This window comes from Amblyomma mixtum, chromosome 3 (genome assembly GCF_055824585.1).
Source record: "Amblyomma mixtum isolate Tamu chromosome 3, ASM5582458v1, whole genome shotgun sequence".
In the NCBI taxonomy this organism is placed as follows: domain Eukaryota; kingdom Metazoa; phylum Arthropoda; class Arachnida; order Ixodida; family Ixodidae; genus Amblyomma; species Amblyomma mixtum.
In genome coordinates this window covers 211,414,755-211,558,933 of record NC_143014.1, presented here as the reverse complement: position 1 = coordinate 211,558,933, position 144,179 = coordinate 211,414,755, and the positions used below count along the sequence as shown (strand labels likewise).

Sequence of the window (144,179 nt, the reverse complement as noted above, 5' to 3'; positions counted from 1 at the left end):
CGCTCAACGAGGGGTAATCTGACAAGAGATGCGGAGGAATGGCTTGGCCGCGTTTGCAAGTCGCAGCTTCGTCGCGTGAACTGTCGGTCAGCGCCTTCTGTTGAGTGTGCACTTTAACTGACGACAGATATAAAGGGCCACTGATAGAACATGCGTATGCTCCAGAAGGGTATTACGGAGTTGTGCGAAAGTGCTTGGATTTTGTATAGCTTTTGACTTCGTGCTCCTACTCATTTACCGTTCAACTGGTCAAGTCGGACGCTCCAGTAAAGAAGAACTGGGACATATATGCTGCCCCTGTGCCGAGCAGAATACAAGCCTATAGGACTGCGAACACAGTCTGTAGGCCATAAATATGGCCTCCGATCGCCCTGCATGGCATTTTTTTGCGAACTCTTGGCATCGAGTGTTTTGTTTCAACTCCGTCAGCTTTTCTAAAGCCCGTGCCACCATGGCGCCAAGTATAATGAACGCAGTAGACGAGGTTGGTCACGCGTGTCTCGGAAGACTAAGCAATTTTCAAAAATAAGCTTTTTGGGGTAAAAATATCACTTTTGCGGAATTCTATTTAGAGCACTGCACGGGCCTCAATCTGAGGCCTAAGCTCGGCGTGGGCCAGAGACCTGAAGCCCGAGCCCGGCCCGGGCCCGCGGCTCCCAACCCGGCCCCGGACCAGGCCCGCTAACTTATCGCGCTAGCGAGCCCGGCCCGGCCCGTGAATCCCGGAGTGAAGCCCAGCCCGGGCCCGGCCCTGCCGGTTTCACAGTAACACTTGAGGTATACTGCTCACTCTGAGCAAGTAGACTGCTACTAGACCGATAAGAAACTGGCCGACAAAGGTTCTCTAACCACAGTGTGTCTTGGAGAAAGGTGGTTCTTTTTAACCCAGAAGGAAGTGATTAAGAGTAGTGCTGGCCAGGCCCGTCTTTTGAACAGTGATCTCGTGTGGGTGCGCGAAGATAAACTCAGAAGTTCCGAGAGCCAAATAAAAAGGGCTGCTTGCGCGCGTAACAGACTGCTTTGAATGCACCTATGATTTTAATCAGTTATATTTTGCCGCCCGCGAAGTATAAACATTAAAGCTGCCTAGCAAGCAGTGCGATGACATTTTTTTAGTGAACGCGATCTCACAGGTTGAACTCATAGCCGAACTGGTCTCCTTTCAGCAGAAACGAAAAGCTGAAAGGCTTGAGTATTCACGATGTGTGTTTGAAGACTATAAGCGTCCTAAACTAATGTGTTCTTCCCGAATGCATTTCTTATTAATAGTGTACGGGTATCTCTTGGGATGACGAAACGATCAATGGCCAATTAAGACCGGTTGAATTTTACTCTTACTGGTGGAGCAGAAGATAATGCGCGAGCCACGTGAGAACTTACAGGGCAAAACACTTGTCATTACAACCAGGCTGAAGAAGCGAGGAGGGATTGATTTGGTTATGAGAAGAGATTTACAAACTTTCGCGAGCTTTTGTGGCTATTTCATTTCCGAGACATTCCGATCAGCTGATGAATAAGAAAACCTAATGCACTTTAGTTTGTGAATTTTCTCACATGAGAAAAATATAGCTATAAAATAAAAGCTATGTTTTTGGCGCTTCAGGGCCCAAGGGGAGTAAGGCTGTGAGAGCCACCGAAGCTGAGGGCTCCAGATCATTTCGGCCACCTGGGTTTCTTCAACGCGCAATGATACTAAAAGCACTATCGGGGACAAAAGTGGTATACTCCGTGCATGCGGCGGGAGCCGGAGATTGCGGTATTTTGGCGAGCTAAATCACGAAACATTGAAACGAGCCAACTGACATGCCTGCTGATAATAAAGGTCACGCCTTAGCTGTCTCGATCTCAGATGCCGGCTCTAGATGGCGTTGCACCGCAGCTTTCCGTTGCTCCGGCTCCGGCCGCGTGGAGTATATCACTTTTGTCCCCCATAGTACATGGCTGTCATGCTTGCCGCCTAAATACACATGCGGCCGCCGGGACTAGGAGCAAACCCCGGTTCCCAGGCTCAGTAATCGTAATCAAGAGACTCGAACGCGAAGCCACCGCGGCGTGGAAATAGAGAAATAAATAAGTCAATGAATAAAGCTTATGGTGTCTTCGACTGGTCGCTCCCACGATCCCGTTCGGATTTGGCAAAGTGAGAGCCGCTCTAGCTCCGAGCGCATAGCGAGACCGGTCAAGCCGAATGGTCTGCAAGTTTTCAGAGCGAAAGCGCAGGGAGCAGAAAAAAGACGTTACTTCCGGAACCGCCACACCGCCGTGGCGCCGCCGCTGCCGCTGGTGTCAACGACGGCGGAAGTGGCTCTGTCACGTGAATACATCTCGGGGCCGCTCCGACTTTTTTGTCGGAGCGCCTCAGAGCGCTGTGAGTTGGAAGCGGGCGCTCTGAAAGAACCAGCCGAATGTGGTCAGAGCGCTTGATTTCGACCAGCCGAACGTGCGGCTGCATCTCAGAGCGCTCTAGAGCGATCTGAAACGACCAGTCGAAGACACCATTAGTTTTTTCCTCAGCGCGTACTCTAACTCATAGGTCATTCGTGTCGCTGCTCCAATGCAGCAGTTGTGTACTTCACTCTTCAATAGTGAATTACGAGGAACTTTAGCGGCTAAAGTGCTGAAAGGCGAAAGCCTGAGTGCTGCATTCTGCTACGTGATTGTTCACTGCACATTTTGTTGGTGCATTAATTAACTGCCAATTAATGACGCTTAAGCTTCGCCTTTAGAAGTTGTTGTGTTCCCTTGTTGCTTTTGTGTGTGTGCGCCCCCTCCTAACGACAGTTCGCATCCTCCTCCTAACGACCACTCAATCCTCCTCCTAACGACCACTCAATCCTCCTCCTAACGACCGCTTGCCCCTCGTCGCACGCTGTCGCCGGATGCCCCCCCACGGTGCGCCCCCGCACCCTCCTCCTGTTCTGGGAAGCCACTCCCTGCCGTGGACGCTTCTCCACTCCCTCCTTTCTTCGGGCGGCCAGTTCGGCTCCTGCCTCGGTCGACGCTGGTCGCACCCTCATCGGCTTTAAATAAACGAAGTCTAAAAGTACCGTGTGCGTCTTTCGCTGCATTCAACACAGCGACCGGACACGACAGTGGCGACGAGAAAGTGGATTCGACCCGCGCTACGCAACGCTATTGACAAGCCATGGCTACGCGAGGGTTTCCCAATCAGATACCAGAATTCAACGGCTCATCGTGGTCATCGTGGGTTGGACGCCTTCAGTTCTACTTTGAAGCTAACAACATCACAGACCCAGCCTTGAAGAGGGCCAACCTGCTGACGCTGTGCGGGGAGCAGACCTACGATACTGTCTGCGCCCTTATTCAGCCAAGCACACCAGCGGCAGTGTCTTACGACGACATCGTAAAAGCGCTGCAAAAGCACTACGACCCAAGGCCATCCGAGGTCTACAGCCGGGCTCGCTTCCAACGACGAGATCAACTGGGAGGAGAAACAGTGAGCGCCTACGTAGCAGCGCTCAAGAAGCTCGCTGCCGACTGCAATTTTGGAACGCTGTCGACAACAGCTACCGGGCAGGAGGGAGACGCAGCTTCTTCTGCTAACACCACCATGCTTCCCTTGGACGTGATGTTACGCGACAGATTTGTGTGCGGACTGAGTGACGAGTCACTGCAGCAGCGCCTGTTCGCTGAGAAGGACCTCACATTCAGCAAAGCTTACGACATCGCCGTTCGAGCGGAGAGCGCCGGTCACCAGCAGAGAGGGATTCGCCGGAACACCGAGCCGGTACACCACACAAGCAACCAGGTGCGCAAGCCTTCTGTTGTTGTAAAATCGGTCAAAAAGGCACAACGCTGCTGGCGGTGTGACGACCAACACAACCCCCAGGGATGTCGATTCCAGTCAGCCACGTGTAATTTTTGCCACAAGCGAGGGCATATCGAAAGAGCATGCATTACGAAACGGAGACTTGCCAAGATAAAGTCACCTTCCCAGCCTAATCACAGCGTCAACGCCTCAGAGAATACGCCGCTATCTGATCTCCATGGAACAACATCAGCAACACCATCTGTGTTGTACGACCTGAACACCATGAATCTCGGCACGCGACCGAAGATTTTTACAGAAGTAAGCGTACATCACCAGCTGATTAAGTTCGAGGTGGACTCCGGCGCAGCCTGTACTCTGATCAGTGAGGACACGTTCCGAACTTCATGGCCATCTGACGCACCCGCCCTGCAACAAGACGACACGCACCTGCGAACGTGGTCAGGACAGAATCTGCCACTATTGGGCTCTGCCAACGTGCAGGTTAACTACAACGGCCAGACCCATACGCTACCTCTGCTTGTTGTGAAGGGCACAGGATCAAGCCTTCTAGGGAGAAACTGGTTTTCTCCACTAGGCGTGATGATATGCGGCATACACCAGACGCCGAGCCAGAACATGGTTGAGCAACTGCAAGAGAAATACGAAAGAGTATTCTCGGAAGAGATTCCAGGAAACGAAGGGCCCCCGGTCACACTGGAGTTGTTGGACAACGCGCAACCCAAATTTCTGAAGGCCAGGCCGGTGCCGTTTGCTCTCCGAGATTCAGTTGAAAAAGAGTTGGACAAACTGGAGCAGCAAGGTGTCATCGAGCCGACGCAGCATTCAGAATGGGCCACACCACTTGTCGTAGTTCGCAAGAAGAACGGAACCATACGCCTCTGCGGAGACTACCGGAGCACCGTCAATCTTGCGACTAAAGCGTCCTCTTACCCGCTACCGACACCTGAAGAAGTATTCAGTGTACTACGTGGCGCAAGAGTCTTCAGCACATTGGACCTCACCCAGGCGTATCAGCAGCTGAAGGTGAGCGAGTCAACTGCTGAATTATTGGCAATTAACACACTGAAAGGCTTGTACAAAGTCAAGCGACTGCCTTTTGGCGTAGCTGCAGCCCCGGCCATATTTCAAAAATTCATGGAGACAGTGCTTCAGGGCATCCCAGGAGTTTGTGTCTACCTTGACGATGTCATCATCAGTGGCACTTCCACTGAAGAGCATGCAGTGCGCCTAGAGCTCGTTCTCGAAAGGCTAGCAAACGCTAATTTGTGCATAAGCAAATCGAAGTGCTGTTTTGCGGTGCCAGAGGTGCAATTTCTGGGACACCGAATTGATGCGGAAGGCATTCACCCTACCGAGGACAAAGTGCGAGCGATCACAGAAGCACGAGCTCCAACAAACAAGCAGGAGCTACAGGCTTTTCTCGGACTCTTGACGTTCTACGACCGGTTCTTGGAACAAAGAGCTACCGTGGCCAACGACTTATACCAACTCCTTCGGAAAGATGTGACATGGACATGGTCGCCACGCCATCAGCAGTCATTCGATGCCCTGAAAGACCTGATTCGAAGATGTACAGTCCTCCGCCACTACGACGAAAGGAAGCCTCTGCTTTTGGCTTGCGACGCATCACCGTACGGAGTCGGCGCGGTTCTATCGCAAACTGACGAGCAAGGAAGGGAAGCTCCCATCGCCTTCGCCTCACGTACGTTGTCGCAAGCAGAACGCAACTACGCGCAACTTGACAAAGAAGGGCTAGCCATCGTCTACGCGGCGACACATTTTCACCAGTACATTGCCGGCCGGAAGGTGACCTTTATAACCGATCACCGACCGCTATTGGGCATTCTGGGACCACAAAGGCCTATGCCACCAACTTTGTCTCCGCGAATGACACGTTGGTGCATCAAACTCTCAGCGTACGACTACGCTCTGGTCTACCGCAATGGGAGTAAACATCAAAACGCCGATGCGCTAAGCCGTCTGCCACTAGACGCAACTGTTGACGAACCATTTCCACCAGGAGACGTTCTGATGTTCGAAGCACTGCCAGAACCTCCGCTTACAGCAGGCACAGTTGCAGCATCTACGCAGAAGTGCACAGCTCTCCGGCTAGTTTACACAGCTGTTCAACAAGGCAACGTGCATAAACTCAAAGGGGACAACTTCGACGCTTACCGCAGGCGAGCTACAGAGTTGAGCACCCATCGCGGCTGCATCATATTTGGGTCCCGAGTTGTGATGCCGAGAGAACTACGCGCACAAGCTATGTCTCTCATCCACGCCGGACATCGGGGCATCGTTGCTATGAAAAAGTGTGCCAGAAGCTACATGTGGTGGCCTGGCATTGACAACGACATCGAAACAGTGGTGCGAGAATGCAAGCCTTGCCAGAGCAGCCGGAGCGCCCCGCCGAAAGCTCCTGTCCCAGAATGGGAAAAGCCAGACACACCATGGCACACACTGCACATTGATTTTGCAGGACCAATTGAGGGCTGCACTTTCCTTGTGGTCGTAGATGCCTACACAAAGTGGCTTGAGATAAGGCAAATGGGACAGACGACTTCGGCAGCAGTCATTGACAACCTCCGATCACTATTTGCAACGTTCGGCCTGCCGCGCAAGGTAGTGTCGGACAACGGAACACCGTTTGTGTCTGCGGAGATCCTCAAGTTTTATCGCGACAACGGGATCTCATCAGTTACATCGGCCCCCTACCACCCAGCGACAAACGGACAAGCCGAGCGCTACGTAGCCGAGCTAAAACGCGCCCTTGAAAGAGATCAGACAGGCTCGCTGCAGCGCCGCCTTGCGCGCTTTCTCTTCAAGCAGCACACGACGGTTCAGAGCACAACAGGCGAGACCCCCTCGAAAATGATGTTCGAGCGTGAAATGCGAACCCAGCTCACAGCCATCCTCCCCGAGCCAAAGGCAGAGACGTTCCGGGAAGAAAAAGCAATTCCGCGCTGCGGCACGCTTAATGAGGGGCAGCGCGTCCTCGCCCGACAGTTTCTGAAAAAGCCACGCTGGGAGGAAGCTACAATTGTCAGACGCATAGGCCTGTGCTCTTGGCTCGTCAACATACATGGCACAGTAGCACGCCGACATCTCAACCAGCTGCGTAGATTTACGACGCCGTCTGAGAGCTGTCCGCCAGCGGAGAGAACACGTGCACCATTTTCCCACATAGCCTGGCACCTCTTCCCGGAAGAAGAGACTTCGCCCAGGACAGACCTAGGAGACACAGCGAACAACAGCCAGCCTACAAGTGTTTCTCCCCCGAGCGCACAAAGCCAGCGCGCCTCCACGCGTGAGCGCCGACCCCCTGCACGATACCAGGCAACTTTCTAAGGGGGAAGGAAGTGTTGTGTTCCCTTGTTGCTTTTGTGTGTGTGCGCCCCCTCCTAACGACAGTTCGCATCCTCCTCCTAACGACCACTCAATCCTCCTCCTAACGACCACTCAATCCTCCTCCTAACGACCGCTTGCCCCTCGTCGCACGCTGTTGCCGGATGCCCCCCCACGGTGCGCCCCCGCACCCTCCTCCTGTTCTGGGAAGCCACTCCCTGCCGTGGACGCTTCTCCACTCCCTCCTTTCTTCGGGCGGCCAGTTCGGCTCCTGCCTCGGTCGACGCTGGTCGCACCCTCATCGGCTTTAAATAAACGAAGTCTAAAAGTACCGTGTGCGTCTTTCGCTGCATTCAACACAGCGACCGGACACGACAGAAGTGGAACGCGACAGCGTGTTGTAGCGCTGCCACGGAGTCCAAGGAACGCCACCACCCGTTCGGCGCGATGCGTTGCCCTTTGAACGCAACGCTTTTTGAGGAAAGGAAATGGGGCTGTAATTCTCTGTCATCTCGGTGGACACCTGAGCCGCACCGTACAGGAAGGGAGGAAGTGTGAGTGAAAGAAGAAAGAGGGGCCGTAATGAAGAAAATGAAAATTGTATTTGAGGAAAGGAAATTGCGCAGTAGCTGTCTCACATATTTCGGTGGACACCCGTCAAAATTCGCGCGCGGTGACGTCACGACAATTTGGACCAATCTGCAACGCGGACAATTACGCCTTGCTCGTCGGTAAATTGGTTTCTGAGGAAAGGAAATGTATCTGCCTCTCATATCTCGGTGGACACCTAAACCTCACCGTAACGGCAAGGGAGGAAGATGGGAGTGAACGAAGACACCGTATTCACTAGACGCACCTTTGTTCATTCCGAACCATCGTGTTGGCATGGCGGAGTGGAAGCGTGCTCGACTCGCACTCCGGAGACCGGGGTTCGATTCCGAAGCTCGGCCAATTTCTTACTTGGTTTTATTTATTTATGTGGTCGGACTATAAAGGGTAATTAGACTAATTAGTTAAGTAAGCAATTAACTAAACTCAAACTTACTTGGAGCATCACTATACGACCCCTTTAATTGGTTGCATGGTTAGTAGCCAAAGTACAATCGGCCCCGATTGAAATTCGCGCACTGTGACGTGACGACCGTTTCGACCAACTGAAAAGCGTGACATTCTCTGTCGACAGCTCCTGCTTACAACGATGAGGCATTAAAGGCTTCCGCCTTAATAGTCGGACACCAGCCGTTTTTGTACGGACCCAAGCCCGGCTCGGGTCCGGAGCTTTAAGCCCGAGCCCGGCCCGGGTCCGCAACTTCAGGCCAGGGCCGAGCCCAGGCCCGGAAAAACAGACCATTTCCCGACCCGGCCCGGCCCGCGGGCCGGCCCAAGCCCGTGCAGTGCACTAATTGTAATACCAATAATGGCGGTCGCCGGAAAGATGGTGAATTGTCCTAAGTTGTAAGCTGGATAAGTAGTTTATGATAATTAACTTTTTAACTACCGCAGCTAGGCAACTGGTTGAGATTAAAGTTTTCTGGCCAGTCGTTAGTAATACCTTAACTGTTTTTATAAGCCTTTATTACCGGCTGCTCTGCACGAACGGCTCAGCTCCTGCAATTTACGGCCTGCCCATAGTATACAAGCCTGGCGTACCACTTCGACCCATTGTCGACTTCACAAGGTCGCCGCTTTATCGGCTCTCAGGCTATCTTCACCAGGTGTTGAGTCCTCTAGCCGGTAAAACCCCGACGCACGTCGGAAATTCGTCCACGTTTGTTTCCAAGCTGCATGGTATCTCGCTGAGTGAAGATGACATCTTGGTTTCCATCGACGTCACGTCGCTTTTCACTAGCGTTCCAGTGGACTTGGCAGTAGATACGTGCGAGAGAGCCCTGCAAGCTGACACTGGTCTCCCTGGCCGCACACCCTTCGACGTCCCCGAACTTTGCGAGCTTCTGATATTTTGCCTTTGCAACACGTACTTTTCTTACGGCGGCAGCTTCTACCAGGAGACACGGGGCGCGGCAATGGGAGCATCGATATCCGTTACAACGGCCAATTTAGTATTGGAAGCCTTGGAAGAAAAGGTACTATCCACCTTTAATCCTGCACTGAAAGTCTACTACCGGTAAGTGGACGACTGCTTCTGTATTTTGAAGAAGCAAGACGTCTCACGCTTCCTGGACAGCCTAAATGCCCAGAATTCGCATATATAGTTCACCCTGGAACTTGAGAAAGACGGCGCATTACCTTTCTTGGATGTACTGGTCTGCAGGGATGAGGGCGCCCTTACCTTCTCGGTCAATAGGAAGCCTACGCATACAGGTCGCTACCTCAATTTTATGTCTTGTCATCCGGCCGGCCACAAGACGTCAGTGGTATCGTCTTTAATAACACGTGCCGTACGCATCTGCTCAGATGACAACTCATTAAAGAACTGTTGTGTCCCCTTATTGCTTTTGTGTGTGTGCGCCCCCGCGTCCTCCTCCTAACGACAGTTCGCATCCTCCTCCTAACGACCACTCAATCCTCCTCCTAACGACACTTGCCCCTCGTCGCACGCTGTCACCAGATGCCCCCCCACGGTGCGCCCCCGCACCCTCCTCCTGTTCTGGGAAGCCACTCCCTCCCGTGGACGCTTCTCAGCTCCCTCCTTTCTTCGGGCGGCCAGTTCGGCTCCTGCCTCGGTCGACGCTGGTCGCACCCTCATCGGCTTTAAATAAACGAAGTCTAAAAGTACCGTGTGCGTCTTCGCTGCATTCAACACAGCGACCGGACACGACAGTGGCGACGAGAAAGTGGATTCGACCCGCGCTACGCAACGCTATTGACAAGCCATGGCTACGCGAGGGTTTCCCAATCAGATACCAGAATTCAACGGCTCATCGTGGTCATCGTGGGTTGGACGCCTTCAGTTCTACTTTGAAGCTAACAACATCACAGACCCAGCCTTGAAGAGGGCCAACCTGCTGACGCTGTGCGGGGAGCAGACCTACGATACTGTCTGCGCCCTTATTCAGCCAAGCACACCAGCGGCAGTGTCTTACGACGACATCGTAAAAGCGCTGCAAAAGCACTACGACCCAAGGCCATCCGAGGTCTACAGCCGGGCTCGCTTCCAACGACGAGATCAACTGGGAGCAGAAACTGTGAGCGCCTACGTAGCCGCGCTCAAGAAGCTCGCTGCCGACTGCAATTTTGGAACGCTGTCGACAACAGCTACCGGGCAGGAGGGAGACGCAGCTTCTTCTGCTAACACCACCATGCTTCCCTTGGACGTGATGTTACGCGACAGATTTGTGTGCGGACTGAGTGACGAGTCACTGCAGCAGCGCCTGTTCGCTGAGAAGGACCTCACATTCAGCAAAGCTTACGACATCGCCGTTCGAGCGGAGAGCGCCGGTCACCAGCAGAGAGGGATTCGCCGGAACACCGAGCCGGTACACCACACAAGCAACCAGGTGCGCAAGCCTTCTGTTGTTGTAAAATCGGTCAAAAAGGCACAACGCTGCTGGCGGTGTGACGACCAACACAACCCCCAGGGATGTCGATTCCAGTCAGCCACGTGTAATTTTTGCCACAAGCGAGGGCATATCGAAAGAGCATGCATTACGAAACGGAGACTTGCCAAGATAAAGTCACCTTCCCAGCCTAATCACAGCGTCAACGCCTCAGAGAATACGCCGCTATCTGATCTCCATGGAACAACATCAGCAACACCATCTGTGTTGTACGACCTGAACACCATGAATCTCGGCACGCGACCGAAGATTTTTACAGAAGTAAGCGTACATCACCAGCTGATTAAGTTCGAGGTGGACTCCGGCGCAGCCTGTACTCTGATCAGTGAGGACACGTTCCGAACTTCATGGCCATCTGACGCACCCGCCCTGCAACAAGACGACACGCACCTGCGAACGTGGTCAGGACAGAATCTGCCACTATTGGGCTCTGCCAACGTGCAGGTTAACTACAACGGCCAGACCCATACGCTACCTCTGCTTGTTGTGAAGGGCACAGGATCAAGCCTTCTAGGGAGAAATTGGTTTTCTCCTCTAGGCGTGATGATATGCGGCAAACATCAAAACGCCGATGCGCTAAGCCGTCTGCCACTAGACGCAACTGTTGACGAACCATTTCCACCAGGAGACGTTCTGATGTTCGAAGCACTGCCAGAACCTCCGCTTACAGCAGGCACAGTTGCAGCATCTACGCAGAAGTGCGCAGCTCTCCGGCTAGTTTACACAGCTGTTCAACAAGGCAACGTGCATAAACTCAAAGGGGACAACTTCGACGCTTACCGCAGGCGAGCTACAGAGTTGAGCACCCATCGCGGCTGCATCATATTTGGGTCCCGAGTTGTGATTCCGAGAGAACTACGCGCACAAGCTATGTCTCTCATCCACGCCGGACATCGGGGCATCGTTGCAATGAAAAAGTGTGCCAGAAGCTACATGTGGTGGCCTGGCATTGACAACGACATCGAAACAGTGGTGCGAGAATGCAAGCCTTGCCAGAGCAGCCGGAGCGCCCCGCCGAAAGCTCCTGTCCCAGAATGGGAAAAGCCAGACACACCATGGCACACACTGCACATTGATTTTGCAGGACCAATTGAGGGCTGCACTTTCCTTGTGGTCGTAGATGCCTACACAAAGTGGCTTGAGATAAGGCAAATGGGACAGACGACTTCGGCAGCAGTCATTGACAACCTCCGATCACTATTTGCAACGTTCGGCCTGCCGCGCAAGGTAGTGTCGGACAACGGAACACCGTTTGTGTCTGCGGAGATCCTCAAGTTTTATCGCGACAACGGGATCTCATCAGTTACATCGGCCCCCTACCACCCAGCGACAAACGGACAAGCCGAGCGCTACGTAGCCGAGCTAAAACGCGCCCTTGAAAGAGATCAGACAGGCTCGCTGCAGCGCCGCCTTGCGCGCTTTCTCTTCAAGCAGCACACGACGGTTCAGAGCACAACAGGCGAGACCCCCTCGAAAATGATGTTCGAGCGTGAAATGCGAACCCAGCTCACAGCCATCCTCCCCGAGCCAAAGGCAGAGACGTTCCGGGAAGAAAAAGCAATTCCGCGCTGCGGCACGCTTAATGAGGGGCAGCGCGTCCTCGCCCGACAGTTTCTGAAAAAGCCACGCTGGGAGGAAGCTACAATTGTCAGACGCATAGGCCTGCGCTCTTGGCTCGTCAACATACATGGCACAGTAGCACGCCGACATCTCAACCAGCTGCGTAGATTTACGACGCCGTCTGAGAGCTGTCCGCCAGCGGAGAGAACGCGTGCACCATTTTCCCACATAGCCTGGCACCTCTTCCCGGAAGAAGAGACTTCGCCCAGGACAGACCCAGGAGACACAGCGAACAACAGCCAGCCTACAAGTGTTTCTTCCCCGAGCGCACAAAGCCAGCGCGCCTCCACGCGTGAGCGCCGACCCCCTGCACGATACCAGGCAACTTTCTAAGGGGGAAGGAAGTGTTGTGTCCCCTTATTGCTTTTGTGTGTGTGCGCCCCCGCGTCCTCCTCCTAACGACAGTTCGCATCCTCCTCCTAACGACCACTCATTCCTCCTCCTAACGACACTTGCCCCTCGTCGCACGCTGTCACCAGATGCCCCCCCACGGTGCGCCCCCGCACCCTCCTCCTGTTCTGGGAAGCCACTCCCTCCCGTGGACGCTTCTCAGCTCCCTCCTTTCTTCGGGCGGCCAGTTCGGCTCCTGCCTCGGTCGACGCTGGTCGCACCCTCATCGGCTTTAAATAAACGAAGTCTAAAAGTACCGTGTGCGTCTTCGCTGCATTCAACACAGCGACCGGACACGACAAGAACGAACTGAAGACGGTCCACCGGGAGCTGACTTGCAATGGCTATCCTAGTCGCTTTATCTGCAAAATTGAAAAGCGGATATTGAAGCCGGAAACACAGACCGAAAAGACGTTCCAGGCGCGTGCAGCCATTCCTTACGTGCGGGGAATCAGCGAGGCACTATCGCGCGTATTTTCAAAATACGACCTGCGCATTGCCCACATCGCGACCAGCAAGCTCCGTAACCAACTCGTGAACGTGAAAGATAGACTGCAGATTGAAGAGTATCCAGGCGTCATATACCAGATACCATGTGCTGACTGCCCCCAGGTGTACTTTGTTGAGACGGGAAAGTTTACAAGACGGCTCAGTGAACACAAACGTGACGTAAGAAATAATAATCACGCGACTAACGCCATTGCACAGCATGTGCAAGAACATGGTCATGCGATTGACTGGGACCACGCTACTGTCGTCGCGAAGGAAAGGAACGTGTCATCTCGGCGGCTGCTGGAATCTCTAATTATCCAGTCGACACCAGCTACCATGAACCGGATGCAAGGAAATATGGCACCAATCTACGCACGCTCGTTACGTCATGTGTTGCGTATATAAGCCGCGGCGCTTCCTGTCCCGCTTAGTGATCAAGGAACCCGTACGAGGTTCCGAAACGTCTAAAATTTCTTGACTTGCTCAGTGACCGTATTCTTTTTCCTTTAACTCAATACCTGACCAGACGTATTTTCGTCGAACTATTGATTATTCAGTTTTTAGATTTCGAAAACGCGATTATCCCCTGTGCTGTGGCTCTACAAAAATTTGGCTACATCGCTCCAAAATACATGCGGTTTCGAAAAGTATGCAGGCAAAGCAACCTTTCCAGTGTAGGTAAATAATCAAAAAGCAAATTTTGTCGAGCCAGAGCACCCTAAGTGCTCTGGCTCGACATCAAATATCAAAAATATCAAATTCAAGCACAGGCTTACTAAGCCCGGACTTAATATTGAGCTTTCGGCAAGTTTGCTCCTTCCCAAAGCTCAGGAGCACAGAAAAAGCGGCCGTCGCGCACGCCAGCTAAAGATTTGGCCGGCTGTACATGCTAACTGGATGACCGCATGTAAAGATGTTACATCCGATAAATTTAATCTGGCTTACACCACTGTTTCAGAGAGGAATCAGTTTTGGTCTAGTTTATGGTCTTGTGAGGAGTTATACTCTATGGGAATTGCGACATGAACGATTTCCTTTGATTTTTGGAGTAATTCCCTTTCTCACTGAAGTGGATTCATGCGCCTGAAAATGCTTTTCATTCGAAGATGTTCGCTCTTTTTCTAAGGCACCGTCGTCTAATAGAATGAAACTGATGGTTTATGGGGTTTTAACGTCCCAAATCGACTGAGGCGATGAGAGACGTGGTAGTGGAGGGTTCCGGAAATTTCGACCACCTGTGGTTTTTTAACGTGCAGTGCTATCGCACTGTACACGGGCCTCTAGTGTTTCGCTTCCATAGAAATTCAACCACCGCGGCCGGGATCGAGCCCGCGTCTTTCGGGTCAGTAGCCGAGCACTATAACCACTGAGACACCGCGGGGGATTTAGACAGAAACTGAAGTTATTGCCGCGGTGCAGGATATGCTTTGTCGACAGAATTTGCCATATATGACAATGACCACTACCACACTATATATATAACAGACTAGAGAATTAGAGGGTTAATCTGGGCTGCCGATGGTTAATCTGGGCTGTGCAAAATAACTCCGCAATGTATTATTGTCTAGTATTACCTGAGACCGCTCCGGACTATTCATCAGCCTAAATTAAGTGACACTTTCATAATGCGTTTTTACATCGAGGTTCTGACATCTACTTCGCGCCGCAGCTCCGCTGAAGCGAAGGATGAACCTCCACCGATGGCAGAAAAGTGCAAGCAGTATTCCTTTCGCAATAAAATGCTCATCCTGGCAGGCATAAGTTTTTGAGCGACAGTTGCGGTTTTTTTTTTTCTGCTGCGAAATTTCAAGCGCCAAAGAATGTATTTGCGCCGTTTCCATGTGGAAAAGTCTGCGTACAGTTCTTGAAAGGTTCGAAAAATTATAATTTTTCTTTCTGCGGGAGTTGCAAAACTGAAAGGATTTCGGAGAACGCCACGAAAGACACACAGATCACGCCTGTTGTTGAACCGCAACTCACGCTCACGCTGTGCACTGTACATCGTCGTCTTCCATCTGCGGCGCGAACAGAAAAGATGCGCTTGAAGAAAGGGCGACAGAGGACTGCTTTACGCCGATATTCTTATTCTTTTAATATGAAACGCTTCCATACCCTCTGTAGTGAGTTTGACAGAAAAAAGAATGAGAATGCCTGCAAAATCTGCCCTTGTGGCCTTTTCTTAAAAAAAAAAATTCCTTATCTAGATGCTACACGTCTTCAGGAATGCTGTTTTCTTCGTTAGTTTTCTTTTCTTTCTGCTGTCGTTATCCTTGCAGTCTCTACCAGAGCACGTTTATCATAAACTTGAGTTGAGAGCAGCGATTTTGGGCACTCGTCTATCACCATCTGCTGTAATGACACTACTCTGCTCCGCGCAGGCGCTCGCATAAGAATTTTAGTGCATTTAGTTCGAACTACGCATGGAGCTTTTCATGCGCAGGTAATTTTCGACGCTCATCGCAGTCATCCAACTACAGGATAAGCGACTTTTCCAGTTCGCAAGTTTTGAGATCACGAAGTCACAATTTTGTTAAATCCATAATGAAGAAACTGCGCGCAACGGGACCGGAGACAACAGAAGAACAGAAGAAACAACACAAAAGCCCAGAAAATAAATACGCTTTACTTGACTTCACAGATCGTAGTTTGAGTGAGGGCGCGCACTCTTCGCGTACTCACCCATCTAGCAACACTTCTACAGTTAACATAGACTTGCAAGCTTATATCTTTCGCTGACAGCGCTTTAGGGACCTTGTAGAGATACATGGATCAGAAACTGCCTTTGTTATTGAACCTAACGGGATACTACACAAGAAGTAGTTCCAATGGTTCAATTGCCATACACATAGGTCTATTTAACCTTTTATGCTCTTTAGCTTCAGGTTCGTTAGACTACCCTGAATATACTAGGCGTAAACAGTCTAAGGAGCGTTTACATTTTAGTGCAGTTAAAATTGAATGGAGAAGAAAAATGCTTCCCCGGCGGGAAAAAACAGCCCCATTTGCACACACAGATCTGCGCTCTATCTCTGAAAAGTGTACCGCAGATGGGTTCCGCCAGCAGTTTCCCACGCATCCATTCGCATGACAAGTCGAAGCGTTTATTTTGAGCGTTCTTGTATTGAATGTATTTGCATGCTTCACTGGCAACAACTTCCCTTACATTGTGGACTGCATACTGTTTTTTTCATATGGACATGGGATTTCAAGTGCCACTAAAATGGCTCAGCAGAATTCTGCAACGCGCACTGAACACTACAATCAGTATAGTCTTTTGAGCCCGTGGATGACAGCACTAATGTTAGGTTCGAAACGTAATGGATCGTTTCAACGCCTCAACGGCAGCTATTGATTCTCCCCTGAACTCGAGAGCTTTGCAAATGAATGTCTCAGCAATGCCGCGCAATTTGGGCAGCTCTCCGTAGGCAACCGCATTAGGAGACGCGTTACGTATTACGGCGCGGTATTCCAGCACCGTCGCATTCTCTCATATGTAGTTTATTTTTCACTCCACGAGAGCCAACAGCAAACCCGGACTATTTAGTGCCGTTAGCATAGCGCGCCCTAAGCGAAAACTGCCGCACTTACTTGCTGAGGGTCAACATGTTATCACGGCGGATCTCCCCTTGAGGGGAGTTCTAGCGTGAAGTCGCCATTGCCAACAGCGTACCATATATATGGTTACACGGCCTAGGAATAGGTATAGTGCAGCTAATCTGTCAGTATAATGACTCTCCCTCCTCTGAACTCGCTTGGATTCAACGCTTTGTCCAGAGTGTGTGGTACGGACTCAGCCTTGGTTATAGCTCCTGAAAAGACTTTCAGTGCAGTTCTCTCGAGTTTTACAGCTTGTGAAGAGTGAACAACCCCTCAATGAACAGCGATGGACAAACGCTCATTGAGCGCTTCAAGGCAGTTAAAGGAATGGGGAGGCGGATATTGAGTACTTTTGATTTATTATATTATAACACTATTGTTAAGTGTACCCATTTCGATAAAAACGAAAAAATATTAAAAAAATAAAATCGAAACATCCGCCAGCTTCCTCCGCGGCTGCTCAGAGCTCTCGCAGCAGACCAAGAATGCATGCCAACATGAGCTGCAGCAGCCTGCGTAGTCGAGAGAAGAGGGAATGAGGGTGGTGAATCAACCAGGGAGGCATACAGCGGTCACCAAGAAATCCAGTTCAATGCAGCAAATCGTTTCCCAGTGAACGCTGTGGACCATGCGTCGTCATACAAAGCGAGACTAATATTGAGAAATGGGCACTGTACCCATAGGCCACAAATGCTTTTCGGTTTGAGTCGGTGGAGATTTACCTGGTGAGTGCGTTTTAGGTCTTGGACTTGCTGTGGTGTCTTAAGGACATGTACTGGCGCGTGCATTGTTAATTATGACTGTTCTAATTAGTGATTAGGCAATTCAATCAGATTAATTCCATTTCTGGTATGGTTCCTTGCACTTCAACGTTTAGATGCGTGTTCATGTGTGATGTATATCGATGTGTAAGGTGTGAATCGCATATCACTAATCGGGTAAAGAGCTAAAAACCACCGCGGTGCCACCGAGTGTAACGCCATGTGTTGATACGATACTACTTCGACATTGGGTCTCGTTTGACAAGCGCAAAGTATCCATCCGTCGCTGAGTCCGCTGAGTGGCGCTGCGATCCCGCTCGTCTGGGGAAAAAGTGGAACCATCCGCTCACCCCCACCCCCACCCCCCCTCTCTCGCGCGGCTGCAGATAGCGGCTGCAGATTTCCCCCACCCCCCCTCTCTCGCGCGGCTGCAGATAGCGGCTGCAGATTTGCGGCGGCGGTTCGGTAAAGTCTTCTGGTTCTACTCTCAAAGGCGAAGCTTAAGCGTCCTCCAAGTTTTTTACCAAAGCGTAGCAGCAAAGAGGAGAGGCGGGAGGAGAGGGTGCGTTTCTGGAGAGAGGCACCTTCAGCGCCCGGCAGTGAGGGAACGAGCGCCCGAGATTCAGCGTATGTGAAAGTGGCGGAACATGTAGTGAAGAACCGTGCGTACCGTCTTTGCGAATGTGCCGACAGACAAATCTCGCTATAACAAAACAATGGATAGAAGCTATAGAAGCCCATATACTGAAATCTAGATAAAAAATTTTGATTTACTTGAGGAATACGATGAGCCTCAAGCAAATCCCACTTCGACTAAAGCACGTCTATCTTCACCGAGCATCTGGCAATTCGGGTACGAGGCCCGCTGAACTACTGGACGGCAACTGGTGGACATGAGGCGCTGTGCTCGAATGATTTACCAAGGTCATTGGATTTATGCCTATTGTTAACACTGAGTTGCACACACATACAAGACGACACAGGAAAGACGGTGAAGACTAAAAGGGGGCTGACAGTTCGCGCTCTTTCCGTATTTATCGTCAGCGCTCTTTCAGTGCTCAGCGTCGTTCCTGTGTTCCTCTTTTATGTGTACTCAACTCTTTCTTAACAGTAGCCTTGTACCCACGTGCCAACCAAGAAGTTCTTCAGAACTACCTGGATTTATGCGTTCGTCAACCTCCTTGCACTCGGGCCTCTGACAGCGCGCCGTGCGTCGTCTGGTGCCATGTACAGTTTAGTTTCGTTTCCCTATGTGGTGGCGAGGAGCATTCAATGTGGAGTACTAATTCACCGCCACAAGACAAGTCTCTTATGCGCTGAAGCCATGTGTAGTGGTGCTGTTGTGATCCGCGTTGTTTTTGCATGATGCAGGGCAGCCATCAAAAAACGAGTACAAACAACGAAACGGACACCCATCTGGCCCGTTTTTACCACGGCCCGTATCGGCCTCAGCACCGAGACAAATAGGCGGAAAATTTTCAGGGTGCACTTAAGCTGTGCCTCTAGGGTATGACGCGATTGCTTTAGTGGATTAACGCCCACATATGCAGAAATTGACATTTTCGACTTTACATTCATAAATCCCTGAGAGTGCTCGTACCACTCCTGGCGCACTGGTGCAGCGGTTAAGCGGTGTCCCCGCGATGGCAAGCGCTGCCACCGGTGCGGCTTGTGCGGCCCGGGTTGCTCCTCCTGGGCAACTTCCCGCCATCCATCATTAATTTACCTGCCACCTGCCACGATGTTCAGTTGGCTCACAAACGGGTGAGGAGGTTGTGAGGACGCTGCAAGGTCACGTGACCAAGGTTACCCACCGAGGTTGCTTCTCCCCCAGGCGGGGACTTTTCGGCGATGCCGTATTTTCTGCACACCGGGAGCCTTAGCGCTGTCGCATTAAAAAATTCGGCAGACACATCTGCCTGTTGTCTGCGATCTTATTACCCAAAGAGCGCCTTGAACGCTTGCACAGAACGCTCCCGTCGCTTCCAAATACGGGTTAGCACCCCGAATAGGTTAGCCTAATCAGCGGGTCGGCGTTTCTTTGGCAGCCCGCACAGGCAACAGCACCTAGGAAACGAGTCGTGGAGCATTAGAGCCGTAGGCGGCGCGGAGACGCCGATTCGAATTATGCCCCGTTTTCCAAATGTCGAAGCTGACACGGGCCCCGGGAATAGTGGGCGACCAGCGGCGACTCCATTGCCGGTACCCGGTTTGGATTGTTTCCCCGAAGCACAGACGAGCACGCAGGACACAACAACGTCAGCACACATAGGCGGCAGACTAAACCCCACGCATGTTTTCCTTTGTCTAAATTATAAATAAGCCCGTTGGTACGCGATATTTGCAGCCAAGGAGACCTACGGTTATAACGAAACAACGACCTCCGCGAAGAAATCGCAGGGTCCCTTCATCTTAGTTATAACCATGTGCAACTACGTTACCTTTCGATTTAGGTCTGATATTAACTTGTCGTTTTGCTTTATCATAATTGACTAACCTTTCACCCTACCGGTGCCCCACAAGAAATTCTGAAGAAAATAAGGAATGTGCTCGCCGAATGAACAGCAGTGCGAATCCAGCATGACAGCAGTGATCATACCCCAACAAAGTGTCCGTATTACCCTTTGGAGCGCTCAACGAGGGGTAATCCGACAAGAGATGCGGAGAAATGGCTTGGCCGCGTTTGCAAGTCGCAGCTTCCTCGCGTGAACTGTCGGTCAGTGCCTTCTGTTGAGTGCGCACTTTAACTGACGACAGATATAAAGGGCCACTGATAGAACATGCGTATATTACAGAAGGGTATTACGGAGCTGTGCGAAAGTGCTTGGATTTTGTATAGCTTTTGACTTCGTGCTCCTACTGCTTTACCGTTGTACTGGTCAAGTCGGACGATCCAGTAAAGAAGAACTGGGACATATATGCTGCCCCTGTGCCGAACAGAATACAAGCCTATAAGACTGCGAACACAGTCTGTAGGCCATAAATATGGCATCCGATCGCCCTGCATGGCATTTTTTTGCGAACTCATGGCATCGAGTGTTTGGTTTCAACTCCGTCAGCTTTTCTAAAGCCCGTGCCACCATGGCGCCAAGTATAATGAACGCAGTAGACGAGGTTGGTCAGCAAATTTTACTTTTTGTTGGCGTCTGTATAACACGCGTTTCTCGGAAGACTAAGCAATTTTCAAAAATAAGCTTTTTGGGGTAAAAATATTACTTTTGCGCAATTATATTTAAAGCACTGCACGGGCCTCAATCTGAGGCCCAAGCCCGGCCCGGGCCCGAGACCTGAAGCCCGAGCCCGGCGCGGGCCCGCGGCTTCCAGCCCGGCCCCGGACCAGGCCCACTAAATTATCGCGCTAGCGAGCCCGGCCCGGCCCGTGAATCCCGGAGTGAAGCCCAGCCCGGGCCCGGCCCGGCCAGTTTCACAGTAACACTTGAGGTATACTGCTCACTCTGAGCAAGTAGACTGCTACTAGTCCGATAAGAAACTGGCCGACAAAGGTTCTGTAACCACAGTGTGTCTTGCAGAAAGATGGTTCTTTTTAACCCAGAAGGAATGTGTTCTTCCCGAATGCATTTCTTATTAATAGTGTACGGGTATCTCTTGGGATGACGAAACGATCAATGGCCAATTAAGACCGGTTGAATTTTACTCTTACTGGTGGAGCAGAAGATAACGCGCGAACCACGTGAGAACTTAGAGGGCAAAACACTTGTTATGAAACCAGGCTGAAGAAGCGAGGAGGGATAGATGTGGTTATGAGAAGAGATTTACAAACTTTCGCGAGCTTTTGTGGCTGTTTCATTTACGAGAGGTTCCGATCAGCTGATCAATAAGAAAACCTAACGCGCTTTAGTTTGTGAATTTTCTCACATGAGAAAAATATAGCTATAAAATAAAAGCTATGTTTTTGGCGCTTCAGGGCCCAAGGGCAGTAAGGCTGTGAGAGCCACCGAAGCTGAGGGCTCCAGATCATTTCGGCCACCTGGGTTTCTTCAACGAGCAATGATACTACAAAGCACTATCGGGGACAAAAGCGGTATACTCCATGCACGCGGCGAGAGCCGGAGATACGGAAAACTGCGGTATTTTGGCGAGCTAAATCACGAAACATTGAAACGAGCCAAGTGACATGCCTGCTGATAATAAAGGTCACACCTTACCTGTCTCAATCTCAGATGCTGGCTGTAGATGGCGTTGCACCGCAGCTTTCCGTTGCTCCGGCTCTCGCCGCGTGGAGTATATCACTTTTGTCCCCGATGGTACATGGCTGTCATGCTTGCCGCCTAAATACACATGCGACCGCCAGGCCTAGGAGCAAACCCCGGTTCCCCGGCTCAGTAATCGTAATCAAGAGACTTGACCGCGAAGCCACCGCGGCGTGGAAATAGGGAAATAAATAAGTCAATGAATAAAGCTTAATTTTTTCCTCACCGCGTACTCTAACTCATAGGTCATTGGTGTCGCTGCTCCAATGCAGCAGTTGTGTACTTCACTCTGCAATAGTGAATGAATAGTCGGACACCAGCCGTTTTTGTACGGGCCCAAGCCCGGCTCGGGTCCGGAGCTTTAAGCCCGAGCCCGGCCCGGGCCTGCAAGTTCAGGCCCGGGCCCAGCCCAGGCCTGGAAAAACAGATCATTTCCCGGCCCGGGCTTTCGGGCCGGCCCGAGCCCGTACAGTGCACTAATTGTATTACCAATAATGATGGTCGCCGGAATAATGGTGAATTGTCCTAAGTTGTAAGCTGGATAACTAGTTTATGATAATTAACTTTTTAACTACCGCAGCTAGGCAACTGGTTACGATTAAAGATTTCTGGCCAGTCGTTAGTAATACCTTAACAGTTTTTAGATTTCGAAAACGCGATTATCCCCTGTGCTGTGGCTCTACAAAAATTTGGCTTCATCGCTCCAAAATACATGCGGTTTCGAAAAGTATGCAGGCAAAACAACCTTTCCAGTGTCGATCCAGAGCGCTTAGGGTGACCGCATTTTACAAATTATAAAAAAAATGATTTGGCTGGTAGTAACGACTGGCTACTCATAGCTAATTCCAACTAGGCGCCTAACTCTTATAATTTAACGTTAGTTATTAAAAAATTGTTAACCAGCTAACTAGCTAAACTAATTCGCAGGATTTTTGGTTTCCGCCAACACTGGTAAAACCGTGCTGAAAAAGCAATACTTTTACATCAAAAAGCCTAACTGTTTTCCCTGAAACAACTTATATATCAGGTAAAGCCCCGCAATGTTTCAGTAGCAGCCGTGAAAGCATCATCAACGTTACCATCACGCCAACAACATGCTCTTCAGGACAACGGCCTCTGACATTCTAGAATTAACCCCGTCTTGCGCCCCGTAAACTTCCTTATCTGATCTATGCCCGTTGCTGTGCCACATAGAGCTACGTACATCTTCTCTTAGAATTCACACCGTCACACTAAGGGCACGTCGGAATTTTAGCTCTCCGTACGAGATCCATTCCCATGCCCACTTCCTATTGGTGCCATCTAGGGTATCATTAACAGGCATCTGTCCCCTTGGCCACTTGGCTCTCTCTGCCACTTATTTTCTCTATCTTGTTCGTTTCCACAGAAGGCTGCACTCTCCGTTAGCCTCGATGCTTATTCCCATTGGTGAGTAATGACAAGATACAGCCACTGAAATCTTTCCTCTTGAGCTCTGCTTTTGAGTGGTCGTGGTAAGCTGCTGTTCATGGTCTGTGAGTGCCTGTCAAGTCCACTCAAGCCCATTGTTATTCTCCTGTTTGCCTAAGGGGTACTGATCTACATTCTTTGTTTACCCTGGTCGTCATGTATACCGCACGTATCCCAGTGCCCTTAAGTCTACGCATTCATCCTGTCACATGTGGCTCGATTATTTGCTGTCACCTCGCGAGCACCCTGCATGGAAGTAGCAGCGCGGAGCGCTCTCCCCGTTGTGTTGTCACGAAGCCAGGCGCGTCTTCATTTCGGCTATCGTTTCATTCAGGTGGCGAGTTTTAGGCACGATTGTGCATGGAACGCCGCAACGAGGAGCTGTAACCCTGGATCTGTGAGACGCCACTTACTGCAGCTGCTGGCAGGAGCGGCAGCCCTCCCTCGGCAAGACGCGCTCCTAAGATCAGCGGCTCAGCCGTCATGGGGAAGGCGACGGCAGTTTTGGCTCCCGCCCAAGGAGTCACCGCCAAGATTTCCGAGGGCTGCGACGCTAGCTGCGCCCGAGAAGACGTACACAACTATATTCACTTAAGCGAAAATACCCCATGAATGCCGGTGTGTGCACACACATGCAAAAAAAAATTCGGGCGTCATAGGTGGGTCAGCAATGACGCGATGATAAGGAGGTGTATGCACATAGAGCTTGTGAGTTACGAAAGCTATGCTAGTCGATGCGGTGAAATTTACAACCGGCTTAAAGCAAGCACTGAAGGATGATTCTCGAATGAAGGGCACCTCTAAGCGCACTTAATTATATTACATATTACTAATATAATAGTGTCTGCGGACTCAAAATAAGATTTTGAATTCTGTCGTGATTGCACAAACTATTTCCATAAAAATGCGAAATATAGGAAAAGCAAAACCTGTTGTCTATCTGTGGAGCAAGAATAATACTAATCAATAAATACTTTCGAGCATACAAGGCCGACGGCCACACCGGTGAACATTCCGTCAAGGTTAGGTTATACTGAAGCATAGGCACCCATGAAGGGAGAAGATCGGACAGACGCTGTCATATCTCAGATTGTGGAACACCGCATGCGACAGACGGAGGCCATGGGTTCGGGTGCCACCGGTGGCCATGTAGTTTTTTTCGTCTGCTTTCTAACCAGTTATATTTCAGGCAAAAAACTGGCTGTGGCTTAGCTTGGTTAAGACTGGTAATTGCGAAGCAATACGATAGGTTCCGTCGGGCTGCATATTGAGCACACCGCTTGGAAAGTCGTTCTTCTGCCGTCTCCGTAGCACGCCGATGCTTTCTCTTTGCATTCTGCCGAAGTGTCCTGCTTGCTTGAGGCGGCATCTGACAGGCTTGACGAGAGGAGCGAACTGGCGTTGGTGCCTACCAGCCTCGCGCTGCGACGGCGCCAGATGGGGCCCCGTTTTTTTTACACAGATGGCATGACGTCACTCCGCGCGCGGCGCCCCTGGTGAGAGGAGCGAGAGTTAGGCCGCCGTTGGTGCCTACCAGCCTCGCGCTGCGACGGCGCGAGATGGGGCCCCGTTTTTACACAGATGGTATGGCGTCATGCCAAAGCTCATGCCAAAGGTCAAGTGGTGCCTACCACCGCCTCGCGCTGGAACGGGCTGAGGTGGTAGCTAAAGTAGTATTGCTTCGCAATAAAAAAATGGTCGCTGTAATAACCCAGTTATGAAACAGCAATTAAAGAAAGGAACATTCCGCAATACTTTCCTTTCAATAACTGCTTGCGTTGTTCATCTGTGCATGCACCATTGTATATATATGATGTTTTTTTTATTGTTACTTCTACATTTTCCTTGCATGTCCATCTGTCCAGATGGGCATACATTCGCATACGCTGATCACCATTCCAATATCATAATCACCCAATATGGCTTGAGGTTCGCAGCTGATCTGTTAACCTGCGTCCAAATTGCTGTCTCTTGTGGAAAACTGAGTTACCAGAGTAATTCTCGCTCTACGAACGCATCTACAGACTCGCAGTAGGCTGCGAATGTTGCCTTAAGGCTGCCGGCCTTAAGCCGGAAGTCCAAGTTTTCTGCCGTATGATGTCAGTCCTACAGTCATCGTTCCGTTATTTTAGGAACTACCAGCGAGCGATTAGGCTGTATTGCCTCAAGCGTCTTTAAGTATCTTATGGGGCAATATTGAACGAACATTTTCTATGTGCTACGGCGGCACAACATGACCTGCGAGCCCACTACAACCCACAGTGCAAACTTAGAGTCCAAATGAGGCAAGATTTGCCGCTATTTGCTTCATTACACATTTTGTAAATACTGCGAATTTTTTTCGCCGATAATCGCCACTGGTAGAGTTTTCACCGTGGAGCTTACCGGAAAACACTGCTTTCCCAAAAAGGATAAAGCGGCGAAAAGTATCTGGCCACTTTAGTTAAAAGAAAGAAGTGTAGGTCAAGGTATGCTTCACCGACAGCACAAGCAGGTCAGTTTGATCTCATTTCGTTTTAGAACGCGGCACTGACCTAGCGCTCCGCCCTGGAGTAGTGCAGGACACCACTAGATAGCGGTGTGTACCACGACAGACGCAAGCCTTATTCATATATATCGTTGTTCTGTATCATGGACTGCCCCTTTCGTGAATTCCTACCCGCCTTAGTGCAGCGCCCGCTTGAACAAAGCTAATTAGACAGTCCAATCTGATTGGTATACTTTTGACCATGGTGCTACAAGAGTCTAGACCCTCCGCCGGATTTGTTTAAAGGAGAAGTGCATGATTGGTTCACTTTGGAGATGTACACCCCAACCATACCGTAACAAGAAAACACCAACGCTAGCTGGAAACAAGCTTTTAGTTGGCGTTCGTGTTTTTCTGTCAGGTTGGGGTTGAGGTATCTACTAGTGCAGGGAACCAGTTTATGCCCTTCGTGAAACCTATGGAAACGCATAGGCTGCGAAAAAGGCTAGACTGGGAACTAGGCTCCCTAATCTTATTCACCGTTTCATATTCAACATTGTGAAATGCTGAAAACAAAGGTGAATTGAATTAAATTGGTTAGAACACTCTTTTGATTTTAAGGAAAGGAAAGGCACATGACTAGCTCACCCTTACAGAAGTCGGTAATGAGTTTCTGATAAAAAGTCAATGGTTTCAGACATCACACTCATAAGGTATTTCTGATGACTTCTGAGTTCAGTTTCTGATTAAACGGTGATGAAAATTGGTCACCGATTTTCTGATTAAGACGTGATGTGTGTTTTACTATTGAGATCCTCATGAATTTCTTTTGCATACATGGTGAATTTATGATGCAATTTTAAATGGTTTATGATGCATATTTAAACCGATGTTCTGGCAAAAAAAAAAGTCGTTAACTATATTTTTTCTTCGGCTCTTTACCATCACACAGAAACCATGTCAATGAAGCTCTCTTACACGTAATGCAAACATCCATTAGAATATTCTGTGTGCTACTTTCGCTGAAACGGGGAACAGCCCAGGACCATAATCTGCCAGTCATTGCTGCAAACAGCTTCCATCGTCCTTTTGAAAGGAGCAAATAACACGATGAAGAGAAAAAGGGCATTACAAACTCTGGAAGTGCACGCCACACCGCTACACTCACCTATCTTTACTTCATGCCATGGGCTCGTGCTTATACATGTATAGTGCCAACAATATTCCCCTAAACAAGTGTCAGTTAGCAGCTGTTAATCAGTTGAGTTTTCTAAGATTATTTTTTCGTCACGTGCGCAATCTCCGGCAGTTAAAAATCAAGAGATTTAACTACAAAGTTCTGTTAGTTGATGTGCATCACTATTACTCGAGAAATTTAAAAACGCGCCTCGGGCGATGCTTGAAAAATATACAGCTCTGGTGTCTTCACGCATCAGAAAAAATACCTTTTTTCATCAGGAAAGTTCATGCAGAAACACATCAAGAATTTATGTTGCCAGTCCGGCCCCTAAAACTTAATGCGGAAATTCATCAAGCATTTATGATGTCAATCTGGTACCAAAAGTTAATGCAAAAACTCATTTTATGATGCCGGTCTGATGCGAAAACACAACATATGTGGCCTTTGTGATTAATTTGTGATTACTCACTACGATTATATCATAACGATATCAGAAATTCAATATCCATTTTTGTAACGGCACTTTCTAGGTGATCACTTAAATCGCGGAGTGCGCAAAAAAAATGATTTCCTTCTTGTGATCCTACCCCGGCTAGACCGCCTTACGTGTGTGATACTGATGCGTGACATGGCTGCTCTTGCACCTCCTCTCTTGGGCTTGGCTCGAGCAAAGTTAATACAGCCAGCTTCCCCGGTAAAATCCTGGAAAGTCCTCGGCATAGTTACAGGTGACGTAGTACCTCTTGTTCTTTACAATGAGGATACGGCCGCTGCCCCCAGCAGCCAGCCAGACAACCACCAGCTCCGAGCTTATACTCTGCGTGCTATGTTCTGAAAAAGCTGGCAGCATGATGCTGGTTCCGAGCACAAGTCGAGAAAATAAATCGTTCCCATGAACGCTATCCGCAATAGATTACAATATCGATTCGTCTCAGCTACTGCAGGTGAGATCTGAGCGGCAGGCGGCTCAATCGTTCCGAAAACATGCATTAACCCTTTAGCTTGTGCTGTATCGTCAACACACCTGATCACGCTGCGTCGGCTCGGCACATGCGCATGACAGCGCGTGCATCGCTCTCTCCTCTCCTTCGGATACCATTAAAAGCGCTGACCGGTGACTAATACACGTCTGCCTATCCCAGCTGCCTCGGTGGACTGTCTTTTTGGGTGCTGCGTCTCGACTACGCAGCACCAAATGTATAGCGTCTCGGCCTGGCGTCCCGCCGTGCGTCCCGCCTAGCGTCTCGCCGGTAGCCTAGGGTTGCAGCGACCTAGCACCTTGGTTAGAGGCTTCGGTGAAGAACCTTACAGGAAAATCTAGCCAGGACACCAAATAAACCTACGAGAAAAAGGCTCAGAAGTAAACTCACCTCGCAGGTCGGTGGGGAAACGGCTGCCTGGGTTGCCCAGATGGTTGTCCTCTGGCGCAGGACTTTCTCGCAGCTTACGCGCCCCTTGGCCTCGACCGCGACGGTGGTGGTAGTCGTCAGCAGTTCTTCCTCCCATGGTATTGGAGCTGCGTGGCCCCGAGGCCGGGAAGCGCTTGGCCAGCTCAGCGGCGGATGGCTGGCCAGGTGTGCGCGTGGCATGTGGTCCGCTGTGCCCGCAGCACTCCCGGCAGCAGTCAGCCCCTCGTCCATGATCCTTCTTCATGAAGACCTGAAGGCTACGGGGACTTTGACGGAGCTGAGCAGCGTACAGGTCGGGAGGGACTTTGTGGACGTCCGTAGCTTGACAGTGCCTCATGATGCAATGGGCCCAGAGAAAAGATGGCGTCTACTCGATGTCTCGTGCAGCTCGAGCAGCTGACTCGAGAACCTTCGGGAGATTCTTTCTTCTCCTTCGCGTTCGCTTCGCGGGTGCGCATGGAAGCGCCAATATTCCTGAGAATGCGATTAATTTCAATGCACACATGCACTTCTCGTTTACAGTCACGGAACCTGGGCTTTCGTCACGTCAGTGGGCATCTTACATGCACAATGGAAGGTGGGAGAATTTCTAATGTCATTCATGTGAGGGCTTCTGAAAAGAAAAAGACATAGATGAGCTTCGGAAAAGATGAATACGTGGACGAAGGCAGAAAACCTTTAATTGATGCTTCTCCAAAATGGATCAATTTTGTCGTCTTTTGTTTTTAATGGATTATTAGGCGACCATTTATGGTGCCTTCTACTGTAACGTTATCTCGCCGTATCATCCTGCGCCGGCTTCGTCGGCTCGTCACATGGGCATGACAGCGCGCGCACCTCTCTCTCTCTCCTTCGGCAACTGTTTAAAAGGGCTCACCGGTTGCCAATAAACGTCTTCCTATCCCAGCTGCCTCGGTAGACTGTCTCTCCCTTCGGGTGCTGCGACTCGATTATGTAGCACTAAGCGCATAGCGTGTCGCCGGTAGCATAGCGTCGCGGCGACTTGGCGTTTGCGACGAGGATGGGATTCAGTGCGCACCCAGACCACAACTGAAGACCCGAAGGATGTCGTCCCGACCCCCTGTTTTCGACGAGACGATGAGCTCATGGAGCACGTATCGGGCACGGCTTGAAGCCTATTTTGCAGGTAACGAGATTACGGATGCGAGCAAGCGCCCTGCTGTGTTCGCTTCGTCGTTGAGCGACAGCGTCGTCCGCGTACTGCAAGGGCGCCAGCCGGCCGTATTCATCAACTCCTTCAAGTATGCGGAAGTCGTGAAACGCTTGGAAGAGCACTACAACCTGGAGACCAGCGAAATAGCAGCAAGCTTTCCGCTCTTTATGCGCAGGTAGGTCGATGGAGAAAGTGTCCGAGATTATGTCGCCGAGCTCCGGCGCCTCGCTGAGAGTTGCAACTTTGGCACAACATTGGAACGCATGCTGCGGGACGGCATCGTTTGCGAAATCCGCGATGAAGAGTCTCGACGGTGCTTGCTGGCGTGTAAAAAACTGACACGAGCAGAAGAAGCTGAAGCTGATGCTCTGCTGGCCTTGGTCGGACTGTGTATTTTCTAATAAACTTCAGTTGTTAGTCCAGTCGTTGTGGTGTGTACACTCTTCTTGTCCGTCGTCTTGTGTGACTGTTTTTTTTTTTCGTTTACAATGTACCAACTGGCCCGCATTTCAACCCTTCTGAAGAATTCGCCCTGCCTGCGGACAAAGCGAATGAAGACGCACGTGATATGGAGGAGACGACCATAACGCGCGGAAGTGTCAACGTCGTGCGGCAAGGGCGTCCCTGGAGGAAACGGTACGGTTCAAGAGCGTCTAGTCCTCCGTGCGACCGCTGCAAGGGTGCTCATGAACGGCTGCGTGCCGACATTGTAACACCATCTGCACCAATGCGGCAAAAAAGGGCACCTGGGCCCCTTGCCATATCTTGTAAGGCGGGCCATTCAAACTTCTCGGGTCATTCTCGCTTCTCTGGAACGTACACCTTCAAGGAAATGGGGTGCGAAAGCGAAGAAGAGATGTTGCACACGCTCGTCAAACGCAGTTCGGCAAACAAGGACACGGTGCAACCGATTGAGCGCGTGTTTGAGCGCAAGATTGGGGATACGGGGTCCCCGATCAGCGTGATTCCTAAGTGCCTACAAAAAGCATCGCAAAATTTTGCCCGGCTTTAGGAAAAACCCTTGTTCGCCTTCCATGCTTCCCGCGGTCGCTGCCGGTTGTCGGCAAGGTGGATATGGAGGTGCAGCTGGATACAGCGGCGGTGAGCAGTTCACTTGTTATTGTGGATTTTCAAGGTCCTCTCCTTTGCGAACGAAACACGATAGACGCATTTTGCAAGGGAGGCGTGTCCCTTTCGGAGGACAGAGTGTCTGCAAGCGTTAAAGTTGTACACGCCGGCAGCGTGTGAAAAGAAGTTGTAGACATTTTTTCAGACCTCTTTGAAAAGAAGCTGGGGTGCTCGACAGGAACCACCCGTGAAGCTGTACCTTAAAGAAGGCGCTCAAACTCGATTTTTCAAGCCTCGGACAGTGCCGTACGCCATGCGGGCACAGGTATCCGCCGAGATCTATAGCCTGGTTGAAGACGGAGTGGTATCTCCAATCAACGTATCAGAATAGGCAATACCTGCAGTGCCTTTGCCGACCCGGCTGCGCGGGGATTTAAAGCTCATGCATATTCAATCAAGCCACATAACTTAAGCAGTACCCCCTTCCAAAAATTAATGGCATTTTTGCAGCTTTGTCCGGAGGTGAAGTTTTCAGCACTCTCGACTTGCGTAACGCATGCAACTAGCTTCACCTGGGCGAGGAAGCCAAAAATTTAGCAGGGCTGAATACCCACCAAGGACCTTATTGCTACAACTGCTTAGCCTTCGGCATTGCGTCGGCCCCTGCTCTGTTCAAACGTCCCATGGAAGCTGTTCTTCAGGGCCTACAAAGTGTGAAAATATACCTAGATGACTTCATGGTGGCGGAAAAAGAAAACGACATTTCTCTTCTGCGAAAGGTGTTTCAACGGCTTCGAGAAAATGGTCTGAAGCTTAACCAGGAGAAGTGTCGGTTCCGCGACAAAGAAGTGTCCGTACGCCATTGCATTATACGCTGTGCAGTGTAGATCATCCTCTTCCAACTGCGGCGCGAAGAGATCAGATCCGCTTAACCTAGATCGGAGCTAAACCAGAGAGTAATATCGTCGCCGGACGTGCGACGACTTAGCAGAGCAAAACCAAGATCCAGCCTGGCTAAACAAATGCTTTTTATGTCTGTTTGGTTCAACTTTGTTAAACCTACCACTTTTTTTCATCCCTGTAGTTTTCTGAGAGCAATTTTGTAGGAGGAGCCCTTGGAGCTGCTTGCTCTTCATTTCACCTGTCCGCTGTTGCTCTCATTTGGCGCTGCCATAATGTGTTCAGGGAGAATTCTGTCATTTCCGCCACTTAATAGTTCTGCCTGGAACCTCATCGACTGCGTTATCAACTTTTAAAATATATTCCTAGGCCCCGCGGTGCTGCTCTCCCGCGCGTTATCATCTTTATTTTTAGTTTTCTGTTCTTCTTCCTTCTTTTTTTTTGTTTGGACATGAAAAGCAGAGTAGAATAGCCTTTCTCTGCCTCCTAATTTTTGGCCGATCCCCCAGTGTGGGCATGAGTGATTTGTTCTGAGGGCAACAACAACAACAATTTAGTTGTTTCAGTGGGTGTTCAGGCAAGAAGGAGGCAAATGCGGATCATATGCGGCGTCTTTTCAGCTCGTAGCTTAGCTTCGCGGTGAGTTCCGTGGTTTTCACTGCTAGCAGGAATTTCTAGTTGTTCAGGTAACCTTGGAGAAAGGTTAAGAAGGGCAATAATTACTAAACAAAGAAGAACACAGTCAAGATAAGGGTAGCAGGGAGATTGGCCGTAATTGTGATTTGCTGGCATGCTACTCAATATATGTGTTGAAGGAAAAGAAGATTGATATAATGGCGGACCATGTAGGCCAAACAGAATTGCGAATACTTCAGCTGGAAGACACAGGTTCTGATCAGGGTCATTAAAATGCGGTGTTCAGTTTGTGTGCGCCGTTCATATGCCTTTATCTATTTTGTTAAATGTGTATGGACCGCGAGAGAAGGAGTCGCAGTGGACGCACTTGATAATTCTCGAAACTGCTTTCCTCCTCCTCCTCCTCCTCCTGAGACACTTACTGAGCCGTTTCCTTTCTTCAAAACCAATTTTCAGAGACTTGTCATTCCGTGAAGATTTTTTTTATTCATTACGTAATGTATATATCTCTGCGGACATAAAAAAAACAAAAAATAATTAAATTTTTATTTATCTTTATTTATTTATCAAATACTGCCGGCTGCCCTTCGGCGGCCAAGGCAGGAGGGGGTACAAACAATAGATAATAAAAATACACTCTTGGCGTTCACAAGAAGTTACAAAATGAACACTTCCTAATCAAAAGAACAAGCTCGAAGAAAACACATGCACAAAAAACATCAAGACAAAAGGTACAGTAGAGTGCTAGGCATCGCTTTGCCAGCTATTGGAAGGAGCATTTTGAGCAATTCTTATGTGCACGAAAAATGAAGCAACGATATGGCGCGTTATGTGACATGATTCTTTAGAGCAGTTAAAATGAGTCGATTGATGGCATGTTCACTACTTCAGGTGGAAGTGCATTCCATTCTGCTATGGTTCCCGGAAAGAAGAAGAAGCGATGCGCGTTGCTTCTAGTTATTGGCATAACAATTGTTTCTCATGTTTCCATCTGGCTAATCTGGTTCTGTTAAACTGTATGCAGGTGTTAACATCCAATTTTGTTCTATTGTTGATTATTTTATGAAGCATCTGCAGCCGATGAATCCTACGTCTTGTTTTGGAGTGTTGGAATGCCGTTTCTGTCACTAAGATTACTAGATATATGCCTGCCATACGCGTTATAGATGAATCTTATCGCTCTCCTCTGGACACTTTCTATGGCATTGATATCTGATTTAGTGTGCGGGTCCCAAATAATATCGCCATATTCCAACAAAGGTCTTAATAGTGATGTGTACGCCACTAACTTGGTTTCAGATGTGCAATGTTTCAGGCGTCGTTTCAACAGCCAGAGCTTCTCAGTAGCCGCCGAAACAATATGCTTAATGTGGCTACTCCAGTTTAGAGTTGACGTAATATGGATTCCCAGATATTTGAACTCAGTGACGGCTTGAACTGCGGCATGGTTTATTTTGTAAGTATAGGCTAGCGGGTTCTTTTTGCGAGTTAAGGTCATTTGAGTGCATTTGGAGATATTTAGTTTCATTTTGTAAATACTGAGAATTTTTTTCGCCCATAATAGCTACTCGTAGAGTTTTCACCGTGGAACTTCCCGGAAAACACTGCTTTCCCACAAAGGATAAAGCGGCGAAACGCATCTGCCTAGTTTTATATATAAAAAAAAGACGCGTAGGTCAAGGTATGCTTCACCGACAGAACAAGCAGAAGCAGGCCAGTTTGATCACATTTCGCTCTAAAACGCGGCACTGACCGAGCGCTGCGCCCTGGGGTCCTTAGATAGCGGTCCTTATTCATATATCGTTGCTCTGTATCATGGACTGCCCCTTTCGTGAATTTTTCCCGCCTTAGTGCAGCGCCCGCTTGCACGAAGCTAATTAGACAGTCTGGTTCCCAGTATAATCTGTAAAATTCCAAGTATAATCAGTATTATTTCAGATGACTTCGGACTTGAGTTTCTGATGAAATGGTGATGAAAATTGGCCGTCAATTTTCTGATTAAGACGTGATGTTTGTTTTCCTGTTGAGATTCTCGTGAAATTCTTTTGCATACATGGTGAATTTATGATGCATTTTTATATGGTTTATGATGCATATAGGAACCTACGTTCTGGCAAACAAAAAAGAAAGTCGTGAACTGCATTTTTCTCCGGCTCTTTACCATCACACAGAAACCGCATCATTGAAGCTCTCTTCCACATAATACAAATATCCATTAGAATATTCTATGTGCTACTTTCGCAGAAATGTGGAACAGCCCGGGACCATAATCTGCCAGTCATTGCTTCAAAAAGCTTCTATCGCCCCTTTGAAAGGAGCAAATAACATGATGAAGAGAAAAAGGGCATTAACCATTGTGTACGAAACAGACCAGTACAGTACATATTAAATATGTATACACACGAAGAAGCCGCCCCCGCACAAAAGTATACACAGTCAAAACAACAAGCCCGCACTTGATGGTTGCGTACAACTGCCCTTGTGGGCAGGAACATGTCCAAATACAAAAGAAGAACCATAAAGGGCACAGTGGGTGGCATTACATTAGACACCATGCGTAGTCATACACACAAAAGAGAGCACTACAATGCACTTTTAACAGGCAAGTGGAGAGGATGGGGGGGGGGGGGGTGGAGGGTGGCTAGTACCGGAGAACCGGCATCTCAAGCCTGCCCCCCCGTACCACAAAGAACCTTGTGTGCCAACGCCGCAGGAACCTCGCCTCGCCATCTCGGTCTAGCTGGTCAGACAGATACTTCCATATGGCGAGGCGGAGGTTCTGCAGCGCCGGGTACATTGCGCGTGCCGGAGTACGGCGCGCTTCGGCGAGGCAGCGACGCCGCCACAAGACGAACATGGTGGTCGCCACGACCAGTTTGGCAAAAAAACCCTGTCGGCGCCGCGAACAAGAAGCGGGTCTCACGCAGTACATACGGTATACCAAGCGCCACATGGTGCGCGCAACAGCACAACCAAGAAAAACATGTTGAATAGTTTCTGACGACCCGCAGTTAGCGCATTGGTCGTCAGGGACAATTCTCCAGGCAGGTAGGCGCTGGCGCGTGGGAAGGACGCCGCAGCGCCTATGCCACTACTCACTCCTCAAGTCCGCCACCTCACTGGGCAAGCGACCGGTCGCCCAATCGGCCCACTCGGACGCGGCTGTCCTACGCGCGTCATCCTCCGAGAGGCGGGCGCACGCGATCTGCTGGCTTACAGATATTCGAGCCGTATCTGAAAGCTCGACCTGGGGAAGGTCGGCGTCCAGTGCCCGCTTGAAGCCTTCAACGGCGCGGTAGAAACCGGACGGTCTCTCGGTCTGCGGTCCGAGGTACCTGTCAAGGCCGAACGCGCGCCGACCTGTCCCAAGCGAATAGGCCAACAAGGACCGCCCTGGATACCAATCCTGTAATAGGAGTGAGTTCACGAGCCTGGCTGCACACACTCTCGACACTCTCTGAATACAGGGAAGACCAAGGCCTCCACTGTTCGTTGGTAAGTACAGTAAGTGGCGAGCAACGAGGAGTGTGCCGCCGTCCCACACAAACGTCCCACACAAAGTCCGCAAGTTGCACTCCTGCAAAAACAAAATATCGATACATAACGAACGCGCAAGGTGAAGCACCTCCCGCTGCTTATCGGGAGAGCGAAAACCCTGCGCGTTAAAAGAAGCGAACCGAAAAACAGCAATCATAAAAATAAAGCGGAGAACTATACAACAAAGCAAAAACACGAAACAAGCGAACAAAACAAAACGGCAACGGACTCACGGCACAGTTCTGCCGGCAAAGTCTGTGGGTGCGTCGACACACCGGCGCTGGGGGGTGGCGAGGCGCTGGGGAGGCGACCCGGGTCCCTGCTGGCGTCCTGGCTGGCGGCCCCGCGGCGACGGGGCGACGATACCAAGCGGTGCTAACGGTTGCGCGGTGGTAAGGTCCGGCCGATGCGCGCGGCTGTGGCACAAACACACAGTCACACACGCACCAACCCACACCACCGCACAAACACCATCCATCGTTCGCCTGACGCGCCGACGGAGCCAGTGCGCCGATAAGATAGCGGCGCCAGCTGAGCGCCGATGCGACGGCACTCGAGGCACCGACGTGCAGGGGAGAGGGAAAGGGGCCGTCACGGCCCGAAGTCCTGAGAGAGAGCGACATCGCGAAGACTAGATGTCTTCGGAGAATTCCATGGCGGCGTTCTCCTCGTATGCCGTCCGCATCTTCTTCTTAGGTGCAACGTCGAGCGGCGATGGGTCGCTGCCCTCGGACGACGAGTGCTGGCGCTTGGGGTCGTCCAGCTCCAGGGCCTTGCACACGCCAGCCCGGACCACCTTCACGGCGCACGGGGGGCGCGGTTCGGGAGCCACCGGGGTATGCGCTCTCTGCGGGCGCGGCTCGCTCGCGCTGTCGCTGGTGTCGCTGCCCTTGCAGCGTGTGCAGCGCAGCGCCGGAGGAGGACGTCGCGGGCGACTCGGTGACCGGCTCGGTGTCCTGCAGTTGCGCCGCCGTCCGCGCGTCAAAAAGGGACGCCTCCAGGCTCGGAGGCTCCGATAGGGGCGATCCCGACTCGTCGGAGTCTGTCGAGGCGGACTTCTCGGCGTCGAAGACGCCCTCAGGTTGGTCCTCCTCGGTACGGTCCGTGGAGGAGTCAGACGACTCCTTCTCCGCGTGGTCTTGGGCTGAGCTTGACGCGGCCTCGTCCCGCAGGGTAGTGGGCTGGTTGTCGCTCGCAGCTGCGTCGACTGCCGCCTTGCTGGAACCGGCGGCCGCGGCGCGGCGTACGAGCGGGGCTGCACGCAGTCCGTGGTCGCGTGCTGCCCCCCGCAGCGCTTGCACGCTGCCTGGCAGGTCGCCGTCTCGTGGCGGTACGCGCCACAACGCCCGCATCGCGTGGCAATGCAGGCGGCACCCAGGTGGCCCTCGCCGCCGAACCTCGAACACGCCCTCTTCATGCCCCCGTATTCCAACATTGCGCGGTGGCCCGCGACGGTCAGGGAGTTCGGGGATGCCCGCTGCATTTCGAGTTTGACGGTGCGGCAGCCGTTCCTGATGTCTCCGCGGCTCTTGAAGACGGGCTCTGACACCGCCCGCACCTTCCCGTAGGCGCCCAGGGCAGCAGCGAGGGCGTCGTCCGAGACGGTGGGCGGCAGCCGGAACAGCGTCACATAAACCACTGGCGCCGCCGTTTGCGCCAGTGCAGTCAAGCTTCTACCAGCAGATATCAAGGTTGAGGGAAGCTGGCTTCGCTGACGAAGTCTTCAAGGCAGTGGTTAAATAGATGGTAAACGAGTTGAAGGCGCCCCCTGAACCAAAGACGATACGGATAACATTACAAACATGCTAGTCGTAGTCCCCTATGCCAACATGACTGCCCACAACTTGAAAAAAGTAGGGAATAAACACGGCGTCCGGCTGGTGTTTTCTGCGCCCTGTAAACTCAGCTGCCTCTGTGCGGGAATCGGCCAAAGTTCCACCAAGAAGAAACGCAATGGCCGCAGTGTAAAACACAAAATGTCTTATGTGGACTGCCAGACGGGCGTGAAAAGGCGGTCTGAAAAGAGCGTGAAAAGAGCCCTAGCGGGGCAGTGGCACTTCTACATCAGCAGTCAGGCCATAACAGGTCATATGTGCCCTGCAGTAGTCTATAAGAGACTTCCAATTGGTGTCCAGGCTGAGAACGTCGGGGTTGCCCACGACCACCAGCATGGAACTGGCTCGGCTGATGGCGACATTGAGGCGCCTCGGGCAAAAGATGAAGTCTAGGCCTCTACCGCCACCATCTCCAGACATGGCTTCACTCCCTCGCACCGTCGAGACGACAATGAGGCTGCGCTCTTGGCCCTGGAACTCCTCGGCCGAGCCCAGCTTGCAGTGCGGCAGGTCGAGGGAGTCCATGTAGCAGCGCAGCTTCTGAACCTGCTTGCGGTAGGGGGTCACTACGCCCACCTGCTCGGGCAGCAGGCCCCAGGGCCCAAACGCACGCTGCAGGTAACGCGTCACGTGGAAAACCTCCGATTGGTTGAACCATGACGGGCACGAACCTTCCCGCTGGGCGCAGCCACGAACACAGTGAAAAAACACTGGGAAGTCTGGCAGATTCCCCCGGTCCCGAGTGCCCACGCAGCTCAGAAGCTGGCTCTCGTAGAACAGCCTGGAGTACGGCTCCAGCAGTGTCTGCACACAACGGTAGCTCTTCCTGAGACGCGTGAAGGGCACAGGTGGTGGCATGGAATCCCCACTGCTGCCACCGCCCAGGAGCAGGCGGTGGAGGAGGGACTCGCCCAGGCCGCCCTTGATCGCCAGCCGAGACCGCACAACGGGGCCCAGCTGCATGGGGTCTCCACCCAGGACAAGGCTCCCTCCAGCCAGGCACACGAGCCCCATCACCACCAGCGTCTCCGGTTCCGTTGCTTGGCCCGCCTCGTCCATGAAGGCATGGGTGAAGTGGTCGGGTGGAAGGCCTAGGCTGTAGAATCTACCAGCTGTCATCACAGTGGACACGACGATACGGTGGCGGGCTGCTTTCTTGACTTCTCCACTATTCATGCACAGGTGTCTGATAATAGGTGGAACAGCATCGACCTTCCTCTGGTAACCTAGCAGCCGCACTAAGTCCGAGGACACCAGCTTGCCAGACGCCCACAGTTTCTGCGTCAAAAGGTCAGCTCCACTGTTTGAAGGTGCACATGCAATCACTCGGCTATGCTTTACGTTCAGGAAAACCTGCAGGATGGCCTCAATGATGGTCACAGTCTTGCCGGTTCCAGGAGGGCCCCAAACAATGTAAGGCAGACCACCTCTGCTGCCTTCCATGATATCATGCACTGCCTCGCGCTGCAGCTCGTTAAGCTGCTCGTTGACTAGCTTCAGCGGCTTCACCGACATCGGGGACTTTGCTGCTCCAGCTCTTGGAAACAGCACGCAACGAAGAAGAGGGCGTGAGACGTGCACAGCTAGGTGGCAGCGTCGCAACGGTGTGCGGTTGAGCTGGAAGAACAGCTGCCAAGCTTGACCGGGGCTCTTCAAGAGTTCTTCGTTGAAGGCAAGGCTGAACCTCAAGAGGGCTTCGTCAGACATGACCTGGTGCACGAAGCCTTTGTAACTGAGCGGCTGGTTGGATACTGCGCCGGCTGGTCGCACCACCACTCGGTCGCCGACCCGAGGTGGGAACTGGCCCTCCTCCAGCCACGAGGTCAGGCTGAGCCGCACGAAGTGGCCCTCGAGTTTCAGCAGGGCAGGGCACAGGACCCGCTCCTCGTGCTCACGGCACAGATGCACCTCTTCCAGGTGCAGCAGGAGCTGAAGCTTCTCCACATAGTTTTCGGGGCACAGTGGCTCGCGAAGTGACCCACTTACGACATTCTCTAGCTCTTGAGGTGACATGTTCCAGAACGCCGTGTTCACTGGGAAGTGAGGAAGCCCTTCAGGAAGCATTGTTTGACGCACCGGTAGTCGCTCACCCGGAACAGTCCACAACAGATTGTGGTGTGTTGCAGCTACAGCTGAGTGCGTTTCCATGCCAGAAGGAACGGGAACACTCGAGCCTCGAAGGGAAACACGAGAACCTCCAGCGCTTTCGTCTTCTTCTTAGCATATGGCGCCATCTGTTGTGACTTTCCCGGATGCCATGGTTGGATGCCATGCGGGCTATATCAGCAGTATTTAAATATTGATCTCTTAAACTCAATGACAAGCTCTTTTAATTGTTGCCTTTGGGGGATATCGACGAACAGCTAAGGCGTGTTAGCGTTTAATATGGTTACCTACTTTCTGAGTATTCAAGTTTGGCTCCTCAGTGTATTCAGAGGTTTCTATAGCCAACCATTAGTCATAGCTTGATCACTGTCTAGATTTTCGGGAAGGTGATTCCCGTAGGCGCTGCAACGCAAGGAATTCTGGTCCTCCACAAGCGCCACACAGAAGTCGCAGGTCTGAGTAGCGCACGCCCCACTGCTATTCACAGTGGCTGACCTTAAGGGGCAGGAGGGGGGGGGGGTTGTCTCGCCCCCAAAAGCTTTTCCACATCTTGCCTGAAAGCTTTTCCACATCTTGTCCCTCCTTTATCGCCCCGGCGAGAAAGGGGGGGGGGGGCACTTCCAGACCGGTGTAGCCGCTCTTTGTCAGCCTGGTTGTTAATTAGTGCCTATGCGCCGAGGCACGTGTTGCAAGTCAGTTCACAACACCGACTAGTAACATGCACTGACCGGCTTACTCTCGACTGGAAATGAGGGCATAGAAACAGCCAGTGGCTTCGGCGTACTGAAGGGAAATGTAGATAATATTAGCATTGTGGACCTTCTGCACAGCCAGCTTACTGAGTTTTAGAACATGATGGAAGATTGATAAAATGCAAAGAAAGTGCAGCCGGCCAAATCTTTAGCTGGCTTGCGCGACCGCCGCGTTTTGCGTTCTCCTGTACCTTATGACGGAGAATACTTGCGAAAATATCAAATTCAAGCGCAGGCTCACTAAACCCAGACTTCATATTGAGCTTTCAGCAAGTTTGCTCCTTCGCAAAGCTCAGGAGCACAGAAAAAGCGGCCGTAACGCACGCCAACTAATGATTTGACCGGCTGTACATGCTAACTTAATGACCGCATGAAAAGATGTTAAATCCGATAAATTTAATCTGGCTTACACCACTGTCTCAGAGCGGAATCAGTTTTGGTCTAGTTTATGGTCTTGTGAGGAGTTATCCTCTATGGGAATTGCGACATGAACGATTTCCTTTGTTTTTTTTTGAGTAATTTGCTTTCTCACTGAAGCAGATTCATGCGCCTGAAAATGCTTTTCATTCGAAGATTTTCGCTCTTTTTCTAAGGCACCGTCGTCTAATAGAATCAAACTGATGGTTTATGGGGTTTTAACGTCCCAAAACGAGTGAGGCGATGAGAGACGCGGTAGTGGAGGGTTCCGGAAATTTCGACCACCTGGTGTTTTTCAACGTGCAGTGCTATCGCACTGTACATGGGCCTCTTGTGTTTCGCTTCCATAGAAATTCAACCACCGCGGCCGGGATCGAGCCCGCGTCTTTCGGGTCAGTAGCCGAGCACTATAACCACTGAGTCACCGCGGGGGCTTTGTACAGAAATTGATGATATTGGCGCGGTGCAGGATATGCTTTGTCGACAGAATTTGCCATATATGACAGTGACCACTACCACACTATATACATGTTGTGTCCAGAGTGAATCCATACCGATAACCATATTAGCAGAAGCAAGTCGTGACCAGAGTTGCACAATACGGGAAACCATGTCCAACTACCAGCAGAACCAAGCGCAGCCAGGTGTTATTGCTTTCGCAATCAGCCAGGCTTAACCAAGCTATGCCTTCAGCCAATTTTTTTTTTCAGGATGATAATGGGACAAGAAGGAGTGAGAACTTCAAGCTGAAATTTTTACTCAGAATTTATCGATCATTTCTAGTGTCATTAGAGAAAAAATGATACTCTTAAATGGGCGAGATTTTTTTTACAACTAGCTGTTGAGAAGTTCTGCAATTCAAAGATTTCTAAAAATCGCCAACTTTGATAGGGATTTACCGAAAACATTTCGTCATAATTTCTCCTAAACACATTTAGTACCTGGTAATTCTAGATCGACACTGGAGTGCTGTATTATACTGCTGTAAACTGTAAAAATAAATGTCTACTGCAGACCATATATCATTCAGTTACTGTTACTAGATTTTGAGACTTAAAGAAAGTAAGTCAAAGTTAAGATTATGTCGGAGTCAAGAATCCGAGTTCGAACAGAGTGCATGAGTTGCCAATTAGGTTAGGTCCTCGAAAAAAGTTTTTTTTTGCATTTTAAGGCAGCGACTGTTTCGAAATAGATGTCAAAACATCAATGTAAAAGCGCATTATGGAAGTGTCACTTAATTTAGGCTGATGAATAGTCCGGAGCGGTCTCAGTTAATACTAGACAATAATACATTGCGGAGTTCTTTTACACAGCCCAGATTAACCATCGGCAGCCCAGATTAACCCACTAACTCTCTAGTCTGTTATGTATATAGTGTGGTAGTGGTCATTGTCATATATGGCAAATTCTGTCGACAAAGCATATCCTGCACCGCGCCAATAACATCGATTTCTGTATAAAGCCCCCGCGGTGGCTCAGTGGTTATAGTGCTCGGCTACTGACCCGAAAGACGCGGGCTCGATCTCGGCCGCGGTGGCTGAATCTCTCTGGAAGCGAAACCTTAGAGGCCCGTGTACAGTGCGAAAGCACTGCACGTTAAAAAACCCAGGTGGTCGATATTTCCGGAACCCTCCACTACCGCGTCTCCCATCGCCTCACTCGTTTTGGGACGTTAAAACCCCATAAACCATCAGTTTGATTCTATTAGACGACGGTGCCTTAGAAAAAGAGCGAAAATCTTCGAATGAAAAGCATTTTCAGGCGCATGAATCTGCTTCAGTGAGAAAGGGAATTACTCAAAAAAACAAAGGAAATCGTTCATATCGCAATTCCCATAGAGGCTAACTCCTCACAAGACCATAAACTAGACCAAAGCTGATTCCGCTCTGAGACAGTGGTGTAAGCCAGATTAAATTTATCGGATTTAACATCTTTTCATGCGGTCATTAAGTTAGCATGTACAGCCGGTCAAATCTTTAGCTGGCGTGCGTTACGGCCGCTTTTTCTGTGCTCCTGAGCTTTGCGAAGAAGCAAACTTGCTGAAAGCTCAATATGAAGTCTGGGTTTAGTGAGCCTGCGCTTGAATTTGATATTTTCGCAAGTATTCTCCGTCATAAGGTACAGGAGAACGCAAAACGCGGCGGTCGCGCAAGCCAGCTAAAGATTTGGCCGGCTGTACTTTCTTTGCATTTTATCAATCTTCCATCATGTTCTAAAACTCAGTAAGCTGTCTGTGCATAAGGTCCACAATGCTAATATTATCTACATTTCCCTTCAGTACGCCGAAGCCACTGGCTGTTTCTATGCCCTCATTTCCAGTCGAGAGTAAGCCGGTCAGTCCATGTTACTAGTCGGTGTTGTGAACTGACTTGCAACACGTGCCTCGGCGCATAGGCACTAATTAACAACCAGGCTGACAAAGAGCGGCTACACCGGTCTGGAAGTGCCCCCCCTTTCTCGCCGGGGCGATAAAGGAGGGACAAGATGTGGAAAAGCTTTCAGGCAAGATGTGGAAAAGCTTTTGGGGGCGAGACAACCCCCCCCCCCCCTCCTGCCCCTTAAGGTCAGCCACTGTGAATAGCAGTGGGGCGTGCGCTACTCAGACCTGCGACTTCTGTGTGGCGCTTGTGGAGGACCAGAATTCCTTGCGTTGCAGCGCCTACGGGAATCACCTTCCCGAAAATCTAGACAGTGATCAAGCTATGACTAATGGTTGGCTATAGAAACCTCTGAATACACTGAGGAGCCAAACTTGAATACTCAGAAAGTAGGTAACCATATTAAACGCTAACACGCCTTAGCTGTTCGTCGATATCCCCCAAAGGCAACAATTAAAAGAGCTTGTCATTGAGTTTAAGAGATCAATATTTAAATACTGCTGATATAGCCCGCATGGCATCCAACCATGGCATCCGGGAAAGTCACAACAGATGGCGCCATATGCTAAGAAGAAGACGAAAGCGCTGGAGGTTCTCGTGTTTCCCTTCGAGGCTCGAGTGTTCCCGTTCCTTCTGGCATGGAAACGCACTCAGCTGTAGCTGCAACACACCACAATCTGTTGTGGACTGTTCCGGGTGAGCGACTACCGGTGCGTCAAACAATGCTTCCTGAAGGGCTTCCTCACTTCCCAGTGAACACGGCGTTCTGGAACATGTCACCTCAAGAGCTAGAGAATGTCGTAAGTGGGTCACTTCGCGAGCCACTGTGCCCCGAAAACTATGTGGAGAAGCTTCAGCTCCTGCTGCACCTGGAAGAGGTGCATCTGTGCCGTGAGCACGAGGAGCGGGTCCTGTGCCCTGCCCTGCTGAAACTCGAGGGCCACTTCGTGCGGCTCAGCCTGACCTCGTGGCTGGAGGAGGGCCAGTTCCCACCTCGGGTCGGCGACCGAGTGGTGGTGCGACCAGCCGGCGCAGTATCCAACCAGCCGCTCATACAAAGGCTTCGTGCACCAGGTCATGTCTGACGAAGCCCTCTTGAGGTTCAGCCTTGCCTTCAACGAAGAACTCTTGAAGAGCCCCGGTCAAGCTTGGCAGCTGTTCTTCCAGCTCAACCGCACACCGTTGCGACGCTGCCACCTAGCTGTGCACGTCTCACGCCCTCTTCTTCGTTGCGTGCTGTTTCCAAGAGCTGGAGCAGCAAAGTCCCCGATGTCGGTGAAGCCGCTGAAGCTAGTCAACGAGCAGCTTAACGAGCTGCAGCGCGAGGCAGTGCATGATATCATGGAAGGCAGCAGAGGTGGTCTGCCTTACATTGTTTGGGGCCCTCCTGGAACCGGCAAGACTGTGACCATCATTGAGGCCATCCTGCAGGTTTTCCTGAACGTAAAGCATAGCCGAGTGATTGCATGTGCACCTTCAAACAGTGGAGCTGACCTTTTGACGCAGAAACTGTGGGCGTCTGGCAAGCTGGTGTCCTCGGACTTAGTGCGGCTGCTAGGTTACCAGAGGAAGGTCGATGCTGTTCCACCTATTATCAGACACCTGTGCATGAATAGTGGAGAAGTCAAGAAAGCAGCCCGCCACCGTATCGTCGTGTCCACTGTGATGACAGCTGGTAGATTCTACAGCCTAGGCCTTCCACCCGACCACTTCACCCATGCCTTCATGGACGAGGCGGGCCAAGCAACGGAACCGGAGACGCTGGTGGTGATGGGGCTCGTGTGCCTGGCTGGAGGGAGCCTTGTCCTGGGTGGAGACCCCATGCAGCTGGGCCCCGTTGTGCGGTCTCGGCTGGCGATCAAGGGCGGCCTGGGCGAGTCCCTCCTCCACCGCCTGCTCCTGGGCGGTGGCAGCAGTGGGGATTCCATGCCACCACCTGTGCCCTTCACGCGTCTCAGGAAGAGCTACCGTTGTGTGCAGACACTGCTGGAGCCGTACTCCAGGCTGTTCTACGAGAGCCAGCTTCTGAGCTGCGTGGGCACTCGGGACCGGGGGAATCTGCCAGACTTCCCAGTGTTTTTTCACTGTGTTCGTGGCTGCGCCCAGCGGGAAGGTTCGTGCCCGTCATGGTTCAACCAATCGGAGGTTTTCCACGTGACGCGTTACCTGCAGCGTGCGTTTGGGCCCTGGGGCCTGCTGCCCGAGCAGGTGGGCGTAGTGACCCCCTACCGCAAGCAGGTTCAGAAGCTGCGCTGCTACATGGACTCCCTCGACCTGCCGCACTGCAAGCTGGGCTCGGCCGAGGAGTTCCAGGGCCAAGAGCGCAGCCTCATTGTCGTCTCGACAGTGCGAGGGAGTGAAGCCATGTCTGGAGATGGTGGCGGTAGAGGCCTAGACTTCATCTTTTGCCCGAGGCGCCTCAATGTCGCCATCAGCCGAGCCAGTTCCATGCTGGTGGTCGTGGGCAACCCCGACGTTCTCAGCCTGGACACCAATTGGAAGTCTCTTATAGACTACTGCAGGGCACATATGACCTGTTATGGCCTGACTGCTGATGTAGAAGTGCCACTGCCCCGCTAGGGCTCTTTTCACGCTCTTTTCAGACTGCCTTTTCACGCCCGTCTGGCAGTCCACATAAGACATCTTGTGTTTTACACTGCGGCCATTGCGTTTCTTCTTGGTGGAACTTTGTCCGATTGCCGCACAGAGGCAGCTGAGTTTACAGTGCGCAGAAAACACCAGCCGGACGCCGTGTTTATTCCCTACTTTTTTCAAGTTGTGGGCAGTCATGTTGGCATAGGGGACTACGACTAGCATGTTTCTAAGATTATCCGTATCGTCTTTGGTTCAGGGGGCGCCTTTAACTCGTTTACCATCTTTTTAACCACTGCCTTGAAGACTTCGTCAGCGAAGCCAGCTTCCCTCAACCTTGATATCTGCTGGTAGAAGCTTGACTGCACTGGCGCAAACGGCGGCGCCAGTGGTTTATGTGACGGTGTTCCGGCTGCCGCCCACCGTCTCGGACGACGCCCTCGCTGCTGCCCTGGGCGCCTACGGGAAGGTGCGGGCGCTGTCAGAGCCCGTCTTCAAGATCCGCGGAGACATCAGGAACGGCTGCCGCACCGTAAAACTCGAAATGCAGCGGGCATCCCCGAACTCCCTGACCGTCGCGGGCCACCGCGCAATGTTGGAATACGGGGGCATGAAGAGGGCGTGTTCGAGGTTCGGCGGCGAGGGCCACCTGGGTGCCGCCTGCACTGCCACGCGATGCGGGCGTTGCGGCGCGTACGGCCACGACGGCGTACGGCAGCACGCGACCACGGACTGCGTGCAGCCCGGCTCGTACGCCGCCGCAGCGGCCGCCGGTTCCAGCAAGGCGGCAGTCGACGCAGCTTCGAGCGACAACCAGCCGGCTACCCTGCGTGACGAGGCCGCGTCAAGCTCCGCCCAAGACCACGCGGAGAAGGAGTCGTCTGATTCCTCCACGGACCGTACCGAGGAGGACCAGCCCGAGGGCGTCTTCGACGCCGAGAAGTCCGCCTCGACAGACTCCGACGCGTCGCTGCTCGGATCGCCCCTATCGGAGCCTCCGAGCCTGGAAGCGTCTCTTTTTGACGCGCCGACGGCGGCGCAACTGCAGGACACCGAGCCGGTCACCGAGTCGCCCGCGACGTCCTCCTCCGGCGCTGCGCTGCACACGCCCGTCAAGGGCAGCGACACCAGTGACAGCGCGAGCAAGCCGCGCCCGCAGAGAGCGCATACCCCGGTGGCTCCCGAACCGCGCCCCGCGTGCGCCGCGAAGGTGGTCCGGGCTGGCGTGTGCAAGGCCCTGGAGCTGAACGACCCCAAGCGCCAGCACCCGTCGTCCGAGGGCAGCGACCCATCGCCGCTCGACCTCGCACCTAAGAAGGTGCGGACGGCATACGAGGAGAACGCCGCCATGAACTTCTCCGAAGACATCTAGTCTTCGCGATGGCGCCCTCTGTCAGGACTTCGGGCCGTGACGGCCCCTTTCCGTCTCCCCTGCTCGGCGGTGGCTCGAGCGCCGTCGAATCGGCGCTCAGCTGGCGCCGCTATCTCATCGGCGCGCTGGCTCCGTCGGCGCGTCAATGCGAACGATGGATGGTGTTTGTACGATGGTGTGCGTTGGTGCGTGTGTGACTGTGTGTTTGTGCCGCAGCCGCGCGCATCCGCCGGACCTTACCATCGCGCAACCGTTAGCACCGCTTGGTATCGTCGCCCCGTCACCGCGGGGCCGCCAGACAGGACGCCAGCAGGGACCCGGGTCGCCTCTCCAGCGCCTTGCTACCCACCAGCGCCGGTGTGTCGACGCACCCACAGACTTTGCCGGCAGAACTGTGCCGTGAGTCCGTTGCCGTTTTGTTTTGTTCGCTTGTTTCGTTGTTTTGCTTTGTTGTATTGTTCTCCGCTTTATTTTTATGATTGCTGTTTTTCGGTTCGCTTCTTTTAACGCGCAGGGTTTTCGCTCTCCCGATAAGCAGCGGGAGGTGCTTCACCTTGCGCGTTCGTTATGTATCGATGTTTTGTTTTTGCAGGAGTGCAACTTGCGGACTTTGTGTGGGACGTTTGTGTGGGACGGCGGCACACCCCTCGTTGCTCGCCACTTACTGTCCTTACCAACGAACAGGGGAGGCCTTGGTCTTCCCTGTATTCAGACAGTGGCGAGAGTGTGTGCAGCCAGGCTCGTGAACTCACCCCTATTACAGGACTGGTATCCAGGGCGGTCCTTGTTGGCCTATTCGCTTGGGACAGGTCGGCGCGCGTTCGGCCTTGACAGGTACCTCGGACCGCAGGCCGAGAGACCATCCGGTTTCTACCGCGCCGTTCAAGGCTTCAAGCGGGCACTGGACGCCGACCTTCCCCAGGTCGAGCTTTCAGATACGGCTCCAATTACTGTAAGCCAGCAGATCGCGTGCGCCCGCCTCTCGGAGGATGACGCGCGTAGGACAGCCGCGTCCGAGAGGGCCGATTGGGCGACCGGTCCCTTGCCCAGTGAGGTGGCGGACTTGAGGAGTGAGTAGTGGCATAGGCGCTGGGGCGTCCTTCCCACCCGCCAGCGCCTATTTCCCTGGAGAATTGTCCCTGACTACCAGTGCGCTAATTGCGGGTCGTCAGAAACTATTCAACATGTTTTTCTTGGTTGTGTTGTTGCGTGCACCATGTGGCGCTTGGTATACCGTATGTACGGCGTGAGACCCGCTTGTTGTTCGCGGCGCCGACAGCGTTTGTTTGCCAAACTGGTCGTGGCGACCACCATGTTCGTCTTGTGGCGGCGTCGCTGCCTCGCCGAGGCGCGCCGCACTCCGGCACGCGCAATGTACCCGGCGCTGCAGAACCTCCGCCTCGCCATATGGAAGTATCTGTCTGACCAGCTAGACCTAGATGGCGAGGAGAGGTTCCGGCGGCGTTGGCACACAAGGTTCTTTGTGGTACGGGGGGGCAGGCTTGAGATGCCGGTTCTCCGGTACAAGCCACCCTCCACCCCCCACTCCCCCCCTCCTCTCCCCTTGGCTGTTAAAAGTGCATTGTAGTGCTCTCTTTTGTGTGTATCACTACACATGGTGTCTAATGTTATGCCACCCACTGTACCCTTAATGGTTCTTATTATGTAGTGGGACATGTTCCTGCCCACAAGGGCAGTTGTACCCAACCGTCAAGCGCGGGCTTGTTGTTTTGACTGTGTATACTTTTGTGCGGAGCCGGCTCCTTAGTGTGTATACGTATTTATTATGTACTGTACTGCTCTGTTTCGTACACAATGCGTAAGCCCTTTTTCTCTTCATCATGTTATTTGCTCCTTTCAAAGGGGCGATGGAAGCTTTTTGAAGCAATGACTGGCAGATTATGGTCCCGGGCTGTTCCACATTTCTGCGAAAGTAGCACACAGAATATTCTAATGGATATTTGTATTATGTGCAAGAGAGCTTCAATGACGAGGTTTCTGTGTGATGGTAAAGAGCCGGACAAAAATAGAGTTCACGACTTTCTTCTTTTTATGCCAGAATGTTGGTTCCTATATGCATCATAAACCATTTAAAAATGCATCATAAATTCACCATGTATGCAAAAGAAATTCACGAGAATCTCAACAGGAAAACACACATCACGTCTTAATCAGAAAATCGGCAGCCAATTTTCATCACCCTTTCATCAGAAACTCAAGTCCGAAGTCATCTGAAATTATACTGATTATGCTTGAAATTGTACAGATTATACTGGGAACCAGACTGTCTAATTAGCTTCGTGCAAGCGGGCGCTGCACTAAGGCAGGAAAAATTCACGAAAGGGGCAGTCCATGATACAGAACAACGATATATGAATAAGGACCGCTATGTAAGCGCCCCAGGGCGCAGCGCTCGGTCAGTGCCGCGTTTTAGAGCGAAATATGATCAAACTGGCCGGCTTCTGCTTGTGCTGTCGGTGAAGCATACCTTGACCTACACGTCTTTTTTTTTTATATATAAAACTAGGCAGATGCGTTTCGCCGCTTTATCCTTTGTGGGAAAGCAGTGTTTTCCGGGAAGTGCCACGGTGAAAACTCTACGAGTAGCGATTATGGGCGAAAAAAATTCTCATTATTTACAATATGAAACTAAATATCTGCAAATGCACTCAAATGACCTTAACTCGCAAAAAGAACCCGCTAGCCTATACTTACAAAATAAACCATGCCGCAGTTCAAGCCGTCACTGAGATCAAATATCTGGGAATCCATATTACGTCAACTCTCAACTGGAGTAGCCACATTAAGCATATTGTTTCGGCGGCTACTGAGAAGCTGTGCCTGTTGAAACGACGCCTGAAACATTCCACATCTGAAACCAAGTTAGTGGCGTACACATCACCAATAAGACCTTTGTTGGAATATGGCGATATTATTTGGGACCCGCACACTAAATCAGATATCAATGCCATTGAAAGTGTTCAGAGAAGACCGATAAGATTCATCTATAACGCGTATGGCAGGCATATATCTAGTAATCTTAGGGACAGAAACGGCATTCCAACACTCCAAAACAAGACATAGGTTTCATCGGCTGCAGATGCTTCGTAACATAATCAACAATAGAACAAATATGGATGTTAACACCTACATAGAGTTTAACAGAACCAGATTAACCAGATGGAAACATGAGAAAGAATTGTTATGCTACTAACTAGAACCAACGCGCATCGCTTCTTCTTCTTTCCGCGAACCATAGCAGAATGGAATGCACTTCCACCTGAAATAGTGAACATGCCATCAATCGACTCATTTTTAAGTGCTCTAAAGAATCACGTCACATAACGCGCCATATCGTTGCTTCATTTTTCGCGCACATAAGCATTGCTGAAAGTGCTCCTTCCGATAGCTGGCAAAGCGATGCCTAGCACTCTACTGTACCTTTTGTCTTGTTGTTTTTTGTGCATGTGTTTTCTTCGAGCTTCATCACATTTCTTGCTGCTCATATCTGCTCTCCCCACAGCATATCTACCATGTACTGCTTAACTTCTTTTAATGTTGTTCTTTTGATTAGGAAGTGTTAATTTTGTAACTTCTTGTGAACGCCAAGAGTGTATTTTTATTATATATTGTTTGTACCCCCTCCTGCCTTGGCCGCCGAAGGGCAGCCGGCAGTATTTGATAAATAAATAAAGATAAATAAAAATTTATGTATTTTTTGTTTTGTTTATGTCCGCAGAGATATATACATTACGTAATGAATAAAAAAAAAACTTCACGGAATGACAAGTCTGAAAATTGGTTTTGAGCAAAGGAAACGGCTCAGTAAGTGTCTCAGGAGGAGGAGGAGGAGGAGGAGGAAAGCGGTTTCGAGAATTTTCAAGTGCGTCCACTGCGACTCCTCTCGCGGTCCATACACATTTAACAAAATATATAAAGGCATATGAACGGCGCACACAAACTGAACCCCGCATTTCAATGACCGTGATCAGAAGCTGTGTCTTCCAGCTGAATTATTCGCAATTCTGTTCGCCCTTCATCGTCCGCCATTATATCCATGTTGTTTTCCTTCAACACATGTATTGAGTAGCATGCCAGCAAATCACAATTACGGCCAATCTCCCTGCTACCCTTATCTCGACTGTGTTCTTCTTTGTCTAGTAATTCTTGCCCTTCTTAACCTTTCTCCAAGGTTACCTGAACAACTAGAAATTCCTGCTAGTAGTGAAAACCACGGAAATCACCGCGAAGCTAAGCTACGAGCTGAAACCACGCCGCATATGATCCGCTTTTGCCTCCTCCTTGCCTGAACACCAACTGAAACAACTAAATTGTTGTTGTTGTTGCCCTCAGAACAAATCACTCATGCCCACACTGGGGGATCGGCCAAAAATTGGAAGGCACAGAAAGGCTGTTCTACTCTGCTTTTCATGTCCAAACAAAAAAAAAGAAGGAAGAAGAACAGAAAACTAAAAATAAACATGATAACGCGCGGGGGAGCAGCACCTGCGGGGCCTAGGAATATATTTTAAATGTTGATAACGCAGTCGATGAGGTTCCAGTGAGAACTTTTAAGTGGCGGAATTGACAGAATTCTGCCTGAACACATTATGGCAGCGCCAAATGAGAGCAACAGCGGACAGGTGAAATGAAGAGCAAGCCGCTGCAAGGGCTCCTCCTACAAACTTCCTCTCAAAAACGTACAGGGATGAAAAAAAGTGGTAGGTTTAACAAAGTTGAACCAAATAGACATAAAAAGCATTTGTTTAGCCTGGCTTGCTCATGGTGTTGCTCTGGTGAGTCGTCGGAACGTCCGGCGACGATATTACTGTCTGGTTTAGCTCCGATCTAGGTTAAGCGGATCTAATCTCTTCGCGCCGCAGTTGGAAGATGATGTTCTACACTGCACAGCGTACAATGCAATGGCGTACGGACACTTCTTTCTCGCGGAACCGACACTTCTCCTGGTTAAGCTTCAGACCATTTTCTCGAAGCCGTTGAAACACCTTTCACAGAAGAGAAATTTCGTTTTCTTTTTCCGCCACCATGAAGTCATCCAGGTATATTTTCACACTTGGTAGGCCCTGAAGAACAGCTTCCATGGTACGTTGGAACAGAGCAGGGGCCGACGCAATGCCGAAGGCTAAGCGGTTGTAGCAATAAAGTCCTTGGTGGGTATTCAGCCCTGCTAAATTGTTGGCTTCCTCGCCCAGGGGGAGCTGGTTGCATGCGTTACGCAAGTCGAGAGTGCTGAAAACTTCACCTCCGGACAAAGCTGCAAAAATGTCATTAATTTTTGGGAGGGGGGAACTGCTAAACTTATGTCGCTTGATTGACTGTGAGCTTGAAATCCCCGTGCAGCCGGGTCGCCACAGGCACTACAGGTATTGCCTATTCTGCTACGTGTATTGTATATAGCACTCCGTCTTCAACCAGGCTATAGATCTCGGCGGATACCTGTGCCCGCATGGCGTACGGCACTGTCCGAGGCTTGCAAAATTGAGTTTGAGCGCCTTCTTTAAGGTATAGCTTCACGGGTGGTTCCTTTCGAGCACCCCAGCTTCTTTTCAAAGAGGTCTGAAAAAATGTCTAGAACTTCTTTTAACACGCTGCCGGCGTGTACAACATTAACGCTTGCAGACACTCTGTCCTCTGAAAGGGACACGCCTCCCTTGCAAAATACGCCTACCGTGTTTCGTCCGCAAAGGAGAGGACCTTGAAAATCCAGAATAACAAGTGAACTCCTCACCGTCGCTGTATCCAGCTGCCTCTCCATATCCACCTTCCCGACAACCGGCAGCGGCTCCAGGAAGCATGGAAGGCGAACAGAGGTTTCCCTAAAGCCGGGCAAATTTTGCGATGCTTTCTGTAGGCATTTAGGAATCACGCTGATCGGGGACCCCGTATCCCCAATCATGCGCTCAAACACGCGCTCAATCGGGTGCACCGTGTCCTTGTTTGCCGAACTGTGTGTGACGAGCGAGTGCAACATCTCTATCTTCGCCTTGCACCCAATTTCCTTGAAGCCGTACGTTCCCGAGAAGCGAGAATGGCGCGACAAGCGTGAATGGCCCGCCTTACAAGCTCTTCAGCTTCTGCTCGTGTCAGTTTTTTACACGCCAGCAAGCACCGGCGAGTCTTCATCCCGGATTCCGCAAACGATGCGCTCCCGCAGCATGCGGTCCAATGTTGTGCCAAAGTTGCAGTTCTCAGCGAGGCGCCGGAGCTCGGCGACATAATCTCGGAACTTTCTCCATCGAGCAACCTGCGCATAAAGAGCGGAAAGCTTGCCGCTATTTCCTTGGTCTCCGGGTTGTAGTGCTCTTCCAAGCATTTCACGACTTCCGCATACGTGAAGGAGTTGATGAATACTGACGGCTGGCGTCCTTGCAAGACGCGGGCGACGCTGTCGCTCAACGACGAAGCCAACAGAGCACGGCGCTTGCTCGCATCCGTAATCTCATCATCATTATCATCAGCCTGACTACGCCCACTGCAGGGCAAAGGCCTCTTCCATGTCTCTCGAATTAACCCTGTCCTGCGCCAGCCGCGGTCACCGTATTCCCGCAAATGTCTTAATCTCGTCCGCCCACCTAATTTTCTGCCGCCCCCTGCTACGTTTGCCTTCTCTTGGAATCCACTCCGTTACCGTTAAGGACCAGCGGTTATCTTCCCTTACCATTATATGCCCTGCCCAAGCCCACTTCTTCCTTTTGACTTCAACTATAGGATATCATAAACACGTGTTTGTTATCTCACCCCCTCCGCCCACTTCCGATCTCTCAACGTTACACCTATCATTTTTCTTTCCATAGCTCGCTGCGTTGTTCTTAACTTAAGCTGAACCCTCTTTGTTAGCCTCAACCTTTCTGCTCCATAGGTGAGTACCGGTAGGATACACCTGTTGTATACTTTTCTCTTGAGAGATATTGGTAAAGATTCTTATCCCCATTCTTATCCCCATTCTTATTCTTCTAGTTATTTCCCTCTCATGATCTGGATCAGCTGTCACTACCTGCCCTAAATAGACGTATTCTCCTACTACTTCCAGCACCTGGCTATCAACTGCGGACTGCTGTTCGCTTGCTAGGCTGTTGAACATTACTTTGGTGTTCTGCATGTTAATTTTTAGCCCCACCGTTCTGCTCTGCCTGTCCAATTCATTGATCATGCTTTGCAGTTCATGTCCTGAGTGACTTAGCAAGGCAATGTCATCAGCGAGTCGCAAATTACTTAGGCATTCTCCATTAACTCTTATCCCCAACTGTTCCCATTTCAGGCCTCGGAATACCTCCTGTAAACAGGCAGTGAATAGCATAGGCGAGATCGCGTCTCCCTGCCTGACACCTTTCCTTATTAGAAAATTATTGCTGACTTTATGGAGAACTATGGTTGCTGTGCAATCGTTATAAATATCTTCCAATATTTTCGCATAACACTCTTCTACGCCATGATTTCGCAATGCCTGCATCTCGTTACCTGCAAAATAGGCTTCAAGCCGTACCCGATACGTGCTCCATGTGCTCACCGTCTCGTTGAAAACAGGGGGTTGCGGCGACATCCTTCGGGTCTTCAGTTATGGTCCTGGTGCGCACTGAATCCCATCCTCGTCGCGAACGCGATGTCGCCGCGACGCTATGCTACCGGCGAGACGATATGCGCTAAGTGCTACATAATGGAGTCGAAGAGAAGACAGTCTACCGAGGCAGCTGGCATAGGAAGACGTTTATTGTTACCCGGCCAGCCCTTTTAAACGGTTGCCGGTGGAGAGAGAGATAGGGGCACGCGCTATCATGCGTGTGTGCCGAGCCGACCGAGTAGGCGCAGGATTATGCGGCGTGAAAACGTTGCAGTATGTGGGAATCCTGGCTTTGCGCCGTCGCCTTTGCGCGGCTGTGCCGGCCGCCCGCGTTGTTTCTCCTCTTTCCCTTGCTCCCGCCTCAGGCGGTGGAGAGGCGGCTGGGTGACTAATCACTGTCATTTAGCCACAGCTCCGCCCCGGCTCCCCAAGGGCCTTTGCCATTGGCGCCTTTTGGCGGGAAGTCGGGATCCGCTGGGCGGCCGCGCACCCCGCGACCGTCCGAGCGGGGCCCAGAGAGAGGGATCCCTCCGAGACAGCGTAAGGTGCGTACGTTACTGTTTGTCCGTGCCGGCCTTTGCCGTTCGGACCAGTGCTTACTCGAGCTCGCCCGCACGTGTCCTCTGACCTGCAGCGGCTCGAGCCTGTCCAGCGGGGTCCAGCGACCTCAGACAGGCGTACCTTGCGTTGATTGCCCACTCTCTCTCGCAACCGGCCCAACGGTCGACACGAGAGAGAGATCACAGCACTGCCGCGGGGACATTCTCCTGCAGCGGCGTGCTAGCGGTGCGCATTGCTCGAGTCGCTTCGTGCGCGCAGCGGAGCCTTGCTCCTCGCGCCCCCCCCCCCCCCCGGGACGGGGTGACGATTGAGTGCGTGTGTACTGCTGAAGGACGACGTGAATAAACGTCTCCTTTGTGAACTTGGAGGCCTATTTCTTTGCGGCGAATCGCTCTCCTCCCAGCGGAGGTTGAGTGCGCCGCCACGGTGTCCCAGTGGTGTGTGGTGACGGCTGATCGGGGCCCTTGGCTCGCGCGAAGCTCGAACCCGCGGTGGGTGGTGGCCTGTGTCCACTTAGAAACCCACAACTGGCGCCCAACGTGCTAAGTCATTGGCGCTTACGCCTTTGATGGCACATTAGCCGAGCAGGTCGCCTTGACGATCACGCTTGCGCACCGTGTCTACCACCCCCAGCGCGGCACTCGGCAGCTACATGTCGGCTCCCTACGGAGTTGTAGCGTCGTTTGATCCGCTGGCTGCTGTTCCTTCGAATAGCTAGACACCGTGGTTGGCCGCGGCCCCCATTGGGGTTTACGGTGGCACAACCCAAAATGTTGACCACGTGGCTCCCATTGGAGCTGTATCGGAAGCACCCTGCGGTGCATCCGCTGGTCACATGCCTCAGCTGTGCACGCTTTCCGCCCAGTGCGAAAGCAGTTCGTGTCACGCTGCCGCAACCGGCAGTTTCGAACAGCAGCAGCCGTGCGCCGCGAGCAGTCAATTCTGCTCTGGAAACGGCGAGGCGCTGGACCGGTTCCCTGCGGAAACCGCGCCGCTCATCGAACTAGGAGCCTTGTCTCCCTCGTTCGTGCAGCCCGCCCAAGCCTCCACTGAGGCAGGGGTGCAGTCGCTCAGGCCGGGGCTCCATTGAGCCAGAAGCGGAGAAACTTCGAGTCATACTCGAATTTCCCGCGCCCAAGGACGTACGCGGCCTGCGCCGTTGTGTGGGAATGGCCAACTTTTATCGTCCTGTGCCCGCGTGCAGGCACCCTTGACTAGCTCTTGGGAAAGACTGCCGCGTGGCGATGGGAGCCCGAGCAAGAGCGATCCTTTCGCCTCCTGTCTAGTGCCATTGCCGAGACAGCGCAGCTCAGGCTACCCGACCTGACCAGACAGTTCGTAGTCCAGATTGACGCGAGCGATCTGGGTTTAGGAGCAGTTCTCCTACAGGAATTCGATGGCGTGCTGCAACCGCTGGCTTTGCCAGCCGCTCCTTGCTGCCCTCGGAGAGGAATTATTCCGTGCCCGAGAAGGAGTGCCTCGCCATCGTGTTTGCACTGCGCAAATTCGACGTCTACCTTGATAGAACGCAATTCGTGGTGCAGACAGACCACAGTGCGCTCAGTTGGCTGATGCGGCTCCGCGAGCCTGCGGGTCGGCTGGCGCGCTGGGCTCTCCTGATACAGCATTACGACTTTTCCGTGCAGTGTCGAAAGGGGAGCACAAACGTGGTAGCTGACGCGCTATCCCGTGCCCCACTCGCCAGCGGCGCCTTGACGACTGTAGGCGGAGGGGGCGAAACAGCGGACGAGCCGCCGGGCGGCAAGGAGGGGGAACCCGCAAACGGGTTAACCCATTCCGCTAACCAGGCGAGCAGCGCTTCGCAAAGCGGACGAGAGGCAAAGCTCTTCGTGAGCGCCTCGGAGGTGCCGACGCGAACGGAAATTTTGGCTGCAAACCTGAGTGGGGACGAGACCATGCTCCCCTCTGGGATGACTGGAATCGTTTTCAGCCGTAAGAGCTGCTGAAAGCCCAGCAAAATGACCTTTTTTGTCGCGAGGTGAGCGACGGTCTCAGGGAGACGGAGCGCCGTGACGCTACTTGTATTGTAGCGGGCGCAGGGGGGAAGAAGCCAGCGTGTGTCGCGGCGAACCCCGGGGATTCATATTTGCTGGACCATGACGGGCTCGTGCTGAAATACATAGCCACCGATGACGAGTCCATCGACCCGTTCTAGGTGGTTATCCCTAAAAGTCTAAGAGGCGCACTTTTGCGATTCTCTAATGACGAGCCACTGGCCGGTCATCTGAGTGGCTCCAAAGTTTTTGTAAAACTGAGTCATTCGGTGACGTGGCCCGGCATGAAGCGTGACATTTTCCGCTATTGCCGTTCCTGCCATGTCTGTCAAGCGGTGAAGTCACGGGGCGGCAAGCCGCCTGGAATGATCAAACCGATTGACAGTGTGCGTCCGTGGCAGATGGCCACCCACCTGCGATTTGATGGGGCCTTTCCCCAGGAGCAAGCAGGGGTTCATAGACCTGAAGGCCTACGCGTCACGGTCTGAGGAGCTTGCGCCGGTATCCATTGATATCAAAGGCAAGCGCAAAGGCACAACTGGTGCTGCGGAACGCAAGCGTACGGAACACCGGTACAATCTGAGGCGACGGTCACCGGTGTGATTGATGCCGGACGGCGGACTTTTCCGCAACCGAAGGCACGCAGCCTCAGCTAGCTGGCGAGCTTTCTCGTCAGGCCCTACCTAGGCGAAGCACGGTGTGATAATTTTTTTTTGTTGTTGTTTTTGCAGCATGCTCAGTTCCAGCCTTGTGTGTTTATCTATTTATTTATTTGTTTTGTTTTAGTCAGTTTCTAGCCACTTTCGTTTCCCCGCTTGTTCGTCTGTTTTCGTTCTAACGTACCAGACTTTTACATAGGCAAACTTCAGCCAGCTCGTGCTTGCTCTTATCTTCAAGAAGAAAACGATGGGTGTCGTTTGTACAGCGCGCCTTTTCTCATTTCCGGCCCAACTGTGGGTGGTTGGCTCGTTAAGGAGCCGTGTGTCGCGGTGCGAGTTTTGTGCGGCCCGTATGGACGGGAAGTTGGCGGGGCGTTTGGGGCGATGGGTTGCGATGGGGGGCGGAAAGTGCACCCTTTGACCCTCGCCGCGGCGCCTCTGGACGCTTCTGATGAGGGGATCGTTGTCGCCGACCAGCGTCCGCGCACGTGCCGGTGTACGTGCACATGTGTTTGTGTTTGTGGCTGTGTGCGCGCGTAACCATGAGCCAAGGCGACGCCTGTGAGTTGTGCCGTTGTGCTTCTGCGTGAGCGCGGGATGAGAAAGACCCCTCGCTGTGGCCAAGGTTACACATCAGGACGCCGCCGAACGTCCTCGCCCGTTTCAGCCGGCGTGAAGGGGGTGCACTAACTCTCTTGTGCCGAACGTGATGTCGTGTCCAAGGGCGCGAGGTCAGTGCTCTGCCGCGGCCCCGTCGTCATCAACGCACCCTACATCAGCGGAAAGAAGACCGCCATCAGTCGTCGGCCCTCCCAACCCGTTCAACTTGAAGTCTGCGAGCGGTGAGTCGCCGACCGGCCTACTGGGCCGCGCCATCGAACTTTGAGGCTGACATCCACCTGTCACATAGTTGTACAGTTGAATTCACATCGCCTTGTGTACCGTGTATATAATCTGCAAGCTGTTTTGATTTACTGAAGCGTATGCCAGTGTTTGTTTGTTTGCCTTGTTTTCCTTTGTTTGTGTTGTTTTTTTTCTTACGTTGTTGTGGCTGGAACTGAAGTGTAGCTAGTTTTTTTTTGTGTATTCATTTCTTTATTTTGGAACTGAAGTGTAGTTTTTTTGTGTATTGATTTCTTTATTTTTGGCCGCGTGCTTTGCCGATGGGTAGGAGGGCATTTAAGGAGAGGGGGATGTGGGAATCCTGGCTTTGCGCCGTCGCCTTTGCGCGGCTGTACCGGCCGCCCGCGTTGTTTCTCCTCTTTCCCTTGCCCCCGCCTCAGGCGGTGGAGAGGCGGCTGGGTGACTAATCACTGTCATTTAGCCACAGCTCCGCCCCGGCTCCCCAAGGGCCTTTGCCATTGGCGCCTTTTGGCGGGAATTCGGGACCCCGCTTTGGGCGGCCGCGCGCCGCGCGACCGTCCGAGCGGGGCCCAGAGAGAGAGATCCCTCCGAGACAGCGTAAGGTGCGTACGTTACTGTTTTGTCCGTGCCGGCCGTTGCCGTTCGGACCAGTGCTTACTCGAGCTCGCCCGCACGTGTCCTCTGACCTGCAGCGGCTCGAGCCTGTCCAGCGGGGTCCAGCGACCTCTGACAGGCGTACCTTGCGTTGAATGCCCACTCTCTCTCGCAACCGGCCCAACGGTCGACACGAGAGAGAGATCACAGCACTGCCGCGGGGACATTCTCCTGCAGCGGCGTGTTAGCGGCGCGCATTACTCGAGTCGCTTCGTGCGCGCAGCGGAGCCTTGCTCCTCGCGCGCCCCCGGGACGGGGTGACGATTGAGTGTGTGTGTACTGCTGAAGGACGACGTGAATAAACGTCTCCTTTGTGAACTTGGAGGCCTATTTCTTTGCCGCGAATCGCTCTCCTCCCAGCGGAGGTTGAGTGCGCCGCCACGGTGTCCCAGTGGTGTGTGGTGACGGCTGATCGGGGCCCTTGGCTCGCGCGAAGCTCGAACCCGCGGTGGGTGGTGGCCTGTGTCCACTTAGAAACCCGCAAGTAGAAGGCACCATAAATGCCGCCTAATAATCGATTCAAAAGAAAAGACGACAAAATTGATCCATTTTTGAGAAGAATCAAAGACAGGTTTATTTCCTTCCTCCACGTATTCATGTTTTTCGAAACTCATCTACGTCTTTTTCTTTTCAGAAGCCCTCGCATGAATGGCATTCGAAATTCTCCCACCTTCCATTGTGCATGTACAGAATCCCCACTGACGTGACGGACGCCCAGCATCCGTGACTGTAAACGAGAAATGCATGTATGCATTGAAATTAATCGCATTCTCAGGAATATTGGCTCTTCCATACGCACCCGCGAAGCGAACGGAAAGGAGAAGAAAGAATCTCCCGAGGGTTCTCGAGTCAGCTGCTCGAGCTGCACGAGATATCGAACGTACGCCATCTTTTCTCTGGTCCCATTGCATCATGAGGCATTCTCGAGCTACGGACGTCCACCCAGTCCCTCCCGACATGTCCGCTGCTCAGCTCCGACAAAGTGCCCGTGGCCTTCAGGTCTTCATGAAGAAGGATCATGGACGAGGGGCTGACTGCTGCCAGGAGTGCTGCAGGCACAGCGCAGCCCATGCCACGAGCTCTCCTGGCCAGCCACCGGCCGCTGAGCCCGCCAAGCGCTTCGCCGCCTCGGGGCCACGCAGCTCCAGTGCCATCGGAGGAAGAACCGCTGACGACTACCACCACCGTCGCGGTCGAGGCCAAGAGGCGCGTGAGCTGCGAGAAAGGCCTGCGCTGGAGTACAACCAGCTGGGCACAGCAGGCAGCCGTGTCCCCACCGACCTGCGAGGTGAGTTTACTTCTGAGTTTACTTACTTTGGGATGTTCCTGTAAGGTTCTTCACCGAACCTTCTAATCAAGGTGCTAGGTCGCTGCAACATTAGGCTGCCGGCGAGACGCTATGCGAGACACGCGGCGGGTCGCCAGGCCGAGACGCTATACATTTGATGCTGCGTAGTCGAGACGCAGCACCCACAGAGTCAGTCCACCGAGGCAGCTGGAATAGGAAGACGTTTACTAGTAACCGGCCGGCGCTTTTAGCGGTAGCCGAGGGAGAGGAGAGAGAGAGAGCGCGCTGCACGCGCTGTCATGCGGATGTGCTGAGGCGACGCCACGTTATCAGGTGTGCGACGATACAGCACAAGCTAAAAGGTTAATGCACGTTTTCGGAATGGTCGAGCCGGCTGCCGCTCAGATCCCACTTGCAGTAGCTGAAACAAATCGATATTGTAATGTATTGCGGATAGCGTTGATGGGAACATTTTATTTTCGCGACTTGTGCTCGGAACCAGCATCATGCTGCCAGATGTTTCAGAACATAGCACGCAGAGGATAAGCTCGCAGCTGGTGTTTAGGTCCGTCTGGCTGCTGGTGGCAGCGGCCGTCTCCTCATTGTCAAGAACAAGAGATACTACGTCACCTGTAACTAGGCCGAGGGCTTTCCAGGATTTTACCGCGAAAGCTGCATTAACTTTGCTCAATCCCAACCCAAGATAGGAGGTACAAGAGCAGCCATGTAACGCAGGAGCACCACACACGTAAGGTGGTCTAGCCGGGGTAGGAGCATAAGAAGAAAATCTTTTTTTTTCGCGCACTCCGCGATTTAAGTGACCACCCAGGAAGTGCCGTTACAAAAATGGATATTGAATTTCTGATATCATTATGATATAATCGTAGTGAGTCATCACAAATTAATCACAAATGCCACATACGTTGTATTTTCGCATCAGCCCGGCATCGTAAAATGAGTTTTTGCATTAACCTTTGGTACCAGATTGACATCATAAACGCTTGATGAATTTCCGCATTAACTTTTAGGGGCCGGACTCCTGCGGCCATCCTCCGTGTCCTGCGGCCATCCTCCGATGGCCGCAGGACACGGGTTGCGATGTTCCGGCAGGTCCCACTGAAGCATGCTCCTTGGCCAAGATCGTTCTGCATCCCGAGCTGGAGTCTCGAACCACTGATGGGGCAGAGCACCGGAGTGTTCCGGACGGACTGGGTGGACACAAATAGCTTGGTGATGCCTAGGGAAGGAAAGGTTCTGAAGAAAAGATGGCGCGTGTTCGGTATCTCGTGCATCTCGAGCAGCACACTCGAGAAGTACGAAGACGTCGAGGTGTTATGTTTTCTTCTACTTTCGGCTTCTTTTGCGCGTACAAAGAGATCATGTCGGCAATATTTCGGAGCCTCAGAGCTCTCGATTCAATCCAGTGCGGGCATGCATTTCACGTCTACATTCGCGGAACCTGGGTCTCTGTGACATCCACGGGTTCTACCTGGCCGTGATGAATGAAGGCGAAAAGTTAGAAAGTCGTTCATGCCAAGTTTACAAAAAAGTGAAGACGGAGTTGAGCAAAGAAGTGGTCGAAAGAATGCAAGAGTTTGCGTGGGAGTTCCTGTAAGGAAGAAGAGATAGCAGAGGAAAGACTGGATGCTTGCAGTTCTTAACTTACCGCTGCGATGAGGTGCGTGGTTTTTTGTGCTAGAATAAAATTCTTATTTCCCAAATGAGGCTGAAAAAAGATTTAGAAGAGGAAGAATTAGTAGTCGGCCTTGCTGCTTCAATCACTCCATTAAGAGGACTGTGAACAGCGCCATGTGAATGGACAGCACCGCGGCGCTGAACCCTCCAACCCATGAATATCGATCGGGGCTTCATGGCACTGGGCGTGTATAGCCCTTGTTTTTGGAATAATAGTGGAAGAAAAATAGCGCAAGCCTTATTCAAACTTTGCGAAAATTGTAGTAAAACTGACATTGGAGCGAGTTGGTACAGCATTTTGGAAAATTTCAGCGCACACAAGATAGGTACAAAGAAGAGAACAGCACAACCACTGATGGTGTTCTCCGCTTGTTCTGGTGTTCTCAGCGCTTGTGGCGTTCTCTTCTTTGTCCCGGTCCTGTGTGCGCTGAAAGTTTCCGAAATTTGCGAAAATTATTCTAAAAGTGCTCGTAAACTTGACGACCTATTCAATTAGTTTCGAATAATTTTGCACGTACACTTTTCGACTAGTTCGGATAAGTTAAAATGACGACGTTTGATTTGTACTGGAAAGTTTCGAATATTCGTCACCTCTGCAAGCTATTGTGCAATCCCAAAGAAACAAAAAGGATGCCTTCCTCTTGATTTGAACACTTTATGGTGAAGTCCCCATTAATGCTTATAAAATGAGTACTGGTAAATGACATCTTTTTATGTTATAAACATGTTGATAGGCATATAATGCAGTGGTGCTGTAACGTTGTGCAATTTTTGGTCCTGTAATTAGTCTAGGTACTGTAGGCGGCGGGGACCGTCAAGCTTATACCTAGGCTTTTCGCCGCCATCACTCACATCTCTGACCAGAAATCAACCTGATTGATTCATTAAATAACGCAAAAATTGACTGGAAATCGCGGTGAACATGAAGCAAAACTTGATGGTGAAATAAAGCCGAACATGACGAAGAATTAATCGCAATCATTCTTAACAATTCTCCAGTATCTTCGCAAAAAAACACATACGGTATGATGCGACAAGTCTGCGTTAGACGTACTGGGTCTACTTTTCTTTTCATTTCGCACACTTGCCATAAAGGCATAATTTGGTTTCGCTGCATACTAATTAAAGGAAATCATGTAAGCTGTTTGCATGTTGGAACCGGAGATGTCTTGTGCGCTTATTGTTGTCAGGCAGCCACTTGGAGACATCCTCCTGCCTTGTCGCGTTTAGCCCCACTTCCTGTAAAATACATGGTCTGTTCTGAAAGTAGTAGGACTAATTTTTTTAAACAAAATTTGTTCAAGAGAATAGTACAAACGATTACAATTTTTCAAGGTAGCCCCCTTCCACACCTACACGCTGCTGCCAATGAGTTTTACAGTTTTCGTATGCCTCCAGGTACGCCTGGACCGGAATGCTCTTTAGCTCCCTCGTCACGGCCTGTTGAACCACCTCTACCGATCCGTGATGTTTCCCCTCGAGCGTCGATTTTATTCTCGGGAATATAAAAAAGTCTGGCGGGGCCAAGTCGAGGCTGTAGGGCGGCTGAGGCAGCGTTGCCGCCTTGTGCTGGACAAAAAATCGGGGTCCTCATTCAGATGATCAAGAAGATCCTACCGGTTGGTCTTTTCCTCCTCTGACAACACTCCCAGCACCAACTTCGCGCACGCTTTCCTCATGGATAAGCTTTCTGTCACGATCCCAAAAACATGGGTTTAAGGAATGCTCAAGTCATCAGCAATCATTCTGGTACTCATTGTACGATCACTGTTAAGTAAATGTTTCACTCGCTACACATTTTCGTTGGTCTTGCTGGTCGAAGGGCGTCTGGAGCGGTCGTCTCCCTCCACTCTTTCCTTACCTTCTCGGAAAAGCTTGTGCCACTCAAAAACACCTGATCTACCCATGGAAGCGTCACCGTAGGCCTCCTTAATGATGCTGTGAGCCTCTTTGCCCGTTTTACCAAGATTTACTCAAAATTTGATCGCGTATCGCTGATCCAGTAAACGCTCGACGATTCTGCGTGACGAGACGTTTCGACAGGGGTTCGCAGTGCAAGCGACCTCCTCTCTTCAACGGCCGAGAGCCGACTGCCGATTTTCCCCAGTATTCCCAATATCCCCCTTCAGCGATCCTGCACGCGCAGACCACCTCTCGTCCGCCCGTTAGCCCAGGAAAAAACTAGTCCTACTACTTTCAGAACAGACCCTGTACGTGTCCTTGAAGCCCTTGTCCCCGCACATGTGGACTGCAGGTGGCGAACATACACCTCGGCAGCCGGTGTGGAACCCCTCGGGCAAGTGGTGGGTCCTACGTCGCTTTCAGAGCCCCATCGGCCCGTGGTAGACAGGGTAAGGGCACTTATCCCTGTTATCCATCGAAGGGACACCACCTCCTATCTCATTAGGCTATGAGGAAGGGGAAAAGAGCACGGGGCAATGTGGGCACGTGTACGTTTCCTTAAAGAGGATGCTAGCATGGGGAGAGTGGAGCGGGCGTCGAATAGGGAGCCTGGTTGGGGATGCATTAGCGTTTGGAACTTCGTGTGTAAGATTGTCTGCTTTACTCTGCTCAGTGTTCTCGGCATCGTCTTTTGTACAGTGTATCTGGATGTGTATCTTTGTTTTCTTATTGAGTGCATGGATTTCCTGCGTTACACATCATGCCTTTTCAGTTGTTTTGTGGTGGCTAGGGAGTCTCTATAGATATAGGCTTCTGTTATAGACTATTTTATTTATGGCCTCCATAGCATCCCGAACCGCATAAAGTGCCATCGCAAGCGTACGCGCAAGATCTGAAACACATTCATGATGTGCAATATTGGTCAAAAATCTCAAGACAACAAAATTCAGCTGCAGCCAAATGAATGTTCCTAGGATGCTCCGTGTAGCGAATCATTGAAAGCACAAGTCTAGCAGGAAGATTCTCTACCTCAAGAAGAAACCTTCTGCTAGCATTATAGGTAATTTGGCCTTTAATGGAGCCGTAATGGCTCTGTTATGGTGCTGAAGGGAAAACCCTTTGGCGTTAAGACTTTTGACCATGACTGTAGGTGTAGCTCTCTGTGGGACTAATGTTCTGCCGCCTGTTTCTGTAATCGACATAACCGCATATCCAATACGTGTTCCTGGGCCTACATCAACCAGAGTTCGAGTTCTCGGCCCTGTTTACAACGAAGTTAATAGTCGTGAATTCTCAAGTAGGGGGGTCAGTCATTGTCGTTAAGGACAATGCACCGAGGTAAGTTAAGGACAATGCACCGAGCTATGAAAAGAAAAATGATTGGCGTAACGTTAAGAACCGGAAGCGGGCAGAGTGGGTTAGGGATCAAACGCGGGTTAATGACATCCTAGTCGAAGAAGAATTAGGCTTGGGAAGGGCATGCAATGTGAAGAGAAGGCAAGCGTAGCAGCCTTCTCTTCCTCCACTCCTGATTGTCACTGCACATAGGGCTTGTATCAGCGCTTGTGAAATCATGCGAACATGAAATGCAGGCCAGCCTTGATAGCCAATTGGCAAGAATTTAGGATTCGGGCTACCGGCCATCGGTCGTGACGGCTGCTGCTGAGACCCGCCGAAGAAGGTAAGAACTGTAGGACCGTGAAGATGAGCAAAGCTGAGCGGCCCTTTCGACCGTAAGTTGCCCCCTAACTGCACAAAGTTTAGCATAACTTGAAGAAAGTAGCGAACAGGTTTGGGGTGCAGCTCGTTTTTTCGGTTCCGATAAAGCTCGGTCAACTATGCTCTCGTATCTCCGGCAAGAAGATCACCTAAGCTGGTTTCATAAAAAAGCAGACGAAGCCCTATGTGCAGTGCCAATCAGAAGTGGTGTACCAGAATTCACTGTCGTGCGGTAAAGGCTATTTCGGCCAAACTGGCATACGCGTCAACGACCGGTTATGGGAGCACGAACGAAAGTTTGAGAATAACGAATAGGTGAGACTGGTTGAAAATTGGAGGTCTTGCAATGATTGTTCCCAGCATTTTGATAGTTCAAGGAAAGGCAGAGATAAAACTGCACATGAGCTACTAGAAGCATACAGTATAAAGAAAATCGGTGATATCTGCGTTAGTGATACTCAAATTTTCTTGTACAGATCGGAATAGCACCTTTCTCAGCCAAATAGATGTTCACACGATGTAAAATGTTCTAATTTGGCGGTGGCACTTGCCTTCCCTTTATTCCTTCTTTCCCATGGTATTCTGTGTGCATGTGCGGTGGAACATTTACGTTTTCCTTGCATTGGTGCAATATATCATTTGTGAGTGCAGCGTTTCTCCGTATCTTGGGTGTGTTCTTCCCTATGTGGTTGTTTTTTTTTCGTGCTGAAGTTAAATCTGAGAAAATCACTGAATACTTCCTCGACCATGTGTGATATACAAACACTCGGCCTTTCTTGTAGCCTCTCGAAGCACTTTTAAAGCAGTTCTACCTCGACTTTAACTCTTCGTACGAGTGAAAATTCCCCCAGCTAGACAGAGGAAGAGATAAAACGTTTATACATTGCTAATACCGTCTTGGGAGTCTTGACGGCTCGACTCCCTAGTACAGGACTCCTGCGGCGGCTGCGGCAGATTTGTCCCGTTCGGCCAGTGAAAGCTGACCTCTGGATTCCCAGCTGGACAGCGCTACCTGCCACTGCTCTGGCGTGGCGCTGTGTATTACTCGACTGTAGGGTTGTGTTTGCAACGCCTTGTGGTGTGATTATGTGGCTCTCTATTCGCACCGTGAGCACGCGGGTCGGTACGTAGGGTTTGATATCTTGTTTAGAATAAATAATCATGAATGTGTGTTTGTCTGGAGCAGTCTACAAATTACACTCTGCTCTTTAGTTAACTGGCTATTGTGTGAGGGATAGATCCTCCTCAGTTTTCTCAGCTGCTCCAGTATGTCGCATCACCTCTGGTCAAATCGCTCAAGTCCGAACGAATCAGCCGTCGCTCGGTTAGTATGCTCTCGAGTGATCGCGCCCACTGCATGGTTCCTGGCCAGGTCTGCGTGTTCCACTGTCCACATGATGTTTTTTTTTCGCTTGAGCCACCTTGGCTTAGAACGGGAAAAGCAGTCTGGCCCACTCTATTCGCAGGAAATTCCGACAGGCAATCTGGGAGTCCCAGATGATTACCAGGCATTCGCCACTTCTGTTGCCTTCGGGGACTGCGAGATCGAGCGCAGTTTCTTCTGATTGTGTACAAGTAGAACCACTTATTGTGACCCTGGCTAGCTCTTAGTGAGCATAGTCGATTGCCGCTTGAAACCATGGCTCTATCTCCTGGGTAGCTGTCTGCGACTACAAAGACTGATTATTTTTTTTCAGCGAGGCGCTGTTCTACTGCATCAGCCCTTGCTCCCTGCTGCATCGGCGCAGTTGTGGGTACAGGTGTTAGGGATGGGTAGGGCTGTATAGGTCGATCTGATGTCCTCCGTGGTACGTCCTTCGTCTCTTCAATAGTATTGCGGCTGTCAGGGTAGACTAGTCGTCTCAATACGGCCCTGCCCCTGGCTGAATAGAGAAGTCGTTCTTTCTGTGCGATGAGAAGTGCTTCCTAGTGCTCTAGGTATGTGTTGGAGACTCCGAGGTCTAGTCATTTACGCGTAGATTTTCTCAGAAGTAGACCGAGCGCCGTCTTATATGCCTTCCCCAGCATAGCCCTTTTCCGCACGACGTCCTGAGATGTAAGGATTCGGTACGGTAGACTGTACCGGGCCCTACTGATAACAAGAGCTCGTATCAGCCTGACGGTGTCCTCTTCCTTGAAACTTGGTCTTATGTTGCCTACAGGGGTGATCATCCGAGTCACTTGGGCTGTAGAACAACGGTGTGTTAGTGCTCGCCGAGAGCTTGTGGGTTGCCAAAGAAATGAAGAGACTGCTAATGCGTTCTTTTTATTTAATAAATTAGAAAAATATCGGCAACTTCATACAAATCGCTATTATCAAAAAATATTGAAAAATAAAACAAACTTCTGGCGGCTCTCTATGCAGCAGCCCTGAACCGGCCAAACGCGCTCCGGGTTGAATGCCGCAAATTCTTCGGCAGTTACCTCACAGACCCATGCGGTGTTAAAGAAAGCAAGACACTGAGGTATACTTCCGGCAAAAGAGAGGCACCTTAAAAAATTGCGGCTGCTCTTTCAATCAGAACAGCTAACGCCACTCTTCGATATTCCACTTTGTACCGAAAGGAACGAAAGCATTCGCCACTATGGGAGCACGTTTGTTGATTTCATAGTTCTTATTTATGCCGGTATTCTACCTGACCGTTAAACAAGGGCTGTGAGATAGAGGCGGTGCTTGCCGCAATATTGGGTGTTTTTAATGAGCGAGTCAGGTCTTCTGAAGCAGGAGGTGACGCAGATGAATGTTCTGCACGTTCTATAAATTCTAGTTTGGATGGCCTCGTCGCTGTAGGCTCTGAGAACGTGCTAAGGTGGTTTTGTGAGCTGCTCTTACATTGAATGGACATTGAAGACTCCAACTTCTATTCTTAGTAAAAAAATTGTGAGGGCACTTAATTCTGCTTACGAGCAGGAATACGAAACCATGTGTTTTGAGGAAAGGAAATATTTTCGAGGAGAGGAAAATATGCAGTAGCTCTCAGATCTGGACATATCGGTGGACAGCTCAAACGCTCCTTAAAGCATGCAACTGAAGGTGCATATGTCATCGGACCGAACCCCTGTCGAAAACTAGCCTCCAACGTAATGACGTGCCCGCGCTTGCGATGCCCTGCTCTAGTTACGTGACCTTGGCGTGATGCCAAGGTTATAGTCACATGATGGGGCCAGCGGCTAAATAGTTACGGTTAATTATCGATCGTTAATTCGTGACTCATAAGTGGGTGTCAATTAGTGATCGCTAATTAGTGACTAATTATTGAACCAAGAAATCGTTTGGTTTTAAAAGCCAATTTTTGGCTCTTTCTGCGCATTTTTCTTTTTCAAAAGTTAGATCTGAAATTGATCGCAACACTCGACTAAAGCTCCTGGCATCAGGACCGATATGAATTGCATGATCACTCTTTCGGAGTGGATTGCGATGTTGCCCAGCCTAATGAAATAAACGTCTTCACGCAACTCACTGTGGTTGCGAAAATGGCCGGTTTGAGAGCTGGTAAGAGCTCCGTTTTCAGCGAATGCAGCTGGTTTTGATAAGAGCATGATAATTTATCGGTGCATATAGACATCGCGACAGACATATTCAGCTGACTTTGGTTTCGAAAGATAAAATGATCCTTCAGTCTGTGCACGACATCGCTGCTACTTGACTAACTGCGTCAGAGAACCACAGGTGCCATTTTGAAAAGACTGGAGTGCCGCTTTCTGCACGAGCGTTCAGTGTATCTGTACCTCCGCTGTCAGAATCGGACCTGCCACAGGTGACTGATAAAATTGTTCCGAAGGAAATGGGGTAGCCAGACATATTACTGGACACTGTGCTTAACACGCGGCTGGAAGCAGAGATAAATGGGCTAGGATATCTGTGGAAGTTGTGCAGCGTGGTCGGGGAAACTCGATTTTTCCGGAAGCATAAGAAAAAACTAACTTCATTTGAACTGCTGGAGTGTCATGGACCGAGGTGGATGAGATTAGTTTCCTCCCTATGGCTGGCAATACCATAATTTTTTGCAAGTCATAAAAATAATAAAAATAATAAATTCTTTATTGGTGCAATGTTATGGTATATATACGGGCCTGCCTAAGCCAACACAGGGCTTGTGGGGCAGTGCCCGGCCGCATGGGTCAAGTCAGAGCATACGACACTTTCATTCTATATCACAAAGCAAGTAGACTGTACCTAAGGAATAGGCAGGAAGAAAAAGGAGAGAGAAAGAGAGAAAGAAAAAATAAATACCGCAATTTATTACAAAATTAAGCAGACAAATCTAAGATAAGAGACTTCACGACTTTCCAGCTCCTTAAAATGACCACATCATAGAGACAACATCCATAGAAAGCACCTACACATTGACCGTATCTTGTCCGTACTCTGGGCAAAATAAAATGATCGAGCGGACGTAATGCTCGAGCGGAAATATACGGGATGGAGAATGGGACCAGAGACCAGCGACTCATGGGACATCATGGGCCCAGCGACTCTCCCATCTACCCGTCCATCGTCTCCATCGTATGTCACCACTCACACAGTATCTTAACTCGGTCTATGTTTGCGGGCTCAGCCTGTCATTCAAAAACACTATGGGAAGCCAAGAGGAATTCAGCGAGGAAATCATGAGAAACTGGAGTGGGCGGGGGGATGGCACCATTCAGACCCATCATTCAGTGAGGAAACGAACGTCGAAGCTCCAGTGCATGATGGCCGCGGCGGGAGCTAGGCACGATATAAAAATTCTTAGCAAATTTACTTATTTTGCTTTGCTTTTCAGTCTATTAGATTGTCATTTCGTTTTCATAATTATCAAACAACTTTTTCCCCTAGTGATCCCCTGCAAACAGTTATGAAGTTAGATCAGCAACCTACTCCGACAAAATAAGGAAGTACGAATCCAACATAGCAGCTGGGATCATACCCCATCAAAGTGTGCCCGTTGTCCCTTGGGTAACAGAGTGAAGCGAGATATCATAAAAAGGTGTTGGGATATGGGTCAGCAGTGGTCGTGACGTACGATCGTGGGAAGGAATTCTTGGAAAACTGTTTCTACTCGGCGCGCACTTCAGCGAACGTCAGGCATAAAGTGACACTAATTGAGCCTTTGCTACTGTTGAGGAATAAAGGGCTGTGTGATGTAGTTTGGATTTTTGTAGCTTTGGCTTCGTGCTCCTAACGTATCTAACGTGCTCCTAACGTGCTCCTAACGAACATTATATCTGTATGGTGTAATGTTGGAATAAATATTTGAAATTTGAAAAGCTGTGTGCAAGCGTCTGTGAGGCCGCCACTTACGCAAGTCGCTGGCGGGGCAGCACCACAACCGAGTGCCCCCCGAGCTACAGCAGTTCGCCCGTCTTGACGAAGGCAATGGCAGCCTGGAGTGCCGCCTGGGTAGCCCCCGCCATTAAGGTGACGATGGCACAAGCCGATGTCTTGCACCACTGGAAGCGAGATGCGAGGACTCTGTCGTTGGTTGCACACGAGAATACACCTGCAACAATGCTCAGGTAAGCGAAAACGCATATTCAATGTTGGTTCGTCAACGCAAAAATAAAATCATTTGTGCATGAAAAGTGGGTCAGCTGTACGGGACGATAAAAACGTGCGTGTACACGGCATTTGGGAATTATCAAAACTGCTGATCGATGGGGTCGAGTTCACGAGGAAGAGGATGCAAGAGGTGATAGATATCCAATTTGGAGCGCCTCTAATTGGCCTTAATTGAGCTACCAGACAAGTTCTCACAATGGCAAATGCACATTGCTGAGACCTGACTGCACTAATTCTTGATCTGAAAATGGGCATGAAGTGAACAAAAATTGTAGAGCTCTGCAGTCTGCTGCATTGCAGAAATAGCAGTCGTGTTTTAACGTCAAGAGCTTTTCTTTGCAAGTCATCGTTGTGAGAATATACTTAACACGTGACGTTTAACACGCCCGAAACAGCGACCTATCGTAGCGTATGCGTTGCGTGCCCGCCTCGCACATAGAGGGCGTGGGTGCGATGAGCATGTCGGCAAATTTCTTTTTTCGAACGTTCATTTGCGTGCGACACGCTCTGATCACAGGTTCTGTACACGCCACTCATGGGATAAATGCTTTCGCATTAAAAGCTACTCTCTCTATCGCCACGAGTTATTAAAGAAAAGCTAACAGGCGCCGAAACCGAAGTGCACACGGTATTTCTTTCTTAATTTGTGCTGCCACTGAATTGGGCGTTAATAATGTAATTCTTTTATAGTTTGAAGGTAATCGATTTGAAGTCAGAAGAAAAGCAACCCCTGCTGCAGGTTTGATCCGAACCCCTCTCTCCAGGATTTTGTGTCCAGTGCTCCACCAACTGAGGTAAGGCAGTTGTTGTCGATTCTTCCCCTTTCGGGGGTATTTATGTATTATGTAACCGAAACACGGAAGGTGTTCAGCAGCGTCACCCACATACATAGCAGGGGACGTAGGGCGCCCTCTATTAGCGCGAGGGCCAGGTTAAACGAGATAGAGCGGTGAGGGGGAAGCTGTGCGAGGACCCTCTTATGCTACCTATGGCATCAAGGCTGCCAGAACCTTGAAACTCGTTAAGCTACTGACCGGAAAAATGAAGGGAATAGAGGGGCTGGCTTGTTATGACATACATGAAGCAAGCCAGATTAGAATGGCATTACCCTTGACGTCGTTGCAAAGCACCACGCTGATTGGCCAGAATACTGACGGTTCATTGCTCTGAACGAAATTATGACATCAGTGGCCTCCCTGTTTCTCCTCAGCTCTCTGCTGCTCCTTCACAATCTGCCTGGGCAAAGCTCGCAATATATAAGGCTGTACACGTCGCCCTACACAACTCCCAACACTCTCCTCCGTGCCCCTTAACACCTCACCTGACTACTACAACACTCATGGGAAAAGGCACCTCTCCCCTGAGTTACTAAACGACATATGAAATTCTCACCCCTCTGCGAACGAATTTGAATGGAGGTGAAATACTAGAGGTCCATGTACTGCGCGATGCTAACGCACGTTAAAGAACCCCAGGTCGTCGAAATTTCCGACGCCCTTCACTACGGCGTCCCAAATAGCCTCAGTCGCTTTGGGATATTAAACCCCCATAAACCATAAGCCATGAGACCCCTAGCTCTCGCTGAAATTTGCAGTGCCACTGTTGGAAACGTGGTGAAAACTTTTTTCATTTGCATACTGTTTTCCGTGAGAAGTTGCCCCTATTCTCCGAAAAGAGGGCAGGCCATTGCTATCAGCAGCTTTTTCCAGGCCTAACAGCCAGCTTGTGGCTTTTGCTGTTGATGCAAGACATGCGACAGCCATGTATGTAAGTCCTGCACAAGATGATGGGTGCCCAGGAGCTGGTTCCAAGCAGAAAGCGGAACACAAAATCGGTAGAGATACTTAACACTGCTTAGTTGTGGGAATGCGAGAGCATTACTGTACTTACTGGCCCTGGGTGCATAACAGCCACCAACACATACACGCGCCTATGGCACCACCCGGAACGCTGTACGACCAACCGTTGCATCACAGTTTTGACACGAAAATTAGTTTCTCTGGAAACGAAATGATGCAGTAGCTTTCTGTTGTTTCGGTGGCCTCATCCACAGAAGGCGTACCATTGAAGGTGCATATGTCGTGGTGTCGAATTCCTGTCGCAAGCCAGCCTCCAAATTGACCAGCACATGTAAGATATATGTAATTGGAAATCGTATGACACCATTTTAAACACTCTAGGACAAACGGTTGAGTCACAGTGTTGGTACGAATGTCATCGGGAAAACTGGCGCCTCATTGACGTCGGCCAGGAGAGTATGTAGAGGTGTACAGGGTGTTTCACCTAAGACTGTACAAAATTTTAAAAAGTCTGATTTTTTATCTATAAGTGCGCATTTTTTTCGACAAAGCATTGTCGGCGGTGCAGTTCATCAGAATACAGCTAAGATGTGCTAATTAGCTGGCTGCTTAACTAATACTGAATCATTAACTTAACTATTACCGTTAAGCTCCATAATTAGTCAGAGGAGTGTAGCACCCCGTAAGTAATATTCATATCAGTTTTTAGAGTTTCGAAAACGCGGTTTTCATCGACGCTGTAGGCCGCTAATTTTGTCCATTTCGACGAGCTACGTCAACTGGAGAGGTTGGTTTCCCTGCAAGCTTCTCGAAAACGCATGTATTTTGGCGCGATGACCCGAAATTTCTTGTGCCACAGGGCGGACGGTAAGCGCGTTTTCGATATTCCAAAAGCTGACGTGTTTATTACATGCTCTGGTCTGCACACCTGTCAGTAATAAAGGAGCCTAGCAATAGGTAAAAAGTTAACTATTCAACGTTAGCTCCCGCTGATAGCACCTCTTAGCTGCGTTCTGATGTACATACGAGTACTACACCGCCGAAAATTGGATGCCGAAAAAAGCCTTCTGGCTCAAAAGCCTATTTTTAAGTATTGTGTTAAGTTTTAGGTGAAACAGTATGTATAGAAGAACGAGATGTATGATATTGTGTGAAATGGTGGTGCTCATTTTTTTCGTAATAGGACTAGGAATGCTGTGACATTGCAGACTGCACTGCCCACCAATGCTGCTCGCAATGGATCTCCAACTGGCTGCTTCTGAACACCCTCACTGGCCGAACGTCTTATATTGCTGCACTGTGCCTTATACAATGTATATATTTCCCACTCCCCTCTTTAATGCCTTCGGGCCCTGAGGGTATTCAAATAAAAAAATAAACTCAGGGTTCGGACGTAAAACCAAGCTAGTGTAAAAAAACAACTGAGCAGACAACTAGTCTTAGAAGCAAACTCACCCCGGACGCGGCTGGGGGAACGGCTAACGGCTGTGCTCTGGAAGATGGATCCTTGCGCAGGCGCTTCTAGGAACTCAAGCGCCTCGTCGCCTTGACCCGAGAGGTGGTGGTAGTCAGCAGCGGCTTGTGCTCCGATAGCACTGGTGCTGCGTGGCCCCCAGGCGACGAAGCGCTTGGTGAGCTTAGCAACTGATGGCTGCCCAGGTGACTGCGGGTCACGAATTGCGCTGTTCTGGCAGCTGTCACGGCAACATCCAGCTCCTCCACCAAGATCGTTCTGCATCGCAAACTGGAGTCGTGAACCCCTCTGATGAAACTGGCAAGGCCGATTGGGACATCCTGCGTATACTCACATTACTCGGCGATGCCTCATGAATGGATGGTTTAAAGAGATGGCATGCGTTCGATGTCTCGCGCGGCTGGAGCAGCAGAGTTTGGATGGTGACGATGATGATTAGAACCGCGAAGACGTCCAGCTGTTTTTTTATCGTTCGTTCGGTACGTGCACAAAGAACTATGGCTCTAATATTTCGGACGTTCCATTGCAGGCGTATAATTTTAGTGGAGGGATGCATTTGACGTATGCAATCGCGGAACCTGGTAGACAAAGAAGAAGAATACGGTCGGCATGAGTCAGGCGGGTAGAGATATTTACCGAGAAAGGCACGATGGTCAACCATAAATGTAATTTTCTGTTCGGCTACTGAAGAAAGGAGGATATAATGAGTGACCATCTCGGCAGAACAGAAGCGCCAATCATCCAGTTGTGAAAGGAAGCACCTTCAATGGTACGCCTTTCCAAAATCTATACTACTTCTCTTAAAGCTGTGTGGATGAGACTACCGCAACAACAGAAAGCTACTACACCATTTCGTTTCTAGAGAAACTAATTTTCGTGTCAAAACTGTTATGCAACGGTTGGTCGTACAGCGTTCCGGGTGGTGCCATAGGCGCGTGTATGTGTGGGCGGCTGTTATGCACCCAGGGACCTGAAAATTCTTGACACTGCTGTCCTCAAAGCAGCTTCCAAGGATCTCCCGGACAACGAGACAAGTACCACACACCCTAACCCCAGAAGCATAATGGAAAAGCGCCATCGAAATGGGCCCGCAAATGCACTTGCGCAAAAGCAAATAAAAGACGATGAAACTAAACAATCACTACTTCGAGACTGAAGAGTTTCACTTCTTGAAACGCAGGAGACCGCCGTCAGAGTACGAGAGGGAGAAGTTGTTCTCTACACGCGAGGTGGCGACGGTGACGTTGAATCATGTGATGCGATGTCCGCGCCCGAATCTGCGATTTCGTGCGTCGTGACGACCCTTCTTTATCGTAGCCTAACGCAACCGCCCAATTTCGGCAGATGGCTACTTGAAAGGGTTAACACACAAATATTAGAACATAAACTGAAGCAATGAAGTGCTTCCGGGACACTTGGCCCGGCCGTTAGCGTAACCTCAGCACGTAGCCTGTAGCTCAGCAGTACCTTGCTGAGCGACAGCATATCTCTGGGCTGGGCAGCTCCCCGAGGTGGTCGGTTTGGCGTGGAGAGCTGTAGTGAGCGTACCAGCATGACTTCACCTCTCACAGTGCAGGACAAGATTATTCCGTATATTATGGTGCAGCCCCGGCATTTAAGAGCATGCTTTGTGGAAAGCGTGACATGAAGTCTAGCCGCATGACGAGGCATTCTCTGCAGATTCCCGCCGGAATAAAGAAAATGCACTTTTAACTCATAGCAGATGTCAGACGGGCGCTGAGAAGAATTTGGGCGAGTGGTGACTGTACTTGATTAACAACGCTTCCTACATTAAATGCTTTGTCCACCCCGCGTGGTACGCACTAAGTCTCTTTTGCAGAATCTCGAAGTACTTTTAATGCACTTCAACTAGTTTTTGCCCGATTCTTACGAGTAAACAGTCCCTAGAGAACAAGGGTGCATAAGCGCTCACATAGCGCTTGTAGATTCTTAAAGAGAATGAAGAGACCACTCGTGCGTTCTTTTCATTTAATACATTACAGTACTATTGAAAATGTGTCCAAATCACGGTTACCGAGATAATATTACGAAATAAAACAAACTCCCGCCGGTGTTCTCCATGGCTCTCAGGACCACCCGAAAGTGCTCTGCATGCGCACAATCTTCAGGTCCAGGGGTCTGCGTAGGCGAGGAAAGACAATGAGCGTGGCGGATCATAGGGGACACATACAGCCGACACTAAGAAATCATGCTCAAAGCACCTACTTCCTTGCCAGTGATCTCTGGGGCCCGTGCGTTGTTACTCAAATCGAAGGACTGATGATAATTCCTGAAACCGTGAGGCAACTTCAGAAATGCCGGTTGCAATTTCAGTGACACTCAGTCGTAATGCGACAACTGACGAGCATTCGCCAATCACAGTCTTCGATATTGTATTTCATGCCCACATGGAACAAAAATACTTGCCGTTGCGCATGCACGTTTCTTCTTTGCATGTTGTCGTTACTTATGCTTGCAGACATGTTAGGCCTAAAGGAAAGAGCCAGCTCTTCAAGAAGTGCAGGCGACGCTGGTAAATGTTTTCCATCTTTTATAAATTCTATTTCCTGTTGTGCACTCGTAGCATATTTCAGAGAAATTGCATAAGCTCGTCGTGCTTGAAAAGGACACCGAACACACATAAATTCTACTTCTGTTCATAGTAACAACCAATTTTTGAAGCGAAGAGCTTCACTACGCTGGTCAGAGCCGAGCTGCGTGTGAGCCGAACTGGTGAGTTATGCGCATGCGCGAAACCGGGTGACATCACGCGCCGCGCAGGTGGTCGCTTCTCGTCGCTGCCGCAGCCGTTGCCGCCGCCCACTCCGTCGCCTGACCTTTCAGCGCTGCCGCGCGCTACTGCGCATGTGCGTCGCCTCTTCGCTTGCGCTACAAGTGTGCGATTCGCCTCTTCGCCCATCGTTTCATCTTTCGTTGTAGCCGCGTGTCGCCCGCGTCGCGGCCGGCAACCCTCCTCACCGCATTCCTGCGGGCAGTTTTAAGCGCGCCGTTTTCAGTCTCCTCCTCCGCCTCCGTACAGACAGTGTGTGGACGGCCGAACGTCTCCACCGTTATCGTGGTGTTCCCAGTGCATTGTGAGCGAACTGCGACAGCCATGACGTCAAACCAAGCATAACTGAAGCTTTTCGCTTGTATATCCAGGCTTAACCAGAGCTAGGCCACTGCCCAATTTTTGGCTCTTTCTAGCTATTTTGATCTTCGTTCAGCAGCAAACGACGCCTCTGTTGCCAAGAAAATTGGGCCTACACATTTCGCCACCCTTCGATTCAAACTCGTCACGTCAACGCAGAAGACAAAACCCTCTTGGCGGGAATGCAAGGTGCGTGCGTAAATATATGTCCCGAAGCATCGCACTTTCCTTGCTAAAACAGCGGAGGGTGGCGCCACCTGTCATTTTCATTCGCGTTTCTTGCTGATAAAGGGTGCGCTTTCAGTAATTTCAGCCGCTTTTTCTAATAGCACTTTCATTAATCGATAAGCCCCGCCGCGGTGGCTCAGTGGTAACGGCGCTCGGCTGCAGGCCCGAAAGACACGGGTTCGATCCCGGTCGCGGCGGCCGAATTTCGATGAAGGCGAAATTCTAGAGGCCCGTGTACTGTGCGATGTCAGTGCACGTTAAAGAACCCCAGGTGGTCGAAATTTCCGGAGCCCTTCACTACGGCGTCCCTTATAGCCTGAGTTGCTTTCGGACGTTAAACCCCAATAAACCAACCATCCATTAATCGATAAAGGTCCACATCAGTTTGCCTTGACTGTCCCTCCCTTCTCCCTCCTCCTCCTCAGATTCTCCCTCCTCAGCCTACACAGAGAGCGAAAAATCATCCGCCTGAACAGCTCACCAGCTGGGCGGTGGATACTATCCCAGACCCCCTACGCACGCATCTCCTTCCCAGACGCACCGCTGTCTCCGATCTACACCTCTAACCTTCGCCTAGCACTCACTGCACGCAGCACGTCCGCACACACACTCGCAGGCCGCCGCCTGGCCTATGCATAAAACAAAAGCACCTTTAGACACTAGGGCGGTGGTCTACACAGACGGATGCCTCACGAAAACCGGATCCCCCGCAGCACCCATCATCCTCCACCCTTCACTCTCAACAATCAAGGCTCACTCAACCGGCCCGTACAGCTCCCCACCCACCATTCTCACCCAAAAGTACAAGGAATCGCAGATGCCATCGAACCCTTGACCACAATACCCACCTACCTCCCGCATAAGTATACTATGCAGACTATCGTACGTGCTTTTCAAGAAAGTGCCCTTTTCTTTTCTACAGTGTCGGCCCTAGACACCGCACTCTCACAGCAGTGAGCCCACGACCGGTGACCCTACGATGGATCCCCATTGTCACATGGGCATTCCCGGCAATGGGCTGGCTTCCATGCCATACTGCATGCCGGGCGCCGGGGATCCCATGAACGAGCCCACCGACACTGCCCGCAGCCAAAACTCACAAACTCACTGTCCACGAATACTACACGCAGCAAAAAATGAAGTTAGGTAATTTGCCAGCGGCAGGCCCAATCATCCGAGAAGCTCGCACGCTTTGCCGGATAAAATTTAATCTGCTTCATGCACCAGCCAAACTACTTGTGCCCGTACATTTTGACACCTCAGTGCTCCAACCTATTCACACACTTATGCAAATATAGAATACTAAACACAGTGCTACACAGCCTTCCAGTGACTCGCCTATTCCTTCACCCCCCCCTCCACCGTAGCCCATGTGGCTTTTCTCTCGGGACTTGACCCTAGAACGCGCCCTCTTCACTTTGGGCCAGGATCTGTAAATGCCTGGCATGAAAGCTGTTGTCCTTCCCTCCTGAAGAGTTCACTGGTACGTGCCGTCAGATCTCGTGTCTTCCACGGCAGAACCTCCGCACAGAAACCAACGACCCTTTGGGCCTTGTCGGCCCGCGGCAAACCAAAGAGTTCGCGACTCCAGGGAGCCAAAGTTCCTCCTTGCCTGTGTGTGTTTCTGTGCGGTGTGCGTGGTCCCTCGGTGAGGGTGGAGCCTATGAAGAGGCTAAGGGCCCATTGAACGCTCGACCAGCTACCGGATTTCCCAGCTAGGTGCCTGAAGAATATCAACTGTATATAAGCCGCAATCAGGCGTGTTTCAGAGCACTTCCTTTCCGAGTTTTGGCCTCCCTGTTATTTTGTAAATATGGTTTGGTTTGGTTTATGGGGTTTAACGTCTCAAAGCGACTAAGGCTATGAGAGACGCCGTAGTGGAGGAATGTAAAATGAATCTGCAATTTTGCTCATTCTCCTGAAGGCTTCCCTCCGTAGTCTGCCAACTGCATCGGCATGCTGTGAAGGCCGCGGTCCCGATCTCCAAGCATATCACCAGCCAAACGTTACTGTTACCGGTACAATTTCACACAGCAGTGTTCCAACTTTTTCACACACATACGCAGATGTAGAACACCGCCTTTCACAGTCCCACACCGCCTTCATGTGCCCCGCCTCTATTTTCCCCCAACTCTCCCCGTAGCCCAATGTGGCTCTCCTCCCGGGACTTGACCCTGCAACACCCTTCGTTGCTTTCGGCCACGACCTGTTAAACGCCTGACATAAAGGCTGTCACACAAAAACCACCATGCTCCCACCTGCCCATCGTCGCAATCATCTTTCAGTGCTCGTCCACTCTTTCTCTAGTTGACCTGTGTTCCCGCGCTGAAAGCGCGTTTGTGCTCCGACGCTACGCGCGCGTGCATGCATGTGTATCCTGAGGTTTCCTTAGCTTAACTTTAAGCCTTTTCGTTAGCCCATATATTTCCGCACTGCAGGCGACTATGGCCAAGATGTAACCATTGAATCAGTTGTTATTGACGGAAACTAAAGACTGCTATTCAGTACTACTGAGTATTTCGAAATGAACCGCAGCCCTTTTTTGTCGCCTGTTTCCCACTCATGGTCCGGATCTGCAGCCACTACATGCCCTGGTCCACTGGTAAACCTCCCGTTTACCAGTGCATAAAACCTACATTCAAAAGCCACCCCCACATACCGCACAGTTATGTGCCAGTCGATCGCTAACGCTTTGCATGAAAGTACGGCCCGTTTACCAGTGCATAAAACCTACATTCAAAAGCCACCCCCACATACCGCACAGTTATGTGCCAGTCGATCGCTAACGCTTTGCATGAAAGTACGGCCCGCTCCCTCTCCCGTGTCATTATGAAACTAGGCGTGCCTGCATGGCTCACGTGGGTACCTCCTCGCGAGTTTTGCCCGTGACGTTGCGGACTGCCGAACAGGGAGCAGTGTGGCGGGGTTAGGGAGAGGCCACTTACAGATGGAACCGGCAGGAGCAGCAGCAGCACCGCGGCTGGACGACCTACAAGCTCGAGCAGCCCGCCTTCAAGGCGAAGCCAATGGACTCCCAGGTGCTGCCCGACTGTCCACAGCACTGCTGGCGATGCATGGAGCGCCAGCCAGATGCCTTGCTCCACTGGCAACGGCTTTCAGGACTGCGCCGTTGGCTGCACCCGAGAAGACGCGCGCAATAATAATAAGATAAACAAAAAGGCACACTGAATTTGTTCGTAAAGGCACAAACGAAAAACACTCGTGCATCAAAAGTGGGTCCTCAGTGACAATTTTTTTTCCTTTCACAAATACTGAAAAAATTTGTACAGTATTTATAAATGTGGTGTTTTTTTTAATCAAAACCACGCTGCTGGCATAACCAGGGAACACAACCTTAAAGGTAGTCAATTCCGGAAGAAATGACTCGTCTCGCATGACTGCGGAACATGGAGATGTCAGACCTGTCTTTTATGGTTTCGCGGAGTCACTTTTGCTTAGTGCCGTGCTTCACACCTTGTGGTGTGAACTCACGGAGCAGTGTCAAGACATCGTTCTAACAGGTTCCTACCGTTTGGTTCCTACAACAATGTATTTCTCTGCGGTTGCCGCTTTCGACCAGCAGAAAATAATGGCACGAGAAACGGCGAAGTGGCTGGGCTGGCTGGAAAGTTCCACTACCCTAAACAATACTTTGACTCCAAGAATTCTGACACCACCCTTTGTCGTCTCCTGTGAGTGACTAGAAAAGTCCTCTTTAATCACTAGCAACTCAGTGGGACAAATCGTCCTCACAGTTTTATTCTGACAACTTATTAAGGCGAAAGCCTTTAATGTCTCATCGTTGTAAGCAGCAGTTGTCGACAGAAATGTCACGCTTTTCAGTTGGTCGAAACGGTCGTGATGTCACAGTGCGCCAATTTCAAACGGGGCCAATTGTACTTTGGCAAGTAACCATGCAACCAATTGAAGGGATCATATAGTGATGCTCCAAGTAAGTGGGACTGAGCTTAGTTATTTGCTTAATTACCCAATTAGCCTAATCAACTTTTCTAGTCAGGCCATATAAATAAATAAAACCCAGGAAGAAATTGGTCGAGCTCGGGAATCGAACCCCGGTCTTCGGAGTGCGAGACGAGAATGCTATCCACTCCGCCATGCCAGCTCGATGGTTTGGAATGAACAGAGGCGCGTCTAGTGAATACGGTGTCTTCGCTCACTGCCATCCTCCTCCCTTCCCTTCCGGCGAGGTTTAGCTGTCCACCGAGATATGAGAGAGAAATACATTTCCTTCCCTCAAAAATCAATTTACCGACGAGCGAGGCGTAGAACCGAATGGGCGATGGCGTTCTATGGACTCCCTGGCAGCGTTGCAAGACGCTCTCGCGTTCCACTCTTAGAGGCGAAGCTTAACATCTTAGCCACATATCAGTGACCGCACTTTAGGTTTCAAAAAGTGCACCCCCCACCCCCTGAATTTTGACGGGTGTCCACCGAGATATGTGAGACATTTACTGCGTAATTTTCTTTCCTCAAATACAATTTTCATTTTCTTAATTACGGGCCATCTTTGTCTTCCTTCTTTCACTCCCACTTCCTCCCTTCCTCTACGGTGCGGTTCAGGTGTCCACCGAGATGACAGAGAATTACTGCGCCATTTCCTTTCCTCAAAAAGCGTTGCGTTCAAAGGGCAAGGCATCGCGCTGAACGGGTGGTGTTCCGCGGACTCCCTGACAGCGCTACAACGCGCTGTCGCGTTCCACTCCTAAAGGCGAAGCTTAAGCGTCATTAATTAGCAGTTTAATTACTATTTAGGCAATAATCAGTAATTAGCCATTAATTAGTGATTTGTCATCACTTGGTAATTAGTACTCAATTACATGTGAGGCCACCAGTGCCACAGAAGCAGTGAAAGTGGTGCGTAAAATGCTTTCGCCTCTACGCACTTTAGACAGTCAAAGTGCCCCCTGAATTTTTCAGGAATAGTTTCGCTCACGGGCTCATTCACAGGGAGCAATCTACCTTTGCATACCGGTTTGCCATTTGTGTCTGATGAACAACAGCTGTGAGCTGCGCGATTCCGGAGAGGTCGGGAAGGGCGGACAGCACGGAAAAATAATGCGCGGCCACGTTGAGGTGTTCTGTTTGCAGATTCCAACCAAAAACGCATTTTGAAGAAGGCGGCAAATACCATTACACAATTCAACTACGCTTTTGTGTCAGAAAGCGTAAGCCCGCCCGCTCACTTCATGGACGCAGTCGCCTTGCGCTGTGGCGTGATGTAACCCGATGCCACGCAGCTGGCAGTTCTACCTCTGGATTGCTCTACGTAGCCGCCGCAGCGATGCTACCGCACCCCTACTTATCTACGTGCTGCTAACGTCGCGAAGCGGCGTTGCCGCCCTACCACGATGCTCCCCCCCCCCCCCCCCCAACAGCTGTCGCATCGGGTTGAATTCGGATGCGCCGACCGTCGTCGTGAGATCATTCTCAATTTGGCATTCATAGATCCCTGGGAGTCCTCATATCCCTCCTGGCGCAGCGGTAAACCGGTTAAGCACTGCGCCACTTCCCTGTCATCGTTAGGTTTGCGCGATTTAGGTTGCTAGCAACCGCTCCCGACCAGTAATGGACACACAATCGCGCGCGCACGAGCACGCACGGGTTTTCTCTAAATGGGGCAATATAAGGCTTGCGCCTTACAAGAACTTGGCGGGCAAGGGGGGTGGCACACAGGCTTGGAAATAGTGTTCAATGTGTACTTATCCTCAATTACATGAGCTCTCTTCTACGTGCGCGCTCGCTGTGACGTCTGGCTGCACTCAGCAAGGCAGCGTAGCAGTTCGACCGCTATGAAATGTAAGCCTCATGGATGGCTTGTTATTTATTGAGGACAAGCATCAATTCGAGCACCATAAAGCAACTAGAGATAATACACGGTGCCCGATGACAACTTCAGGCATCATTGACGCTACATCTACAAAACGAAACCAAGATTACAGCACTATGCGACAGTAAATAATTGCTTACAAGGTAAATGTTTGGCATATGGCTTATGGGGGTTTAACGTCCCTAATGAACTCAGGCTATGAGGGAGCCTTAGTGAAGGGCGCCTGAAATTTCGTCGACCTGACCACTGGGAAGGAATCAGGGTAGCCATGGCCAGAAAACTACCATGGCCGCAGCCAAAATTTTTTCCTGTGCTCACGGTTTTTATCGTTGCCGCTCTCCGAGGAGCATCGCCTTGTTTGTTAAGAGTTGCAACAAGTTTGCATTGTGAGGACTTTCCAGCGAGAAGGCATACAAAATGGTGCCAATAAAAACAACGCCGACGTTCGCTAATTCGTTTTTTTTGGCCTTGACACGACGGCATCTAGAAGAGTGGAGAACGGCGACAACGTTTCCAACCGCACAAGTAACGTTAAAGTAAAGCGTTTCATACGTAGGACTTGATGCGACGGTTTTTCGCTCTATCCGCTAGTTGGCGAGGAATGATCTGCATTAGCGAATTATGAGGGCATGTCATCATTTTTCATGCCATCTAGGTTATTAAACTTTTCTTGCCGTGCCAGCTGTGAGGGCTATGGCTCTGTTCATGTGGCGTCGTTCTTGTCACAAGCCAGCATGAGCTGACGGCACGTATGCCTCATGGCAAAGTACGACGCTGATTGGACACAGTGCTGATCACTCATTGGTCCGAACACAACAGTAGACAGCTGTGGGCTCCCCTTCATCTGCCACATTTTCTCTCTCCTTCACAGTATCTGTCCAGCCGAGCACCCTTCCCATATAGGAATTATTCGTAACCATGCATGTCGTGCCGACGCACCACTACCCTGCGCCCTATAGAGCTCCCCACTTCCACCACCACGCCACGCGACTGATCACTGCACCTAGCTACTCGAACACGCTCGCAAAGGGCACCCCTGCCCTGCAATATTAAACTATATGTGCGTTTACCATGAGCCCAGCTGTCACTGAAGTTCACATTACCGCAGGCGTAAACACCCTGTATTTTTTGTATTTGCAAGTGATACGGGTGAAGTGCCTCTTTTTTTTTTAAATCTGGGGTGGCACCTGCAATCAGAAGGCAGTCATCAGACCAAACAGCAAGCTACTAGCTTTTTTCTCTTCATGCAAGCCATGCTACACCCTTGTCACTATGTCCTGAAAAAGCTTACCAGTAGCTGGAGCCGGTTCCAAGGATTAGGTGTGAAAACATATCTTTGCGTTGCCCCGCAAAGCTTCTCGCAATGGAATACCATCTGGCGACATCTGAACTATGGCTTGTTGGTCCTCCATAACGACAGGCTGAACCATTTGAACACTCGCAGGACTCTGGAAAGCTGCTTGCAGGAAAATGTAGCAAGTGCACTACAGTAACTCAGCAGAGTAGAAGGCTTAGCAGCAAACTCACCGAGTAGGTCGCTGTGTGTGGGGACGGCTGACGGCTGTGCCCGGCTGAGTGCATTTCTGCACAGGCTCTTCTCCGAGCCCAAGCGCCTCCTCGCCTTGACCGCGCAGCTGTTTGTAGGCACCAACAGCTCCTGCTCCGATGGTACAGCTGAGGCGTTGGACCGAGGCGACGAAGCACTTGGCCATCTCGGCGACCAGTGGCCGCCTAGATGGCCGTGCGGTAAGGCCTGTGATGTTACGGCAGCTTCCATAGCAGCAGTGATCTCCTCGTCCGAGATCGTTCGCCATCGCGCGTTGGAGCCGGGAACCACTCTCATGGAGCTGAGCAGCAGACCGGTCGGGACGGGCTGGCTGGACGCACATTGCTACGGGATTCACCATGAAGGAATGATTCTGAACTAAAGATGGCGCCCATTCGATGTCTCGCGCTGCTCGAGCAGAAGACGCGAGAGTTGTTGTTGTTGTTGTCCTCTCGAAAATGGCGCATACCCACTGCGGGGGATTGGCCAAGACACAGGCGGCAACTGATAGGTGTACAAAATGTTAAACAAGAAAATAATTGTGGGGAAAAATAAAATAATAATGATAATAATAGCAATTAGGAAATAAATGAAAGGATCTCAAATGTGTAATTGAAATAGGTTAAACAAATGCTGTGAGATCGGTGACTGAAATAGAGAACGGGGCTAAATATTCCACATATCAGAAAGCTTTCATTCCAGAGAAATATTGGTCATGAGAAAGACCAGAGCTTAAGACGGCAGCCGTTTAGTGTCTGTAAGGAAGTTTTGCATGGCGGAGAGCACATTCCAGTTGCTGTGCCCAAGGGAGGAAGCCCCAAGAGACAGAGCAACCCCAGCTGACAGACTTAGACCAAGCTGTCGTAACGGAAGCTCCAGCAGGCGGCTCCGTAAAGAGGAGAAACGGCGGCAGGTCAACAAGAAATGATCTATCGTTTCGGGTTCTCCGCAGAACGGGCACAATGGGGAGACCGCCAGACCAGATCTATAAAGGTAGAAGTTTAAAAGAGGCACGCGACAACGTAGACGAGTGAAAGAAACCTCAAGCTTGCGTGATCGCCATCCTTTACTGCACCACGGGTAAATGAGATGCCGGAATTCGGGAGAGGAGGTCAGAGCTGATGCTGCGAATTCTTTCAGGAGCAGATACCTGCGAAACCTGGCCGCGGTAATATATGCGCTGGGTGGAAGCACAGATACGACTGGGCCTTGAAGAGATGCCTTCGCCAGGGTATCAGCAACCTCATTCAAATGGATTCCTCTGTGCCCAGGCACCCAGACCAACCGTAATGAACACACGTGGGGTGGAACCAAGCATTTGAATAACCGAAGTGCCTGAGATGTTGTAGGCGCGGTGAGAGAGGAACACAACGATAATGAATCTGTCATAATTATGACAGAAGACAAGGAGCTGTTTAATTTGCGCAACGCTAAGACTACTGCTAGAAATTCGGCCAAATAAATAGGTGTGTAATCGGGAAGGCGGAGTGAGAATGACCAGTCAAGGGAGATGGAGAAAATGCCAACTCCGGCCTTTTCTTCACACTGTGAGGCGTCTGTCGCTATGAGCACATGAGATTTAAAGCACAGCAGGTAATCCTGCAATAAACCGCTGAGCAAATGAAAAGGCATTAACTTTGCATGTTTTGGAAAGATGTCATCGAAGAAAATCTGAATAGATGAGTTGGCGCATACCGGACGGATGTCCGAAATGCGGACGTTTAAGGGGTCTAGGAGGGATTGCACCAAACATATCTGAGGGGTACGGAAACGAGACCAGGTTTCGTTGAAAAATAGCCGAGGCTGACGAAGGAAGATCAAATTGGAGGCATGGAGCGAAGAATCGCACATTGTTACGAACGTTTTCACCGTTAAGAGCCTAAATCTAGAAGTCAATGATGGAGTACGCGCTTCCAGGTACAAAACGGAATTCGCCACAAATTTTGGAAGGCCCAAACAAAGGCGCAACGCCTCCCGCTCCAAGAGAATCAAGGGGCGAAGTTTATACGCTGGTGCACCAGAGAATAAAACACAGCCGAACTCTAAGACTGGACGGACGTACATTCTATAAATCATAAGAAGTGAGTGCCTTCTCATGCCAGAACGAACACTGCTCAGCCTGCGCAGCATACCGACTGCTCGGACTCCTTTCACAGTGATCTGCTCGATATGGGCCGCCCAGGAAAGAGAAGGATCATAAATTACTCCAAGGTATTTGACACTTTGCACTTGAGGAATTACATGGTTCCGGTAAACAATAGAGATATTAACTGGACGAGAGAGCGGAAAAACCAATAAAGCACATTTATTGACATTAAGGGACAGATTAATGTCTCCTAACCATTGGTCTAGGACATTGAGGTAGGACTGTAAGGACTGGTACAAAGAGGAAATGTCGTTCTCTGAAGCAAAAAAGGCGATGTCATCAGCATACACATAGGTGGCCACCTGAGGACTGCAGGGAATACTGCTGAGTAAGATGTTAAAAAGTACAGGGGAGAGGACCGCCCCTTGGGGCACTCCTCTCGATTGTCGAAATTTGCTTGATGAAACACCGTTCTGAAAGCAGTAAAATTCCCTGTCAGCAAGGAATTCAGCAACCCAAGCCACAAAGTATCTCGGAAGTCCTACTGCCTGCAGTCTTTGCAAGAGCGTCCTGTGCTCAACGCTGTCATAGGCTTTAGATACATCTAAAGTAACAAGCGCTGCGTATTGATTTCGGCGCCGAGCTAACTGTATGCGGCTCTCCAGATCGGTATGGGCACACCATATAGAGCATCCTGGTCTGAAACCAATCTGGCAAGGGTTCAACAACCCAGCCTCTGAAATAACAGACATTATTCTACCATGCAACACCCTCTCAATTAGCTTAACGAGATTCGAAGTTAAAGAAATTGGCCTTATATTGTCTAACACATAACCATCTCCCTGCTTTTTAAGCAACGGGACAATCTTTGCTAAACGCCACTCATTTGGAACCCATGGCCCCTTAAGAGAGTAATTTATAAGCGCCAGTAAGTCGGTGGGAGATTCCTCGAACAATATTTTAATCATAGAAGAAGTCACACCATCAGGCCCAGGGGCCGCGGGTGGAAGGCGGGATACAGTGTTCGAGAGCTCAGTGAGGGTGACCTCCTCGAAATCGTCCAAAGTGGCAAGAAATCTCTGAGGAGAAGGAAGAAGAGCCGTAAACCGGCGCTCAAGACCTCTGCCTATCTCTTCCAGGGACTGTGCAAGTTCAGCCGGTGACTGAACTAGGGAGACAGCGTTCATGGTGGACGAGATTAGTTTCCTGGATTTTAGGTAATTGAATAGAGCACGCCTATTACCAGATTTTGAAAGGAATTCGTAGCGTTCAGTATCGTGCAACTCCTTTGCACGAGATACGGTGCGCTTAAACGTAGCTGCAACGAACTTATAATCGATCCAGTTTTTGGGGCACTGATTATGGAGAAGTTTCTTCCAAGCAGCCTTTCGGCGCCTATAATCGCGAGCGCACTCTGCGTTCCACCAAAGGCACGGCGATGTTCCCTTATGTGCCTGAACCAAGAACTCCGATTTTTTACGAGCTCCATCCAAAATTGAACAAATGCGGATGGCATTATCTCCACTGTTGGAATGAGATAATTCCTGAAGGTCTGCTTTGAGGGCATTTTTAAAACTGTCGTAATTTATGAATGTGCGCCGTGTGCTGTTAGGAGAGGTCAACTGGCACATAACTTGGAAGCTGATCGGAAGGTGATCACTATTGGAGGCACAGTCAACTGGCGCCCAAGAGGACACAGTTATTCCGGGGGAAGAAAATGACAAGTCTAACGCTGAGCGAGCCTGACCACGGACAAATGTGGGGAGACCCGAATTTAAACATATTAGGTTATTCACACAAGCCCAGTCCCATAAGAGCGTACCGCAGCGATCTGTACGAAACCCCCACGAAACATGATGCGAGTTGAAGTCTCCAACAATTAAAACCGGTTTCCTGCAACTAGACAAAAACGAGTCAAGAGGCCGAACGTCATGCACACCTGTTGGAAAATATACATTAGCCAGAGTGAGTGGCTGATATCCAGGAATATTGAGATCAAGAGCCTGAATTTCGCACTGCCTGTCCATATATTGAAATGACACAGTGGCCCTGTGACAAAATTTTGTGGATACAAACAATAGCAACCCACCACCTCTTGAGGGCCGGTCAAGCCTGAAAGAACGATAATTTTGTAAATTGTACCTAGAATCTTTAGAGAGCCACGTTTCCTGAAGAGCAATTAAATCTGGACTTAATTTACTGATTAAACAAACTAAATCTGTTGAAGCAGAAAGAATAGACCGGCAGTTCCACTGCAACACCTTCAACGACCCTATGTCGCCGAAAGGGCCGCAGCGGAGACCGCCTGATCCAAAATGCTGCCTTTGGGTGTAGATCTAGGGTGATTATTTTTATTCTTCGACTGAGAGCAAGACGGACTAGCACCACCTATCGGAGACGCACTGCGCTTTTGAGCACGCATCTCAGTCTCCATATCAACGCACTCTTCAGATGAGAGTTCTGTCTCACTGTGATGTGAATAACTGGTTGTAGGGATAGACGAAGGCTGTGATTGAGTCTGACTCAGTGGATTGGAAGTCACGGGCACAGAAGGTTGGGGAGGTGCAACCAATGGAGAAGTGATTGTGCCCCAAAGGGGGGCAATAGAAGCTTGCAATAAAGTGGACATTTGGGATGCCATGACCTGCGAAATGCACGCGGACAGATTTTCAACTATGCGATCCATGGCACTTGCCATTGCTTTCTCCACCGCCGCCGCAATCGCTTGCGACAAGGAGGAATCCACAACGGTTGCATGCCGCGCTGCCACACTTGCATAGCCAGATGTCCTATCTTTGATGACTGCAACTGCCTCACGTCTTGAGCACCTGCGCTTGTCAATCAACTCTAATACTTGCACTTCCTCAGCCCGCGCTGGGCATTCGGAATGGCTTGCTGAGTGTCCACCGCCACACAAACAGCATTTCTCTTGTTGAGCAGAACACCCAGCGGGGTCGTGGCTCTCTCCGCACCCACAGCAGCGAAAACTCGATTTACAGGCCTTGGCGCTATGGCCAAACCTCCAGCAATTACGGCACTGAAGGGGCCGAGATGTAAATTGATCCACACGGAAAATCAAAGGCCACACCTTAACTTCAGATGGACAGGACAGCCCCGCAAATGTAGCAATAACAGTCTCCGTCGGTACCTTTGTTCCATCCACCACACGACTGCATCGGTGAATGGCGATCACACCAGCCGAAGTGAGCTTTTCTAATGTCTCGGACGCGCTTAGACGTGGGTCTACGCCACGGACTAGCCCTTTCGAACACGCCAGATGAGGAGGTATGAACGCGCTCACCGGGTGATTGGCAAACGACGAACACTTCAGCAGGTCGGCTACGCATGCCTGGTCTGGCGATCTGCATACGATCCCTCCACGGCCGAACTGCCGGACGTCTGTAATCTTCATGTAATGGGGGGTGGTAGATTTAAGCGCAGCCTGAACAGCCTCGGCGTTATTCAGCTTGATGGAGCCGTCATCCGCGGGGACGAGAGCAACCGGTATGCTGCTAACTCCGCCACGGAGGAAACAATCAAGAGGCAGCTCATCTGGGGCGAGACAAGCTGACCAGGGGGAGTTCCCCTGGCCGGGAGAGTTTGTGGACATCAGTCCACGTTCCCGCGTTCAGTCACCCTGGAAAATGGGAAGAAAACACAAGAAATCAAGCAGAAATTCGAGGAATAACTCAGCACCGCCTGGTACTTAGCCGCAACCCAACAGCAGCAAGGGAGCACGCGATTATTTCCAGGGCCGCCATGCATTTCACGTCTACAATCGGCAATCCTGGGAGTCCGTCACGTCCGCGGGTTACTGACCGGTCACAGTGGAAGATGGAGAGGTTAGAATGTGAGTCCTGTCGGGTTTCGAGAAAGAAGAAGACGAACATGAACATGAAGGACAAGTGCGGAAAGAATGCAGAATTTTCACTGGGAGCTGTGGTAGCGCGGAAGGGAAACTCATTGGAAAGGCGCATATGCTTTCAGCTCCCTAGTCACTATTTCGATGGAATGCATTGTTTTCTGCCGTAGCACAAATCTCAAATTTTCTTGGCGGGCTTTCAGATACACCAAGAGGAAGAATAACTAGGAACACTAGAAGAATGTGCATCGGGAAAGATATTGCTAAAGTGCGGACACTCACGTGAGGTCCCTGCGGCCGAGCTGATGCACTGCCGCCAGTGCGTCGAGCGGCTGATGAGACCGCTGCTTTCAGCCTACGAGATTTTACACTCGTGCTTTAGCTCTGTTTCGACCTCGATAGCAACGCTTTCGATTCTGATTGGCCTTTGGTTGTTAAAATGATCAACTGCATTGTCTATAGGGGAGTGAATGGCCTTTAATATTTAATTTCTAAGCATGTCATGCATACAGACATAATAACCTCGAGGATCGTAACCTTTTTACTGGAAATACCGCTAAGCTTCTCTAAGGACCTAATCAAGACTTAATTAGTTCACGAATATTGGAATAATATGATCAGAGCTGTTCTTATGACATTTTTTGCCCTATTGAGTCGGTTTTCCGCTTTTCTCAGTTGCACACAATAGGAGGCAGTGGATCCATGAAAATGTTTATTTTTTTCTTGTTTACATTGTGAATTGCACCGAAAGAATAATGGATCACAGAGTTTATGAAATGCATCATATTACATCCACCAACGAGAAATAAGTTTCCGTATAGCACACACACCGTGTCTCGAACAAAATTAAAAAAAATGTTCGTACACGCTGCAGTGTTTTCCCCTGAAACGTCACCCGGAAAAACAACACTCAAGGGATTGTCAACGGCTAGACACCAGTAAGAAGGGAAAAGAGGCTCTTACGGCATGCGCGCAATTCCTATACGTCAGGTTGCACCCTTGATAAAAAGCGATCGCTATGCCTTTTGATCAAGGCCTAGACACCATAACAAAAAATTGAAAATGCTCGTCAGGAAAAGACGGCGAAATAACGAACGGGTGGTTGCATGGTAAATGTGCGCTGCGGCTGATTTTCTATGCTACACGCGCAAAATAAGTTAACGCAGCATTAGAGAAGTCTTGCTGACAATTTACTTCGCTGAAGAATTACGGCAATTATTTATGCAGTCAACATTAAACAACCTAAGCGGAAAAACTGGGCGACGCGTTGCAAAACGAGTTGAGGTGGGCTTGACTAACGTCATCCGGGTTCACTGTCTCCGTACTCCGTTTGCACTGCTGCATTAAGATTTCCTTTCCGTATATGATAAATGGGTAGAGTCTCACTGCAACTATGCAGTGCGTAATGATGTTGTTTCCTTCCATTCTTGTTCATTAAACTTGTTGCTCCCCTCTCCTCCTACGTGGGTCCGTAAACGGAGCTGCGGCATGCTGAGAAACAAAAGATTGTAATCGCAATTCGTTGCGATTATACATACTGCAGCTCTGAATTGTTTCTTTCAGTTTACAGGATAAAAGATTAAGTAAAGATCGAACCGCACATGAACGGCTGGAAGCATGCCACATAAGGAAAAGGGGGATTGCCTGTGAAAGGGATGCTTAGAATGCGGTGTGCAGATGAATGAATGTGGTGAATGAAGCGTTCTTCTTTGTGAGTGTGTCTTCGTATTGCGATTGTGTTTCTTATGCCGAAGGACCGTAGAAGGTACATCAGATTGAAATTTTTCAATGAGATTTATTATTCAAAAACTGGCATAAACCGCGAACAATGTATCCAGGCACCTCATTATATATCAAAGCGACTGGACCACTGCTTGAAGGTCAGGGAATTTTCTTGCAAGGGTGACGTCTTGCGTTATTCTTTTTTTGTTAGAGCTGTTCGGGACTGGAACAGTTTGCCACCGAGCATTGTATGTATTACATCTAATGAAGCATTTTTCCATGCACTGCAATAATTGTTTTATACCTATAATGAAGTCTTTACCCCCCTGCTGTGATGCCCTGCGGGGCGATGCAGGTAACTAATAAATAAATAAATAAGTTTTGCCTCTTAAAAGACGTCGATGCACGCACCTGAAGATATGACTGCAAGGAACGATGTTTCAGCAAACAAGCCAGGAGAGCCCCCTTGGTGTAGTCCCCGAGTCGCGTCTTATTCCGAAGAGAGCTAGAGAGCTATGGATAACATTGTTCCCTTCGGTAAACATAGGCGACGTGTCGCAAAACATGGTGAGCTGGGCGGAACCAGCCCCGCGTGACCTGCGAAGCATCTGGGAAAGGGGCGCATGGATGCAAACAGGCGGATGTACGATTAGCTGTGTACGTTTCAAGTGAAGTGGAAGCGCACATCGCAACGCCGCCTGGTGAGTGGTCAGACCCTTCCTTGCTCGGACGTGGAACGGATCGAGTGTCAGCTCTTTACGTAAGCATGTTTCTCTATGGAATGCGCTTGAGATGAGTTAGGCAGAGAAAGAAGTTTATTTGCGGTGGAAGGCAGGAAGGTCGGCCTTAAACGTGCCTTCCTTGTGCACAAATCTGTGACAGAGGAATGACGCCAGTCGGAAGACGACGCTGCTGATTTGGCTGATGAGAATATAGAGTTTTACTTTGTGTGAGCGGTACTACTAGCAGTCGATCACATATACCAATTTCTTAAATATGTGTGGTCCACGAGAGATGACAGAGTGGCCGCGCCTGAAGATTCTATAAACTCCTGTCCTCAGGTCCCTGCTCACCCTGATGTCACAGAATCTCTCGAAGAGTGAAGCAACTACTACACTGCAACTAGTCCCGCACGAAGGAAATAGGCACGTGACAGCACCACGCAAAACTCGCCGCTTTGCAGAAAGAAGTGCGCTCCCGCAGTGTTAAAAAGAGAAAATAAAACGAAGCGAAAACAAGATTGCTGCCATATTTGAAGTGTTTTAGTTCTTCAAACTCATGATACCCCGGTAAAAATTCGAGAGCGGAAAGGCGTTGTCCACGGATGAGGCGGGGACGGTGACGTCAAGTCGCATCGGGAGTCGTCTGCTCCACGAAGCGGCGATCACGTCCGTCGTTCAGATTCGCTTTAACGGGGCCTAGCGTTGCAACCAATCTTGGCAGCTGGGCATAATGCCACAATATAAGGTAGCGTGATTTTTTGCGGTGCTGTATTCTAGCGCACACCTATCAATGCGCATAGCATTTTATATGCATTTTTCTCTTCAAAATAAGGAAGATGCTTAAAATACGACCCTAAGAACGATTATTCAAATAGCGAATTCTTTACGGGATACACGGTGCGGCCATTGCGTTATGCGACGAGGTGAACAGTGACAAACTCGTTTGAGATAAATAACGTGCAAAAATTGAACAAGATTGCACTTTTTAGCCGCCTTAAACGCCGAAGTAACAAGCATGAATGACTCTTGCAGACGGCAACGCGAAACTAATCACTATCATGACGGACAGAGCGGATGATGCAGAAAATACAGCCTGCTGCTCTAATCTTGTTTTATTCAATCTAAATGATGTCAGAGTGCGGTAGTACGTAAACAGTAGCTACAGACTGCTTCGTGCTACGAAACGAGCCCTTAATATGTCCCTTTCCTCGAGACAAACATCCGAAGTATGTCACCAAAAGATCAGATCCAGTACGCACTTTTAATGAGGCCACCTAATGTAAATTAGTGACGTGAACTGAAAGTTGGTGAAATCCTTTTATCGGCTCTTAATTATCTGCTGCTTAACTCAACCGATTTTTTCCGTCAAGGTCGCGAGAACAGGTGTGGCGGCGGCGTCCTGAACGCTAGTCGTCGAAGGTTGTTCCGCTACCCTAAACGTAAACGTCACCTGAAGTCTTGAGACCGCATTTGCCCGTTTTTAAACCGTTCGGTTCGGCACATCCAACTGTATGCAGTCGTCACCCCGTCTCGCCTCTTTCTCTATCGCTATCGATCAGACCTTTCCTGTCCTAACTGCCCCTGCATCTATGCGGACCTGGCCAATTGCCTCTACTTTTGCTCGGCTCCTCAGCTGTCGGGTTCCTACCCCTACCTTCTCTATGCATCACCACCTAGCTCGACTGGCTTGGCGCTGAAGGAGAGCAAGAATAGCGACTTCTGGTCTCCCAGGCGGTCGACATGCTCCACCTGTAAATTATGGCCGAATAAAGGTCTTCTACTACTACTACTAGATATAGATGACATGACACCGCCACCTGGTCGCAAGTTTCGATCGCATTGGTAGACTGTATACCTGGACGAGTCATCAAATATCTTACGGGCGTGCACGTCACAACCACCCAGCAGATCGGATATGCGTGAAGGTGCAAAAGGTGGCGCACTTCCCCTCGTGTAATACTATGCGTTCCCTCCTTCTTCACTCACCGAAATTTCAGTTGCGTCAAGGGTGAGTGAGCAACTGTGTACACGTTCCCAGAGGGCTGAGCTCGCAGTTCCTTAATGCTGTTAGCTTTAGAATTGCAGATGTAGCACGCATAAATATATGAAAAAAGCGGTACCGTGGGGATTCAGGTCGGCTTTTATCGAATTAAATTAGTTTCTTGCGTTTTGGGCGCGTAACTGGTGAAAAAATATCTTACAATATGGAAATTTTCTCGCTAATTAGCTACGCACGTATGTCAAATACACTCGCGTTGATTCCAAAGAGCAAAATTGGACAATAGGGCGACAATTTAACGGTAAAAAATTGTCCCATTGATCGGAGCGTTCTACGAGGTGATTTTATTAACCTTTAAAGATTTATATTTTTAAAAGTGTGAGAGATAACTCGGTGTTTTTCGTTAATGTGGGCTGCACAGCAAGGCCGATATTATGTAACTCGTATAGATAAATAAGTAAACAATTAATTAACAGAAATTCACTCATGAAGCGACCGTTATTGTCTGTGAAGCTTTCTTAAAAAAAGCCGCTTTTAGGGTACATCATCGAGAAAAAAATTTACCTTATCATCTTCACCCAGCTTATAGCTGCAGAACTGCGTCCACGTTGCAGCTGAATATGCCTTCGGTCATGCCTTGTAGCAAAGTGCTGCATAGACGGGATGTCTATTAAGAAATAAAAAGTTGTTGGAAGAATAAAACCTGCGAACACCGTCCTCGTAACCACCGCAATATCCCTCGCAACAATTTCCATTGGGCAACTTCTTTTTCGAAATTCGCTATTTCTGCAAAAAAATGCAGGAAGGCGCACACAGACAGACACCTGCTGTCGTCCTCCATAGTTTCTATGCCGAATTATTTAGTAGTGGTTTTGTGGTGGTATATACCGCTCCCAAACAGTATCGCATTTGACCCTGCTCGTCGGTATCCCTACACACTTTGGCTGCCGACAGCAACTTTTGGAGCTATTTCTTGTGGGGCTTATGTCGAGTTCATTCGGACTGCCGTCGAAATGTATGCTTAAGAAGTCAACTGCAATCGATAACAGGAATGAACGATGTTTTAAAAGAAGTTCTCATAATGTTTTCTAAGAACTGTTACCAACTAGCCCAAACCAAGCTACTGTTACATCAAGTTCACGGGTCATCTGGCAGTTCAATGCATTGGTTTTTTTTCTGATTCCGGCGGAGAGCTGCACAGAAGGCCTAGGTATGCGGCTTGACTACTGGTCACGCTTTGCACAAAACATGTTCTAAATCCCGTGACCACCCAGTAATATCCGCAAAAACCTTGTGCTGCGTTGTGACAGGTTATGTCACAACATGTTAGGTAATAACAGGTGCAACATTTGTGTGAATCGAGAATAATGTGTCATCTACAACTGTCACTTCTTTCTTATTGGAGCAGTCACTTAAGCGGTAAATATATCATGCACTCTGCAAACGCGTGTCTTTGTTTCGAAATCAGCGCCTTCTGATTAGGTCAGCCCCGGGGTGCAGACGAGTATTGGTAAAGCGACATTGAAGACAAACCGATCTAGACCTCAGGAGCACAGACCTTTGGGCTAGTTGGTTCATAGCAAACACGTACAAGCGCTAAAAAACACGGACAGAGAAGAGACTTGGACAACACGAGCGCTTACTTTCAACTGAAGGTTTATTGATACACAAGCACAATTTTATACACCTTGCTGCATGACGTCAAACTGATAGCCCTGCCGACATCACGTGGCTGCCCCCAAAAACATTATTTCCTTTTTAGTCAGTGTGACAGATGGTGCGCTGACGCAGGATGGACCGGCTTTTCTAATCAAATCTGCCTCTATTATCTCTCTCACATCCTGACAACTATGTTTGGCCACAATCTTGCATGCGCTGAAGACAGGTTTACATGGTTTCTTATTCTTTACAGCACAATCATGACAATGTTCAGAAAGATTACCGTCTCTATAATTGCCTACCTTCCTCCTGTGTTCCAGTAATCTTTCGTTCAGACATCGGCCAGTTTGACCGATGTACCTAGAGCCACACGATAGAGGAATGTCATAGACCACACCAGAAACACATGGTACAAAAGGATCCCGGTGCTTGATACCGCATGGTTCTTTAGGCTTTAGAAAAGGATTAGTCAACTTGACTAGTTTTTCCAACTTCTCAGGCGCCGAGAACACTACTCTGACGTCACTGCGTTTCGCAATCTTCTTTAGGCGATGGGAGGTGTTGTGCAAATAGGGGATGACTACCGTTCTGTTTCCATTTGCTTCGATCTGGTTCTTGTCTTTTCTCTTTACGGTTTTTAACATTCCTTCAGATACAGATACAATGAGGCTTGTCGGATACCCAGCTGACTGAAGACGCGTCACTTGCTTTTGGAAACCATGGCTCAGTGAATGGCAACACAATTTTTTTAGTGCATTATTTAAGCATTGCTTAGCGATTGCTCTCTTAACAAGTTTTGTATGAGATGAATGAAACGGTAAGAGGGGTTTGTTAGCTCTTGGATGGTACTCCCAACACATAGGTTTGTCAGTGAGAATTAGCTTCAAATCTAAAAACTGTAAAATACCATCTTTTGGAATTTCATGCGTCAGTACTAAAGGATTAAAACACTCACCAAAAAGGGCTAAAAGCTTACTGACAGTGGTCGAGAAATCACTGCACCCTTGTAATAAAATTAAAAAATCATCGACGTATCTAAAAACAGTCACATTGTTAAAAACCTTCAGGCGGTTAGAAACGACTCTGTCACAATGAGCTAAAACTATATCGCTAAGAACTATATCGCTAAGATACGTCGAAGATTTTTTAATTTTATTACAAGGGTGCAGTGATTTCTCGACCACTGTCAGTAAGCTTTTAGCCCTTTTTGGTGAGTGTTTTAATCCTTTAGTACTGACGCATGAAATTCCAAAAGATGGTATTTTACAGTTTTTAGATTTGAAGCTAATTCTCACTGACAAATCTATGTGTTGGGAGTACCATCCAAGAGCTAACAAACCCCTCTTACCGTTTCATTCATCTCATACAAAACTTGTTAAGAGAGCAATCGCTAAGCAATGCTTAAATAATGCACTAAAAAAATCGTGTTGCCATTCACTGAGCCATGGTTTCCAAAAGCAAGTGACGCGTCTTCAGTCAGCTGGGTATCCGACAAGCCTCATTGTATCTGTATCTGAAGGAATGTTAAAAACCGTAAAGAGAAAAGACAAGAACCAGATCGAAGCAAATGGAAACAGAACGGTAGTCATCCCCTATTTGCACAACACCTCCCATCGCCTAAAGAAGATTGCGAAACGCAGTGACGTCAGAGTAGTGTTCTCGGCGCCTGAGAAGTTGGAAAAACTAGTCAAGTTGACTAATCCTTTTCTAAAGCCTAAAGAACCATGCGGTATCAAGCACCGGGATCCTTTTGTACCATGTGTTTCTGGTGTGGTCTATGACATTCCTCTATCGTGTGGCTCTAGGTACATCGGTCAAACTGGCCGATGTCTGAACGAAAGATTACTGGAACACAGGAGGAAGGTAGGCAATTATAGAGACGGTAATCTTTCTGAACATTGTCATGATTGTGCTGTAAAGAATAAGAAACCATGTAAACCTGTCTTCAGCGCATGCAAAATTGTGGCCAAACATAGTTGTCAGGATGTGAGAGAGATAATAGAGGCAGATTTGATTAGAAAAGCCGGTCCATCCTGCGTCAGCGCACCATCTGTCACACTGACTAAAAAGGAAATAATGTTTTTGGGGGCAGCCACGTGATGTCGGCAGGGCTATCAGTTTGACGTCATGCAGCAAGGTGTATAAAATTGTGCTTGTGTATCAATAAACCTTCAGTTGAAAGTAAGCGCTCGTGTTGTCCAAGTCTCTTCTCTGTCCGTGTTTTTTAGCGCTTGTACGTGTTTGATCTAGACCTTTATCAATAAATTAACGTGCAATTAAATAAAGCGGCTGAAGATACTTAAAGCACAACTTTATCATCAGACATTGTGAATACAAATGACAGGTGCCGCTAATCCCAGTCGTTTTAGCAAGAAAAGTGCGATTCTTTGAGACATTTATTTGCGGGCGGATTTTCCAATTACACCCAGAGGGTGGTCCCTTCTGGGTTGACGTTAGAAGTTTGAATCGAACGGCGGGGAAATTTTAGGCCCAGTTTTCTTGGTAACAGAACCGCCTTTTGATGATAAGTAAACATAACCAGAAAGAGCTACAAGATTGGTTGTTGCTAAGGACATAAGTGGCATGTACGCGTGTTCAGCGTCCTTTTTCAAGTACTGTGAGCTCATACAAGATCTCTTAAATACGCAACGAGTGCGCAACAACGGGGCCACAGAAAGTGGAATTTATAAAAGGTGGAAAACATTTACCAGCGTCGCCTCCATTTTTTGAAGAGCTGACTCGCTTTCCTAGAGGCCTAACGTGTCTGCAAGCATAAGTAATGACTACATGGAAAAGAGGAAACGTCCATGTACAACGGCAAGTACTCTTGTTCCATGTGGGCATGAAATGCAATATCGAACACTGTGACTGGCGATAGCTCTTCAGTTGTCGCATTACGATTGAGTGTCACTGAATATGCAACCGGCATTTCTGAAGGTGCCTCACATTGCCGTGAATTATCTATCCGTCCTTGGATTTGAGTAAGAACGCGCGGGCCTCAAAGGTCACTGGCGAGGAATTCGGAGCTCTGAGCATGATTTCCTAGTGTCTGCTGTCTGCGTCTCCTGTGGTTCACCACGCTCATTGTCTTTTCTCGCCTACGCAGACCCGTGGACCTGAACTTAGTGCGCATCCTGGGCTCATTCAGGCGGTCCTCAGAGCCATGGAGAAGTTCGGCGGGGGTTTGAGTTTTATTTGATAATATTATCTCGAAATAAGTGATTTGTAAACATTTTCAGTTGTATTGTGATGTATTAAATGAAAAGAACCTAATAGTGGTCTCTTAATTCTTTTTGAGAACCTGCAAGCGCGTTGCGAGCTCTTATGCACCTTTGCTCTCTAAAGATTGTTTACTTTTAATAAGCGGGTGAAACTGGAGTAGAACAGCGTAAAAAAAACTTCGATTTTTCCTCCTGATTTAGGCTAAGATGTCCTTAACCCACGTTTGCTCCCTAACCCACTCCGCCCTCTTCCGGTTCTCAACGTTATACCAATCATTTGTCTTTTCATACCTCCCTGCATTGTCCTTAACTTAAGCTGCACCCTTTTCGTTAGCCTCCGCGTTTCTAGACCGACAATGGCTGAACCCCCTCCATGAGAATTCACGACTATTAACTCGACCTCTGGTTGATGCATGCCCAGGAATATGAATTGCATATACGGATACGTTGATTATAGAAACAAGCGGCAGAGCACTAGCCCGACAGAGAGCTAAACGTACAGCAGGTTTCTTGTTGCGGTTGAGAAGCTTCCTGCTTGACTTATGTTTTCAATTATCCGATACACGGAGCATGCTAGGAACATTCATTTCGCTGCAGCTGAACGCTGTGGCTATGAGATTTTTGACCAATGTTGTACATAATGAATATGTATAAGACGATCTGTATATGGTTGTGATGGAACTTTATGCGGTTCGCTATAAATAAAATAGAGTCGATAAGAGAAGCCTATATCTATGCAGACTCCTTAAGCACCATAAAACCACTGAAAAGAGTGACAAAGGCACGATGTGTAACGCAGGAAATCCATGCACTCAATAAGAAAACCGATACACATCCAGATACACTGTACACAAGACGATGCTGAGAACGCTAAGGAGAGAAAAGTGGACAACCTTACACACGAAGTTCCAAGCGCTAGTGCATCCCCAACCAGGCTCCCTATTCGACGCCCGCTCCGCTCTCCACATCCTCTTTAAGGAAAAGTACACGTTCCCTCATTCCTCCGTACACTTTTGCCCTTCCTCGTAGCCTAATGAGATTAGAGGCGGTGTCCCTTCGATGGATAACAGGGATAAGTGCCCTTACCCCGTCTACCACGGGCCGATGGGGCTCTGGAGGCAACCTAGGACCCACCACTGGCCCGAGGGGTTCTACACTGGCTGCCAAGGTGGATGTTCACCACCTGTAGTGGACTTGTGCGGGGACAAGGCTTCAAGAACACGTATATTACATTAAGTGGGACTAAACACGAGAAAGGAGGAACATTTCTTCAAGTGGCTGAGACAACAAGTGCACGAGACATCTCCGGTTCCTGCATGAAAATAGCTTACATGATTTCCTTTATTAGTATGCAGCGAAACCAAATTATGCTTTTATGGCAAGTGTGCGAAATAAAAAGAAAAGTAGACCCAATACCTCTAAAGGATACTTGTCGCATCACATCGCATCTTTTTTTTTTTTGGTAAGGATACTCGAGAATTCTTAATAATGATTTCGCCATCAAGTTTTGCTTCAAGTTCACCGCGGTTTCCGGACAATTTTTGCGTTAGCTCGACGAAAATCATTCAATTCATGAATCAATCGGGTTGATTTCAGGTCAGAGATGTGAGGGATTGTGGAAAAAAGCCCAGGTATAGTCTTCACGGTCCCCGCATCCTTCAGTAGCTTGAATGAGTACAGGACCAAAAATTGCACAAGGCTTCAGCATCACTACATGATATGCCTATCAACATGTTTATGAGACACAAGGAACATGTCATTTACCATTACACATTTTACAAGCATTCATGGGATTATGACCATCAAGTGTTGAAATCAATACGAAGGCATCTTGTTTGTTTCTCTGGAATTGCCCAATAGCTTTTGCTATTGCCCAATATTCGCCCAATATTCCAATATTCGCCCTATTGCCCAATATTCGCAAATTTCCAAAATCGAATCAAATATCCTCCTATTAAATTATTGGAACGAGTCGAAAAGTGTACGTTCAAAATTATTTGGAACTCATTGAATACGTCCTCAAGTTTCCGAGTACTACTACAATAATTGGCGCAAAGTGTGAATAAGGCATTCACCAATTTTTCTCCACTACTAGTCCAGAAACAGGGGCCATACACGCCCCGTACCATGATGCCGCGATCGGTATTTGTGGGTTGTAGGGTTCAGCGTCGCGGTACGGTCGATTCAAGTGGCGCTGTTCATAGTCCTCATAATGGAGTGAACGACGCAGCAAGGCCGAAGAAGTTTCCGCAAACCTGGCTTTATGCCTGACCTCGGAGGCCATGCCTCAGAGCTATCTCCCGACTCATTCAGCGAGATGACACCAGTTTATTCTCTTGTGTTATGAACAACAAAATGCACTTTTACTATGCACAAAACTTGATAATGATAAACTTACTACACTTACTTGGTGCTGCGAGCCCGTAACGGGGATCTGAGTTGCGTCTTTTGTCTACCATAGCAATAACTTGGAAACCAGCGTTTCGCTGTCGCACATGAATGCTGACTGAATAATCGCACAACTAGCGAAGATTTCTAAACATGTTCGATTCGTATTCGATGCGGTTCTCAGCGGTCGCTTCGGTTTTGAGCTAAACAATTCGTATTTGATTCAGTCGCAAAGCTAAACTATTTCAATTCGGTGTAGTTTTGAAAAAGTACCAGTAGCACACCTTTAGCATTAAGATAAAAAAATGACGTGGCGTTCTTGTTTTTCGCAAACAGCCTATCAACCAACATTAGCCGGTACAAAGACAGGGAAACTACGGCTAATCACTCAGCAATTATCAATAAACTCACGGAGCTCTAATGATCTTTTCCAGGTAATTGATGCAAGCGATCAGGACCACTGATGAAGTTTCATCCTCGGCTAAGATGTGGCGGTAACTTGTCGAGGCTAACTTCCACTGCTTGTCTTCTTTTTCGAGCCACTGTGATGTCCATCAGGTTCTTCAGTGACGGCCACCAATGATCATTTACATACACAATGTGTATTTCGCAATCGATATCGTTTGTTGTCATGCTTTCTTTCTGGGTTTTTCAAGCTAAGCGCCTTGTTTCCATCTTTTCTGAAACCATTTTACTTTCTTCTTGCATGCGAAATTTTTAGTGGGCACATGGTGGCACGATTCAATGCGGTGAGGTGCCACAGAATGATTCATAGCGCGGCGAATCTTCTGAATAATATCAGCAGGATTATTCTTCCCGGATTCTGGCAGGTCAGTGATTTCTAGGTGTCTGTTGCCAGAATACTCATTCAAGCCATTCAGACTTAGTTCATAATTAGAGGCCAGTTTCTTTACGCGTATGGGTCAAAAAGCAAAGCGACCTTCTCCGCCTTTAAGCATTTACTTTCCTCAAGTAGGCCAGCGCCTTCTAGAACCATGTCATCATTGCGTTTGCAACAGCAGTGTATACTTAGGCCACTTTTCGGAGCGACTTCCGCAGATAGCATTCATGGGCGCTTTGTATTGCCGCAATTGAGCTCTCTTTAATTTATTTCCAGTTCTTCACGCACCTTTTCAAATTCACCTAGCATGGTTCAACGGCTAGCGACGAACAAAGAGAAAAACAAAGACACACTTTGACAGCAACAACGGCAAAACCCCTTTCACGCGCTGAAAGGATTTACAATTGTGTAAAGAATGCGTACAAACCTACAGAGTGGCATGTAAAAATAGTCTTTGAGCGATGCTGTCGCTTTTGTCGCTTCTAAGTGAAAATTTAGCCGGTCGCCGTGTGTTCCTTGTGCGCTGAACCCATGCGACAGTTCTCTTAATATCATGCAGGGGGGGCGGGGGGGGTGCAGTGGCATCGAAAGCAGGGAAACTCCGTAGGTCACAAGAGGCGGTGATAACGCTAATCACACTATCATGCAGCAGTTTTAATGAGAGAAGGGCGTGCAGCTCTACATGCACCGTTTGAGATGTTTTCATTACAGATGAAATTTGAACGTGAGTGGTAAAAAGATGGAATTTAGAAAGATTTTAAGATGGCAGCAGGTTCATGCCTAAAAGGAAACTGAATGGCGGTGAGCGCATTCCTGTTGCTGTGCCCAGGCGTAGAAGCACCAAACACAGAACAATCCCGGAAGACCGAGCTCGCGTGACGGGTGTTCTCACTTGGCCTTCCCGATTTAACCCCATTTATTTGATCATATTAGTTGGTTTATGGTTGGTTTATGGGGTTTAACGTCCCAAAGCGACTAAGGCTATGAGAGACGCCGTAGTGGAGGGCTCCGGAAATTTCGACCACCTGGGGTTCTTTAACGTGCACTGACAACGCACAGTACACGGGCCTCGAATTTCTCCTCCAAAGAAATTCAGCCACCGCGGCCGGGATCGAACCCGCGTCTTTCGGGCCAGCAGCCGAGCACCATAGCCACTGAGCCACCGCGGCGGCTATTTGGTCAAATTTTAACAGTAGTTTAGGATTTGCGCAAATTAAAGAACTCTTTTTGTTCTGCCATAATTATGAAGGATTCATTACCCCTGTGTTCCTCTCTAGGCGCGTCTACAGAGTCACAGGCACTACGCATGCTGAAATTATTCTACCACCTCACGTGTGCTCATTACGGATGCTTTCGGTGCCTGGGTACACAGGAATGCATTTAAGTGAGGTTGCAGATACTTTGGCAAAAGCATCTCTTCAAGGTCCAATCATGACTCTCCTTCCGCTCTGCGCACACATTACAACGGCCAGGCTCCGCCGGAAAGGTATCAAAAGGATTTGCCACCTCAGCGCTTACTTCCTCTCCCGTCTACAAGCATCTTCTCTTTCCGTGGAGCAGTAAAGACTGGCGATCGTGCAAGCCTGAGGTTTCTTTTATGCATCTACGTTGCGACGTGCTACAATTAAATTTCTACGTACATAAGTCTGATTTGCCGGTCTCCCTATTCTGGCCGCTGTGCGCAGAACCCGAAACAATAGATCATTTCTTGTGTTACTGCCGCCTCTCTCCTCTCGACCGCATACTTCTTCGTTGTGTGCTACTTCTTCCTCTTCTAAATCTTTTGTAAACCTCACTTGAGAAACAATGATTTTATTCTATCACAAAAAAACCACGCAGCGTATCGCAACGGTAAGCTAACAACTGCAAGTATCTAGTATTTTCTCTGCTTTCACTTCTTCCTTAGCGCAGCTCCCACGCAAACCCTTGCATTCTTTCGACCTGTTTTTTTTTTTTTGCTCATCTCCGCCTTCATTTTTTTGTAAACATGGCATGAACGAGTTTCAAACTTTTTCGCCCTCATTCGTCGCGCCCAGGCAGAACCCCGTGGATGCCACGGACACCCAAGTACCACGAATGTAGACATGAAATGAATGCCCGCGCAGAATTGAATCGCGAACTCTGAGCCTGCGAAATATTGCCGACATGTTCTCTTGTGCACGCGCAAATCAAACCGAAAGTAGAAAAAAAAAACACAAGGTCTCGAGGTCTTCGTATTTCTTGAGTGCGCTGCTCGAGCTGCACGAGACGTCGAGCGCACGCTATCTTTTCTTTAGTAGCTATCCTTCAGGAGGCATCCCCAAGCTATGTGTCTCCACCTAGTCCGTCCCGAACAGTCTGCTGCTCGGCTCCATCACAGTGGTTGGAGACTCCAGCTCGGAATGAAGAATGAGCTTGGCCAAGGAGCTGACTGCTTCAGTGGGAGCTGCCGGAACATCGCAACACCTGTCCCGCGGCCATCTGGACAGCTACCGGTCGCGGAGCATGCCAAGCGCTTAGTCACCTCTGGGCCGCGCAGCTCCAGTGCCATCGGAGGAAGAACCGCTGGTGACTACCACCACCGATGCGGTCAAGGCGACGAGGTGATTAAGCTCCGAGATGCGCCTGCGCAGAAATGCATGCGGCCGGTGGCAGCCGTCAGCCGACCCCTGCACCCAACAGGGTGAGTTTGCTTCTAAGCCGTCTACTCTGCACATTGGCTTAGGCATACTTGCTGGATTTTCCTCTAGGCTACTTCACCGAGTATTAATGCGTTCGGTGAGGGCGCCTGTTCAGGAGGTTCAGCCTGTCCTCACGCAGGCCCCACAAGTTCTAGTTCAGAAGTAGCCAGGTGATATTCCATTGCGAGCAGCTTTTTTAGTGCAAAACACAGTGCTATTTTCATGCTTCATGCTTCAAACGGGCGTCGCGATACTCGTTGACTTTTAAAGACGTAATTACACGGGTGTAGCATGCCTTGCATGAAGAGCAAAATGTATCTTGTGTCAGGTCTGCGGACGGGCTGCTGATGGCAGCCGCCACCCCAGATTGCAAAAAAAGGATGGACTTCACTTTTAACACATGCAAATGAAAAAAAAAATCATCATCATCCTTATCATCATCAGCCTGACTACACCCACTGCAGGGCAAAGACCTCTCCCATGTCTCTCCAATTAACCCTGTCCTTTGCCAGTTGCGGCCACCGTATCCTTGCAAACTTGTTTATCTCATCCGCCCACCTAACTTTTTGCCGTCCCCTGCTACGTTTGCCTTCTCTTGGAATCCACTCCGTTACCCTTAAGGACCAGCGGTTATCTTGCCTTCGCATTACCTGCCCTGCCCAAGCCCATTTCTTTTTCTTGATTTCAACTAGGATATCATTAACCCGCGCGTTTGTTCCCTCACCCACTCCGCCCTCTTCCGATCTCTTAACGTTACACCATTTTTCTTTCCATACCTCGCTGCGTTGCCCTTAACTGCTGTATCTTACCGGTACTCACCTATGGTGCAGAAACGTGGAGGTTAACAAAGAGGGTTCAGCTTAAGTTAAGAAAAAAAATACGAGGTGTTTACTCCGGAAGCAGCTGGCCTGAGGGCAAACGCTGCAATTGCTTAGTAAATCTAGGATGGGGTGCCTTTTCGCGAGCATGTTGAAATAGCCAGATGCAGTCAACAGTCGGTGCATGGCATACAGTTTCTTACTATTACCTAGAGGGAAAGCTGGCGGCGCTGCACTTCAGCCACCATGGACGCTCAAAGCATCATGGGGCGGTGAGCTACTTGTTGCGAGACAGTCGTAGTTTTTCGTGAACATCGAGTGGCACTACTGAGATGTTTCATTCCGAAAACGCTGTTCGTGTGTGCGCAGACGACTTTCGCGCGAATGCAGAGTGTAAAAACCATAGTAGTGCAACCGCAACGACACACAACGCCAATAAAAGGTTTCACTTTTCCAAAATGTTATTAAAAAACCTTTTGAAGTATTTAAGCAACTAAATTTTTTAAAACATATTTCCTTTTAAAAGCGCGCTTGTTGAGCACGAAATATTAGTTTTGATAATGTTCAATACTTGGCCAATAGAAGAGCGAGTCGTCTCTTATTTTGGGCAAACTTTGCACTTAAAGGATTTTCTGCTCGTTTATTACAATTTACAGACATGATATTGAATGCTAGGACGTTCGTATTTATCGAACAGCTTTATTTTTGCATTATTTTTTGGCCAAAAGTTGTAGTTCTGCAGTGAGTAGCTCACCACCCCATGATACTTTAAGCGCCCATGGTGGCTGATGGTCACGAGGGGCCTCTATGCGAACTCCCATAGACGGCTCGCCAGCTTTCCCTCTAGGTAATAGTAACAAACTCTATGGTGCATGGGGAGGTGGAGTTGGGGAGTTGTGTGGTTCGCGTACGGTAGGGGTGCTTCTGCATGTCACGTGCGGTCAGGCATGATCTGTATATAAGACGGGCGTTTCGGCGCATCAGATGGGAAAAAGGGGCTGCAGGGGCAGATGGAGATCACAGCTGCCATTCATTGTTTTAAGACGATTTTCGGTTCCTGTTGGTTTGGTTTATTGGGGTTTAACGTCCCGAAGCAACACAGACTATGAGGGACGCCGTAGTGAAGAGCTCCGGAAATTTCGACCACCTGGAGTTCTTTAACGTGCACTGACATCGCACAGCTCACGGGCCTCTAGAGTTTCGCCTTCATCGTGGCGGCCGGGATCGAACCCGCGTCTTTCGGTGCCGTTATTGGCGCTTCTTCAATCCTGTATAGGTTTTGAAGCACGGCACCAAGCGAAGAGGCCGGTGAGGTCTCTGAAAGAACTGCCATCTTTGTGTTGCTCGGTGGTGCCAGACATGTATTTTTTTCTTTGAGTACCTCTTCAGGCCAAGTGGCCAGGCGTGGGCGACTTTGTGGTATGATAAGTTCGTTGCCATCTGTCGGTGCTGTAAATTAAATTTTTCATATTTCTGAATGCAAATAAAATTGTCCGAGATTAACTAATTACTAAGAAGAGTCCTATGCATTACTTATTATGGGCTTGAATGGCGATTCGGATGTGCGAGTGCACAGTAGCGCCCAAAAAACATCGGAACTAGTGGCAGTCCACCGGAGCGGCAGATAGCAACACTCGGTGCTGTGGTTACGAACACGCCAGTAACGAAAGTGCCAGCTGAGTTCGTAAAGCACGGCGCCGCGCCGCGCAAACCGCGCGGTGATTTTCGCCACTCTGGCGACGTCATTGTGCTAATCCTCTTCACTCGCGACCTTTATATTTGCTGGTGAAAGTGGTAGCAGTTTTTACTTGTATAATAATCAGCAATTCCAGCAAAAGCATTTTAGCAGTCAAGGTTCAGCTGTCAACTTTATTATAAGTACGCAGTTGTCAATGTGCGTGCATATGTTGAGATTCACTAAGTTCGATAATTATCGATCAGCACTTCCTTTTCCTTGTTTCTAAACTTCACCCCCTCTATGTGGAGTTTTTAAAAATCCCAAATTCCATGTACACGCCTGCTTTTACCTGCCTGTATGTTGACCCAGTATTGATGTGTGTGTGTTCTTTTTTCTTGGCTTTTAGGAATCGCTTTTTATTGTGGATTTCTCTTTACCTGTTGTGTTGCACACGTCTTCTCGGATGCAGCCAACGACGCAGACCTCGAACCGAGTTTGCACTGGAGCAAGACATCGGTTGGCGCTCCATGCATCGTCCCGTGGGGGCTGGGGACTCCTCAGGCACTACCCAGGCTGCCATCGCGGTCCTCATGACAGCTGGGCTGCTGTAGCTGCAGTAGCTGCTGTAGCTGCTGTAGCTGCTGTAGCTGCTGTAGCTGCTGTAGCTGCTGTAGCTGCAGTAGCTGCTGTAGCTGCTGTAGCTGCTGTAGCTACTAGCCGGTTCCGTAAGTAGTCTCACAAGCGCCTAGGCACTGCTCCTGATTGCGGCGTTTCACATCACGTTCAAAACACGCCACGACGTACTCGCGTTATCGTTGATGATACGCAGCTCCTATCTCGGTGCACACGCGCCTGGTTGAACAATTACGAGGAGACCAAGCGGTTCTTACACGCAAAGCATTCGGGTCCCAGTGACAACTAATTAAAACATATATCACGGTGTCAGCTTGAACAATGTTGATGCATTAGGCACAGGCATACAGGCGGTGTAACTGTTTACAAGGTAGTGACTGCAGGTCCTGTCTATGAGATGAAAATTGGAGAGAAAAAGGTAACTCAGACTTAAGCTTGCCGGATTACCGCATTAATCAGTGAAAGCTAATTGGCATTTGCAGCCGTGTTGCCTGGAGTTGCAGTGTCCTTTTTGACATTTCACCCGCGACAGCCCGGTTGGGCGTCTTGGACGCCTGTGCTGACGACTATACGCTCCGTTCATACTCGGCCTTCTGCAGCTTGCGGTCTTCGGTTCGATTGCGTTCCTGGCACACTTCACGGACTCGAGGGCAAAATTAAGGAAATAGTTCAAATACGCAAATAACAAATAGTCGATTTGCCAGTGTTATTTTATTCGCAGTATAAACCTTCCGTTCGCACTGGTCACTGGGTCAGTGGACATCCAGATCATTCGATTTGTGAGCTGGAGGTGATGTCCGTCTTCAAGTTTAGGCTAAGCCAATGAAATGTTTTGACTTCGTTGGTTTTGCGCAAAGGAATAGGGCATAATTTGCACATTGGGTGAGTGCGCGCTTCAATCGCGTTATGACGTACGCGGCGGTGGTGTCCACCTAACGCGTTATGCGTAACGGATTAGATGGCTGCCTTTTTACCCTTAACTTGCTTCTACTAAATGGTTTGTTCGAACCTATTACTGTTTTCGGTGCAGACTACGGCTACGATGCTTTTGAAAGTACTCAAAGGTCATGAATTTCATCTTGCCAATAACACTCTGGGAACCTAGGCAACTATTGTATTTTCTCAGTCGTCACATATTCTGCGGAAACCTGGAGGCTAACGAAGATCCTTGAAATAAGGCTGAGAACAGCGCAGCTGAGGTCCGCACAGCGAGTTATAGAAAGTAAGCTGATAGGGGCGATGCTAGGTAGCAGAGAAAGAGCTGTGGGTTAGGGAGCAAACGCGAGTTAATAATGCCCTAGACGAGATCAAGGGGAAGTGGGCATGCATAGGGCATGCATTACGGAGAGCTAAAAGTCTGACGGTCCGTTAGACTGGCGGAGTCATGTCCAAGACAAGGCAAACGTAGATAAATCTGGCAGAGCCATTGGAACAGATCAGATTAAGAAGTAGGCGGTTGCTTAGCGGCCGCGCCTGGCACAGGATAGGGCGGGAGAGGACTTTGTTCAGCAGTAAACCTAATTGGTATGGTGATGGTATTCCACGGTGCCTGATAGAACCTTGTGAGGTTTCCACTGTTTTTCCGGCGGGAACAAAAATGCTTAGTTTTTTTTTTTTTTGCTGGCTTTCCTTAATGCGTTCATCTTTAATGCCTTCTCATTCATCCACTTTAGAAAAGATGAGGCATGGCTGAAACGAATAATTAGATATATGGGCGCTTCAAAAAAATCCCCACAGGAAACATAGGGACGGAATTGCGACATACAGGACCTGTTGGCAGTCGCGACCGTGTCATCGTTTTGGTACAACATGAACTGGTGTGCGAGTTGGTCTGACATATCTTAGTGAAGCAGCGCAACGGCACAAAGCCAAGGGAAGAAGAGGACAAACACAGGGCTGAACTGACAACAAATGTTTATTCCGGATGCTAACAGCATATATATACTCTTTTGCACCTTAGAAAAAAGAAAGAAGAACAAAGATTCTTTGTTTTATCTGTCTTTGGCTAGTGACCACGCAACCAATTGAAGGGATCGTATAGTGATGCTCCAATTAAGTGGAACTGAGCTTAGTTAATTGCTTAATTACCCAATTAGCCGAATTAGCTTTTCTAGTCAGGCCATATATATAAATAAAACCGAGTAGTAAATTCGTCGAGCTCGGGAATCGAACCCCGGTCTTCGGCGTGCGAGACGAGCATGCTTCCACTCCGCCATGCCAGCTCGAAGGTTTCGAATGAACAAAGGCGCGTCTAGTGAATACGGTGTCTTCGCTCACTCCCATCCTCCTCCCTTTCCTTCCCGCGAGGTTTAGGTGTCCACCGAGATGTGAGAGACAGATACATTTCCTTTCCTCAAAAACCAATTTACCGACGAGCGAGGCGTAGAACCGAAAGGGCGATGGTCAAAAAAGTGTCCTCCTGAATTTTGACCGGTGTCCACCGAGATACGTGAGACAGTTACTGCGTAATTTCCTTTCCTCAAATACAATTTTCATTTTCTTCATTACGGGCCCTCTTTGTCTTCTTTCACTCCCACTTCCTCCCTTCCTCTACGGTGCGGTTCAGGTGTCCACCGAGATGTCAGAGAATCACTGTGCCATTTGCTTTCCTCAAAAAGCGTTGCGTTCAAAGGGCAAGGCATCGCGCCGAACGGATGGTGGCGTTCCGTGGACTCCCTGGCAGCGCTACAACACGCTGTCGCGTTCCACTTCTAGAGGCGAAGCTTAAGCGTCATTAATTAGCAGTTAATTAGTATTCAGTCATTAATCAGTAACTAACCATTAATTAGTGATTTGTCATCATTTAGGAATTGTACTGGATTATATGTGACGCCACCAGTGCCACAGAAGCAGCGAAAGTGGTGCAGAGAACGCTTTCGCCTCTACGCACTTTAGAGAGTCAAAGAGCCCCCTGAATTTTTTAATGCAGAGTATTTACGCGAGTGGTTCACTCACGTCCGGGAAACCTTTGGCGAATACGGCCATCCAGGCCTGACCGATCAGCTGGCGCTGAAGGGGGAGCTCTGTGTGAGGCAGCTTCGCCTAGCACTGCTCATGGCTAACTCTGGTCGGAACTATACCATAGTGAGTACCGTTTGTATAACACATCATGGGCCTCAGCGGTCATTCTCGACCAATTTGCTGCTTTTAACACGATTCCTTAGCGACTGTTGTCTGTGTCTCTCTGGCTGATTCACTACCCTTATTCGCTGTTCTTTTCGCTTACGCAGACTGCTGAACTTGGAATTTATGGGCGTCCTGCGCAACTTCGGCGTCTCCTGATCCGCTACGGGAAGAGGCGGCGGCAGTTGCGAATACGTTTTTTAATTGTTTTTTCGATATTAGTGAATTTTATTTAGTTGTAAATTGTGTTGTAATTTATTAAATCTAAAGAACGCATCAGTCGTCTCATCATTCATTCAACAACCTATAAGCTAGCTTTGTTCTCTGGGGGTCTGTTCACTCTTCAAATAGGGGTGAAATTGCAAGTAGAACTGAATTTTGGAGGGAACACCTTATGTCCGCCTTAAGGGTATGACGCGATAGCGCATTGGGTTATTTCCCAGATATGCAGAAGGTCATTCTCTACTTTACATTCATAGAGACGTGGTTGTCCTCATGCCCCTCCTGGCGCAGTGGTGCAGCGGTTAAGTGATGCGTCACAGCCCTGCGACTGCAGGCGCTCCCAGCGGTGGGCTTTGTGCGACCCAGGTTGGTCTTGTTCAGCGGCAAATCATTAATTTGACTGCCACCTGCCACGGCGGGCAGTTTTCTCACTCTCTGGTGGCCAGGTTCTGTTTATACTGCAAGGTCACGTGACCTGTAGGTGTCCTACCTGCCTCCTGGGTTGCTATCTGGGCGCCACCTTTCAAAGTCGTGTTCGTGATTTTTCCCTCACACCGCCAACGCCGACAACGGATTTTCTGGACAACGGGGCCTTTATGGATATCGCGTAAATACGTCAAGGGGCTACAAGAAAGACTGATTGCACCCACATATGGTGGACCAGTCAATCAGCTGTATGATCCGCAGGTAAATAAAAATAATTCACTTTACGCCAAGAAACCGGACAATCGGTTTCCGTTACTGCGGCTATGACCCCAAGTGCTGTCCGTGAACTTCGATGAATGTGTTGATGTGACATTGAAACCAACCCCGGCCCATCCAAGGCGCGCTCCGACAGCTCGACGTCGGAAACAAGTGACTATCCTGAAGCAGCGAACGCTTTTTAGCAAAGTTTGCGAGCATCAACGACCGAACCTTGGCATTTGCTAAAGACCCGACCCAGCTCTGCTCAGAGGTTAAGATCAAACACAATAAAGCAAGTGCACTTAAGAAGAGTGTCACTTGCTATGGGTGCACTTTAGCACAGCTATACGGCGTAACATAAGCGCACACGTCAAAGTGCGCACTCATGTCGGAGTGCGTTCACAGAACACACTTTGAGGGCTGAGTGCATGGCCTCGCCAGCAGGTACTTCGAAGGCACAATGTATAGTGCATAAAAAGTACAAGTTTATTTTACCTGTTATAACCTTGTTTTTAGAATAAATTCGTTTGTTCTAGCTACAAGCGAAGCAACAAAACAAAGGAGCGAGCTCAAATGCGACATCGCTGCCCGCCGCCATCTCTTTTGTGTTTGAAAATCTGGTTAGTCTTGGCTTGTCTTGGCTTTTCTTTTATTTCTATTTTTTCTTTGATCGTTACAAACTGTTGAACCTCGTTTCATTCGCACTATCACGTGAAGCAATCAATCATTATGAGTCCTTTTACTTTTTCTTTTTGGACTTCTTCAGAAATTCCGCTCATTTTCTGTCGCCATATTTTTACTACGGGTGCACTTTGCTTTCCCGTAAATCACCGAGTTGCCTAAAGTGTCACTCGAAGTGCCCAAGCGCCTTACCGGTAAGTGCACTTAAATAGCGTCCTTTACAGGGGTATTAGATGTACTCAATCGCCTCGAAGTTCTTGAACCTAGTATTAATATTCTTAATGCCATTGAGCCTGGCTGTCTTCGATTCGGGACGCCGCTAAATGTTTGGCAGCGCTCCAAACAGCACTCCAGTCTCGTTTAAATGATTTCGAAGACCAGTTCACAATCAATAATTTGAACCTGCATTCTATTCCCGGTGCTCGCGCAACATGGAATCAGGGGGTTCGAACCCGACCGCGGTGTCTGCGACCGCGGTGGCTGCGAAACGCAAAAGGCGCCCGTGTGCTGTGCGATGTCAGTGGTCGCCAGGTGGCCGAAATTATTCCCGAGACCTCCACTTCGGCACCTCTGTCTCTCTTCCTTTTTTTCAATCCCTCCTTCCTCCTTCCCTTACGGTGCGGTTCTGGTTGGTTGGTTGGCCTCAAATAAAATGGTACATACCCACTTCGGGGGAGTGGACAAGACACATGCGTTGAACTGATGGGAAGAAGAGCATTGATAAAGGAAAGGGAGTAGTAATAGGGTATAGGCTGACAGATTGGACGACGCAACGACAGGGGACCTCTTAGCTGGGAGATGAAAGCCGGGACGATGGGTTTTTGTGCAAATTCGAATGCAATGCATGTAATGGTTCGATTTCGCAGACTGACTGAAAGGGAGGGGAAAATAATGAAATAAATTTTTTAAAGTCAGAAAAACAAACATAAATAGAAAAAGAAATAATAACAATAATAAAAAAATTGCATTTAGAGTCGCTGCGTTTCTACAAGAAAATTTTGAACAGCACAGCGCACACTCCTGTTGCTTCGTCCAAGCGATGAAGCGCCAACGGAAAGAACAACCGCAGTGGACTCAGGCAGACCCAGGTGGTGAAACGGAATTTCTGATAGGCGCCTCCTCAAAGAAGAGAAGCGGCGGCAGAACAGCAGGTAGTGATCCACTGTCTCAGGCTCGGCACTGTCTCAGGCTCGGCACAAAAAGAAACCGCCAGACCAGATCTGTGAAGGTAGAAATTTAGCATACGAACTCGGCATCGCAAACGCATGAAAGAGACCTCCAGTCTGCGCGAGCGCCAGTCTTTGCTACTCCAGGGATGCAGAAGGTGCTGATATTCGGAAGGTGAAGTAAGTGCCGAGTCTGAAAATTCCTGAAATGATGTGTGACTGCGAAACCTCACCGCAGCTGTAGTTGGCAGGACAGGAATTATTGGGCCGCAGAGAGAGGCCCTTGCTAAGCAATCGGCAACCTCTTTAATTGAATGCCCATGTACCGCGGTACCCGAAGCAACCGCACAGAAGTTAGAGCGGATCAACTGCTTAATGAGGCGCAATACCGGAGACTCTGTGGGTGATGATAATGTAGAGCGAATAGACAGAGTCCATCATAACCATGACTTAGGAAATGGTAGGGTTTAATTCACGTAAGGCTAAAATTACTGCTAATAATTCGGTCAGATAAACTGGAGTGAAGTCAGGAAGACGGATATAAGAGTACCATCCGAATGTAGGTGAAAAAATGCCCACACCTGCCTTTTCACGCTCCTGCGAGGCATCGGTAGCAATGAGAATATGAGTAGGAAAGGACCTTAGGTGGTCTTGCAACAAACCGTGAAGAAGAGGAAAGGGCTGCAGCTTTGCATTCGATGGGAAAATGTCATCAAATGCAATCTTAACTGAAGGAGAGAAGTTATACATGGGATGGAGATCAGTGAAATGAATGTTTAAGGGATTAATGAGAGACTGCACGAGAAATGTCTGCGGAGTATGCAAACGAGACCAGGTGGCTTTTAAAAAGACTGCAGGTTGACTAAGAAATATTATACTGGAGATGTGAAGAGGTGAGTCGCACAAGTTTAAAAATGTGTGGACTGCTAAAAAGCAAAATCTAGCTAATAAAGATGGAATTCGCGCCTCTAGGTGCAGGACAGCATTGGCCACATATTTTGGAAGTCCCAAACAGAGGCGCAACGCATCACACTCCAAGAGCACGAGAAGGCGAAGTTTATAGGTAGGAGCTCCTGAAAATAAAACACAGCCGAACTCCAAAATAGGGCGGACATACATTTTATATATCAGCAGGAGTGTGTGCCTTCTCATGCCTGACCTGTCACTGCAAAGCCTACGCAGGATGCCGATGGCCAGAACTCATTTTGCAGAAAATTGCGCAATATGTCCCCGCCAGGAAAGAGTAGAGTCGTATATTACTCCAAGATACTTCACTGTTTGAAGCTGAGGAATTATGTGATTTCTATAAGCAATGCAGATGTTTACAGGATAAAAAACCGGAAAGACCAACAAGGCGCATTTGTTCACATTGAGGAACAGATGAATACTTCGTGACCAGTTGTCAAGAATATTGAGGTAATCCTGCAAGGTTTGATAAAGAGAGTGAATATCACTTGCAGAGGCAAAAAATGCGATGTCATCTCCGTACGCGTAAGTGTTCACATTATGGATCCATGGAATTGAGCTTAGAAAGATGTTAAAAAGAACAGGGGAAAGAACTGACCTTTGCGGTACACCTCCTGTCCGTCGAAATTTCCTAGAAGGAACACCGTTTCGGCAGCAATGAAATATTCTGTGTTTCAAGAAAGCAGAGCTCCAGGCTGCGAAATAGCTTGGGAAATTAAGGTCCTGTAATCTGTGCAACAGCGCCGAGTGCTCGACGCTGTCGTAGTCTTTACTGATATCCAGAGTGACAAGCGCGGCGAGCTAATTTAATACGGCTCTCAAGGTCAGTATGAGCACACCAAATCGAACAGCCCGGCCAGAAGCCAATTTGACAAGGATTCAAGAGATCATTTGCAGAAATGAAGTAGACGAATCGACGAAGCAGGACCCGCGTTCCGCCAATTTCACTAAATTCGATGTTAATGAAATCGGGCGTATGTTGTCTGAAGTGAAACCGTCCTCTTGTTTTTTTTTATTATTGGAACTATTTCCGCAAGGCTCCACTCATGGGATATCCAAGGACCTTTAAGGGAATGGTTAACTAGAGCCAACAGGTCTTCAGGAGATTTTCAGAGAAAACGCTTGTTTCGTTGCCAAACGTACTGTGCAGCGAGTCCACGCGAATAGGTATACAGGGTGTATTTTTTTTAAGTTTGCAGTTTTTCTTTTTTTATTGAGTGTTACATGGGAACGCTCTGTTGAGCTGGATTGTAGAGCAAGGCGCACATAATACACCTGATATTAATCAATATTAGGCGGTTAACTTGATGAATATTTTTTTTATTTTCTAGGAAAAGGTTAATTGCGAAATTCATTCAAGTCAACACCGAAGGTGAGTCTTGTTTTTAAATTTTGTTAACCGGCAGTGTGGTTTGAAATATCGAACGCCAAAAATACGCATTTCAAAGCATGCTAAGTTGCCTTTCCCGCATTACCTATTTATAAAATAGCTTTCCTGTCCGTGCTATCGCCGCCGAAATAAAGTTAACCACTTATATATCATAAACACTACTTGCGCCTTTGTTTTGGTGTATAAGAAGTCCAAGAGATATGATTTAAATGTAATGTAATCCGCAAAAGCAACTCAACGGACTTTAAAATGCATATTTTTGAGGTTCGATTATAAGAACCACATTAAGAAAATATAAAAACGCAGTTCACCTTCAATGTTGACGGACACTTGGCCCGGCGGTTGGCGTAACCTCAGCACGTAACCTGTTGCTCAACAGTACCTTGCTGAGCGGCAGCATATCTGTAGGCAGCTCGCCGAGGGGGTCGGTTTGGCGCGAAGTGAGAGCTGTCGAGGGCGTACCAGCATGATTTAACCTGTCACTGTGCAGCACAAGATTATTCCGGATAGTATGGCGTAGCCCCGGTATTTTAGAGCATGCTTTGTGGAAAGCGTGACATGAAGTCGTGCCGCATGGCGAGGCATTCTCTGCAGCTTCCCACCAGAATCGTCTTAAGAATAAGTGCTCTTAACTGCCAGGGGGCAAGCGGGGCGCTGCGGTGAATCTTGGTGTGTGATGACTGTACTTGAGCATTAAAAACATTTCCTTAGATTGAATGCTTTGTCCCCCACGCACTAAGTCTTTTCTGCAGAGCCTCGAAGTGCATTTAATGATGTTCAACTACAGTTTTGCCCGTTTCTCACGAGTAAACAATCCCTAGAGAACAAGGGTGCATAAGCGCTCGCACAGTAGTTGTAAATTCTTAAAAAGAATGAAGAGACCACTGGTACGTTCTTTTCATTTAATACATCGCAATACTATTGAATATGTGTCGGAATGATGGGTATTGAGAAAATATTACAAAATACAACTGAAACTCCCGCCGGCTTTCTCCATGGCTCTCAGGAGCACCGGAAAGAGCTCTGCGTGCGCATAATCTTCAGGTCCAGGGGTCTGCATAGACGAGAAAAAACAATGAGCGTGGCAAATCAGAGGGAGACAGACAGCCGACACTAAGAAATCATTTTCAAAGCAAAGAATTCCTCGCCAGTGACCTATGTTGCCCGTGCTTTGTTACTCAAATCGAAGGAGGGATGGATAATTCAAGACAACGTGAGGAAACCTCAGAAATGCCGGTTGCTATTTCAGTGACACTCAATCGTAATGCGACAACTGAAGAGCTATCGCCAGTCACAGTCTCCGATATTGCATTTCATGCCCACATGGAACAACAGTATCTGCCGCTGTACATGCAGGTGTTCTCATTGCATGTTGTCGTTACTTATGCTTGCAGACACTAAAGGACAGCGAGTCAGCTCTTCAAAAAGTGGGCGCGACGCTGGTAAATGTTTTCCACCTTTTTTAAATTACATTTGCTGTTTCCCCGTTGTTGTGCACTCCTATAATATTTAAGAGACCTTGTATGAGCGCATCGTACTTAAAAAGGAAACTGAACACGCGTGCATGCCGTTGCTGCTCATAGTAACAACCGATTTTGTGGCCCTTTCTGGTTATTTCGATCTTCGTTCCGGAGAAAAAGGCCCTTCTGTTGCCAAGAAAATTGGCCCTAAACATTCCGCTGCTCTTCGATTCAAACTCGTGACGTCAACGCAGAAGACACCACCCTCGTGATGCAAATGGAAGGTGCGCGCGTATGTGCGCGCGTAAGTATATGTGCTAAAGCATCGCACATTCCTTGCTAAAAAAAGCGGAGGGTGGCGCCACCTGTCACTTTTATTCACATTTCTTGCTGACAAATGCAGCGCTTTCAGTATTTTCAGCCGCTTTTTCTAATAGCACTTTAATTTATCGATAAAGGTCAACACCAGTTTGCCCTGAGTGTCGTTTTATCAATACTCGTCTGCACCCCAGGGCTGACTTATTCAATGGGCGAAGATTTCGCAAGAAGGATACGCGTTCGTCCAGTGCATGGGATATTTTCCACTTAAATGACAGCGCCAGTAAGAGAGAAGTGACAGTTATAGATGTCTCATTTGTCGCTTTTTACACGAATGTTGTTCTTGCCATTACCTAAGATGTCGTGACATATCCTGCCACAGCGCATGACAATATTATTCCGGTATTACAAGGTAGCCGCGGGATATTAGAGCATGCTTTGTGCAAAGCGGGATAAGGTGTCGAGCCTCATGGCGAAGCCTTCTATGCAGCTTGCCGACCGAATCAGAAAACATCCAGGTGACCTGCCAGGTGACCCTCGAACTTTAATGCACCGTTCACTCCTTTATCTACTGCCCTTAACCTCTAACGCATATATTTGGACGGCAGTCCGAATGAACTTAACATAAATCCCCCCCAAAAAATATCTTCAAAAGTTCCTGTCGGCAGCCAAAGTGTGTAGGGAGACCGACGAGCAGTTTCAAACCACTACTAAAAAATTGGGCGCAGCAACTATGGAGGACGACCGCAGGCGTCTGTGTGCGCCTTCCTGTAGTTTTTAGTAGAAATAGCGAATTCCGGTGAAGAAGTTGCCCAACACAAATTGTTACGACGGGTACTGCTGTGGTTAGGAGGAAGGTGTTCGAAGTTTTTTTAGTCTGCCAACACCTTTTTATTTCTTCATTCACATAACGTCTAAGTAGCACTGTGCTACAAGACATGACTGATTGCATATTCAGCTGCAACATGGACGCAGTTTCCCTGCTATAAGCACGATGAAGGTTCTAAAGTAAATTTTTTGTTGGATGGTAGAGCGTGAAATTGTTTTTTTTTAAGAATGCCTCACGGACATAAACGTTCACTTCATACTGCTCGATGTGCAGAAAGAGGAGGGAGAAAAAATTTACCTGGCACAAATTAGTGCAACAAATTGCCTGGCACAAATGGCGTGGCACAAATTGCCTGGCACAAAAGAGCACAGGTGCGCTTCCGCGCTGCCGCGATGAAGCAAAGTGGAACCGACGACGCCACATGTACTTCAGACCTATGCGGCCCATATCCTTCCTATAAATGCGTCCTATAAAACAGGCTCTGCGTGCTTGATCTGCCACAGTAGAAAATCTTCAAAACCCACTTATTCTTTGAATCCGATTTCCAGAAGGTTATTTCTATTCTCTAGTAACCAGAAATCATTCACGGATTCAAATGTTCCGTTGGCCGTGAATTATGAGTTTTGATTCCGCTTGATGGTAGGCACTGCCGTAATTTTAAGGCGAAAGCCTTTAATGTCTCATCGTTGTAAGCAGCAGTTGTCGACAGAGAATGTCACGCTTTTCAGTTGGTCGAAACGGTCGTGACGTCACAGTGCGCCAATTTCAAACGGGGCCAATTGTACTTTGGCTAGTAACCATGCAACCAATTGAAGGGACCATATAGTGACGCTCCAAGTAAGTGGGACTGAGCTTAGTTAATTGCTTAATTACCCAATTAGCCTAATTAACTTCTCTAGTCAGGCCATATAAATAAATAAAACCTAGTAAGAAATTGGTCGAGCTCGGGAATCGAACCCCTGTCTTCGGAGTGCGAGACGAGCATGCTATCCACTCCGCCATGCCAGCTCGATGGTTTGGAATGAACAAAGGTACGTCTAGTGAATACGGTGTCTTCGCTCACTGCCATCCTCCTCCCTTCCCTTCCGGCGAGGTTTAGGTGTCCACCGAGATATGAGAGAGAAATGTATTTCTCTCTCATATCTCGGTGGACACCTAAACCTCAAAAACCAATTTACCGACGAGCGCGAGGCGTAGAACCGAATGGGCGATGGCGTTCTATGGACTCCCTGGCAGCGTTGCAAGACGCTCTCGCGTTCCACTCTTAGAGGCGAAGCTTAACATCTTAACCACACATCAGTGACCACACTTTAGGTCAAAAAAGTGCACCCCCCCCCCTGAATTTTGACGGGTGTCCACCGAGATATGTGAGACAGTTACTGCGTAATTTTCTTTCCTCAAATACAATTTTCATTTTCTTCATTACGGGCCATCTTCGTCTTTCTTCTTTCACTCCCACTTCCTCCGTTCCTATACTGTGCGGTTCAGGTGTCCACCGAGATGACAGAGATTTACTGCGCCATTTCCTTCCCTCAAAAACCGTTGCGTTGAAACGGCAAGGCATCGCGCCGAACGGGTGGTGGCGTTCCGTGGACTCCCTGGCAGCGCTACAACACGCTGTCGCGTTCCACTCCTAAAGGCGAAGCTTAAGTTTAAGCTTAATTAGCAGTTAATTAGTATTCAGGCATTAATCAGTAATTAACCATTAATTAGTGATTTGTCATCACTTAGTAATTAGTACTCAATTACATGTGACGCCACCAGTGCCACAGAAGCACTGAAAGTGGTGCTGAAAACGCTTTCGCCTCTACGCACTTTAGGCAGTCAAAGTGCCCCCTGAATTTTTTTAGCAGTCACATGACGGTCTATCCTCCCTCCTCTGCCTACACCGAGAGCTGAAATCATCCGCCTGTCCAGCTCACTTGCTGGGAGGTGGATACTGTATCGGGATGTGTGTCGCACTAAGGATAGAGACAACTACATGGTGGCAGGAACAAGAAGAACAGGAAGGGTTTATTAGCACGCCCTTTTATAGGCGATGGAGGGGGGCGGGGCAGTAGCAGTGCCAAGCGTACAGTTTGCGGTAGCACTGATAAGACAATGCGCTGACACGATAAGGCAGACATCGCATGCCCGATACAGATACTATCCCAGAACCCCTACGCACCAACCTCCTTCCCAGACCCACCGCAGTATCCGATCTACGCCCTGTTGTGTCTTCCTTTTCTTTCTTCTTGGGGAACAGGGAGTGTGCGTCTTCCACGAACGGCGTCGTTTAAACGTGCCTGCGTTTCTCGTCACCTGTGTGCCCTCCTTTACTTTTGTGTGTGCGTGTGTCTTTCCCTACGCCCGTGTGCGCGACGGGGGGCCAAATGGGACCGGAACAGTGCGGGGACGCTCCCTGTTTTGAGCTCTGGTGGCTGGCCCGGGATCGCGTTTCGTCGGCGGCGCCTGCGAGGTGAGTTTGGGGCGTAACGGCCTGGCCAGGAAAGAACGGCCGGGCCCCCTCGGCAAGGCAGTGGCCTCTTCGACGGCAAGGAAGAAGGACGTTTGTGTTGTGTGTTCCGTCCGACCACTCTTTGTGTATATGTCCTTAAAGTTAATTACAGTTTTCCTTGTTTGTTTGCTAAAAAATCCGCCTCCGTGTCTTCACTGTCAATATAACCGTCGTAACATTCGAGTCCTCTCACATTTCGCAACACATGGTGTCGAAACCCGGGAACTGTGATCTCCAGGACTTGGAGAACTTCGGAAAACCGGAACCAGGCTGCGACGGTAAAGGAATAAGTGAGTGACGCCACCGTCCCCATTCGACGCAAGCATGCAGAGAGCGAAAGAAAAGAGAACTGCGCGTCGACAGCAAAACACCAAGCTCATCATCGAGGCCAAGGCAGCTCTGGGAACGACAGACATCGGAACGCTGTGCTCCCTCATTGAAAGACTTACGGCCAACAACGACGAACTGCTCAAGTTGAACGCCGAATTGGAGGCAGCCGTTGCGGATGAAGACTTCGCTCCCGAGTTTGAGACTGTCATGCGGTACGAGAATGCAGCCAGGGGCATGCTTGGACAGCTCAAAGTGAAAGAAGCCGAACTGCTGAGAGCTCCGCGCCTATTGACGACAGAGACGGCACAGCCACAACGGGGCAGCCAACATGGCGGCGGCGAAGCTACTCATCGCAGTGCAGTCAAGCTGCCCACCCTTCTGCTGCAGACATTCAACAGTGAGCTTCGACAGTGGCGGGGCTATTGGGAGCAGTTCAGAGAAGCCGTTGACGAGAATAGAAACCTTACCAAGGGCGCAAAGTTTCATTATTTGAGGAGCCTTCTGAGCGTTGCGGCGGCGTCCTCAATAGCCGGATTGCAGGCGACAGGGGAATGCTACGACGACGCAGTGACCATTCTGTCCAAGCGCTTTAGCGACACCGACAGATTATCCAGGAGCACCTCGCCCAGCTGAGATCCCTACCGTCCGTGACATCACAGGACGACGTGCGAGGCCTGCGGAAGCTCGTGGATCACGTTCAATGCCATGTGCGCGGACTGAATGGACTTAAGGTAAGCTCAACCACCTACTCTACCATGATGACATACATTCTCCTGAAAGCCCTACCTGCCAGCATAAACGGCTGGCCAATACTCTGGACTTGTCACATTCACCTAGTGACTCTCAGAACGGTGAGGCTACATCTGCCACGGGCCCTACAGACAGTGAGCTGGAACAACGTCTGAAAATTTTGATAGTCGAAGTTGAAAGCAGGGAAAAGAGCGGAATTGGCAGTACTATAGAAAACAAGCGAGGCAGACAGGAAAACGAAAGGAAACAGTTGTCTCTCCCTCCGACATCTGCTGTACAGCACGCAACTTGGCAAGTAAGGGAACAGTGCTTTTTCTGTGGCTCACTTACTCACAACGCAGCGGATTGCGACAGTGAAATAAATCGGGAAGAAAGACTGCGAAGACTTAAAAATGACAACCGCTGCTTCCGATGTACCTTGAGAGGACATCGTTCGAAAGATTGCCGCCGCCGACTGAAATGCACAAAGAGTAGCGGTAGACACGTGCTGCGACCCAAACTGTAAACCGAAGAAACTAGAGGAGACTACAAGATTGGATCTTAGGAGCTTGCATGCAAGGAGCCATAATCCCCTCAACAATGAAATTCTTCTGCGAACCTGCCGGATTTGGGCTATTGGAGAAAGTCGGCGCGGTTACATTCGACGCATCGTGGATGGGGCAGTAATCGCACTTTTATCCGTGAGGACATCTCCAAATTTCTAGGCCTTATTAGGATCGGGGTAGCGTAGTCGGGCCGGCGAAGGGGCGAGGAAGGCGGGAGACAGGGTTACGAAGAAAAACAAGGAAAGAGAACTTTCTACAGGAATATTTACATTATTTACAAAAAGAGCAACTGAGAATGACTCTCAGTGAAAGAGAACTTTATACAGGAATATTTACATTATTTACAAAAAGAGCAACTGAGAATGACTCTCAGTGAAAGAGAACTTCTTCGCTAACGGGAGTGCACTGGAGTCTCCAAAACAACACCCGTTAAATAGCGCTCGGATTCCCCAGATCCCTGGCTGGGGAATAGAGTTCGCAGAGCACTGTCCAATCGGATGGACCGAAGTGGACGCTGGTGTTACCACCCACGGCAGGGGCGGTGCTGGGCTGTTCCGCAGCTCGGTAGATGGGAAGGGGTAGATGCTGACTAATCCGACACGGCTGGAAAGGAATCTCCCGCAGTCTGCCAAGAGGTGAATGACCATCCTCGTGCTTCCCCGATGGATGTCCAAACCACGAGATCTCTGTCGAGGACACAGCCGTCTTTCAATTAGCACATCACCACTCCGTCCCACGACCCGAGGGTCGACTCGGCCACCTGACGCCGCCACGTCGCCACCACGTCGCCGCTGTTTCTGCCGCTGCTGACGTCTTTGCCAGCCCCCGCCGCATCTTCGGCCTTCGCCGGTCAGGGAAGTCCGCTGCCTTAATCCACTTAGGCAGGAGGGGCGCGCGAGCTGCCTTAATCCACCCAGGCAGGAGGAGGGGGGCATCCCAAACACAACAGCCTCAAAGAAAGCGGAAAGACCTCTCTCCAGCTGAGTACGTTGGGCACAGCGACATCAGCAACAGAAAAACGGCGTCTTGTCGAAGTGCTTCTTCGCAGCCAGTACAATGACAAGGAATATATTATAGAGGCCATTGAGGTTCCTTTCATCTGCAACGACATAGTCCAGGTGCCTGTCGAAAACGACTTTGTCAGAGCAGTAGGACAGGACAGCCCACAACGGACAAAGTTTTGTTGCCAGGCATGCCAGCGGTACCCGGAATTGGTCTTCTCATTGGCGCTGAACACCTATGGAAATTTATGACGGGCGAAATTCAACGTTGCCAGCAAAACGCTGACTTGTTTGCTCTGGGGTCAGTCTGCGGTTGGATTTTTCAGGGTCCGATATCAGTGCATACCTCAGTTGACAATTCAGCCAACCTTTGTGTCTTGAGGGTAAGCACAGTCCTTGAAAGAACTGAAAGACTTGTAAAGGGCTTCTGGGATCTGGAAAGCATTGGCACTTTGGACCACACCGGAGGGCCGAATGAGGAAGCGGAAGCGATTGTTCATCAGTTTTGAAGAAACATCAGTATGAAGAACGGCCGCTACGAAGTTTCCCTTCCTTGGAAAGAAAACAGTGGACATCTTTGTGACAACCGCTCCTAGGCACTAAAGCGACTGAAGAGCCTGGGGAAAAGAATTCAGCGCACTCCGGAATTCGGCGCGGACTACGAAAGCAAAATGCGGAGCTACATAGATATGGGCTACGCTAAGCATGTAACACCTGACAAACAAGCCACTGATCCGGTTTATTACATGCCACACCACGCTGTTTTACCCAGCGACTCAAGAACGGCAAAGCTACGCATAGTGTTTGACGCCTCCTCACATGAGAAAGGGTCTTCCTCCCTGAACGAACATTTGGAGAAAGGGCCCTGTCTTCTTGCGGATCTGGTCAAGCTGCTAATCCGTTTTCTAATTCATCCGATCGCTTTGACAGCTGACATTGAAAGGGCATTCTTGCAAATCAGTGTCCGAAAAGAGGACAGAGACTCCATTCGTTTTCTCTGGTTTAAGGGCTTGCCCACAAACGAGGAACCTGATCCTGAAGTAGAAGAGTGGCGAATGAAGCGTGTGCCGTTTGGCACAAAGGCTAGCCTTTTCCTGCTAAATGACACTCTGCAGTATCAACTTAAGAACGTTGAGGAGCCAAAGAAAAAGATAGCTGCGCTTCTGGCGGAGTCATTCTACGTCGACGACCTGTTGGTTGGGGCAGATAATGAAAAGAATGCGGAGGAGATTTTCGCGCTGGCAAACGATATACTTGGAGCTTGCGGAATGAGTCTGCGAAAGTGGTCGTCAAACTCTAGGCGCTTGCAAGACCTATTGCGTCGCAAGAGGCACTGAATGACTCAGCTGGAACAGTAAAAATTCTTAGGCTTCTTTGGAATCCTGCAAACGACACAATCACTGTGGCCACCAAGTCCCTCTCAAGCGTCTTGGACAGAGAGAACAGCTGCAAAAGATTTGTTCTACATACTATCGCCAGAATATTTGATCCCCTTGGGCTGCTCGTGCCGCTTACTATACAAGCCAAAGCACTCTTTCAGGAATTGTGGCAACGACATATTGGTTGAGATGACAAACTGCCCAGTAATATCGCAAGGAAGGGGGAAGGCTGGAAGTTGGAGCTGGCAGACCTTTGTTCACTGACCGTACCTTGATGTGTTGCTCCAGTAGTTCAGCCGCAGACTGTAAAGTTACATATCTTCGGCGACGCCAGTCAGCGAGCGTACGGGACCTGCGCCTACCTACGTCTGGAAGACAACAGCAGATGCGTTCACACGAAACTTCTCTTTGCGAAAGCGAGAGTTTCACCATTGAAAGCTATGACCCTTCCCCGACTTGAAATGATGGGTGCACTGCTAGGTGCTAGAATAGCCAAGTTTCTGGAAGCCCGCTTAATGATGCATGCGGGCCGGCTGAAAATTGTTTTCTGGACAAACTCCAGTATAACCCTTCATTGGTTGAAAGGAAACCCTTTTGCAGTAGAACCAGTTTGAGAGAAACAGAGTGACCGAGGTTGAAACCTGCACGGAGAAAGACCAATGGAGGCATTGCCCCGGTTCACCGAACCCCGCAGATCGTGTGACACGCGGAGTCGCTCTACAGAGTCTTCAAGGAGACCGACTATGGTGGTTTGGACCGTCATGGCTTTCAGAGACGGAGGATTCCTGGCCAGCTCTAAATGAGATTTACGTCCAACCGGCTAAGGAAATTTAAGTTCCGAGGAAAGAAGTCAAGGTGTTGCAAGTAAAGACATTTATTCCGATCTTGGACTTGGCACACCACAGTAGGTTTTTCCGAGTTTTAACGGATAGCTGTCTGGGTGTTCAGATTCATAAGTGCTTGCCGGGGTCCGTCAGGCAAGGTTTCTTCTTGTCTAGCCGCGGAAGAGATCGAAAGGGCCGAAACATACTGGTTGAAAGCCGTTCAGGAAGAGGCCTACACGGATGACATATCCCGTCTTGGCCAAGGACTCCCAGTGAAATCACAATCGAGCTTGCAGAAGCTACAGCCCATTTTGGACACAGAGGGATTATTACAAGTGGGAGGGCGGCTGCAATTCTCTAATGCAAGCCATCCGTTCACGGAGCTCGTTACTCGAGACGCTCATTTACGAACTTTACACGGCGGCTCTAGAGACACCCTCACAGAAGTGAGAGAAAGGTTTTGGATCCCACAAGGAATTCAGCAAGTAAAAAAGGTTGTAAAAAAATGCAACATATGTCTAAAAAGCCGCGCTAAGCCGGGAGAGGCTCCAACCGCTCCTTTACCACCAGAAAGAGTTTGCCGTTCTGAACCGTTTCAAGTGGTTGGCATTGACTTCGCCCGGCCTCTCTTCACTAAGAACAAGGATACGGTCTCCAAATCTTGCATTGCTCTCTTCACTTGCGCAGTTACTAGAGCAGTTCATCTCGAGCTTGTCTCGAACCTACCGTACGAAATGTTCCTGTTGGCTTTCCGACGATTTACCGCCCGACGAGGACTGCCATCAGTGATATACACTGACAACGCCAAAACGTTTCACAGCGCCTCTAAAGAAATTGCACCGTTGAGAGACCCCTTGTTGAACAGAACGTTCCACGACCACTGTGCCTAGACACGCATCAAATGGAAATTCATCGCGCAAAAAGCAGCATGGTGAGGTGGATTCTGAGAAAGGACGGTGAGGACTGTGAAGGTTTGTCTCCGTAAAATCCTACGCCAGGCAATACTCACCTTCGAACAGCTTACCACAGTACTGCAGGAGGTGGAAAGCATCGTTAACACCCGCCCCCTAACCTACATATCTGCATCGCCAGAAGATCCTGAAATTCTAACTCCGGTGCATTTTCTAACAGGAAGGAGATTGACGTCGCTACCGTCTCCGTGTAGTGATGTCAGTTCCTCAGCGCAAGCTGTGACACGAAGATGGATGCACCATAAGCGACTGCTGGAGCAATTTTGGAGGCGATGGCGGAAGGAATATCTTTTGACGCTACGGTCGGCGCCCACTTGCGACAAACAGCAGGCTCCAAGACCTCGGTCAAAGACTTAGTTCTCATCCACGAGGAAAAAGCGTCGCGACAGATGTGGAAGATGGGGAGGATCGTTGAAGTGATCCATGGAAGAGATAACCACGTCCGAGCATGTGTTGTGAAGCAGCCCAACGGATCCACATTGCAAAGACCGGTACAGCTTCTCTATCCCCTCGAGCTGTGTTCGTAGCGCTGCCACTGCTGGGGCCGAGAGGTTGTTGTGTCTTCCTTTTTTTTCTTCTTGGGGAACGGGGAGTGCGCATCTTCCACGAACGGCGTCGTTTACACGTGCCTGTGTTTCTCGTCACCCGTGTGCACTCCTTTACGTTTGTGTGTGCGTGTGTTTTTACCTACGCCCGTTTGCGCGACGGGGGGCCAAAGGGGACCGGGACAGTGCGGGGACGCTCCCTTTTTTGAGCGCTGGTGGCTGGCCCGGGATCGCGTTTCGTCGGCGGCGCCTGCGAGGTGAGTTTGGGGTGAAACGGCCTGGCCAGGAAAGAACGGCCGGGCCCCCTCGGCAAGGCAGTGGCCTCTTCGACGGCAAGGAAGAAGGACGTTTGTGTTGTGTGTTCCGTCCGACCACTCTTTGTGTATATGTCCTTAAAGTTAATTACAGTTTTCCTTGTTTGTTTGCTAAAGAATCCGCCTCCGTGTCTTAACTTTCAATATCACCATCGCAATATTCGGGTCCTCTCACATTTCGCAACACGCCCCTAACCTTCGCCTTGCACTCATTACACGCAACTTGTCAGCACACACACTCGCAGGCCGCCGCCAAGCCTATGCATAAAACACAAGTCACCTTTATACACTGGTGTGGTGGCCTATACAGACGGCTGCTCGCGAAAACCGAGGTATCATCCTCCACCCTCCACCCTTCACTCTCAACAACCAACACTCACTCAACAGGTCCGTATAGCTCCCCACCCACTACAATAACCCCAAAGTACAAGGAATCGCAGATTCCACCAAACTCTTGACCACAGTATCCCCCGCCCCCGTATATGTATTCTCTACAGACTTTAACGGATGTGCTTTTCACGAAAGAGCACTCCCCTTCCCTACAGGGTGGGCCTTAGATGCCGCACTCACTGCACTGAGCCCACGACCGGTGACCCTTCAATGGAAGTCTGGCCTCATGGGAATTTCCGGGAATGAGCTGGCTTCCATGCGATACTGCATGTCTGGCGCCGGAGATCCCATGGAAGAGCCCGCCGACGGTGCCCTCTGCCAAAACTTACAAACTCGCTGTCCACGAATGCTACATGCAGCAAAAATTGAACTTAGTTGATTTTTCACCGCTGCGCCCAACCTTTTGGATCCGTGAAGTTCGCACACTTCACCGAACAAAAATTATTCTGCTTTATACACCAGGCAAACTTTATTTGTACTGGTACACTTTCACACCACAATGCTCCAACGTTTTCACACACATACGCCAATATAGAACACTGACTTAAATAGTCCCACACAGCATTCCAGTTCCCCATCGGTCCTTTTCCCCAACCCCTACCGTAGCCCATGTGGCTCGCTCGCCTCCCGGCACTTGACCCTGCTACACCCCTCGTCACTTTGGTCCAAGACCTGTTAAACGCATGCAATTAGAGAATGCATGTGCAGGGTGTGCTTTCCTTCGCTTAATTTCAAGACTTTATTTTGCCTCTGTGTTTCCGCACCAGGGGTATTTACTGCTAAGATATAACCATTGAATAAGTAGTTCTTGAGGGAAACTCAAAACTGCTGTTTATTACCTTTGAGCATTTCCAAACGAACCCCAGCCCTTTTTGGCTCCTGTTTCCCTCTCATGGTGCAAATATGCGGTCACTACATGCCCTGGTCCACTGGTAAACCACCCGTATACCAGTGCATAAAATCTACATTCAACAGCTACCCCGACATACGGCACAGTTATTTGCCAGTAGGTCGCGGACGCTTTGTATGAAAGTACGACGCGCTCCCTCTCCTGTGTCATTCTGAAACTAGGCGTGTCTGCATGGCTAACGTGGGCACCACCTATCGAGTTTTGCCCGTGACGATGCGGAACGCCGAACAAGGAGCAGTGTGCTGGCGTTAGGGAGACGCCACTTACGGGAGGAACCAGCAGGAGCAGCAGCAGCACCGCGGACGGACGGCCTACAAGCTCGAGCAGCTCGGCCGTCAGGACGAAGGCAATGGCATCCGGGGCGTTGCCTGAGTGTGACCACCGCATCGTTGGTGATGCAAGAAGTGGAAGCCAGATGCCTTGCTCCACTGGCAACGGCTTCCAGGACTGCGCCGTTGGCTGCACCCGAGAAGACGTTCAATGTATTCAGATAAACAAAAAGGCACGCTGAATTTTGGTACATGAACGCGAAAACAAAAAAAAAACACTCGTGCATCAAAAGTGGGTCCCCATCAGTGATTGGGAATCATTGCCACCATCATCAGCCTGACTATGGCCACTGCACAACAAACAGTCTCTCCCATATCTCTCCATTGAACCTTGTGCTGCGCCCGACGTGGCAATCTTGTCACAGCAGACTTGTTAATTACGTCTGCCCTCATAGCACTCTTCCAGGGTGATAAAAGCATACACTAAAAGGGGGAACTATAAAAACTGCTGGTCGATGGGGTGGAGTTTAGGAGGAAGAAAAAGAAAGTTATGACGCAGTGTTAGCGAATTTAGTTCAATTTGAACTGTCCTTAACTGCGCTATTACATTTGCTCTCATATGACAAATCCCCATTTCAAACAAGACTGACATCTGAGCCCTGACTGCATAAGCCACTTTTGCTGACATGGTAAGTAAACTAAGTCGCTATCGTAGCATCAAGAATAAAAGTAGATAGGAAATGCTTCGTCGCATTCTTAACCCCCATCCAAGTCTATAATAAGTAATGTGCAGATGTTTTCTAGGTCATTAGTTCATCTTTTACAATTTTTTTCATTTCACAAAGAAGGAAAAATTTTACAGTATTCATAAATGCGCAGTTATTTGCAATAGCATACCGCCGCCCCAGCCAGGCAACACAGATTTAAATGTACTAAATTCCGCAAAAAAATGACTCGTCTCGCAGAACTGCGGAACACAGAGACGTCAGTATTTTCTTTTATGGGACCACGGTGTTACTTTTGCATAGTGCCGTGCTTCAACAGATATACCTTGTGGTGTGAACTCTCGGAGCTGTGTCGAGAGTTCATTCTAAAAGTACTAAGCAACTACACCGAAAATCATGCTGAAACTTTCGCCCTGTGGGCAGTATGGGCAGCAACAGATCCTTGCCAAGTTAGAATTCCTTTTCAGGGAGCCCGATGTGCTGGAAAAATTACACATTGTTTGCTGGCTCCTCCATGAATGGTGCGAGCATCTCTGGGAAGAACTTACTCCCTGCTATGGGCAAGTGCCTTTAGTGCTTACGCCGAACTGGCTAGGCATAGATAAATGTTGGCTACCAGCTTTTCTGAAGCGGTGAAGAGACAAACGCTGAAGCGAGAAATAGTGAAGTGACAAACGGTGAAGTGGTTGGGCTGACTTTAAAGTTCCTGTCCCCTAAACCACGCTTTGACTCCGAGAATTCTGAAACCACTCTTTGTAGTCTCCTGTGAGGGTGTAGCCACGTCGTCTTTCAGTAACATGGTGCTCAGTGGAACAAATCGTCCTCATAGTTTTGTTCTGACAACGTATTCAGGAGTCGTTTCACTCACGAGCTGATTTCCAGGGACCAATATACCTTTGCATACCGATTCGCCGTTTGTGTCCATTGAACAACAGCTCCGAACTGGGTGAGTCCAGAGAGGTCAAGGAGGGCAGGCAGCACCAAATCAAATGCGCGGGCACGTTGAGGCGTTCTATTTTTAGGTGTCAAACTAAAGCGCACTTTAAAAAAGATGCAAATACACATAAAAAGTTCAAATACGCTTATGTGTGAGAATGCGTAAGCCCGCCCGCTCACTTCTTGGACACAGTGACCGAGGGTGGGCTGTGATGGAACCCGATGCCACACAGCTTGCACTTCTACCTCTGAATTTCTCTAGGTAGCCGCCGCCGCGAGGCCGCCACACCTCTTCTTACTTACGCGCTAACCTCGTGAAGGCAGTCGGCGCTCTACCAGGGCCCGCGCCCCTCTCCCCACGAGCTGCCGCATCAGGTTGCATTCGGATGCGTCGACCGTCTGCGAGAGGTCAGGGAGTCCTCATAGCACTTCTGGCGCAGTGGTGTTGCGGTTAAGCGGAGCGCCACTGCCCTGCCAAGGCAGGTGCTGCCACCGTTGGGTTTGCGCGACCTAGATTGCTCTTCCCGAGCAACCTCGAGCGACCAGTCATGAACACACACTAGCGCGCGCACGCATACAGGGGTGGGTTTTTTTCTGAATGGGGCAAGTAAGGCTTGCATATTAAAAAAATTTGCGGGCTAGGGGGGCGGGGGAGGGGGAGGATGGCGGAAGGGCTTGGAAATAATATTCAATATCTACTTAGCCTGAATTACATAGGCTCCCTTCTACGTGCGCCATCGCTGTTAAGTCTGACTGCTCTCAGCAAGGCAGCGTCGCAGCTCACTCGCACTGAAATATAAGCCTCATGGCTTATTGCTCATTGTAGGCTAGCATCAATCCGAGCGCCATAAAAGCAAGTAGAGATATTACACAGTGCCCTACGCCTTAGAGACGCCTTAGTGAAGGGCTCCGGAAATTTCGTCCACTTGACCACCGAGAAGGGGTGAGGGTAGCCATGGCCAGAAAAGGACCATGGACGCAGCCAAAGTTTTTCTTTACTCAGGGTTTTTATGCGAAGCATACTACTTTAGCTACCACTTCAGCCCTTCACCGTGGTTATGCGCCTCCAAATCACGTGATACATGACGTCACACCACGTGACGCGATGACGTCACGACAGTAGAAAAACGGGGGCCCACCTCGCGCCGTCGCTGTGGTTGTGCGCCTCCAAATCACGTGATACATGACGTCACACCACGTGACACGATGACGTCACGACTGTGGAGAAACGGGGGCCCACCTCGCGCCGTCGCTGTGGTTGTGCGCCTCCAAATTACGCGACACGATGATGCTTCGCCTTCTCCAGGCTTAACCAAGTTAAGCCTCAGCCATTTTTTATCTTTGCCGCTCTTCGGAGAGCATCACCTTGTTTCTTAGAGATGCAACGAGTTTTCATTGTGGGAATTTTCCAGCGAAAAGGCACACAAAATGGAACGAAACAAAAAAGTGTCGATGTTCTCTTACTGGCTTGTTTTTTTGGCCTTGGCACGACGGAATCTTTAAGAGTGGAGAACTGCGACGCCGTTTCGCACCGCAAGAGTAACGATAAAGTAGCGCGTTTCATCACGTAGGACTTGATGCGACGGTTTTTCGCACAATCCGCTAGTTGGCGAGGAATGATCTGGAGAGGTGAACTGCGAGCGCATATCATCATTTTTCATGCCATCTAGGTTTTAACATCGTTGTTACAAACTTGGCAGTTTCAAATCAATTTTTTCTTGCCGTGCAAGCTTTGAGGGCTATGGTTCCGTTCATGCGGCGTCGTTCTTGTCAGAAACGAGCATGAGCGGACGACACGTATGCCTCATCGCAAAGTACCACGCTGATGCGCCAGAATGTTGATCACTGATTAGTCCGAACACAACACTGGACAGCTGCAGCCTCCCCCTCCTCCTCTGCCCCATTTTATCTTTCCTTCACAGTATCTGTTCAGCCGAACACCCCTTTTATATAGGGATTATTCGTTACCATGCATGTCGTGCCGACGCACACCTGCCCTTCGCCCAACACAGCTCACCACCTCCACCACCACACCACGTGACTGATGACTGCACTTATGAACTCGAACAAGCTTGCAAAAGGCACCTCTGCCCTGCATTATTAAACTATATCTGCGTTTACTGGTAAAACAGCCTGGAATTTCGGCGGTCATACTGCTGCTTCACGAAGTGCAGTTTTGAATTGGAGCCCAGCTGCCTCTGAAGTGCACATTACCGCAGGGGTAAACACCTTGTAAATTTTTTTTTTATTCCTACGTGCTAAGGGTGAAATGTCTTCTTTTTTTTTGAAATCCGGGGTGGCAGCTGTAATCATCAGGCTGTCATCAGACAAACAACAAGCTGCTATCATTTCATCTTCATGCAAGACATGCTACACCCGTGTCACAATGCCCTGAAAAAGCTTTCGAGTAGCGAGGAGCCGGTTCCGAGCCTTGGGCGTGAAAAAATAACTTTGCGTTGCCCCGTAATGCTTCTCACTACGGAATACAATCTGGCTACTCTTATGAACTACGGCTTGTGGGTCCTGCATAATGACACGGTGAACAATTCTGAACACTCGCAGGACTCGGGGAAGCAGCTGACAGAAAAATGCACCAAGTGCACTAAAGCTACTGAGGAAAGTTAGGAGCAAACTCACCGAGTAGGTCGCTGTGACGGCTGACGGCTGTGTCCGGCTGGGTGCATTTCTGCTCAGGCGCTTCTCGGACCTCAAGCGCCTCCTCGCCTTGACCGCGGGGCTGTCTGTAGGCACCAACGGGTCCTGCTCCGATGGTGCACCTGAGCCGTCGTACCGAGGCGACGGAGCATTTGGCGAGCCGGGGGACCAGCGGCCACCTAGATGGCCGCATGGAAAGGGTTGTGATGTTACGGCAGCTCCCATAGCAGCAGTGAGCTCCACGTCCGAGATCGTTCTCCACCGCGCGTTGTAGTCTGGAACCACTCTGGTGGAGCTGAGCAGCAGAGGCGTCCGGATGGGCTGCGTGGACGCACATACCGGGCGATGCAGCATGAAGGAATTGATCTACCCTTTTATGCCCTGAGGCAATCAACATCGCATTAAAAAAAAATTGATCTCCAGAAAAGATGGCGTCCATCGATGTCTCGCGCCGCTCGAGCAGAAGACGCGAGAAGAACGAAGACCACGGGAGTCTCTTTTTTCTCTTCCTTTCCGTAAGCCGGGGCGTACATAATTTTTTCCTACTTTCCGTTCGATTTGCGCGCGCAAACAGGAAACTTCGCCTAAAATTCGGAGGCTGCTGAGAGCGCGATTCATTTCCACGCAGGAAAGAATTTTCTGTCTACTATCTCGGAGCCTCCGCGTCAGTCACGTCCGCAGCCTTCTGCTTAGGCACACTCGAATATGGAATCTAGCCACCCTGTATACGCAATGCCTTGTGACCTCGAGCGTACCTAGAGCTTGGAAAAACGCTAACATTATCTTAATAAGAAAAGAGACGTCAATGACTTGAAAAATTACAGACCAATCAGCTTGTTGTCGGTTGGCTACAAGGTATTTACTAAGGTAATCGCTAATAGGATCAGGACAACTTTAGACTTCAATCAGCCAAATAATCAGGCAGGCTTTCGTAAAGGATACTCGACAATGGACCATATTCACGCAATCAATCAGGTGACAGAGAAATGCGCAGAATATAACCAGCCCCTTATATAGCGTTCATTGATTACGAGTAAGTATTCGACTCAGTAGAAACCTCAGAAGTCATCCAGGCATTGCGGAAAGAGGGTGTAGAAAAGTGTTATGTGAACATATTGGAAGATATTGTCACGTAGCGGTGACTATAGTACGGCGAACAGAAAAACAGCGAGAATGTCTTCGAAACGAAACTCTTTATTTGGGCTGACTTGCGCCCGCAAAGAACTGAATCACTCGGCGGCGGCGTAGCAACTAGCGTGCTCGGCGGTCGTCGAACAGAATGCCCGCCGCTGTCGGCCGTACTCTCTTAAAATCTCTTAGCGAATAGTCGAGATAAAGCTTTGGAAGTTACTAGAACATTCTGGCGCAAACTAGAATCGCCTCCGTCCGGATGCGATCAATCGAGATAAATCTAGGCGCGTCTTGCGTCACAAACGAAGCGAGAAAGCGGCGCGTAGGCAGCCTTGAAGCATGAACAAACACTACAAACGAACGCTACAAAGATTCGCGGCAATATTGATAACGATTGCACAGGTACCATAGTTCTCCATAAAGTCAGCAATAAAATTGCAATAAGGAAAGATATCCGGCAGGGAGATACGATCTCACCTATGCTATTCACCGAATGTTTACAGGAGCTATTCCGGGGTCTGCAATGGACGTCAGTCAGGACAAGAACAGCAAAACATGATCAATGAGTTAGACAGGCAGAGCAGAACGGTGGGGCTAAAAATTAACATGCAGAAAACCAAAGTAATATTCAACAGTCTAGCAAGAGAACAGCAGTTCGCAATTGGGGGCGAGATGCTGGAAGTAGTAAGATAATATGTCTATTTAGGTCTGGTAGTGACAGCTGATCCGGATCATGAGAGGGAAACAACTAGAAGAATAAGAATGGGGTGGAGCGGATATGGCAGGTTCTCTCTAGACCATGTATTGCAGTTTACCAATATCTCTCAAGAGAAAAGTATACAACAGCTGTTTCTTACCGGTACTCAACATGGAGTCTAACAAAAAAGGTTCAGCTTAAGTTATGGACAACGCAGCGAGCTATGGAAAGAAAAATGATAGGTGTGACGTTAAGAAATCGGAAGCGGGCGGAGTGGGTGAGAGAACAAACGTGCGTTAATGATATCCTAGTTGAAATCAAGAGGAAGAACTGGGCTTCGGCAGGGCATGTAATGCGAAGGCAAGATAACCGCTGGTCCTTAAGGGTAATGGAGTGGATTCCAAGAGAAGGCAAGCGTAGCAGGGGGCGGAAGAAAGATAGGTGGGCGGATGAGATTAAGAAATTTGCAGGAATACGGTGTCCGCAACTGGCGAAGGACAGTGTTAATATGAGAGACGTGGGAGAGGCCTTTCTCTGCAGTGGGCGTAGTCAGGCTGATGATGATGAATATGGAGCAGCTGGAATTATTCATCTGGGGCTTCCAAAAGATAAAGACCGAAAACGAACAAGGGAGAAAAGCTCGAAATAATGCCGGGGTTTCAGTGGGAGCTCCGGTGAGGAGTAAAAAAGTAAAGGCGGGAGACTTTCATCTCCTCACTTACCTTTGCGATTAGGACGCAATTCTAGCTGCGTTGTTGTTGTTGTTAGCCTTCGAAAAGATGGCACATACCCACACTGGGGGATCTGAAGTGGTTGACTACGAAGAAGGCAATACAATGAAAGCAAAAAGTGTATTTTGTATTATTGCTGATATTTCTAATTTCTGTTATGAGTTTTTTTTATCGCACATATACTTCCTTGGCATTCACCACCATACCTTGGCCAACCCCCCGCGTAGTTATGTGCCATGCTTACTGAGGAGAAGAAGAAGTGAGAAAACGTAGAGATAGGTACAGAGAAGGGGGAAAAACAGGGATGTTAACTAGAAAGGTTTCCGGTTGGCTACCGTGTACTGGGGAAGGGAATAAGGGAATTAAAGAGGGAAGGGAAAAGGAACGGGAAACGCAGTCACAATCTGTCATTCAAGGCAGTCTCTCGCAAAAAAAAAAACAGTGCCTTGTAAGCCTTGATGGCAGACGACTGTTGTGGCCACGGGCCAAGGATCTTGGCCTCTGTGAAAAGGCGAGAATCAAGGCGGTCCAAAGTACAACGCAGCTTACGTCTTTCATTCACAAAGACAGGGCACTCACGCAATAGACGACTGATTGTCTCTTCGCAGACACAGTTTACACAAGAAAGACTGTCGGCCATTGCTATCCGGAAGGCAATACCGAGCCATAGACGGCACAGTAATGTTGCTTCGTGACGCGCTATATCATATGGAAGATGGAGGCGCGGTACAGGGTCCAGTGCCCTGAGGCGAGGGTTGCAGACCTCTCCGGTCTTCCACGCTGAAAGTGTGAGCTCCAGCCTCAAAGAACGGAGCCCATACGCTGCGTCAGCTCTCGTTACAGGGATATTTGCCGGGTATTCCGTCATAGTGGGCAGAACGGGCAGCCTCGTCTACCTGGTGATTACTATTAACACCGCAGTGGCCCGACAACCACTGGAGAGAAAAGACGTTTATTCACAAGCGAAGGCTGAAAGACGGCCTAGGATTTTCTGGCCTGCTACTCAACAATGGTGTAGACGGCAGAGTGAGAACTACATTGGGTGACAATACGACAAGAACAAGAATTTCTAATACGCCAGTTGGAAGACACAGCTGCTCCTGAGGGGTCTGAGATTGTGGGGATATTTATGTAGCGAGTGCCACACTAGGCTAGTAGAAGCGCATTTCGCGGTGCTTGCCAAAGGTCACTACTGCGCATGTGCCGTTACCATGGCAATCAGTACCAAGGCGCCGCAGGCGCTGCACTGTGCATGCGCTGGGCCGCGCCGCGCAGCTGGCATATAAGCCGGAAGCGATGCGCTCGCTCCTCAGACGCGCACCATGGAAGAAGGAGAGCGGCCGTGCTCGTCACGGCAGCAGTACAGGCTGCGTGAAATTGAGTCTTCCGATCCAGAAGTCGTCGCATGATACAAGACCGGCCGACAGCGTGAAAACCAGGCACGAATGGCTAATCGTGCGGCCGAGACGCCCGAAGAACGAGAGGAACGGCTCGCGAAGAGATGCCGCCGTGCCGCTGGATGACAGCGACGGCGTGTCTCGACCGAAATTTCAGTAGTGGAAACTGCTTTCGCTACGTGTATCCTAGCCTAGCTGAGCTGAGCCGCTGCTATTTTTTAGGAGCGCACTACAGCACTTGGTCCATTCTATATACCTTTAACCATGTTCTTAAAACTGTATGGACCGTGAGAGAAGATGACAGACCGGACGGACCTGAAATTTGCCCAAACTGCTGTCCTCACAGCTTTCCTCGCCATCCTTGTGCTGGCTTCCCATAATCTCTGGTGCAGCGAGACAGGTACCGCTCACCAGAGCTTCACCCACACAAAGGACTCGGGGAGGTGGTGACAGGACGCGAAACACGACGCTTTGCAGGAACAGAAGCGCGTCCACAGTATTAAAAAATAATGCTCCCTCTTATTTTCTGACGTGAGCAAACGATGCCCGCCTCTAGCAGACCGTCGTTGGACCTAACCATCCGCTCCTATCCTCTCCATGCAATACATACCACACGTGTCGCGCGTGTTGCACAAAAACTTACAAGTAACACGAAGCTGACTCCCGGGACAAGGCATGAAAATAAAACTTCACGTTACCCACAAAAGGTTTTCGCAGTGGATTAGCATCTCGCTACTTCTGAGCTACTGCTAGCATTACCAGCGCGGCAACGGGCTTAATCGCCCTCAGCACGTACGGACGCTAAACTATAGACGAAAAAGAAAAAGAGGAAACATCACTTCTCTCACACGCGAGACTCGTATATTTGACTGTGATAGCGGACGGCTCACCACGTCATTCGGAGTCACCGTTCCCAACACGGCCACGGACAATGCCTTTTCCTTCTGGGATACTGGAAGCACTCTCCTCCGCTAATGATAATGATTATGACGCCATTAAGCAAGGACATCATCCTCATCATCATTAACTGAGGAGAGCGCTGCCAGTAACCCAGAAGGAAAAGGCATTGCCCGTAGCCGTGGCGGGAACGGTGACTCCGAATTACGTGGTGAGCTGTCTGCCATCAATCTCCAGCTTTTTCGATCTTGTGGATTCTGTTTTACCGCAACCTAGCTCTGCCGATCAGTTTCGGCAGCTAGCTTTAGACTCCAAGTATCAGAAACGCGTGATGTTTTGCGGTGTGGTATTCAAGTAGTATTCACGCCTCCCTTGTTATCCTTGGGAAGTTCTTGACTTGGACCTATTTCATCTCAATCAACAAACATTCTGAAAGGTGGTTGATTACTACCCACGGTTCCCGGAGATTGCGACACTAAAAAACATTCCAGCTCAGACTGTCACTGATGTGCTTAAAAGCCTGCTCTCCCGTCACGGGATACCGCGAGCAATACAGTCTCTGCACGAGAATTCGCCACCTTTGGCGCCTCCTACACATTCAAGGTGTCAGACAGGGAGAAACGATCTCGCCAATGCTATTCACCGCCTCTTACAGGAGGTATTCCGGGGCCTGAAATGGGAACCGTTGGAAAGAAGAGTTAATGGAGAATACTTAAGTAATTTGCGAGTCGCTGAAGACATTGCCTTGCTATGTCACTCAAGACATGAACTGCAAAGCATGATCAATGAGTTAGACAGGCAGATGAGAATGATGGGGCTAAAAATTAACATGCAGAAAACCGGAGTAATGTTAAGCAGTTTAGCAAGAGAACATCAGTTCGCAATTGGTAGAGAGGTGCTGAAAGTAGTAAGAGAATATGCCTACTTAGGGCAGGTAGTGACCGCTTATCCCGATCATGAGAGGGAAATAACTAGAATAAGAATGGGGTGGAGCGCATATGGCAGGTTCTCTCAGATCACGAATGGCAGTTTGCCAATATCCCTCAAGAGAAAAGTCGACAACAGCTGTATCTTACCGGTACGCACCTATGGGACAGAAACATGGAGGCTAACCAAGAGCGTTCAGCTTAAGTTAAGGACAACGGAGCGAGCTATGGAAAGAAAAATGATAGGTGTTAACGCTAAGAGATCGGAAGCGGGCTGAGTGGGTGAGGGAACAAACGCGGGTTAATGACACCCTAGTCGAAATGGAGGAAGAAGTGGGCTTGAGCAGGTCATGTAATGCGAAGGCAAGATAACCGCTGGTCCTTGAGGGCAACGGAGTGGATTCGAATAGAAGGCAAGCGTAGCAGGAGGCGGCAGAAAGTTAGGTGGGCGGATGAGGTCAAGAAATTCGCGGGAATACGGTGGCGGCAACTGGCAAAGGACAAGGTTAATTGGAGAGACGTGGGAGAGGAATTTCCCCTGCAGTGGGAGCAGTCAGGCTGATCATGATGATGGTGATGATGACAGCTTCAAACACATCACAAGGAGCCCTCATTAGTCACTGTCTAAATGGGAGGTGGTAGGGATGATTCTTACTGTAAAAGACATCCTCCGCACGGCAAAAGATCCTCACCTGCTCTTCTCAGCTATAGAAATACACAAGGGGTGAGCGGCTTTAGCCCTTCTCAAATTCTAATGGGAAGGCGACCGAGAACGCGCATCCGTAGAACGGAAAAGCAGCTTTGTCCTCACTGGGCGGAAAAGGAGGAGGTAGCGGTCAGAGATGAACCTTACAAGACAAAGGCTGCTGAGGACTTTGACAGATGGCGTCGGGCCAGAGATTTACCCTCACTACAAGCTGGCGAACACGTCTGGATTCAGCCATATCGTGTGCGTGCCACAGTTTTCAGCCGTGCTCAGTATCCAAGGTCCTCTGTATTCGAAACGGAGCATGAAGCAGTTCACCAGCGAAATCACACAAAACCAGTTCCCTTCGTGCTAAAGTCAGCTGGTCTGCAACTTCTTCAACCTCACCGCCAAACACAAGTGATAGCAGCACCCTAGTCACTGACAGCTGACAGCAGCGCCTACTCCGTCCCGTGATGATGGTGATATAGTGTTGTGCGCACCCGTAGCGGCTATCGTGTCGCTCCGCCGGATCGTTTCAGCTGGTGACTGAAGGGGGGAGGTGTAGCGGTCGCCACCTATTAGCTGACTCCTGCTGCCCTCTGGGCTGAATCCTAGAGGTGGAATGAATTATTGTCAATAAACGGTCTTGCAATTTGTTCTCCAACGGGTGTCGTGGCTCTCTTGCTCTCGGTGGCATGACCACTTACGAGCAGCCTTGAGACACGTACGTACAAAGAAAACCTGAAATGTGTACAGAGGTCTCAGTGGGAGCTCCACTAAGTAGTAGTAAAGCAGAGGAAACGCGTCTTGCTTTTAGTTACTTCCTCACAGTTGCTATGAGCTCCGTAGATTGATGCGCTAGCTCAAAATTCTAGTTTTTCTGGAGAGCTTCGAAAAAGCAAGAAGAGGAAGAAGTAGTAGACAACGAAGAAGAATATGGTTGACTTGAGAGAGGCAGGGAAATATATTTAGGGAGCAAAGCACGAAGGTCTGCCTTAAATGTCATTTTCCGCCTAGCTACTCAACGAGAGATACAATGGCTTACCATGTGGGCAGCACAGAAGTATGAATGATCAAATTTGAAGACCCACCAGCTGTTGAGAGCCGTTGGAATGAGTTTTTTCTAGCGTGGTACTACTAGAAGTCGCTTCCATATACCAAGTTGTTAATGGCGTATGGACAGCGAGAATAAAATGCGGAAGGGATGGACTTGAAAACTCTGGAATTTTACGGTCCTAGTAGCCCCCACGCCTCAGTTTCGTAGGATCACCCGAAGAGCGAGACAAGCACCACGCGCCGGAACAGCACCAGCACAATGGCAAAGCATAAAGTAAACGAGCAGTCAAAAGTACTGCGGCAATAGTAAATAAAAGAAAACGAAAGAAAGACACCATCCCTTTTAGACTCGCCTGTTTTAGTTCTTGAAACGCAGGAGACCGTAGCCAGAATCTGAGGGGGACAAGGTGTCCGGAGACGAGGCGGGGACGATGACGTCTAGTCACATGATGCTATGTCTGTTCCACGAAACGGATATTCCGTCCGTCGTGAGGACCCTGGTTTACCGCAGCTACCAACTAGGCCCCAAGTAGCTTGTGGCATGAAGTTTGGCGGCAACGTTTTTAGTTGGGTTGGCGGTGCGGTATTTTGGAAGAGTCCTATCATTACGCCCAGGCTTTGTCTTCAGACGCATTTGTTGGCCAAGAAATTAACAACTGCTAAGACACATCACTGCTAAAACACATCACTGCTAAAACGCATCACTGAGAAGAAAAACTAAAAACTGCATTCGGGATACATGACCAGGCCGTTCGACTACTAGAGTGCGGGTAGCCAACTGGGCATCGCCTGGTTAACCTCCCTGCCTTTCCGTCCTTTTCTCTCTCTCTCTCTCTCTCTCTCTTAAGCGAAAATTGCCGCACTACCGTGCGGAGCGGTACACATTCCCTATGTGGCTCCCCTCGGCGGACGGTTTGGCGTGAACTGAGTATCATCGAGAGCGTACCACCTGTGGTTTGTACGC

The 144,179-nt window shown here is 49.5% G+C and overlaps 4 protein-coding genes and 1 pseudogene across 5 annotated transcripts; 3 read left to right on the top strand and 2 right to left on the bottom strand.

Annotated features, from left to right (window-relative positions):
• Positions 1-37,586: 37,586 nt before the first annotated feature.
• On the bottom strand, positions 37,587-39,654 carry LOC149353548 (RNA helicase MOV-10-like). Its single transcript, XM_089575836.1, has 2 exons — positions 39,639-39,654; positions 37,587-39,556 (listed from the first exon to the last, which is right to left on the bottom strand). Exons 1-2 carry the CDS (start codon positions 39,652-39,654, stop codon positions 37,587-37,589), a joined length of 1,986 nt encoding a protein of 661 aa, XP_089431962.1.
• Positions 39,655-43,673: 4,019 nt separating this feature from the next.
• On the top strand, positions 43,674-45,615 carry LOC149353547 (RNA helicase MOV-10-like; annotated as a pseudogene).
• A 14,260-nt stretch (positions 45,616-59,875) lies between these two features.
• LOC149353546 (uncharacterized) lies at positions 59,876-93,783 on the bottom strand. Its single transcript, XM_089582646.1, has 5 exons — positions 93,605-93,783; positions 85,505-91,246; positions 81,075-81,263; positions 71,220-71,418; positions 59,876-60,612 (listed from the first exon to the last, which is right to left on the bottom strand). Exons 2-3 carry the CDS (start codon positions 85,818-85,820, stop codon positions 81,142-81,144), a joined length of 438 nt encoding a protein of 145 aa, XP_089438772.1. The 5' UTR covers positions 85,821-91,246; positions 93,605-93,783; the 3' UTR covers positions 59,876-60,612; positions 71,220-71,418; positions 81,075-81,141.
• LOC149353545 (uncharacterized) lies at positions 93,717-113,211 on the top strand. 2 transcript variants are annotated; one of them, XM_089582644.1, is made up of 5 exons: positions 93,717-93,953; positions 106,300-106,685; positions 109,649-109,904; positions 112,742-112,896; positions 113,043-113,211. In XM_089582644.1, exons 2-5 carry the CDS (start codon positions 106,638-106,640, stop codon positions 113,169-113,171), a joined length of 588 nt encoding a protein of 195 aa, XP_089438770.1. In that variant the 5' UTR covers positions 93,717-93,953; positions 106,300-106,637; the 3' UTR covers positions 113,172-113,211. The 2 variants fall into 2 exon arrangements, 1 of the variants encoding a protein (XP_089438770.1); XR_016291006.1 differs by lacking the exon at positions 112,742-112,896.
• Positions 113,212-123,472: 10,261 nt separating this feature from the next.
• Positions 123,473-124,111, top strand: LOC149353544 (uncharacterized). The gene has a single exon (XM_089575834.1). The coding sequence runs from the start codon at positions 123,473-123,475 to the stop codon at positions 124,109-124,111; it is 639 nt and encodes a 212-aa protein (XP_089431960.1).
• Positions 124,112-144,179: the final 20,068 nt, after the last annotated feature.

Bases quoted from the DNA above. Each gene is read 5' to 3' on its own strand.
- LOC149353546 (XM_089582646.1), bottom strand. From the start codon at position 85,820: ATGAGAGTGGTTCCCGGCTCCAACGCGCGATGGCGAACGATCTCGGAC. The intron at 81,264-85,504 runs GTGAGTTTGCTG...TCTCGGGTGCAG, and splicing joins CACACACAGCGACCTACTCG to CCAACGGCGCAGTCCTGAAA.
- LOC149353545 (XM_089582644.1), top strand. From the start codon at position 106,638: ATGCATGCGGCCGGTGGCAGCCGTCAGCCGACCCCTGCACCCAACAGG. The intron at 109,905-112,741 runs GTAAGTAGTCTC...TTTTTAATGCAG, and splicing joins TGTAGCTACTAGCCGGTTCC to AGTATTTACGCGAGTGGTTC. The intron at 112,897-113,042 runs GTGAGTACCGTT...TCGCTTACGCAG, and splicing joins CTGGTCGGAACTATACCATA to ACTGCTGAACTTGGAATTTA.
- LOC149353544 (XM_089575834.1), top strand. From the start codon at position 123,473: ATGCAGAGAGCGAAAGAAAAGAGAACTGCGCGTCGACAGCAAAACACC.